The 144,179-nt window shown below is 34.6% G+C and overlaps 1 protein-coding gene across 2 annotated transcripts; it reads left to right on the forward strand.

Moving 5' to 3' along the window:
* Positions 1-9,970: 9,970 nt before the first annotated feature.
* Positions 9,971-111,200, forward strand: LOC145296278 (kinesin-like protein KIF22). 2 transcript variants are annotated; one of them, XM_080142479.1, is made up of 16 exons: positions 9,971-10,100; positions 25,928-26,044; positions 26,273-26,432; positions 30,846-30,973; positions 31,862-32,004; positions 34,167-34,312; positions 43,515-43,691; positions 45,860-45,926; positions 60,622-60,666; positions 68,411-68,558; positions 70,829-70,925; positions 76,593-76,750; positions 85,613-85,648; positions 92,878-93,002; positions 96,831-96,890; positions 110,923-111,200. In XM_080142479.1, the coding sequence occupies exons 3-16, from the start codon at positions 26,305-26,307 to the stop codon at positions 110,959-110,961; spliced, it is 1,497 nt and encodes a 498-aa protein (XP_079998605.1). In that variant the 5' UTR covers positions 9,971-10,100; positions 25,928-26,044; positions 26,273-26,304; the 3' UTR covers positions 110,962-111,200. The 2 variants fall into 2 exon arrangements, with proteins under 2 accessions (XP_079998605.1, XP_079998613.1); XM_080142487.1 differs by lacking the exon at positions 25,928-26,044 and having other exon boundaries at positions 10,013-10,100.
* The last annotated feature ends 32,979 nt before the right edge of the window (positions 111,201-144,179 follow it).

The following is a 144,179-nucleotide window of genomic DNA, read 5'->3' on the forward strand; positions in this document are numbered from 1 at the left end:
CAAAGAGCGAATTTGACCTGGCTAGACAAGTTTGACTCTTCCACTCTGCAAATGTTAAGAAGTACTTCGAATATTTAAAAAAAAAAAAAAATAGTTGCTTTAGAATGGTTTAAAAAGTCATAGCCCTTGATTTTGCAAATTGCCTTTAAAAGAAAACCGCAAGAGGCTGTAGCACTTTTGCTAATAGACAGTGCTGATTATCATGAAAGCAGCCTGCTTGCAGAGTTATGAATTAGTTCCAAAAGCATACAACCAGAAATTTGGATCATATAAAAAGAAGATAGATAAACTTGCATTATTTCTTCTGACGGAAAGCAGTATATTTCAATCAATGATGTTCGATCAGGGAAGTAAAGGCTGATTATGCAAATCTTAAAGAAATGATGCTTATTGAAAAATCCAAACTTATAATCACAATGAGTTGAAAAATTGGCGCGTGTCCAGAACTCCACCCTCCCATGAAACAAAGAAAAGAAAAAAATTTGTAAGATATATGTACCCATGACGGAAAGAAAATATTGCATTCCAAAAGTCACGTAAATTGATCAAATAGTTTTATTTTAATAAAGAGAATAAATTTTAAACGAATTTGAGTTTTTCTAATGCCTCTCTCCCATGTTAAGAATGGCTTTCTAAATTTTTTTAAGATTTAAATTGTAGTTATTTTCCTTGTCTCTTCAGACTGTTTTCAAAATGACATCACAAGATATTTGCTCTGCATTTAACCATAAAATTTTATTTTCTTATTTAAAAATAAAACTACTTGATCAAGTTACATGAGTTTTGCAATACAGTATTTTCTTTTCGTAGCAGATATGTACATCATACAGATTTTTTTTGTTTTTGTTTTGGGGGGGAATTCCGGACAAGCACCAAAAAATTTTCTGGTACTTATGCAGAATGCAAACTGTGTTATTAGCATATTCCAGGTAGGTTATGTAAACCATTGGAAGGCGCTGAATGAAAATTTCATCTTTTTTTACAATTTATTTTTATTTCTTTTGTAAAAATGCTGACGAATTTTTAAGATGCCAAACAAAGATTTTTTTTTTTTACCAATAAATGATGATCAACATTTAAAACACTAGCAAACAATTAAAGATTTAGGAAAAACATAATTATAATAAAAAAGTTATTGTATCAGAATTTCCGTAAAAAGGTACTGGTGCAGTTTACAAACCATACTGAAATAATATTTAGAAAGCCGTTTTTAACATGGGGAGAGGAGGGGACTTTTTTACTATTCTGTACTTTCACCTAAAAATTTAATAAACAAAAGATACTATTCGTCAAATGTCGGCTGCTGCGAGTTCATTGGCTTAGCATTTCAGCACCTTCGGCAATTTACATAACCTGCCTGGAATATGCAGATGATGATATGGTTTGTTTTCTAATACTAATATACAAGATAAAAAATGGATATCATTTGGATATGACATGACTACCTCTGCGGTTTTGTCACCACAAAAGATTTTACAGTTTGAATTTTGACTTTATAAGCAATGGTCAGTCATACAAGCTCAGCTCTGCTGACATTCAAGTTTCAAAAGATGGAATGTAAAATTAAATGTTTTTTATATATAAAAAATATGGTTTGTTCACTCCTTTTAGTCAAGCATTCAATTTCAGCTGATTGTTCCAGCCAAGATAATTAATTAATGATGCCTAAAACCTGACCACAGACCTGTCAATCCAACCTGGATTCACCCACTGATTAGGAGAAGATGTGTTTTTTTTGTTTACAACTGAGGAGCCGGTCGTGCTGTGTGAAGATGTAACAGCCCTTCCAGAAATAATACCATGGTATGGACAAACCAAGTTACACCGCTTGTCAAGCAATAGTACTACAGACGAGCAGACATTAAATTCTTGATGTGTTCCTGTTTTGAGAATGTAGGACATCTTATGACTAGTTGTTGGTATGTAACACCAAAGAGAGGCAGCGTGAAATCGTCAGTGACCATTAACTTTTAGTTAAGACGCCGTAGTATTAGTTGGGAGAATTTCTTTGGTTGTTGAGGACATGGGGCGTCGTCTTCATATTGAGAATCGCCACCCCATGTGGGGGCGAATGTAACACCAAAGAAAGGCAGCATCAGACCATTAGGGTCAATGTGACGCTTTTATTTAACGTTAATATTTTATCCCAGGCAATATCGGGTAATCGAAAGATAGATGTTAAGATTTTATTCCGGGCAACACCGGTTAACTAAAAGATAAATGTTAATATCTTGTGCCGGGCACTACCAGAGAACCTTGCTGGCTTAAATTCTGCCAAAGTATTTTTTTTTCTTTCTTTAAAGCAAAACAATAATAAATGATTTTGTCAAAATGGACAGAATGATAACTTCAAAAAAACATACGTTTTGTTTTCAAGTCGAGCGATGGTGACAAATTCCGCTACAGTCATATCCAGTGCAAAAAAAGGAAATATTTTTTCCTTTGATTGCTTTGAACTAAAAACCACACACACACACACACACACACACGTGTAATTGTTGGCGTCACAAAATATATTTGTGACAAGATCAAAACAAAAGATAAATAAATTCTTTGGAGTTAAAATTTCACACATGTATTTGTCGGCTTCAAAGAATGTTTTTTTCGAATCAAATATTAAATGATTCGGTTTGACTATGATAAAACCATTTGAAATTTAGATCAAGAGATTTTTCAATTTTCAATAACATATTTTGTCGAGATGTTGACAGAATAATAAATTTTGTCGATTTCCTTTGATAATGACAAGTGTCACATCTAAGGGCAGAATTCACGAAGCATTTTTTTTTCCTTGGACGCAGTTTTCTTACTTACGCAGTTGTCGCGTATTACGCAGTTTGGAAATTATCCAATGAGAGAAAACTGGTTATTTTCCATTGGGCGTTTTTGGTTGATCAGGGAGGAGTTAGAATTATTCTTGGATTGTGGGAGGTGGCCAATTTTTGGTCATCAGTCAAATTATCCAATGAGAAAGAATCAGACGATTTGGTTATTGAGCATTCTGATTGGTCGGGAAGGAATTGATAATTGTCGCCCCGCCCAGTGCTGTACTATATAAAGACCAAGAAAGTCAGAATTAAAACAGAAAAGATTTAGAAGCAGAAGAGAGAGTCAAGCCACCTCACCTCTCCTCTCCCCCCTCGCCTATTGCCCGATAACTAAAAAGGGTTAAATTAATGGACCTGTGAAGCCCCACTTAGAAGTTTAAATGCTTGCTTACAAACTCATACTCCAAACTGTACATGTGTTTGTATATATTTCTTTTATGGTTTTCTTTTAATACATTCTATATAACCCAATCTCTGGAGTCTTTGTTATTCAAAATTCTTTGATGTGCTGTTTCATTATTATTTTTTTTACTTGTGAAACTGCTTCCGTCAACGAGCACCCGGTATCTCCGAAGACGAAATCTCTAGACGATCACAGAGGATCCGGCCTTGTGGACATTGCAGCAACGATGATTCCACCAACGCACTGAAGAAGGGCTTACTGGCTGACGCGACGTCACGGTGCGGTTTCATAGGTAGAAAAAGACAAATGAAGACAAAACTGCTGTCCGGACAAACCTTGATAATTTGCAACATCAAATATAAACATAACAAAATGATGCACGACAAATGATTATGAACCATTTGATGGTTTTCTATCTTCTGTGAGATATCTGATGAATAAAAGACCTCACAAAAAGACCTTAAAGATGCTGGGTCATTTTGTTCAGTAATCTCAATTAAAAGTTTATCATATAGACCAAAGATGACCACTATTAATTATTTCATAATGCAAAGAATTGATGGTTACCGTACTGACATTCCCATCCATCATATTTTTCTCAGATTTAAATTAATAACTGGTCCGGTAAAGGTCAGAGCAATCACCAAGGTTCCCTTAAGTGGAACATCAATGATACTCTGGAATAAATGCTGATCGAATCAAACACGTGAGACTAGAACAAATGAACAAGACAATTAAGTTTGTTTGGTTGTTTTGTTTTGCAGCATATCATCCCTTTTCAGGTTATTTAATGCCGAATTTGAACATTTTTGTTAAAAGTTTTATGCTTCAAGTTTTTTACATCTTCAAATAACCAATAGATCCTCAGCCACTGCATTTCACAACACTTAGGAAGAGATAAGATTAATTATTAGTAAGTATTAGTGAGATTTGGAATAGGAATATTAATTGTGCTAAGTAGATTCGTACAGGTTTTATATAGTGGGGCTTGACATGATCAATCGATTGATCAGATCAAGTCTCTCTGACAGATCATCTAGCCAAGATAAGGGTCAAAGTGGAGTGTTGCAATGCGCATATTCACTTTCCCGAGTTATGAACTGCACAGCCACTAGGATCCTGCCCTTAAGTATTACAAGTTGCCATCCATTGTAAACTATTGGTCCCATTAACAAAGAGAGAGAAGAAAATTATTGTTTTGGGTTTTACAGGATATGATTGAGTTTTGCAAAAGAAAAAACGTTTCTGAAGTTTTGAAATGAGGATTGGTTATTCATATTATTTGGATTCTTCAGACTATTGTTTTCATCTTGAATGTTATTTACACAACGTCTCGGTCAATGTAACCTCCGACCTTCTTTAGATGTATCTTGTTCGACAGAAACATTCTCAAGTTTGATAAGATACACCTGAAGAAGGTCGGAGATTACATCAACTGAAACATGAAAATGATACTCAAGATGAGAACAATAGTCCAAAGAATCCAAAAAATTATGAATAACCAATAAATGTTGTGTCTTTTTTGCTTCTAGTGTTACATGGAAAGAGAAGAAGGTATCTGTTGTAGGGTAAGGAAACTTGGTTGTGCAGACCAAGCTTTACTCAACTTAAACCCAAGGTACAGCCTGCAATACAAAAGAACATAACGCTCCTGAGACATATTGTAAAGACAGTGACACACGAACAATGTACATATGCAACAATAAATAAATAGTGAGGTAAAGTAAGTAATGAAAGCGAGACACTCATATGTCTGCACCGATGCTGAGCTTGTTTCCCGCCAGTCTCCAAAACATAAACAAATATGAAAACACTTGCTAGCGAAGTATGAAAATGTCACAGTAACAACAAAGTTAACCTACAAAACCAATATAACAGTATCCAACCTGTCTCAGAATTCTCCAAAAAATAAAGATGCCATGAAAGTAGTAGAAAATTTGCCTTACCAAATGTTGTATGCAAACGTGATTAAAGCTATGACTCAAGTTCTTTTCAAATATTATGAATATCATTTGAAGGTCAGTCATGGAAACCTTAGAAACAGAAATAACTACACAAGAACTGAGCGACCATTTTAATCCTTTTAGAGAAATTACAAGTATCAACATCAAATGCAACTCTACACATGCATTTATACAATATGACATGTATCTACTCAGCATTACTCTGTGATACTCTGCTCCTTCCCCATAGCCAGGACCACCAGAAAATGTTACAAAATATTTCAAACTACAAAATATAATGAGAAAGTAGATAAGCGAACAAGAAAAAAAAGGACCAATCCATTTAACTCCCCAGACACAGTGGCGCATATGACAATTAGGTGTTAGCTTTCGAGTGACTGAATGTGTAACAGAGCATGAATGCAAAAAGACATCACCAATAGGAAAAAAGGAAGACTATAAAAAGGATGGTAATGTTAGAGATGGGAATGGCGTTCGAGAGTACGTTAGAGATCATGTTTGGATCACAGTTTATTCGGAAAAGTTCTCCGAAATAAATGTTGTTATTACAACACGAAAAAGTGAATTTGAATTATCCTTTGTGACGTAGACTGCATACAAGGTGTAGGTCCATGCGTAAACGTGTGTACTATGTTACAGATGCCAATGGACAGAGTAATCTAAGAAAAAAATGGAATGTGGCCAGTTCTAATGTTGGGCTGAGAAGAAGATTGGACATTTAGGATTTATGGTCGAAAGTAGATATATTTAAGATAGATAGTAAATGACAGTTTGTTAAAGTTGTTCGAGGAAACTGACAAATTGGTTCAAGCAGACAATGAGATGAGTAAACTCCTTAGTCTAGCATTCAGAGATGGCATAAATTGGAACAAATATATAGCAGACACGGTCAAGTCTGCTGCAAAGAAAGTGGAATCCCTCTAATAGGCTAAAACTTCTCCCAACTCTCTCATTGCTTTTCTACTATAATCTTATTTTCTATTTTGCTCTCAGTCATGCCATCAAATCTTGAGTGAATAATAACGCCTTCATATGTATCTTGATGAAGCTTTATTAGTACCGTCGTTAAGAAAAGAGTAAAAAGCATTAGTGTAAGTACACGTCCTTGCTTTGTTCTGTGATTCTTTATTCACTCAAGATTTGACGATAAACTGTTCAAGTTGACACAACTGAGAGCAAAGACAAAAAACGAGCTGATAACAGAACTGCTATTTGCATACGACACAGGCTTGGTGGCACACAGCGAGGACCAAATCTAAAACACAGTAAACTCGTTTTGTCGAATGGCACAGAAAATCAGTCTTCAGATTATTTCAGGGAAAACTGAGATAATATACCAACCATCACCTGACAATATACACCCACGAGATCCAGCGATCATGATAAATGGTAAGGAATTAAAAGTGGTACCAGACTTTAAGTACCTGGGAAGTACACTGACTATCAACGGCCAGGCAGACAAGGAGATAAGCTGCTGCATCCAGAGTGAGTGTGCTTCGTTTGGAAAACTAGAAAAATGGTTATAGTCAAGAAACAGCATTAGACTAGAAACAAAATGCAAACATGCAAGCAATGCAAGCAGTGGTGTTACCTACTCTGCTATATTCAGCAGAAACCCACACACTGTACACGGAGCACAGAAATAGATTGGAAGCAATACAACAGTGCCACCTAAGAAAAATTATGAAAATTGAATGGAACGATCTTATACCAAATGTTGAAGTACTCAACAGAGCAAACATGGACAGCACAGAAGCCGTACTCACCTCCTTGATGGTTAATTCTAGTTGCAGTGTTATTGCAGATTGTCTAAGGGTGGGAACTTCTGCTTCTATTGCTTTGTTGTTGTTATTGTTAAGCTTATATTCATGATGATGATTTTCTTGGCATTCATTTCTCTGATATCTTTCTGTTAAGAATTATTTTTAGAAGGAATTTGGGTTCTTACAGGGGTGGGGGGGGCACATGAAGGTTATCAACATCCCTAAGTGATAGTGTTTGAATTTCGCACCGATTGTCAGCCCGCATCTTTAACCACTGAGCCACTGGCATCTCCCTGCTGCTATTGTTCTGACCATCATTGTCTTAGTAATTGATCGCCGATTCATTCAGTAGCAAGTCTGAGGGCAAAGCTCCTACTAATATCGTTGGATCACCATTGTGCCAGACGATGATGGTGGGGCAAACCTTAAACTTTCCAGTGAGTATCAAAAGCAGGTGCAACTACACTAAAATAGGGAAATTCGAAATTTATAATATTGAATTTCTAAGGCAAACTAATGGTCTCTACTTAATTGTCATGTTACAGTAACGAATATATCCAATGTTACAGTAACGAATATATCGTGTTACAGTAACGAATATATCATGTTACAGTAACGAATATATCCAATGTTACAGTAACGAATATATCCAAAAATTATGAAAAACCATAAGGTAGAAAAAAATTATTAAAGAAAACATTTTTTGACAAAAATATAGCGAAAATGTTTCAATTGTTCTCTGTTAGTGGAGGAGAAATCCTTCACGACTGAGACAATTTTTATTTTTTGTTCCTTTTCTCCACATGAAAAAACGACCCTGGTGTCTAACTCTGTCCCGTGGGGAGGCATTGTAAATAGGAACAATCATACATGCCTTGTTTTTAGTATAACGGAGTTACTTCCCTTGTTATTAAGTCATGTATACCCACAAAAAATATGGCAAGTGTTTTTTGCGATAGAGATCGGAAACTCATGTTTTTTTTTTAAGTAATGCAGTAATATTTAAGTGCTTCTGACATGCCCAATTAAGTAGATATCGTTATTTTTAATTGAAATTGACACAAAAAGTTAGTAGATACCATTGTTTTTATTTTTTAATCAATTTTTCGTTTTCTAGATTTCGTTATTATAGTGTAGTTGCACCTAAAAACGCCTCTGTTTTTTTTTTATGCTGAGTGCTCAGCTGCTGCTGATAGTTGGCACCTCAATGACATTTGATTAGTCGGAGAATGGAGAGACAAAATGGTTTCTATCTCTGCCACATGCACCAAAGCCGTTGAAAAGTTAAGATTTAATTTTATTACAAAGTGTGCTGGTATGAACATGCACATATGTGTTCACTGCATCGATTGTGATCGTCCAACTTGTTGTGCCAGTTCAAAGTTGTTGATTCAATTCTCTCTCCAAACAAAAATCACAAAGCATATAAACAAATAATATATGCTTATTTTATTTTTTTTGGGGGGGGGGAGATATCGATTAGTACTTGAATAGCAGACTTCAGTTTTGCCTGATCAGACTGAAATGCAGGAATCCTTTTAACACAGTCTTTTACTGAAGCCTCAAGGATCCAACCTGCCCAGAGAGGCATACTGGTTCAACTGCTCAGGAGCTCTACAGAAAACCAACTGACCACCTCAAAGGTCCAACTTCCACTCTTCTTCTGAAAGAAAAGTCTCTAACTACCCCCCCCTTCTCACTTCCTGGAATCTTTTCACTCTTGAAAGTTTATTGCTTGTCGCCTGAGGCGCCTCTACCGGGGAATGCCGACGGGGGTTCCCAGGCAATTTTTGTTGAGGCAAGAGTACCCCTCCTTTAAGGGAGCTTGCCTACTTTCCACTTTCCCGACCTTGTGTCACACTTTGGTGTGGTGGGCACCAAACAAATATCTACCCCATTATCCTTCAAAAATATTGCAACAGATAATGAAATGCATTATTTCAGAAGAACCACAAATAAATGCTTTTCCTTTGCATTTTTTTAAAAATGCAGAATCGGATTTTTATTTATTATTTATTTTTGTTTGTTTGTTCCTGCGACGTCTTATCCTCGAGAGGCTTTTAACTTTGATAAATAGTAACACATCAGTAAAAAAAAAAAAACTTTTCCTTTCACTTTTTTTTATTTGTCTATCACTTTAATGTGAGCAGTTCATATTTATTTGCCTCCCCGCAAGGGCAATTGGACACAACACTGGTTTTTTAATATGAGAAAAATCCTGCTCCCCTAAAAGGAGAACCTTGAAACAAGACAAAAATTAAAATTGCTCAAGTTTAGAAGGATTTCTTCTTCGCTAATTGAGGACATTATATACTACACTTTGATCCTAACCCAAAGATTCCAGACTCGAAGCAAAGCACACTCCTAGAAATTATCTCCCCAAAAGAGAAGATAACGTTTAGGAGGAGCCTCCCGAGATGATATCTTGTCCTTTTTTGCTAGGAGCAAAGTGTAGTATCTGTCACTACGCTGCGTCTTTTGTGTCCTCAGTCAGTGAAGGAGAAATCCTTCTAGACTGAGGCCATTTTAATTTTTTATCCCAATTCCGAGTGTCTCTATTGGAGGAGCTGGATTTTTTACACATTAAAAATTGATGATGTGTCTAACTCTACCCACCTGGTGGAGATAAATACAATTATAAATCAGTGTGAGCAAGTAAAAGTCAATAATTAAAAGAAAAAGAAAAAGAGGATTTATTTACCCTCCAACGGCGGGATGACGTGACATAAGGGGCCAAAAGTGGGATTTGAAGAGCCTAGAGGAAGATTACCTTGGTCTTCGAGAAAAGCCTGGGCAGCTCCATGGGCATTTCCCGGTAGAGGCCCCTCAGGCGATTAGCAATTAACTACCCCCTTCTCAAAGGGAGAAGGCAAAATCTGGGAAGGTGGACCTGGACCAGCTAGAACTACATAAGACCAGACCAGCGATATAACGCAGTTAACAGGAGAAAAGTCGTTTCAAAAACGGTCTAGACTATGTTGATGACAGTTGAAAACAAATAAATAAATAAAAAAATAAAAATAAAAAAAGGAGGAGGAGATAACTCTGCGCGCAAACTGTTCATTGGCTATAAGTTGTTTGAAGAAGGAAATTTGAATTTAAATCCCGAATCTTATCAGTCTGAGATTGTCAACACTATTAAGTAAGTATTTATTGTTATTATTTTAAAAAACATTTAATGCACATATATTAAAAACAAGTAAACAAAAAACACACATAATTGTCATTTCGATGAAAAACGTAAATTGTTTTAATTTTTAGACTGTTTCTGTTGTCGTTAGCGCCAGAATTGTTGTTTTGGATGAATCGCTTTCGTTGTCAATTCAACAAATTGGCCATATTTTTCTTTTCTTGTTCAATCGACACGCTAATGTTTACTATGAGGTGGGTTATATTGTATTTATTTTTAATTCCCTTGCCACTGTTTTTAAGTTTTTTTTTTTTTTTTTTACCGTTAGAAATATATTTCAGATTTTTTTAGATGACGAGTGCTTGATTACTCTTCCCATCTTGGTTGTTATTTTTCGCAACGTTTCGACCGATGTAACCTCCAACTTTCTTCAGATGCATCTTTTAGAACATGAGAACTTACCAGCTTGTCCGCAACAAGCAAGCTCCGGTTCGCCTATATATGGCTTTCGTTAAGAGTCGCACTTTGTTTACAAAGCTATTCGGCGGAAGTGACGTCAGACAAATGGTAAGGTACGGATGACCAACATTAGGTAATATTCAGAGTAAGAAGGCCGATGCAATGCAGTGATGCAAATGCACATAACAGCGTAAACGCCACTTCCTAATTAAGTTGTAGGTATAGACAGCTTGCGGTATTCAACCACGTGGTCATGCTAACAGGCATAAAAAAAATATGGCTATCAATATGTGTTACCGATGTCCATGTATGTTCTAAAGAGAAAGAACAATTCTTCATTCGGATAATAATTATTATAATTGTACATTTGGGATAATTTTGATCAAAATATCGTAATCGAATTCGTGTTTGAACTTTTACTTTTATCGGAGAAAGTCGAATATTTCATTTTATTTTTTATTTTTTTTACTGCAAAACAAACAAGTCCGTTCTTTTAATAATAAATAAAACTTTTCACTGAGTATTTTTCAAATATTTTAAAGTAAGCATTTTTCGTGGCAGTTTTTCTTCTTTTTTTTTTTACGATCGATGAATTATCAATATTTTAGCATTGGGCGTAATTTATTTCTTTGAAATATATTTAAAACTTCAATTTTTTTTATTTTTTTTTTATAACATTTTAACTGTAAATAATTTACATGACGGGGTTGTTTTACTATGCACATAGATTCGAAAAAGTTGTCAAAAAAAATATATAACAAATAAATGTTATCAAAAGCAAGATAAGTTACTTTTCTACCAAACATGCCGACATTTTTCTTTTTAAAATATATCGCTAAACATTGTATGATTTTCGAAGCGATTACACGTTTTAAAGTGAGTAAAACAATTAAAAACCTTTCCAGATAGGTAGAAGAGTAACTTATCTTGCCTTTGATAACATTTATTTGGTATATATTTGTTTTTGATCACTTTTTCGAATCTATGTGTATAATAATACAAATTGTAGCGTCTACCCCGGAACTAATTTTGACAGTGACATTGAACATTCACCGTTTCCGGAGAGCTCCAAAAAAACGACAAAAAAAGCCGTGGCGCTAAATTCGAGGAGTCTCTCGCTCTCTTTTTGCTTGCGAATGTTATATATTCGGGGGTGTCATAAAGGAGATTTTGTCAAGGAGATTCGTGTACGTGATCGTCTAGTTTCTAATCTTATTGTTCATGTCTTCGTGGGTGTGTGTTTGTGTACATGCATTTCTTAACATACCTTTATTCATGTGTCGTCGGTTGTTCCTCTGGTTTTCATTGTCTCTTGGAGGGGAGCTGGCCTGTTGGATGAAGAATTCACTCCAAGATGACAATTAAGGTTTTTATGTTTTTATTCACCTTCCAAAGGTCGACACAGAATGGAGGTGAACCTTGCTTGTTTGATGATACACGTCAGCGTCCTCCCCAGCCCAGGGGGGGGGACAGCTGAAAAGCCGTCTGTCTTATTCAACACCCGAAACCAAACTGCCAAGAAAGAATCAGCTAACCTCATCACATGATACCACGTCATCTGGTCAGCTGACCCTTCTTTTGCAAACGTGTCCACTGTCCACGTTATTCACCTCTCTCTCTCTCTCTCTCTCTCTCTCTCTCCCTCTCCCTCTCTCTTTCTCTATTCTCTAATAGAGACACACAGAGAGAAAATAGAAAGAGTAAGAAAGCCAGAGAGGGGGGGAGAGATGCTCTTTAACATTCCTCCACCCCTTTTTTATCAAAATGTATGGCAAGCCATACATTTTTAATAACTAACTAACTAAAAAAAATAATTATGTCCGAAGTACATCTTTATTTTTTCACTTTCCGGACTCACCCCTTTTCCAAGAAAGATCAGGCACCAGTACTCTTCTACAACACTATCAACCCTTCTGCTGCTTCTCAAAAGTCCCTCCTAGGCATTAACTTTCTTCCAAGTTAGACAAAGATACAGCTTTGCAGATATACATCTTGTCTAGGCGGTCGCATTGTTGGATATTTTCCACTGACTCTGCTCTTTATTTGGACCACTTGGCCAAACAAATGGAGACTCCATTTTCGATCACTTTTTCGAAATGGGGCCAGCATATCGCAATTACGACCAGAACGTCGGATGCTCCATGTTGGTGGTAGCTTTATCGCATGGGGACTCGAACCCCAGACCCTCAGATTAAAAGTCTGATGCTCTACCGACCCAACCATCCCACTCGCGTTCTCGACTTTCAGCATAGGCCTAAGTCCCAGTTTTTTTTTTCCTTTACTGTAATGCCCTGACGTCTTTCTCTGAGTGGTCCTATTACTGGAGCTTTGTTCTATTCAATCTACTACTTCGGGACTTCACAAAGCTCTTCTACTAACTCCCTTGGTTGGTCTAAGTCAAGATACGCCTTCACACTGATTCACTCGGAGCCTGTTTGAGTTCCTGGAACCCGACAAGATACGGAATCATCACTCCCTAACTAATGCGCCAAAGCTTACTTGCGCATCGATTTCTAACTAAGTAGCTTTCCCTTTGTGATTTTTCCGTATTCCCAGCAAGTCCCAAGATTCCAACCCAGATATCCCTCACACATTCCTCTAAAAAAATAAAAAAAATAATAAGGCTCTATCTTGTCCCTTACGTAATCTGCATCTTTCCCTTTCTTCTATCTCCCCGTGATTAGGCTTGGTACCGACTGTCCAGTCGCTCCGTACCCTGAGGAATTATCGCGACCTCGCACGCCAGACTTTTGTTGGACAAGACTTATTGCCGTTGCTTGGGCCTACGTGGCATCTTCCAACTCACTGGAACCACTAGTATTGTTTTAACAGGGTTCTCATTACTCTAAAATAGTATTTCCCCTGCCAAATTTTCTAATTTGTGACAATACCGTGGCTTATAAAAAAAAAATAAAACAACAGAAAAAACTGCTTTCTACAGCCTAATCGCCTTGTAATTCTCATGAAAAAAAATGCAACTACGCGCTAAACGTCCCTAAAATATAACTAAACCAACCAAATCTATTCCAAAATAATTTAATTTAATAATACCAATTAAATTCACCCAGCATGGTTTTTTTTTAATTTTGGTACCTTTAATTCACAATATGGTAACATTTTATTTTCCTAAGTACTTGCATACATATTTCATTCATCTTCTCTTGAGCGATTCGTAACATAATGGCCACGTCAGCCATTGCACCCCCTCTGCCCCTTACACCATGTCAGAGGGCATTTCATTTGCTCCCTGAAGTTGATTACAACTAGATCCGCTCACGCTGGACAGAATACATTCCGTTCACTGCTATGTCAGAAAAAACTTTCTTTTTTTTTTTCCAAAGTCGGTAAGCGCAACCTGCCTTGAAGACACATAGCTTCACGGAAAACATCGGATTTCCACACATGAAGTACTCAAACTTGCTCCATGTTGATTCTACTCGAAATCAACAGAAATCACGATAAAAAAAAATAAAATTCGAATCATTTCCCGAGAATAATGAAATTAATAACTACCCATGTAATTCAACACCTCTCCAAAATTCTAACATGCTTGCCACAGAAATTAAATTCCATTCACGCCCCACTTTTTTCTTTCATTTCTTCATATAGTTTATTTAACCCTATATTTATCCTTTTTTTTTTTTTTTTTACCTTACTTATGTGGTCAAAACGTCACTCATGTCGAATAGAACATTTATTCTACTTTTCGAAAATTGAAATTAATACCGACTGAACCTTTGACTCTTCCGAAACTTTTTTTTTTTTTTTAAATCATTTATTACACTGTTTAAATCTTATTTCTTTCTCCCTATTTTATTATTACTATTTAATTAATTAAAAACACATTTTTTCTTTTATTAATCCTTCTTTCCATAGACCCCACAAGCAAGATTCCACCTCCCCATTCTGCGAAAAAAAAAATACATGTCACAGAGTAAGAAAATCCTGCACAATACCATTTTAGAACACATCAATTACATAAAGAAAATAAATGAAAAAAATACAAAAATATCCTATAAGCATTCAGAAAGTCCCATCTTAGCAATAAATAAAATCCAAACAACAAAATTTTGTCCACGTCAGCAAAAAAAAATTCCTACGAAAAAAATCGCACAATCAGCGAAAAAGAAAAAAAAAATCATTTTACAGGACATGATCATTGTCTTTTCATCAACAGTTCATATTGTTTTTTCACTAAAAGCACATGAAGTTTCGCAGTTCAAAATTGCAACAAAAATTATTATTAACAACAAACCTTTCGTGATTGACATGTTTTTTTTTTTTAGTAAGGTGACAGGCTCATTTCTGACACACACGTTGTAGCTAACAAGTCATATGTTCTATTTTCTTTTTCTTTTTCTTTCTTTCTGTCCTTCTGTTTTACACTTGCTGTTTAATTCAAAATTAACAATATTTTATCAGTTTGTCTTTCGTTATAGCTGTTTTTTTTTCCAAGTTATTCTACTGTTTTTCTCACAGAATTTTTTTTTCTTTTCTTTTCTTTTTTTTCTCTTTACTATTATTTTTCCTTATTACTTAGTGTTTTAACGGACCATCGTTGTGTGTGTGTTGATTTGTATTTCTTCTTTTTTTCTAATAATGTTCTTTCTCTTTTTTTTTTCTTCCAGACATTTTATTGTGTTGTATAGTTTTTTTTTTTTTTTTTTTTTTTTTTTTTCTTGTCTTAAAATCTCCTTTCCCTTTTAAGGACCTGTTTCCACGTCGTATTTCTTAAACACAGGTTCGACTTCACATCGATGATGTGAACTTAGTCACGAGCACCAAAACGAATATGTTATATATTCGGGGGTGTCATAAAGGAGATTTTGTCAAGGAGATTCGTGTACGTGATCGTCTAGTTTCTAATCTTATTGTTCATGTCTTCGTGGGTGTGTGTTTGTGTACATGCATTTCTTAACATACCTTTATTCATGTGTCGTCGGTTGTTCCTCTGGTTTTCATTGTCTCTTGGAGGGGAGCTGGCCTGTTGGATGAAGAATTCACTCCAAGATGACAATTAAGGTTTTTATGTTTTTATTCACCTTCCAAAGGTCGACACAGAATGGAGGTGAACCTTGCTTGTTTGATGATACACGTCAGCGTCCTCCCCAGCCCAGGGGGGGGGGGACAGCTGAAAAGCCGTCTGTCTTATTCAACACCCGAAACCAAACTGCCAAGAAAGAATCAGCTAACCTCATCACATGATACCACGTCATCTGGTCAGCTGACCCTTCTTTTGCAAACGTGTCCACTGTCCACGTTATTCACCTCTCTCTCTCTCTCTCTCTCTCTCTCCCTCTCCCTCTCTCTTTCTCTATTCTCTAATAGAGACACACAGAGAGAAAATAGAAAGAGTAAGAAAGCCAGAGAGGGGGGGAGAGATGCTCTTTAACACGAACACCAGAGGAGTAAGACGCGTTACTGACACGCTCTGTCGCTCGTGCGTGACACACCCTGTGCCGGTTCCAATGGTGAAACCACACGAAAAACATTCTTCTTATCTATTCACTCCCCTCCTTACCTGAACGGCTTTTCTAAAGAAAATTAATTTATCATTTCTTTCCAACTTAACGCCAAAAACATTTGACCAGTCGGGAAGGATTTCTTCTTCTTTTTTTTTTTTCGGACTCAAAATAAACACGAGTGTGATACACCAGGGCAAATAAATTTACACCTCTTATAACAAGCCAAGTCTGATTATTTGTTTTTAATTAATTTTTCTAAATATTTGTTTTCTTATTAATGTTTTTGAAAAATTAATTTTATTGAGCTGTTTGTTGTTTTGCCCAGCGAGCACCTCGCTTCAAAATCCCTAAAAACATATCCAGTTACGTAGAAAAGTATCTTGCCTTTGATAACATTTATTTGTTATATATTTATTTTTTGACAACTTTTTCGAATCTATGTGTACAGTAATACAAACCCAAAATTTAATTTAACTTGAAAATAATATTAAAATACACCCTTATAATTATCATAATAATAATAGTAATAATAATAATAAAAACTGGTGTATGACATAGACTGGCGCCACGCCACACCAACTAGTTGTGAAGGGTCAGGGAGGATGGAAAGACCAGGGTGAGAGAGTACTGACCAAATCTCCACTGGAAGTGTGTAGTTCAAATCTGGTACCTGGGGAGGCATTTTGTCACCCAAACCCCAGGAAACACCAATGGCCGATGTCAACGAAAAATCAGTGACAACGGCTGTTGCGATAACATACAATCATCTGCACAAGTGGTCAAGAGGTGGAGAACACTGGAAATCTGGGGAGACTTGTTGTCACTTGGTCTCCAGGGAACACCACAGGTTACTGCCAGTGAGCAATCACTGATGATGGCCTGTGAGACAACTAATACGCTACACATTTTGATGAAAAACATGGGGAAAAAATGGACATAGAAGAACAGAAAACCAAAACTTTAAATATGATTTCTGTATTTAAGGTAATAGTTATTTAAATATTTCAACATATAATCTTGCGGGCAAAATCCAGCTTCTCAATAAGGGGCACTCTGGATAGGAACAAAAATAATCTCAGTCATGAAAGATTTCTCCTCCACCGACAGAGGACAGTAAAGGTAAAGTGTAGCACCAAAACAGATACTACACTGTAATCTTGTTCCGAAGGCCAAAACATATTTGTGTTTAATGTTTCTTTAATGGTTTGTTCCCTAAATTCATAGTTCAGTTTTATCAGTATTAAATTGTATATTGCTTCAAAATTACTTAATTTTACATAGATAATATTTATCTATAAATATAAAAGCGAAAATGTATGTATGTATGTATGTGTGTTCACTTTTTCTGTGTGTCTACAAAAGGCTTCTTTCAGAGAAGCGGTCGCTCGCTTCACAACTTTTTAAAACTTTTTATATCACATATGAATCGTAATATCTCATAGTTAACAACGAAGCTCGCCTGTCTATTTAATTTGCTTGATTTCGGGAAGATAAATATTCAATATTTATCGCTTGCCGCATGTGGGTTAGTCTTTTTCCTATAACATCTTGGGGGGGGAAAAAAAAAGCGTTCAGCAGTAAATGAAATCCCGCAGTCAAACTTGACCTCATTAACTCCTTAAAACGAGCACCTGCTAAATCCAAGTAATTAAATAAATTCAAACGTGTTTCCGTAAGCATGTCGCGGTGGGTCAATGGTTAACGTTGCACTTTTTTTTTTCTTCACAACTTTGCCTCAACGGTTCGGGTTCGATCCTCATACTTACTTTTTTTTTACCCCCCCCCACACACCTCCAAACACCCGGGCAACGCTGGGTACCCCTCGCTAGTCTATATATATAAAAGCGAAAATGTACGTATGTGTGTATGTTTGTGTGTCTGCTAAAAACTTTCGACAGACACAATAAAAATTCACAAACTCGGTATCATATTGAAGCTCCATCCTTCGCACAAAAAATATCGAAAAATTGGCCAAAAACTTTAATTTTTTCACTCCGAAATTGACAATTTTCGACAGGGGGGGGGGTCAACAAAAACGGTCCTCTTGTGATGACGACCGGTTCTACGCATGCGGCAGATGACGTCATGACCTGATTTACTTTAAATAGTTGAAAAACTGATTAAATTTCATATACGTCGCGTTAGCTCAGTTGATTAGCGCGTTGGTTCATTATGTAAATGTTTTGGGTTTGAATCGTAGTGTAAGATGTCTTTTTTTTTTTTTTTTTTTTTTTCGATTTTTTAAATTTAATTATTGAACCAGTGTTATTTATTTTGTTGGTTAACGTCGCACGTTTTTTTTTTTTTTTTTTTTTTTTTCACACTTTAATTTACAACTTTGCCTCACCGGTTCGGGTTCGATCCTCATACTAACTGTTTTTTTTTAACAGTTTGAAGAAGATAAACAAAGATTGAAAAAATCATTAAGTCGCTTCTGCTTTTCCATAGTTTGTATAGTTAACACAAGTCTGACGTCACAGAATCCTACTAATTGTCACTTAGTGAAAATTTTTTTTTACAAAACCGTGGATAGATATCTTACATGTGTTTCCGTTTTTTTCTAGATAACACAGTGCAAGGGAAGCGACTCTAATAAAAAAGTTTTTTTGGGGGGGATTATCTCCCTTGGGTTGAGCGTATTTTGTGGAAGGGTTTTAAAAAAAACAAACAAAAGAAACAACTTTTTTTTTTTTTTTTTTTTTAAGTTGAAAAAAACTTGGACAATAACACCCAAGATGAGAATAATTTTCCAAACAATTGAAAATCATTCATACCTCATCTCAAAAAATCAGAACCAAATTAATATTATATTTTTCATTTCAAATATGTGACAATTTGGAATCTTAACTTATTGCTTTAAGGAAGGTAACTCTATTTTACTAAGAATTGTAAAAAAACAATTTTTTTGACTATTTTATTTAATGTAACAAAGTTTTATAATATTAATCTATATATCTATAAAAGTGAAAATGTGTGTGTGTGTGTCTGTCTGTCTGTCTGTCTGTCTGTTTGTGTGTGTACATTTCCCTACCAAATAACTCTGTCAATTTTCGGTCTGCAGACTCAAGATTTGACATAAGGGGTCAAAGTTTAATGATTTGACCTTTAAGAACTCTTACCAAACTCCTCCGCCAATTTTGGGTCCAAACACTTGAAATTTTAGATATAGGTTCCTTGGACATAGATCTAATTTTATAATTTGATTTGAGCCCAAAACTATAAAAGCTAAGGGGGTCATAATTGGGGTCAAAGTTAAAAAAAATAATTGACCTCTGCGGTCTCTACCAAATTAATCAGCCAATTTTTGGTGTAAACATTTGAAATTTTACGTAAAGTGTATTCAGACATAGGGCAAGCTTCTTAATTATTTTGTTGCTGAAAATTTGGTTTCCAAGGGGTCAAACTTCAAAAGATTTTACCCTTGCAGTCCCTAGCAAGCTATTAAACTAATTTTGGGTCTAAATATTTGAAATTTTGCATAAAGTGTATTCAGACATGTAGCAAGCTTTTTAATCAGTTTTTGAGCGAACATTTGGCTGCTAAGAAATCAAAGTTGACAGACTCTACCAAACTCTACCAAACTCCTCTGCCAATTTTGGGTCTAAATACTTGAAATTTTAAATGTAGGTTACTTGGACATGGGTCAAACATTTTAATTTAATTTGAGCCCAAAACAATAAATGTTAAGAGGTGAAAATTGGGGTCAACGTTTTTAAAAATTCGACCTCTGCGGTCTCTACTAACTTTTCTGTATGGTAGTTAAGGAAGTCTATTATATAGAAAGGCATTAGCATACATAGTCAGACTTTTTAATATATACATTGTGATGGATGGCTCTCATCTGGTGAGGCCCTGTGTTTTGAAAAGCTTCTGGGTTTGACCTTTACTCCTGATCTGAAATGGAACACGTACATCAAGTCTGTTGCCAAGGTCGCTGGAAAGATGGTGGGATCCTTCTACCGCTCCAGAAGATATCTCACTACTGATGCAATTCTCTATCTATATAAAAGCCAAGTACGTCCAAGGATGGAATACTGTTGCCATATCTTGGCAGGAGCTGCTAAAAACAGCCTATCCTGCCTTGACAGAGTACAAAATAGACTTCGTGGCTTAGTGGGGGATGCCCTTTTCTCTATCCTGCAACCTCTCTCCCACAGAAGAGACGTTGCGAGCCTATCCTTGTTTTATCGTTATTTCCATGGCAGGTGCTCGTCTGAACTCCAATCTCTGGTCCCCCCCCCTCGCCAATCTTTCACGAAAAACACCCGTCTAGCTGAATCCACTGTCAAAAGTTTCCCCCACTCTTTATCTGTGCCTAAATCAAAACGTGAATTCCATGAACAAAGCTTCTTTCTTAGAACTGCATGCCTGTGGAACTCTGTTCTGTCTGCCTGCTTCCCACCGGACTACAACTTGGATGTGTTCAAGTCCAACGTTAACAAATTCCTAATGAACCGCCCCCTTAAGTAAACACTTCATCAAATCTCCACACTAACGTAATGTACTTGCAATAACCCTTATCCCTAAGTGGCTTCCGGGCCTTGATAAGTGGTGATCACTGTGTAAAAAAAACAAAAAAAAAAACATATGCACATAAAGTTATGAACAGTACATAAGATGCGAGCGAAGCCAGGCTGAACTGAAAAAATGTAAAATGCGACAATAATGTAATTTTTTTCTTAAACAAAACATTCGAGTAATTGTAAGAAAAAAAAAAAAATTTTTATCGACTACTTTAGTAAAATGTTTACCTCCCTTAGATCGGTAAGTTAAGATTCCACAGTTGCTAAATATGTTTATAAATTTTCGTTGCAAGTTCAGAATTCAACCTAATTAAAAAAAATGGTTCTTGTGAAAATATAGTCGACAAATCGATTTTTTAAAATATTTAAATGAGAAAATTTGAAAACCTGAAAAAATGTTGTGAAATGAAAAAATCATTTTTATTTACTTTTTTTTTTTTGTTGCAAAAATTCGGATTTTTTAACAACAACAACAACAACAACAAAAAAGTAAATAAAACTGATTTTATTGTTTCACAACATTTCCAGGTTTTCAAATTTTCTCATTTAAATTTATAAACAAAAATGTTTTCTAAAATGTGTGACTTTACATTGCTTAAATTTTGTGCTTAAACCGAGCGACTACACACATGGGTCTTAAACAGCACCGATACAAGACGTATTTTCTCTTCGGGAGACTTCGACCTCTCATAACAACATTATAAAAAAAAAATCTTAATCGGACTGACATCTCCTTGATAAAGCCAGATTATTGGCGAAAATTCGGACTTTAACAACAACAACAACAACAACAACAACAAAAAAGTAAATAAAAACGATTTTATCATTTCACAACATTTTCAGGTTTTCAAATTTTCTATTTTTAAATTCATAAAAAAAATGTTAGTACTTGTACAGTTTAATCAAGACAAAAAAAGTTAGGTTGTACATATCTATTTTGGATGGAAGATCTGTGAAAAAAAAATTTCACTTAATTTGATCGAGTAGGTTTTTTTTTTTTTTTTTTTTACAGCGGAAAAACACGTTTTTCTGACAGCGCATTGAAGGTAGCCATCTTTGAATTTTTTTTGAACACACCATGAGGAGATAACTCAATTTAAAGCACTGACACCACCTCCCCATCATTAATACTAGCTTTTCTTCCTAAAAATCGAACCTTTTGCTCGGTATCATAACAAATTTTTTTTTTTTTTTTTTTTTTTTTTTTTTTTTTTTTTGCTGTAAAAAAAACAAAAAAACTGCCTGATAAAATTTAGTGAATTTTTTTTTTCAGAGAACTTTATCCCATAACGGATACATACAATATAACCTTTTTTTGATATTCCAATTTTTTAATGTTTCGATTAAACTGTACAAGTACCAAACTTTTTTCCAACGATTATCATATCAGCAGAAAAAATTTGGATCAAAATAAATTTAATGACTTTTAAGAAGGGAGGTCACTTTCTCGTTATAACGCTCTACTTACTCACTCCCTGACTTATTGTAGATCTTTACCGATGTATCATGTGATTAGTCACAGTAAGATTTCCTTAAATTCTCTTACAACAAACAGTAAAAAAAAAAAAAAAACAATAAAAAATAAATACAAAATTTCCCTTAATGATCCCAAAATATATTTTAAGTATCTTTTAATACAGGACCAGTAGGCTGTCTTTTTTTTTTTTTTTTTTTTTTTAATTTTTTTATTTTTATTAATTATCAAAGTTGCATAGACGCAAGAACTACATACACACAGAAAATCTCATTGGTCACGTGACACGTCTGTAAAGAGATGTACAGTAAGTCAGGGAACAAGTAAGTAGAACGTTATAATGAGAAAGTGAACCTCCTTCTTAAAAGTCAATGAATTTATTTTTATCAAAATTTTTTCTGCTGATATGATAGTTAAGTTTGTAATCTATGATAATTATTGGAAAACAGTTAAAAAAAAGAAAAAAAAGGGATAAATAAACGCATTTTTAGTGGGGAACACTCTCATACATGTTTGCGTATATCGTTTTAAGCAAAAACAATGGCATGTACTTAATTGTCATGTCGAAAATAGCAATATATCCAAAAATTACAAAAATTCATCAAGTAGAACAACTGCTATTAAGTTTTTAGTAAAAAAAAATTTATCGCTATAGGTAATAAATATTGCTCACCATGAACAAGTAATCTAAAATATGTATTGGAGTTATTTCCCCTGTGTGTAGACTCCTACTGCTTACTTTATAACATCTAAGAAAAATGCAATTTTACACAATTTTTTGTATAAATTACTTTTAACTAGAAATAACTTTCTACTCGATTTTTCGTAATTTTTGGATATATTACTATTTTTGGTATGACAATTAAGTATGTAATATTATTTTTTCTTAAAACAACATATTAAAAAAAAATCGTTCTGTTGACTATATCTTAACAAGCACTGAAAAAAAAAAATTATTATATTTATTATTTATGTATATTATTATTATTATTATTATTTAGAAAAATCTTTCATATACAAACTTGTCACAGAATGAACATTTCACATTAAAAAATAAAAAGAATCACATGAATTGATCAAGTAGTTTATTTGGCACTTGTGCATTACTGTCACAGAAGAACTTTTTTTGTTTTTATTTTGAAGAATGCAGAACAGGGGGAGGCAACTCAATTGTTCGAACTACCGAGATCAAAATCAGCCTCATTATGGTTACGATTTGATATTAAAAATCGCTAAAAATCATAAAAAATTCTTTTATAGTAGTTGATGGGCAAAAATCAGAAGCTCACAGTATAAATGCTGGAGTCCCTCAGGGGTCCATCCTGGGCCCAACTCTTTTCCTGATCTACATTAATGATCTTCCAAATCACATCCTTACATCATTCGTACACATTTTTGCTGACGACACTACCATCTATGGTAGCACATCTAAGACAGTAAACGACCAAGTTCTCTCCGATTCTCTCTCCTCTGATCTTGATCACGTTGTACAATGGGGAAAGGAGTGGCTGGTTACTTTTAATGCATCTAAAACCAAGCTTCTATCTTTACATCATCAACATTCTGATCCCCATCTGGCATCAATTAAAATGAATGGCTCTCGTCTTGGGGAGGCCTCAAGTTTTGACAGGCTTCTGGGCTTGACCTTTACTCCTGATCTTAAATGGAATACGTACATCAAATCTGTTGCCAAGGCCGCTGGAAAAATGGTCGGATCCTTCTATCGATCCAGTAGATATCTCACTGCTGATGCAATTCTCTATCTATATAAGAGCCAGATACGTCCAAGGATGGAATACTGTTGCCACATATGGGCAGGAGATGCTAGAAATGACTTGTCCTGCCTTGATAGGGTTAGTGGCCTGGTGGGAGATGTCCTTTTCTCTTCGCTGCAACCTCTATCTCACAGAAGAGATGTTGCGAGTTTGTCTCTGCTTTATCGTTATTTTTATGGAAAGTGTTCGACTGAGCTTCAATCTATGGTCCCCCCTCGCCAAACTTTCACAAGAAACACTAGACTAGCTGAAAACATTATCAATAATTTTCCCCACTCTTTATCTGTACCTAAACCTAAACATAAATTCCATGATCAAAGCTTCTTTCTTAGAACTGCACGCCTGTGGAATTGTCTTCCGTTTTCCTGCTTTCCAGCTGTCTATAATATGGTTGTCTTCAAGTCCAACGTGAACAAGTTTCTGATGAGCCGTTCCACTTAACAAATTTACCGAACTTCCATTACTATTGATTACTATATTGTCCTTTTGACTACTCTACACTCTTTAACCCTTATCCTTGAGTGGCCAATCTGCCTTGATAAGTGGTGACACCTATGTAAAAAAAATATATATATATATATATATATATATATATGAACCCTTTTTCGGGGTCAACGGCCAACTAGCACCGTGTGTGTATGTATGTGTGTGTTGGGGTGGAGAGGGCTCCTGTAAGCTGTGGTGAAGGCAACCTTTCTAGGAGAAGCAAATCTCTGATTTAAAAAACCATAAAGCGGGAGACCAGTACCCACATTAAGCTGGTCTGCAGGTTAACTTGTTGCTGACTATTTTGCTCTTGCTTGTTGCTGGATCTCAACATTTTGAGCCGAGAGAGAGACTTAGCTATCGTACAAAGCTAAGACTCTGTAACATCATCTATGTATAGATACTCCCTCAGGCATTTGTCTATTAAAATGGTCCTGTGGCAATAGAAGTTATTTTTGGGCTCATGTCTGAGGGAGTGGTACTCGTCTGACAAGACATTGCAGTCATTATATATATATATATATATATATAACTATACATCAATTCATATAACTTTTGGAATGACATTTTTGATCTGTGACGTACATCATAAAGATTTTTCTGCAATTTTGTTTTTTTTTGTTTTTAATTAAGTTAAACTTTGGACTTGCACCATTGTTGTTAGTCTTCTTTCTTTTTTTTTGGCGGGGGGAGGGGGATTACTTATAAGGAATAGGCATACAGAAGGTTTCAATTCTTATGAAGTTAGTTTCAAGTATTGAACTAATTAATCCAGAAAATTATTAACTTTTAATTATCGCACTGATTGTATTTTAGGAAAAAAATTAAAATTAGATTGCAAGATTCAATCATTTATTTTTCTAATAAAACTGAAAGAAAATGATTTTCCTTGTCATGAATTAAAAAAAAAAAAAACCCAAAGAAATCAAGTCACGTGTTCCTTAGGAAAAGGTTTTATTCACTAAAAGTGCACATCAAAAGAATACAAGGTTTATATAATCTTTATTTACGATTATTATACCAGGTTCAATTAATCAAGGGGTGGAAAGGATGTTTAAACCATAACATTTTTCCCCTCAAGAATTATTATGGCAGAGGATAGAATTAAGGGATATAGTCTTAAGTAACAAAATCTTTATATTTACTTGGCATTTTTCTCATCCTAGATGATCTTAGTGCGGGTTCTTTAAGTTCTGAATCCGTAATATTCGCTTTTTGAGAAACATTGATTTCTTTTTCCAGTAAAATATTCAATTTATCTACATCGACAATAGGCAATTCTTTCAAGTTCCAACTGCTTGTAAAGAGATCTTTATTAGAATTTATCTTCTTCATTTAAAAATTTAGGGGCTATATCTTGTACATTAATAGTTTCTACACCCGAAAGTAGGCACACATGTGTATAGTACGAGTTGATTTCTGAAAGTGTAGCTGGTGTTACAGGCGGATCATACTTGCTTAGTATGATGTCTATACATCATACTAAGCAAGTATGGAGTATGCATAGAGCCTGGTTTTGCCCAAGTAGGAATAGGGGTCCTAGAATTGAACTTACGAGTATATTTGTAAAGTTTTTCATGCGGTGTCACATTCGACGCACTGAAAAGAATTTTTAAATGTAATTATGTCATAATTTGTCACAATTTTTTTCTTCCAGTTGCCAGAGAAAGCAAGAGAGAAGTGATAGAAAAGGGAGAAGGAGATAAAGATCAATCGATAGAGAACAAGGCTGGAGAGAGAAGTTTTAACTATTTCATTTTGTTGTCTCTGCCAGGTAACCAAGTTAATTTTCGATAAGAATAGTAAGATCGATTTCTTGTTTTTTAAATTTTTTATTCATTTGGCTGTACGTAAAAATAAATTTATACACCTAAATAAAGAAAATTTTAATAACTTATTTTCCTTGCGATTTCATCCATCCCATTCCTCGGCTGAACTTGAATAAATATCACCATTTGTATTTTACTCATAAATTCTTCTAATTTTAATGGTTTCTTTTCAGATCTGTTAGAAATAATTACCGAACAGTTTCAGATGAAGATGAAAGTCGCAGTCCGTATTCGCCCAGCTGTTAATCCTGAGAATCGGATTTGTATTAGTACTGATAAGTCTACAGTTTCCATTTTCAATCGGGAAAACATCGCTGAAAATATCACCTATGAGTAAGTGCACAATTTTGTCATTGATTGTCTTAGGTCATTTGCATAATCTCTATTTATTTCAGTTATTAGTAGGGAAACCCAACGTTGCCCTGGATTGAATGAGGGTCAATGAGTGTTCAACACTTCCAATACTTTTATCGTCGGTGAATTCGCCCATTTTTTTATCAAATTGATTGATTGCCCTCCTCTAATTGGGGATCCACCACAGTTCATCTGATATAGACAAATAACAAAAAAAAAAAATCTTTTTCTTAAGCCATAGTTGGCAATCCTAATGGCAAGGAAATGGACAAGAATAGTATTAGAAGTGGGCCAGAATACACTGAGAAGTAATTTAATGAATCACATAAAGAAATCTCAAAATTTTTAAATTATGGTATCTTTTGGTCAGAGAAATACTTCAAAAGAAATTATCTCTTGTTACCAGGAGGTTTTAAAGAGGATTCTTTTGGCTTGATTTATAACCCTGGAATCATGTCAAAGCAAAGGTTGAACTCCAACAACTGCCGGGTTTGTACAAAAACATTTTTATACTGGACACTATCCAGTATTAGAATATTCTAAAACCCTCTTGATCTTTCTTGAAAGTTCTGGGACTTTCTAGATTTTTTAAAATCTCTTCCTATTTTTTTTTTTTTTTTTTTTTTTTTGAGATAATTTTTTGTATTCTTGTATTGTTGCTGACATTTTCTGATTCTCCCGGTTCTAAAATTGCATTGCCTTTCCCTGTTCTGTACTCTTCAAAATGAAATAAAAAAAGTTGTGTGTGTTCTGTGTACCCCTGAAAAATATATATTTGTATTTAAGCTGACGATGAAATCAGCCAAACCTAGTGGTAGGGAAATGGATGAGAATGGTATTAGGATAAGTGGGTCAGAGTACACTGAGAAGTAATTTAATGAATTACATAAAGAAATCTCTAAATTTTTAAATTATGGTATTTTTGGTCAGAGAAATACTTCAAAAGAAATTATCTCTTGTTACCAGGAGGTTTTAAAGATTTTTGGATGAATTTATAATTCTGGAATCATATCAGAACAGAGATTGAACTCACCACATCGACAATCCAACAACTGGCGGTTAGCATACAAACCTCTTCTAGAGAGTGCCACTAAATTGAGAAACATTTTAAAATCACCAGTGGGGCTACATAATTTTTAAAAATAAACTGCAGTGAAGTGCATTATTTTAATGCCAATAACATGATACAACTACAACAAACAAAAATTTGCTAATCAGAATTAAAGTTTGCTATATTAGCTCAAATGCTATTTAGGTCCTGTTATGGAGTACGTAGCTACGATGACAACCTCCTCCGAAACTGTGTGTGTGAAAACACGACTAGCTTTGCAGGCCCCATAATGGATTCAGGCAATAAAGCTGCAGCATATTCTTAACTCAATATCAGTTTTGTGTTCTCCCTGCTTCTCGCTTCATAACATGGTGTCAGCAGGATTTCTTTCTTCGAAATAACTCATATACACTCAGTGAACACTTCCAACACATCTTCGGCAAAACCCACACAGTATAATACTCTAAACTCTAGTCTTACATACACCCTCGTCTCCGTACGGAAGAGACATTTATCGAACCACATGGATTTAAACAAGCTCGGATATTTTACAAAACCTATTCATCAGTTAACATGGCATATGCAATTCCCCCACCAGCAAAAATGGAAATGGATTTGCAAGAAAACTGGGCGCTTTTCAAACTAATATGGGAGAACTATGCAGCCGTGATGGAAATTGGAAAAAATCAGCAAGAGTACAAGTAAGCACACTTCTTTCACTAATCGGAATGTTCTGCAAATATACAAAAACCTGCCAATGTCGGCAGAGGAACAAGCAGACACAAAAAATTTTTTGGAAAGACTGACAAAGTACTTTTAGCCCAAACAGAACATCATATACCAACGGTATACATTTAATTCCTGTACACAGGAACAGGGCGAAAAATTTGACGCGTATTTGATCAAACTAAGACACTTAATCAAAACGTGCGACTACGGTGCCCTTGAGGATGAGCTACTGCATGACCGAATAGTAGCAGGCACCAGTAATAATAATGTTTGGGCCAGGCTTCTCAGTGAATCTAGACTCACCCTAGACAGGACGATAGATATTTGCAGGAGCACCGAACAGGCTGAACAACAGCTCGGCAAACTGAACAACCCAACGGAAAGTGTCAGGCTTAATCCTCAACACAGCGAACTGCAAAGATGCGCTACGTGAAAACAGAAGCAGTCAGCAGTGACAAAAGCATTTATGCCCTGAAAAATCTCACAGAGCACAAACACTATCAGGCAGATGTTTGCATATCCACCCCGGGAGACAGCACAAAAACCTTATGCAAATTCCAAATTGACACTGGGGCCAGCTGCAGTACCTTGGCCTTTGCTGACTACAAACGCATTACTAAAGCACCGCTACACCTGTCTTTCACAAACTTAAAGCTGTATGACAACTCTATACTTCGACCTTTAGGCTCAATAACACTCCACTGTGAAGTGAAGGGAATAAAAAAAAGGTCACCTTCCAAGTCGTAGATAGCAACTCTCCATCATTAGTTTCTGGACGGGCTAGCTCTGCGCTGAAGCTCATAGCTTTTAACACAGAATGTGTGCGACAGCTGAATGAAGTAAAAGAAGGCACGGACATGTGGAAAGCCATACTGGAATGGCGTAATGCTACCACACCTAGTATGCACAGCTCACCAGCACAAAGATTCTTTTCCAGGCGCACTCGCTCCCTGCTACCCTGCAAAACCACAGATTACACGCCGCAAGTGCAAGCAGAGGTACAAGATAGCCTCATAAAAAAACAACAAATCGCAAAAACATATTATGACCGTTATACCAAGCCACTACCTAATCTCACCTTAGGACAGCCTGTAAGGGTGAATTGCCACCCACAAAGCTCTAACAGGAACTGGGCACAGTCATTAGTAAGTTATGGAGTTGAAGTAAACGGAAAATGTTATAGAAGAAACAGAATCCACATCCGTCAACCAACCATTCTCCAAACGGGTGTAGACTCCATACCACAATATGCCTCCACGCCACAGCCATCTGAAACAAAGATTATCAGGCAAACCCAGGACCACAACGATCCCCAACACATGAGAAACTACTTCGTAGGTCTAAGCGGGTGATCAAACCCCCTGCACGATTGAGAGACTACACACTCTAACACACACACACACACACTCATACCGACTATAACACATCACACATCGCGTTCACTCAAACCAAGAACCAATGGGGAAGAACGGGGATGTTATAAAGTACGTAGCTGTGGCTACAACAAAGTACGTAGCTACGACAACCTCCTGCAAAAGTGTGTGTGAAAACACGACTAACTTCGCAGGCCACCATAATGGATTCAGGCAACAAAGCTGTGGCATATTCTTAACTCAATATCGGCTTTGTGTTCTCCCTGCTTTTCGCTTCATAACAGGTCCAACATTTTAAATATTACACTAGAACTTTATTAGGAATGTGAGTTCTGATTTTTTTATGGTGGAACTCCACTTTTTCTAGATTTAAAAGGAAAACAAGAGTTCTGCTATAAAAAATCGAAGAACACACATTCCTGATGAAGTCTTTCTTGGAATGCAAGAGCCTTTCATGTATGTGAGTTCTCAACATTTTGATCGAAATCCATTTTTTTTTTTTTTTTTTTTTTTTTAAACAAAAGAAAGCTGATTTTCCCTCTAATGACAGTTCTCTCTGAAAACTGAAAATATTAATTTGTTGTATTCAAGCAATTAATGAAGAGGGTAGGGGGTGTTAGATATCTTTTGTTTCATCAGAGAATAATTCTAGTTTCTACATTCCACATAAGAAATGGATAACTTACTAAAATGCGAAATTTTTTTTTTTTTTTGTCCAGAATTCCCCCATATCAAAAAAAAATAAAAATAAAGAAAAATCTATATGATGTACATACTCATGACAAAACGAAAATATCGTATACAAAAAATCCTGTAAAGTGATCAAGTAGTTTTATTATTAAATAAAAAAAAATCAAATTTGATTAGCATCCAGAGTGCCAAACATTTTGAAGAAAATCTAAAAAGTCAAGGGAAGTAACTCAACAACAATTCATAGATTTATGTTGTAATCACTATGAATTGCCTCAAAATGATTGTTTTTTTTTAAATGAAAATAAAATTACTTCATCAATTTATGTGATTCTTGGTATATGGTATTTTAATTTCATCACAGGTATGTATGTCATACAGATTTTCTTTATTTTGTTTTTTTAATATGGGGGGAATTCTGGACAAGAAACTTTAATTGTTTTTTCTGAAAAGAAGGCTACAGCTAGGTTAATTGCTGGCTAGAGGGTGGTTTATTTTTTACTAATAATATGAATAAAAACAATTTTTTTTTTTTTTTTTTTTTTTTAGATTCCCAACTTTATTTGATGTGAATTCACTTCAAAAAGATGTTTACACTGATTTAATTCAACCTGAAATTAAACACATACTGGAAGGTCAAAATGTGTCCATTTTTGCTTATGGTGGAACTGGAAGTGGTAAGTTTTTGCAATTGTCATCATTGTGCTAAGGAGGATAGCTCCATTTTACTAAAAGATTCATTCAGTTTTTCGTATGAGAATTTAGGACGATAAAACCGATGCAACTTTTAGAATTTTTTTTTTTTTTTTTTTTTTTTTGACAATATTGCAATATTTATTAAACTTAGAAGACCTCTAAATGTGGTCTGTTGATAGCTGCCTGTCAAGATATCTCATTTTTATCATCATTTGGGCAGTCCATCTCTTCATCTGCTGTGCTTGATTTGACTCTAATCTCTGCGATCTCTCTCAGGAGATCTTTTAAGCCACCAACTGTCATCAACTTTTCCAAACTGGAAACTGTCCGTAAAACTAACTCATAAATCTCAAAATCGGAAATCCTATGTCCGGTGTTTTATCTTAGTCATTGCCACACTTGCTCAATAGAAACCGACTATTTCTATGCTTGCCCTATTAACCACTCTCAGCTGACTATTTGTAAAGTTGTCGCTGGTCAGGAGACCTCTTCTTGTTTTGAGCGTTCAGAAGACCACCACCACTATCACTACATCGTCTTTTTCCTCATCTCACTTTCTATACTTTTGCTCTGCTAATGAGTCGTTTCCTTTCATTGTAGTGGTTGGGTGAAGGGATCTTGGCTGTGGGTGGGGAATGCAGTTGTCCATAGTATCACAAACTTGACCATATTAGAACAGTTCTTTTGTTTATATTACAAATGACACTATTGCTACTAATGCTTTCATTTGCTTGAATGTCTACTGAATTATCTCCCTTAGTGTTAGGCACAGTTGTGTGTATGCTGACACGGAAACACAATGCGTTAAATAAGTTGACAATCTCCTGAAAATTACATTTTTGAAAATTTATTTATTTTTTGTTTTGCAGGAAAGACGCACACTATTTTAGGATCACCATCCGACCCTGGTATAATCTCACGACTCATCCAGGATTTGCTAGATGCTTTCCATTGTCAAATGGATCATTCTTATAAACTGACACTATCATATTTGGAATTATACAACGAAAAGGTATTATTTGGATGTTATTCTCACAACGTTTTGGTCGATGTAACCTCAGACCTTCTTCAGGTATGTCTTTTTAAACTTGTGAATCCTCATGTCAGATAGTACAGAATTTTGAATGGACTCTTTTATTTAAGCCACTGGAATAGCTTACTCTCGTATCATCAGCCATAACCAGGTAGGAATCTGTAAGTAATTCATGATTGTATTCTTAGTATTGCCCGCCTGAAGGATTGAACCATTAACCTTCAGAAGATGAAAGTAGATGAAGCAACCGTCATAGATTAAATAAAGATTACATTCGAAATTCTGTACATGATCCCCCAAGTTTGACAGAAAGACTCCCAAGATCAACAAGATGCACCTAAAGAGTTTACGTCGGCTGAAACATTGTGTGAATAACATCGAAGATGAGAACAATAGTCTGAATAATACGAATAATACAAATTATCAATCCTCATCTAAAAAATTTCTGGGTGCTTATTCATTATTAGAGTGAAAATCGAAATATTGTATTTCAGTTAAAACCAATTGTATCAACTTAATTGTCGTATCAAGATGAGTAGCGTATCCAAAAATTAAGGAAAACAATCATGCAGAAAAATTAATTATTAATGAAAATAGATTTCTAAACTTCGGGGTTGCTAGATTGGCCTTTTTTTTTAAGCAGTTTAGCCTTAAAAAATTGTATTTGGCCTTTTAAATTTGGCTTGACATTAAATTTATCTACAAAGCTAATCCCCCAATTCTGGAAAAAAAAATTATTTAAGATGAAGATAACAGTATACAATAAAATGAATAGACGATTTTCTAATGAAAAGGGAAAATATTTGATTGTAGAAATAATGCAAGCAAATGAAAAGTACAAATCATATTAATTGGGAGCTAAATTACAAGTGAGGAGAAATAAAGGCTCACATACGAGGTGCCTTCAATAAGTTTCCAGACTTTTTTTGTATGGGTATTTTTATTGATAGTACACGCATGAAACTCTAGTCCTGTTGAACTAATCTCCTCCAGTAGCAATGCACTTGTTGTACCATTCCAACAACTTGTGGAAGGCTCCATAGATGTCCTCTTGTGTGAACGTGTCAATGACCCTCGTCACAGCCTCTTTCATCTCAATTGTCTCTAAGGTTTTCCTTGAGCTTAGAGAATAACCAAAAGTCACAGGGAGCAAGGTCTGGATTATAGGGAGGATGAGGAACTGTCTTGATACCCATCTTTGTCATGACAACGTCTTTCTTTCTGATCTTCTCTGAGCACTCTTTAGACAAACTTTGCACAAATCTTCTGCATCTTCAGTTCCTCATGAATAATTTTGTGTACAGTTCCCACATTGACATCAAACTGTGCACTTTTTGTCTTTATAGACACACAACGATCCTTGTCCATGAACTTTTTCTTATTTGGTCAATCAACTCTGGTGTTCTGACTTCCTTACTCCTCCCACACCTCTCATCATCCCTCACAGACTCCTGCCTTCCTTGAATCTCTTATGCCACTCAAACACTGATGCTCAATTCATGCAAGATGGTCTAAAAACAGTCTGAAGCATTCCATCCGTTTCTGTGGCATTTTTCCAAGTTTAAAACAGAATATTATTGCATATCGTTCTTCTAAAGTGTCATCACGTCCAGATTGCATTTTTGAAATCCACCAGCTATGGCAACCAGGCTTTAGTAGGGTGTATTCCAATTCCTGTCTTAGCTATTCATTTGAACCTGAAATCCTACAAATTGATCAGTCATCTCATAAGATGTATAGCAATAACATACTGAATTTTCAAGAGTCTACAACAATTTTAAATGCCTGTACAAAGTCTGAAAACTTATTGAAGGTACCTCATATGTCAGGAGTGGGAGATAAACAGTACGCTAAATGAGAATGATAATACTTATAATATTGTGATTTAGTTTTATGCTTACAGTGAAGAAAGAAAATATCTCTCATGACCACTACTCAAAATATCGGGATATTTATAGGGATTGAAAATGGTTACATGTAATCACTGAGTAGCCTACTATAATTGTATTTGATAAGGGGGGACAAAACTGGAAGTAGTCTAATTGGAGACAAATCGCAGAGTATCCCCTAAAAAATAAAGGTCAAACAACTGATAAAGGGTCCATAGCAATTTTCTTGATGTTTTCTTTTTTTCTTTTTAGATCCGAGATTTAATCAATGACAAAAATGAAGACTTGGCCATTAGACAAGATGTTCATCAAAATGTATTTGTTCCAAATCTTACCGAAAAAGAAGTTGAAAGCTTTCAAGATTTTTCCAAAATATTTGGTGCAACATCAGAAATTAGGTAATATAAAATCAGAAAAATTGATGATGGAAATAAAAAGTTGAATAAATCATAATATTTATTAATTCATTAAAAATTCAAATGACAAATTATAATAAAGAAAAAAAATCCTTAACATGGATTTTCAAAGATAGACTCTTTTCTTCAGAGGATAAAAATTAGTAAAAAAATGTATCACTGGTTAGTGTAAGTTTGAAAATATATAAAGATTAAGTATTTTTGTTTACTATAATTCCTTTTTGAATTGTCGATGGTTTATTTATTATATTGTTATTTATTTGACTTTTATTTTCATCATCAATTTTTAATCGCTTTATCTAATATATTGAGCTTTCTATGATCTTAATAGGTTCTAATGTAAAGATAATATTTATCTTTGTAACTTTAATTATATTTAATGACATTTATATATATATACAAACGACCACCATGCTTTTTAGCCTCGAGTATCCAAGAAAAAAAAACCAAAGCTAAGTAAAAATTCCTAACTGTTTGCATATAATTTAAAGCTAATATTCTTTCCATTTTCAGGCATATTGTAACCGATAACTTTTCTTCACTTAAATAGACTATTTCGCCGCTTACAATGCCATGTCACTTAATTAATAAGTCAATGCTATAGTAAAGACAAACTCGGTAAAAAAAGAAATTATGCTAAGTTATTTAGAGGACATGAAAACCTTATTTAAATATCATTTCCACCGTGTTATAAATCTAGACTTATTGCATGTTCAATTATTGCATATATTAAAAAAAAACCTATAAATAATTAGATTTATTGAATTAAACCTAAAACTCTATGATTCTCAATTTATTGTTGGTTTTCCTTCACGACGGTTAAAACTTATTTCAACGAATCCTTACGCACCGTAAGTTTATTATTTAAATTATTTCCTAAAGCTGTACTTTTCAACTGCACATTTCCTTTTCAGTTTTTTCCGCTTTTCACCTTGTACGTTACTTATGCCATTACTTTTACGTTATATCTATTAATATTTTATTTCCATCATATTTGTTTGAAACGCGTATTCAATTGTTAACATTAATACCCCTAAAAACGATACACATGTAAAGAAATATGTCGCGCCGCCAACTGGAACACTTTTCACTAAGTGACCCCCCTCCCTCTAAATCAGCCCACACCGTCTCCCTAATTAGATAGCATCTTGGTACCACAAGTGCCATTTGACCGTATGAGGCCAAGTGAAACAAACGACCACCATGCTTTTTAGCCTCGAGTATCCAAGAAAAAAAAACCAAAGCTAAGTAAAAATTCCTAACTGTTTGCATATAATTTAAAGCTAATATTCTTTCCATTTTCAGGCATATTGTAACCGATAACTTTTCTTCACTTAAATAGACTATTTCGCCGCTTACAATGCCATGTCACTTAATTAATAAGTCAATGCTATAGTAAAGACAAACTCGGTAAAAAAAGAAATTATGCTAAGTTATTTAGAGGACATGAAAACCTTATTTAAATATCATTTCCACCGTGTTATAAATCTAGACTTATTGCATGTTCAATTATTGCATATATTAAAAAAAAACCTATAAATAATTAGATTTATTGAATTAAACCTAAAACTCTATGATTCTCAATTTATTGTTGGTTTTCCTTCACGACGGTTAAAACTTATTTCAACGAATCCTTACGCACCGTAAGTTTATTATTTAAATTATTTCCTAAAGCTGTACTTTTCAACTGCACATTTCCTTTTCAGTTTTTTCCGCTTTTCACCTTGTACGTTACTTATGCCATTACTTTTACGTTATATCTATTAATATTTTATTTCCATCATATTTGTTTGAAACGCGTATTCAATTGTTAACATTAATACCCCTAAAAACGATACACATGTAAAGAAATATGTCGCGCCGCCAACTGGAACACTTTTCACTAAGTGACCCCCCTCCCTCTAAATCAGCCCACACCGTCTCCCTAATTAGATAGCATCTTGGTACCACAAGTGCCATTTGACCGTATGAGGCCAAGTGAAACAAACGACCACCATGCTTTTTAGCCTCGAGTATCCAAGAAAAAAAAACCAAAGCTAAGTAAAAATTCCTAACTGTTTGCATATAATTTAAAGCTAATATTCTTTCCATTTTCAGGCATATTGTAACCGATAACTTTTCTTCACTTAAATAGACTATTTCGCCGCTTACAATGCCATGTCACTTAATTAATAAGTCAATGCTATAGTAAAGACAAACTCGGTAAAAAAAGAAATTATGCTAAGTTATTTAGAGGACATGAAAACTTTATTTAAGTACGATACTTAATATAATCAGCCATCGAAAAAAAAAATTAAAAAAAAAAATTTTTTTTTTTTTTTTTTTTTTTTTTAAGAAAAAAAAATAAAAAGTTATAAACATCAGTGACCCCCCCTTGCTTGTACACGTCCATTTCCTTTCCGGATCCCTGCTCCGAACTTATGCTCGTGATCCATCATCTCATCTGAAGATGAGGGGCTCTTATGCCTTACACAACAATTTATCAGCCTATACTATTGTCTATAAACTGATATCATCAACAATTAGATAAGCTGTTTTTAAATTTCCCCTCTTGACAAAATTGCAAACCGGAATGCAAACGGATTTTCCTTTGCGTTAGAGGATTGAACTGAAGCAGTATACTTAATATGTACAATACGTGCGTACTAAACTAAACCACCTTTGTTACCTATATACAATCGCCTATACTGAATCCTCATCGGCTCAAAGCTCTCTGTATCCCCAGACTCTTAATTTCTCAAATCTTATATCACCAAGACATCCTTCTTAATTGATACAAGAATCCTCCTGAGCAGTTCAACATCCAGTGATCATATATCCAATCCTCATGAAACTGCTTATATCACCCTGAATATTACCTTAAATCTTTATTCTATCCCTAAGCAAAGTAGAACACCTAATAACACTCTAGTCAACTACTTTTAAAATTAGAAAAACCCAGTTTCAATATTAGAAGTACATCGTCCCTCACCTTGACTACGGACTTTTGCAATAAGTCATGAAACTATTGTACCTAAAATTCCTCTCCAAACTACAAAATACTGCTGCTTGTATACTAAGCAAGTACCTCCTATAGATACTTTACCTCCAAGATGACTGCCTTGTCTGTTTTGCATGACAAACCTTATTATTTTTTACTTAAATTCTCTTTCTCCTGATCACTAACAAATCAAATCTGCTCTACTTCCTAAGTTGACACTAAACAAATCCGTCTCACGTAACTTAGATGGGTCCTTGCTCTCCGCCCTTGACCTTAACAAACTCGCAAATCGATACCCATTAACACCTAAAATTTCCTAGGCATGCTCCCGATTATAACTCCCAACCCATAACCAAGCTTCTAAGTAAATACTTACTAGCCTTAGTCCAATACATTGACTTAAAGTAATCTATAATGAACAGTAACCGTTAATATCTCTTTATTAAGAGATAGTATTGCAATAATTATTACACAAACTAAACCGGTACTCATTGAAATAAAAACTTCCGGATATTAAGAGAAAGGCGAAGTCATTCTCCTTAGTTGTAGTCTAAAGGCAACTTACTCAAATTGTCTAAAATTCCATGCATTCGTATACAATACTACTTATCCATCCATCTATACTTTTACTATACTTACAGAATATGCAATAACCTATATCTATCAGGTATAACTGTACTCCATATCAAATGTTCTCTTGTCTCTATACTGAACATATCTAATCTTTCAGTCTTACTAAATGTCCGGTTTGGGCACCAAATCAGAATTTCTAATAGAAAGTAGATCATACTCTAGCACTTTATCCTAATTCCTAAACCTACTAAACCATATCTAACCATACATTCCTAAACCTACTAAACCATATCTAACCATACATTGCTAAACTTACAAAACTATATCTAACCATACATCAACTCGACTCTCTCGATCCAATACTGTAGCAAATTTAACTGCTTCCACTGCATGAATTTTTACGTATGCCCTCTCTCAGTATAAATGAAAATGGACAGCATAATAATGCCCTTTTTAAACCACACTTGAGGAGTGAAAATCTTCTGTAGAAGCTAACCTAAATGCCCGATTTTCCAGGAGATATTAACCTAAATAACCAATAAATATTAACTACCCATGCGGGGTCGCAGAAATACCTGGATTAGGACCCAGGCGCGGGGCGAACCCCCTCGGAGCTGATGGACCCGTAGGTCTTCCCAGGCCATCCGTCTAGGAGAAGGAAAACTCTGAAACTAAACCTAGGGGAGGGAGGCCTCTTCAGTCCTGGACGACAACCTTCCTAGAGCTGGTGACTCAAACAAATCACCGGTTGGCAAACCTAAACTGCTTAAGGAGGAGATAGACTCTGTCTATCGCTCGGCTTTCATACTCCTTCTTTGCCTATTGGCCAGGCGTAGAGGTACTATCACAGGGACTCGCTTGAATCACCCAGTGGTTGACCTTGTTTCCTGACTAGGGTAATGAACGCCGCTTTTCCCCACTCCTGCCACATCCCATCCCCCTAAACTGGACACAGTGGGGTGCTTCAGTGCCATATATGTCAGTGCAGTTGGACTGGGCTGGCTTTGCCTAATGGATTGAGGGTACCGGATTGACAGTTCCTGGCTGCTGTTTCCGACTGATAGTACAGGAGCCCTAACTCTTTGGTAGCGCTTAGAGCGGCTGCTCCATCAACAGTTGTAAAATATCGGGATGTTTGTAGTGCCATGTCGCGCATGGAAAGGGACCCTGCACTCATCCCCGGTGGGCTTTCCCGAGGCCACAATCCTGTGGGTGAGGACAGCTGATGGTCTACTTGTATTGCATGTCTGGTATTCTGCACAACTACTTGTCCAGCACCCCCTCACTCATCCACCCTAACTGAAACTTTTAAATAAAATAAAATGAAATGACAGCTCAAGCAAAAGTTACGTTTAAACCAGGACCAAACTCAAAGAAAACCAACCTGCCTCCTCCCTTGAGGCTTGCATTTACTAATATCCGCGGGCTTAGAACTAACTTAGATGATGTTGAGTCATTTCTCCTTGTAAACACCCCGGATATCTTAGCATTAAGTGAAACTAACCTTCACTCCTCCATACCCTCTAACCACTTTAACATGCCTGGTTATCTCCCACTCTACCGTAAGGACTCGGACAGACATATGCATGGACTTGGAGTCTATATTCGAAACACCCTCCCCCTAACTAGAGAAATAAAACTAGAATCAGAGGGCCAGGCCTTTATGTGCTTCAGACTAAATATGCAACACAATATTAGCTACTTATATTTTCTCTACCGCTCTCCCTCAAACCAAGACTGTACCCTAATAAACAAAGTCTCAGACAGCATAGATATAGCACTCTCCCTCGATACTAGCGCACAAATACATGTATTTGGTGACTTCAATGTCCACCACAGTAACTGGCTAGGATTCTCAAATCACACAGACGTAGCTGGTAGCGCCACATATAGCTTCTCTATATCTCATTCCCTATCTCAGATGGTTACATTTCCGACACGTTTCCCAGACCAGCACGATCAACATGCCTCACTTCTAGATCTCTTTCTGACAACAGTTCCCAATGACTGTACAACAAATGCCCATAGCCCACTCGGGAATGCTGATCACGCTGTGATAATGGTAGAAATCAGCCTAAATTCTCGCCCTAAAACTGAAGACCCACTACTCAAAACAACGAGGTATTACAAAAAGGCTGATTGGGAAGCCATCAGGGAGCTCATCAGAGATGCCCCATGGCAAAATATCTTTACTCTTCCAGCGGAACAGTGTGCAAATGAGACAACTGAATGGTTCAAAACTGCTATTGAAGCACATGTTCCCGCACGGAAATACTATAGCAAGCCCCACTCCCCCCAATGGTTTACTTCTGCTTGTGCAGCTGCCATTTGTCAAAGGCAGCATGCGTTCCGCAGATTCAACCGACATAAGTCCAGCTCAAATAAACAGAAGTTTATAGAAGCTAGAAATAATTGTAAGAGAGTGATAGACACAGCTAAGTCAGATTACTCTGAAACCACCAGAAAGCGCATCGAAGCACAGAAATTAGGAACCCGGGATTTTTGGAAAATCTACAACAGCGTAGTTAATAATGGACAGTCAATTATTCCCCCACTAACAAACAATCATGAGGTTGCTTGCACGGCAACTGACAAGGCTAATCTGCTTGCCAGTCGGTTTGCCTCAAACTCCACACTGAACTCGGTACACCACTCACTCCCTGATTTTCCTCTGCGAACAGACGCCACACTTGACGACTTGAAAATCACCCCTTCTCAGGTACATGCTATTATAAAAAACCTAGACACCTCTAAAGCATGTGGACCAGATCTCATCCCGGCTGTGCTATTAAAAAAATGCTCTGCCGAGGTTGCTCCAGTTCTGTCCAAACTTTACAATAAATGCCTTAACGAATCTTGTTTTCCCGATTGCTGGAAAACCGCCTCTGTGGTACCAGTCTTCAAGAATTCTGGTGAAAGAACTGACCCACTAAATTATCGCCCCATTAGCCTCCTCCCGCTTTTCGCCAAAATATTTGAGTCCTTAGTTAATAAAGCCCTAGTCCAGCACCTAACAGCTGCTAAACTCTTGACTGACAAACAATATGGATTCAGGCAAGCCCGTTCAACAGCAGATATCTTAACTGTAGTTTCTGAACGTATATACCGTTCATTGGATAAAACAGGGGAGGGTAGAGCGGTGGCCCTTGATATATCTAAGGCTTTTGACAGGGTATGGCACGATGGTCTTCTAAGGAAAATTAGATCATATGGAATCACTGGAAGAATTCATAACGTAATTAAATCCTTCTTAAGTAATAGAAAAATCAAAGTTGTCCTCGACGGACGTACATCCAAACAATATGACATAAATGCGGGAGTGCCTCAGGGGTCTATCCTTGGACCTCTATTGTTCCTGATATTCATAAACGACCTCCCTGATAATATTGTTTCGGAGATGGGTATATTTGCCGATGACACCACTCTCTATAACAGATATGAGGGGAAAACAAATGAACACATATCCAAGAAAATGGCAGAAACACTAGAGGATGACCTCCAATCCGTAGTGGAATGGGGACAAAAATGGTTGGTCTCATTCAATGCTGCTAAGACTAAGCTTGTTTCCTTCAATAACTACAAGAAACCTTCTCTACCACCAATAGCAATGGCCAAGAACACATTGCCTGAAAGTACTTCTTTTAAACTCCTCGGCCTAACGTTTACAGGGAATATGAACTGGAATAGATACATTGAGAGCATTGCCAAGGCTGCTGCAAGGAAGGTTGGCTCCCTCTACCGTGCTAGAAAACTACTTACGCCTGCCAGTATCCTATACCTCTATAAGGCAACCATTCGCCCATGTATGGAGTACTGTTGTCACATCTGGGCTGGTGCATCTGCTGCTTGTCTCTCGCTCCTGGACAGGGTTCAAAAAAGAGTCGCAAACCTGATAGGTCCTGAACTGTCATCTGGGCTTCAACCTCTGTCCCATCGACGAGATGTTGCATCCCTCTGCCTGTTCTACAAATACTTTAATGGTGAATGCTCTGACGAACTGCAAACACTTGTACCTCCCCGACGTAACTACCCCCGACAAACCCGACAAGCTACTAAGTCTCATCCCTTTACAGTGGAGATCCCTAGGTGCAAGAAAGCCTTTTACTCCAATAGTTTCTTCCCCAGAACTGCGGGTCTTTGGAACTCCCTTCCGGGATTCTGCTTTCGCAACTGCAATGATATGCAGAAGTTCAAGTGTAATGTTAACAAACATCTTTCTACTCTTCTCCCTTCATAATGACCCCGCTAATTAATTCCCTAATAGTAGCCCCCTGCTTCAAAGTGGCACTGTGCCTTGTTTGGGGTGAAAATTGAATAAAAAAAAAAAAAAAAAAATGTATATGTATATATTAGTAATGGGACGATTCCAATATTTTTCCTGATTCAGATATAATTACCGATTCCGATTCTTTATAAATGACCAGATATTTAACTACAAAGTTGTAATTTTTTCCCGATTACCAAAAAAGCACATGTTTAATGTGCAAATATTTTTTCAAATGTAAAAGCACACTTGAGGACTATAGATTTTAGTTTTACTGATAGATTAACATCATTAGATATTTATTTTCTTATCACTACCAGCAGTGGAAGATTTGGTTTTAAACAAAATCAAATAAGAAAAGTTAATTAAAGGGATTGTTTTTGGCATCGGAAAATAGGCACAAATTTTTCCAATTCTGATACCTCAAAAACTTCTGATTTTTCTGATTTCCAATTCCGATTAATCGTCTCAACACACATATGCATGCATATATATATATATATATATATATATATATATATATATATATATATATATATATATATAAAATAAAAATCTTAATATTGAAAATTTATTCAAATTTAAAGAAAGTATAGAAAATTTTAATTATTCAACAAATAGTACAAATAAAACAAGAAAAACTTTATTCCATGGAGTTTCGAAGAATGCAATTCTTCTCATCAGAGGGAAGAGGTTTGCAAAATATGCAATAAATTTTGCAGTTTAACATATTTGCATCATATATATATATATATATATATATATATATATATATATATATATATGTATGGAATTGTGGATAAGCAAGACAACAAACTAATATAAATAAAAACACAATTCATCATTAAAGCAGAACCAAGATTGATTTATAATCATTTTCTGTAAATGTAAGCTTATGGCCATTTTAATTGACAAAAATATTTTGGTTCTTCTTTAATGATGTGTTTGCATCCTTATTTTTACTAATCTTTTTCCATGCTTATCCACTATTTCATTTGCCAATATTCCATTTTGAATGAAATTTTCATTTCATATTTTTCTCTATATAGCTATAAAGTTGATTTTTTTTTTCTTTTTCATGCTACTTTTCCTACTTAAAAAATATTAAAACGAACTTCCTAATATACTCAGTCATGGATATGCAACCAACTATATGAAGGTTAACTAATTTGCATATGTCTTTGAAAAACAAGCATTCATTAATTACTTATTCATTTTTTTTCCTGTTTTCTTACTAAACGATTGGTTTCCTCATCTCTTCTAAAGTAAATTGCCCTATTTTCTAAAATGATACTAAAACACCCTTAACTCGTTGGGTCAGCATTTGTTTGTTATATTTAATGAAGAAAATTTGTTTTTATTACCAGATCCAGCAGTAAAAGTAAAACCTTGTCACACGTCAACTCCAGTCACAGTCATGGTATCATCTTATTAAAGGTTATTAGATCAGAGTGTAATACTTCAAAACGCCACATAAGTAAAGTATTTCTGGTTGACCTGGCAAGCGCAGAGAAATATGATTCTACTGGAAATGAAGGTACCAGGTGAGTGAAGAATCAGTTACAGCATAGTCTGTCCTTATGCCAGACTTGGGCTATGTCGGTAATAGACATCTTTATGGAGAGTAGAAGTTGGATCATGAGTTTACTTTCAATAGTCTTGTAACACTTGCTTCTCTTATTTTGTCCTTTAGTCCTCATATTCCATGAGCAATGTTTCTCACAAAGGGGGGAAAATTGCTGTTTTCTGGTTTGGAATCTATATAGTACTTATCATTGCTGGTTTTTGACCTTGAAGTGTTTTTTTTTTTTTTTTTTCTTTAGCTCCTTATATCAAGTGGTTTCATGTCTTGTCTGGAGCGATTTCCATAAAAAAAGTGAAAAAAAAAAAAAAAAAAAATAATAGGAATAACTGTTATTTGCAATCAGACAAATTAATCCACAATCTATGGACAGGATCTTAGTGACTGAGCAGTCCGTAGCCTGGTTATATAGTCACATGACTTGCAACACTCCACTTCAGCTCTTAATTTGGCTAGACGGTGGGTCAGAGAGGCCTGATTCAATCAATTAGCTGGTAACATCATGTGATAGTATTCTTCTGATAATCAGATAACAAATTTCCAAAATTTATCCTGATTGATTATCTAGAAGATACACCTTTCGCTAAACTATCAGTTCTTGATTAGCCATTCTCCTCAAGTAACCCACTTTACCAAATTTACGCTACAAACGATTACTATGATATTGTCCCATTGACTACTTTACACTCTTTAACCCTTATCCTCGAGTGGCTTCTGGGCAATGATAAGCAGCAAGACAAGCCTAAATAGTGTGAAAAAATTCCAAAACGATAACTTGGTGAAGGTTACTGAAATTAAACAGACTAAAACCTGCCTTGAAAATTTTTACAACTTCAAATATAACATTTATACTCACAAAAAATTAAATACCTTTAGAGGAGTTATCCAAAATCAGGCCCTTAGTCTGACAATGGAAGAGGTAATCAAGATGGCATTTGTGTATCTTCTAGATACTCACTTATCACAGGAGGATCTCCTTAAAAAGAAGTGCAGAGACCATAATGAACAACAATTCTGTTTGTTACTTCTGTAGCAATCCCAAAAGAAATGAAAATTGGCTATACTGCTGAAAGAGTTGAACTCTACATACAAAACCCCTTCCTTACGGTGTTTCGAATGCCAGAAGTTTGGACACTATAAGGACATAGGAACAACAGGTATATGGTAAATGTGTTGAAAGATCTGTTTCACATTGAGGACCTGTGCCAAAAGGAAAAATAATGTTAGAACTGTCATGGGGAATGACCTTGAATTTTCAAGATCGTCTAATTTCTTCAAAAGGGAAAAGAAGATTGTGAAAGGGAAACACAAGAAATATGTAATTCTTGGAGACGAGAAGGATTATGAAGGCTTATATAAAACGTCAATCTTTTGCGACTGTGGTTGGAGTAACTCCTGAAAAAAGATATAAAAATAGAACTTCACTAGTTGAGGAGACTAGGTACAATTAACTGGTTGAAAAGTTGCTTAAACTTAGCCTGGACAAGTGACTGGGATTTCAGAAATGCTTATGGGATGCTTGGTGTGGAGTTTAGGAGGAAGTGCATATCAAATTATAGAGTTGGCAGTGCGCAGTGAAAATACAGGCAAGAAATACCAAAGATCTCCCATGCATCCACTAAGACTGGTGGGAGATGCCCTAAAGACTAAAATTAAAGAACAACTAACAAAAAAGAACCAAATAAGAAAAAACATCTCCGTCTGTTGAGTTGACAAATTCAAGGGATTAGAAAAGGTGGAAGTCAAGAAAACAAAACTACAACAAAATCCAGTTGAAAAATAAATATTTAAATAAATAAACCATGCTGAATAAAATCATCCAGTTTCATCATGTCCACTAAATCCTACCTATATCTGTTTTTAATGCACAATATGAAACTGATTGAGAGAAAAATAAATGTCATTAGACCATTTAATTGCCATATTCAGTAACTATGATCATATTCTGGGAGAGTCCCAATAATACCCTCTATTTTATTTATTTTAAAAGAAAATTTTAACTTTATAATTGCTACTTATTATTTCAAACATTATTTCAAACTAATCTCATAGTTTGCTTTATTACTTTACATATGTTCACTGATGAAACACGGAAAATTAAAAAACAAATTACTTTAATATATTTTTCAGGTGCAAAGAAATCAATAAATCATTGTCGGCATTTATTGATGTGATTGCTGCGATCAACCATGGCAGTGTAAGTCAATTTTGTTTTCTCTTTGAAAAAAATGTTAAACATTCAAGTTGTGTGTGCCGAGAAATTATTTTGACACCTGGCAACGATATTCAAGAAACAGCATAAAATAATTATTAAATGTACCAAAAGGTCGTTTTCATAAAATTGATGCTAAGCCCCTACATGGCAATAAACAACAAATATTATCAATTGTCAAAAGATAAATGTTGGCTGCTTGAAAGGTCATTTTCTGCAAAAGTACATACAAGTGTAATCAAATCGAACCAAAGTCAGTTCAATTCAGTGAAACGACAATGGCCAAATAAAACACCTTTGAGGTGTGGCTACAGTGACAGTGTCTCACTAAGGGGCATTTCAGGTGATCACAAATGGTTATTTAATAACAACCCAAAGTGGATATTGGAGTTGGTTGACGATTTGGGCCTGAAACACACAAATCCACTGAATTCCATGTGTACATCTCCCTGACAACCAACCATCTATAACTGTCACCGACAGTAAAGCTATATTGTTATTTATTTTTTTTATATCAGTGTGTTGTCCTTCTTTTTAAATACAGCAGAAATAAAAAAAAAATATTTTTGATCATCTGTAATTGTTATTTGGTGTAACTAGATAAGTAATCTTCTAGTATTGTTACTTTGTTTTGGTGGAGAGGGTTATACGTTTCCATGACCCTGAAGACTATATTGGTTCAAGACATATCCTCAACAGGTTTAACCAATAGAATTTGGATATTAAGCTAACTGTTACATAATGGGCTGTGTGTTTGAGTTAAAAAACTTTAGAAGTCAAAGAGTCAGAGGTAGTCACTAGGCAGCAATTAATAAAGTCATCTGATTTCTGGTGTTGTCTCTCTTAGCTGGTGAGATTTCAAGCAAAAAAGATATGTTGCCGCTATTCCTGAGAAGAGAAGGGAGGAGGCAGTGCATGTGATAGGCATGTCTCGTTATATCAACCTATCTCTATCTATCTATCTCTATCTCTTTCATATGAAGTCGACCAGTTTTTTTTAAAATAAATCTTGTTAAAAACTAAACCACCAGTGTTAGAGTGAATTTTATTTACTAGCCGATCAACAATTTGGGTTCACAACAACGATGACGACGACGACGTGTGTGCAAAAGATTTTGTGCACACATGCTAGGTATATGTGCTTATATAACATAATAAGCTCTTGCTTAAAATAAAAAGAATAAAAAAAAAACTAAATTTTATTGAAATGTAAATAAAACTTGTTCATACCCCCCTCCCAAGAACAAACAAAAATAAAAAAAACTTTCTTGTTTACTTATCTATGATGGAAAGAAAATAATGTACACCAGAAATCGCAGAAATTGATCAAGTAATTTTATTTTTATAAATAAAATAATTTTAAAATGATTAATGGAAATTCATAGGCATTACGATGTACAAGGTTAATTTTAAACTCTATCCTGAAGAACTATTTTTAGGGGGAAGTTAACCAGTGATGAATTGAAGTTTTTTCAATGCCTCTCTCCCCATGTTAAGAATGGATTTATAAAATCTTGTAAAACTTTTAATTATTTGGAATCATTTCTCTTGTCCTTAAAACAGTTTGCAAGCTGGCATCAAGAGATCATTGATCAGCCATACAATTTCATATAAAAAAACAAAAAAAACTACCTGATCATTTTTTTTTTTTTTTTACAAAAGGAATCACCATTTATCAAGGCCCAGAGGCCACTCCAGGATAAGGGTTAAAGAGTGTTCAGTGTTCAAAAGGACAATATAGTAATCGATAGAAGTGTAAAATTGGTAAATTGGATTACTTATGGAGAATGGCTCATCAAGAACTTGTTTACAAACGGCCATATTGTAGTCAACTGGAAATCAGGTAATGGAAGGTGTACAGTTTGGTCATGGAATCTACGTTTAGATTTGGTTATGGAATCTACGTTTAGATTTAGGCACAGATAAAGAGTCGGGAAAATTATTGATAGTGTTTACGGCCAAAATTGTGTTTCTCGTAAATGTTTGGCGAGGGGCGACCATAGATTGGAGCTCAGCCGAGCACTTGCCATGAAAATAACAATAAAGCAGAGACAGGCTCGCAATGTTTTTTCTATGAGAAAGAGGTTTCAGGGAAGAGAAAAGGGCATCCCCCACTAGGTTACAAAGTCTATTCTGAACTCTGTCAAGGCAGGATAAGATCTTCCTAGCAGCTCCTGCCCAGATGTGACAGCAATACTCCATCCTTGGACGTACCTGGCTCTTACATAGGTAGAGAATTGCATCAGCAGATAGATATCTACTGGATCGATAGAAGGATCCCATCATTTTCCCAGCGACCTTTGGCAACGGATTTGATGTACATATTCCATTTAGATCAGGAGTAAAGGTCAAGCCCAGAAGCTTGTCAAAACATGGAGCCTACCTAAAATGAGTCATTCATTTCAGTTGATGCCAGATGCGGATCAGAACATTGATGATATAAAGATAGAAGCTTAGTTTTAGATGCATTAAAATTAACCAGCCACTTTTCCCCCATTGTACCACATGCTCAAGATCAGAGGAGAGAGAAACAGAGAGAACTTGGTCGTTTATGGCCTTCAATGTGCTGCCATAGATGATAGTTTGTCAGCAAAAATGTATACGAATGATCTAAGGATGTGATTTGGAAGATCATTAATGTAGATCAGGAAGAGAGTTGGACCTCTGAGGGACTCTAGCATTAATACTGATTTCGTCCCATCAACCACTATTCTTATGAACCTGTCTTTTCAATTATTAAATTATCTGATGAGAAAAATGATTTAATAATTGAAAAGACATTTCCAGTTATACCCAGCTGGAAGTAGACCTTTATGCCATACCCTATCAAAGGTCTTTGATATGTCAAGAACAATAGAAAGGAAGCCTCTGTTGAGTTTCGCTAATCCTATGAGAAATAACCGTAAGCACATCCACTGTAGATCTAGCAGAACAGAAACCATATTGCATGTCACTAAGAAGGTTATTTTTACTGAGGTGGTTGACTACTTCTCTATTTAACACAGGTTCAAATAACTTACTCATGATGCACAGGAGACTTGTTGGTCTGTACTGAGAGGGAGATGACCGATCACCTGAATTCTTAAATACAGGGCATACTGATGAGATTTTCCAGTGTGTTGGGAAGCAATTCTCCTTAAGATAATGTTTAAACAGCTTTGTAAGTATGGGAGTTTGTGGGAGTTGAGAACTCTCAGCCTAACTTGATTGTCGCCCTTTAACTCAGAAGAGCGACCTAGCTACGTCACTTCCTGTTTCTCATATTTCACCCTCTTTTCCCCTTGTTATATTCCTAAATACTTAGGAAATAAAGACAAACGTGAGTTACACCGAGTGGTATGTGTAATGGGGTTTATTTATAATACAGAAACGTAAGGCTGCTCGCCTAAGGTAAATAGAAGTACATAGTAACAAGTATGGGGAAGAAAGTCTGATAATCAACACGTAAGACTATCCGTCTTACTGCGACTGCTTGTCTGCCGCTGTCTGCCCAACAGTCCAATATATATATACAATTTGTAACCGGTGTATAGCCAGTTATGTTCCTTCACAACACCTCCCCCTGAAGCTGAAATCTTCCTGATTTTAGCTTAAATACCTCTTCCTTTTAGGGTCAGGGCTTAATCTCCTGGTAACTTTTCTCTTTCTTGCGCTTTTCCTTCTGGTCAGCGTTACCCGGGGTAAAGGTTTCTGTCCAGCCCGTATGGTCGGTTCAGGCGAAATATTCATTGTTTGCGGTACACACGCTGGTTTTGGTATATCAAAAATATCGCACAATGTTTCCATTGGTGTCTCTTCCACATTTGGAGACAGTCTGGGACGTATTTGATTTCTGTGTCTTTTGCAGACAAAACTTAATCCTTGGATGGTATAGACCATGCTCCCAATCCTTTTTTTGATAATACCTTCAACCCACTGATTTCGTCCATTTTGAAAATTTTTGAAATATACATTTTCACCTGGGGAGAAGCACTTGGTATTAAGGTTTTCTTTTTTGAAAACTTTCTTTTTCTCTGGTAGCAGCCTATCGAAGACAGATCTTATCTTTCTTGCAAACATTAGCTCAGCCGGGGAAGAATTGACATTATTATTAGGATTTGGTGTCACCCTGTAAATTGCTAAAAATGTTTGAATACATTGTTCGTCTGTGTCCGTAGTAAGATTTTTCTTAAGTGCCCTTTTAAACGTATCTACAAATTTTTCGGCCAACCCATTCGATCGTGGATGGTACACAGGTGTTGTCATATGTAGAATATTTAGTGAGTCACAGAATTCTTTGAATTCATGAGCAGTAAATGCTGTTCCATTATCGCTCACTAAGGTTTTTGGCACTCCAAAACGGCTAAAAATTTCATTAAGCGCACTCACAGTGTTTTTTGCTGTTGGATGTCTAAACTTAAATATTTCTGGCCATTTTGAAAAAGAATCTACAATAATCAAGTAAAAATAACCATTTATAGGTCCCGCATAATCAATATGCAGACGTGACCAGGGTAGGTCCGTCTTTGGCCATGGCGTCGTTTTTACTGGAGGATCTCGAGCTGCTAATTGACATCCTCTGCATGTCTTGACACATTTTTCAACTTCCTTGTCCATACCAGGCCAGTACACATATCCTCTCATAAGGGATTTCATTCTCGAAATGCCCGGATGACCTGTATGAAATTCCTTCAGAATTTTCCTCTGTAACGTTAGTGGAATTACGATCCTCTCACCATACATGAGCACATCTTCACAGATGGAAAAAGGCGTTGTTTGATCTACCTTTTTATTTTTTTTTTATCCATCCCAATTGATTTTTCATTTTCTTAATGAAAATGTCATTTACTGCCTCTTTTTTTATTTTTTCGAAAGTTACCGGAAGTTCACGTATCATATTACACATTGAACTTGTACATTCACTTTCGTCTTTAAGCGCAGCAATTACCGTTTCTTCGAAACTTTCGCTTCTTTTAGGGATCAACCGTGATAATGCATCTGCGTGTCCTAACTTTTTTGAGGATACATGTTCCATCTTAAACTGATAGTTTAAGAGGGTTACAGCCCATCGCTGTAATCGATTCGCAGTATGTGTGGGAATGCCTTTCTTTGATCCAAATATGGTAAGTAGGGGTTTATGGTCGGTTTGCAAAATAAAAGATCGTCCATGGAGAAATCGATTGTACTTTGTAATTCCAAATATTATCGACAGCGCCTCTTTTTCAATTTGGCTGTAATTTTTCTCCGCTGCAACCAACGTTCTTGAAGCATGGGCGATAGCTTTTGTCCTACCATCCTCATACTTGTGAAGTAATACAGCGCCAACACCGTAATCACTGGCGTCCGTTGCTAGTATTAGTTCCTTTTCTGGATTGAAATGTGCCAATGCTAAGTCTGACAGTAGACATCTTTTGATATTTTGGAAAGCAGATTCACATTCCTTATTCCAGTTCCATTTAACACCCTTTTTCAGTAACTCGTTAAGAGGAGCTCTTAAATTATGTATGTTAGGGATGTAAATTGCATAGTATTGAACTAATCCCAAAAACGATTTTAATTTTGTCACTGAATCTGGAGCAGGCATCTTTTCAATTGCTTCAGTCCTTTGTGGATCCGGTCTTCGACCCTCTTTGTCGATTATTTGACCTAGATATTTAATTTTTTTCATAAAAAAATCGCATTTTTCTGGGCTCAATTTAAAACCAAATTCCTGTATTCTTTTGAATACTTCTTTTACATGCTTCTTATGATCTTGCAAATTTTCACTTTTAATTAGGATATCGTCAAGGTAGGCCATTGAAAATTCCAACCCTGCCAGCATCGTGTCCATAATTTGCTGGAAAATAGCAGGAGCAACCTTTAATCCAAAAGGAAGCCTCTTTAGCTTAAAAATGCCCTTATGAGTATTTATGCCTAAGTATTTGGAGCATTCATCGCTGATCTTAATTTGCAAGTAAGCATCTGAGAGGTCTATCTTAGAAAAAATTTTTCCTCCGTTAAGCTTAGAGAACAGATCTTCTGCGGACGGAAGGGGATAATTATGGTCCAATAGACAGTCATTTAAACCCGTTGAAAAATCTCCACAGACCCTTATTCTGTTATTTTTTTCTTTACATACACGGTTGGACTTGCCCAATCTGTGTGGTTAACTTTTTCAATGACTTCCAGTTGTTGAAGTCTATCCAACTCTTTTTCGATTGCGTCCATCGCTGAAAAAGGCACATTCCTTTTAGGTTTGAATACTGGAGTGGCATTTTTCTTTAATTCAAATTTTGCCTCTGTCTTAATACAGAGTCCTAGTCCTTCGGCAAAAACATTGGGAAATTCAGTTTTCAAATCCTTCAGGAAGTCTTCCCTTTGGTTTGCTTTTTCTGCAGTTAAAACGTTACAAAACGAATTTATGGGTTTCTCCCATAAATTAAACAGGACAATCCAATCTACCCCAAACAGGCATGTATTCTTTCCTGGTACGACGTACACTTTGGATTTATGAGTCTGGTTAGCGAATGTCACTTTGCATTTTAATTCTCCCTTGAACTCTAATCTTTTGCCGCACACACTTCTCGCCGTCTTTCTGGTTTTCGTTAATTCAGGTCGACCTATCCTTTTCCATATATCTTCATTTATAATACTAATATCTGCACCGCTATCCAGAAGCAATGTAACCAGATGTCCATTTATCCGAACATCAACATATTTCCGTCTTTCGCAGCTTTTTTCTTTATTCATGCGAAGCGTATTTACATTATCGGTCCCTTGTCTTTTCTTCTGGGCACAGTATGTTCCCTTGTGACCTCTGAGACCACATTCATAACATATTTTGTTCCTAAACCAGCAGGTCTTATTGTTGTGTCTTAAACTACCACAACATTTACACTTTAGCTTTGGGTCTTTGTATCCTTTAAGGATCCTGTGTTCTTGGAACCTGGACTTTCTTGTGGTCCCTTGCCTTTTTACTTGCTGCACCTTAAAAATATTTTTCTCTTCAATGCGAGTGTTGTCTTTCTTTATGTTAATCAGACGTTGACACTCTTCAGTGACTTTTTGCAATGTTATGTTAGGATCCGCCTCCATAATTGTTAGGATCCGTGAACGTATATCTTTGTCCCTTGGTGCTGTGAGACCTTGTACAAAGATTAAACATTTAAATTGGTCTGCGGAAATTTCATTCAATTTAAATGATTCGCATAAACAGTTCACAGTGCAAGCATATTCTAGATAGTCTTCAGCTTCTGCCTTCTGAATGTTCAAACATTTGTATCTAGAGTGAAATAGGCTATCCCTTTTATCAAATATTTTCGACAAGGTACTAATTGTTTCCTCGAACGAAACCTCCTCCGGTTTTTTTGGTAGAATTAGATTTGCATACTTGGTGTTTTCATCAGTACCCAGTTTTTGTAGTAGCAGGGTAACTTTTTCCTCATCAGTCCAGTCTAAACATCTTTTCGTAAAAATTGTTTTGTATCTTCTGTAGTATGCAGGGAAAGTAACACCAGTATCCGGGGAGTAACGAAATTCCGTTAGTGAATTTGAAATACCCTCGGCAGAAAAATTAGTCTTCTTCCCGGTCGACGTTAGAATTAGCTTTTCTAAATTCTTTTGCTGTGTCGACATTTGTCGTTGTAGTATGTTTGTTTGTTCTTGTTGTGCCTCTAAAGTTTTTTGTGTTCTTTCTTGTTGTTGTTGCAGCTGTTGCTGTAGCTGTTGTTGTTGAATTTGTTGTTGTTGTTGTTGTTGCGCTAAAAATTGTTGAGTCATTTTTGTCTGTTCCTGGATGCTAAGGGCTAGAGCCTTAGTTAACTCTGCTAATTGTTCCATGTTAGCTTCTAGTACAAAAATGTCTTTTCGAATTCTACACAATAATTCCAAAGAAAAATCGTAAATTTACGTATATCGTAAATTAGTAGCAATATGCAGACACAACACGTTTCAACAAAGTTCATCCATAGTAATTCAACAGGCTTTGTAAAATAATTCTTTTTTTTTTTTTTTTTTTTTTTTTTTCAACAACGTAAGTTCATACACAAAATATTTCTTACTTCCCACGACAAATAGTTCCAATTATTTATATAAAGGCAATAACAAACAATTAATTTTCCAAAAATAAAAAAAATATATGGCTGCCGTTCCCACGTGGCATAAAATGGTACAATAGTCGTTGTATTTATATTTTTTCTTTCGAAACTCGTAATCCTTTAGTGTAGTTTCGAATTCAACTTGCGACCATTTTTTTTTTTTTTTTTTACTTGTCAAAATAAATATAAATTCCACTTTACCTTGAACATGTTTCTATAATTTCTTGTGAGTTCTTTACGAAGAAAAATCCGTACTTTTCGCTACTTTAGGTAGGAAAAATTTTTAAATTCATTGACGCACGTGGTCAAAAATCCTTGTGTAGTTTGTTTTTTTCGTAAAACAAAAAAATCCTTGCATTGTACACAGTCCTTGGTACGGTAATTTATCTCTGTTAAGAGAAAGAACATCCTTTCGTCGCCATTGTTATATTCCTAAATACTTAGGAAATAAAGACAAACGTGAGTTACACCGAGTGGTATGTGTAATGGGGTTTATTTATAATACAGAAACGTAAGGCTGCTCGCCTAAGGTAAATAGAAGTACATAGTAACAAGTATGGGGAAGAAAGTCTGATAATCAACACGTAAGACTATCCGTCTTACTGCGACTGCTTGTCTGCCGCTGTCTGCCCAACAGTCCAATATATATATACAATTTGTAACCGGTGTATAGCCAGTTATGTTCCTTCACAACACCCCTGAACACTCGACCAGTCAAGATGTGACAAACACCGCTCCGGTGGAGCCATGAGACACCACCGCGTTCCTGACTAGCCAGTCAACCGCAAGTAACGTTACTCATCTTTCATGAACTCTTATTCTTTCCATCACTCTTTTCTGTATATACAGTGATGATCATATTTATTGGCACGGTAAAATAAAAGTTAAATTTTGTCTAATAAATTCTAAAAAAGGGATTAAATTAAAGAAAATAACAAAGTATATTATGTATTTTTAACTGGCCTTTCCGATGCATAAATCGGATTTTAGAAAAAATAAATAACAAAGGAACAACAAACATAATTGCAAAAAACCCTTGTTCAAAATTATTGGCACGATTTATTTAATAATCAATTGTATAGCCTTTGGCCTTGATTACCTTCCTCAGTCGCTTTTCATAGTTTACAACCAAGTTGTTGCACTCTTCAGTAGTAATTTTAGCCCACTCTTCCTGACAATAATCCTCCAATTGAATAAGATTCTTAGGCTTCCTTTGCATTACCCTCGATTTTAATGTTCTCCATAAATTTTCAATTGGATTAAGGTCTGGGCTTTGTGATGGCCACTCCAAAACATTAATATGATTGTCCTCAAGCCATTTCTTAGTCAGTTTAGCCGAATGTTTTGGGTCATTATCTTGCATGAACCACCAACGACGACCAAGTGAGAGCTCTTTAGCAGAGTCTTTCAGGTTTTCATCCAATATTTTAACATAATCTTCCTTTTTTATGCTACCTGTGACCTTAACAAGTCGCCCTGGTCCAGAGGCAGCAAAGGATCCCCAAAACATCAAACTGCCTCCACCGTGCTTCACTGTGGGTATGGTGTTCTTAGGCAGGAAAGCTTCGCCAGATTTTCTGTAAATATAAGACACTTTATTATGGCCAAATAACTCTATTTTCGTTTCATCAGTCCATAGAACACGTTTCCAGAATGCAACATCTTTATCAATATGACGATTTGCAAAGGCTAGCCTTGCTTTCAGGTGCATAGGCTTCAATAAGGGAGTCTTTCTCGGATGACATGCTTTTAAACCAGCTTTCTTCAAAACTCTACCAACTGTATGTCGAGATACATTCACTCCAGAGGTGCTCTGTTCATCAACAATCTCCCCAACAGAGATCCTTGGGTTTTGTTTTACTTGTCGAACAATTTTCCGTTCATCTCTTGGGGAAAGAATCCTTTTTCTCCCTCTACCCTCTAAACTCATAACGTGGCCTTGCGATTTGAACTTGTTTATTATGGCTCTAACAGTGGATTTGGGAAGGTTTAGCTTCTTTGAAATCTTATCATAGCCCTCCCCATTGGTATGGCATGCTACAACAAGCTTCCTGACGTCTTCGCTGTGTTCCTTAGTTTTAACCATGGCGATTGAAAATTATAATTTAGTCACTTATAATAGTTTAAATAAATCGCTATCTAAAAATTATCTGAAAAAAATTATTCACTGAATTAGCGTTAAACAAGCATAATATGGCTATAAAAAAGTTCAGAAAGCACGTAAACCGGAAATTGATTGATATTATACTGATACTAAAAGAAAAACAAAGCCATGCCAATAATTTTGAACAAGGGTTTTTTGCAATTATGTTTGTTGTTCCTTTGTTATTTATTTTTTCTAAAATCCGATTGCTGCATCGGAAAGGCCAGTTAAAAATACATAATATACTTTGTTATTTTCTTTAATTTAATCCCTTTTTTAGAATTTATTAGACAAAATTTAACTTTTATTTTACCGTGCCAATAAATATGATCATCACTGTATATTGCATTTGTTTCGTTGATATATAACAGTATATTTTCGTCTTCATTATGCGACCTTTTGTCTTTTCGATTCCTCTACCATTAAATACATCCACCATTATATATACATGGGGACGGGATCGTCTAACACACTGCAGACCGTCCTGTCCCCAACAAGTTAGTTCTGGTTGAAGCTTTTTAAGCACTATAGTTGGAATGCCGTCGGGGCCAGTTGCTTTACTGGAATCAAGGTTTTTGATTAGCTTGGCAACATCACGCACAGATATTTGTATATCGCATAGTGTGTTTTCTGATACAGGAGCAAATATGGGTGGGGGGTTGAAGGCCTTGGTCGCATAGAGTAGAATTAGCTGCAAAGTTCTTGGCAAAGAGTTTTGCTTTGTCTGATGCTGACGAGATTACCTCAGGTCCATTGATGATGATTGAGATAGAGCACACGCTTCTGTTCAGGATCCTGTTTGCTATTTGCCAAAACTGGTGGGAACCAAGCCGCTACTCAGCCACTTTGGACTTGACTAACTGAGCATACAACTCTCTTGCATTCTTTATTACTCTTTTACAGTGGTTGCTGGCAGTCCTGAAAGCAGTTTTAGTTTCAGTACATCTGTTACGTTGGAAGCAATGGAAAATGTGATTTCTGTACGCAATGGCAGCAACACATTCCAGAGAGAACCACAGCTGGCTGTTAGGTTTTTGCTGGAATTTTTTCAAGGATGTGAAACGGTCTATACCTACAATTAACCATTCGGTCAGGTCTGATACTATAGAGGACACATCCTTTTTAAACATGGAATGCAGAGGTAGATCTGATATAAAATGAATGAAAGCTATCCCAATCAGCCATAGAGTATTGATATACTGTACGATGGAGAGGTATCTGTGAGGACTTGTTACATTTCATTTTTATTTTAACTGATACAACAGAGTGGTTGGAAGATCCCAGTGGAGACAGACAGAAGATGAACATAACTTAGGCAAGTTGTGAGAAAAAGATCTGGGAGACTTGCATACTGGCCGTTAGTATTGGACACATGGGTGGGTTCGTGAACAATCTGAGTGAGGTCATAAGTAATGGAAAAATCATGACAGAACCTCCCCTCATCATCGTTTGAGTGGGTTAAGCATTCCACATTGTGATCATTGAAGTCTCAACAGACGTGAATGTTAGCCGAAGGATGAGCAGATAGGGTGTGGTTAATTTTCTCAGATATGCTCTTAAAGATAGTAACTCTGCTGTTGTGGGGCCGATAGAGGGCAAATATAAATGCAGTTGTGTAGGCAAGTGCAACCTGGAAGCACATATAGGGTAATTTAGGATCTTCTCCGGAGATGTCCCTACCACATGGAAAGCCATCTTTAATATAGTCACATATTCCATGCCCATTGTAATTTTGGGGATCAGATTTGGATGTTAAGTTAGAGTATCCTTTAATTCCAAACTCTTCTAGGGAAATAGTCGGTCCAATGCCATTTTCGCTTAGGAATAATAGGTCTGGTTTAGTTTGCTGTAATTGGGTTTCAACCTCTGGAAGGTTGGAATGTAGATCTCTGATGTTGGAGAAGGAGACCTGGTAGTAAGGGTCTACGTTGGAAGTTGAAGATCTGGGTTTAATTGTGTTTTTTCTGGAAACCTTTCATGATGATTTTTTGGGATGTGGAATAGATCAGCAGACTTGCTTAGAGCAGGGCAGATAGGGGAAGTAAGAGAGAAAAAGAAACAAAGAAATATATTTTTTTTTTGTAAGGTAAAGCTGTAACAATTACCCACTAATATGGCATCGAGAAGCCCCACCAGAAAATACTGCATGTTTCAGAATCCATTCACCAAATGGCAATACAGCAGTCCCAGTACTTTGCACCTACTGATAGGACAGCCTCCTTAGTGGTTAATCCAAGGTTCGTGTCCCAGACTATCAGGCGGATGTCAGCCCAAATAAAACGTTTACCTTCAGCACCCTTACTAGTAACATGGGCAAAAAGATAGACATAGAAACAGAAAATTTTTGACATCTCTGACAAATGTTCATGCAAGATACTACAAACCTACAATGCAGCTTTTCCTTCTTCTCCCTTTGTCAGAAAAATCACTCGTTAAAAATGAGGACTGAGAGACAAATAAAGAGAAGCAAGAGTAATAGAAACTGCCGATAATGCATCCACTGCATTGTATACTCACCGTTTAAAAAAAAAAAGAAGATAATATTAAGTAATGTACTTATATTAATTCCACTTTACTTGTTTAAGGGAAAATATGGTGTTAGGTTCCCCTCTCGCTAATTGAAAATAAATAGAATTTTTGAATCCATTTATGCTATACGTCAAATCATTTGCTAGATTTTAATGAATACATGCATGGATGAGAGAATCTATTTACTAAATAAAATGAGAAAAAAGATAAATATATCAATTAAAGAACTGCAATAAAAATAATATTTGCCTAGAATGAAACGGAAAACATATAACAATTAAACAACTTATCTTTTAACACCTTCCATCTCAATGAAAAATATTAAAGATATTTTTCACTTTTGATTCAGATCAGCATTCCAGAAAAAGTTTAAAAATGAGCCGTTTTAAAAACACTACTCTGGTTATTACAGATTGGTTTTGTGACGTTTTAAAGAATACGAGAAACAGGGAGAGGGGGGTGTAAAAAGAATAGAAATTTTAATGATAATAGTAGAAAGTTTGTGATTTTTATGTGGACAATATTTTCTTTTCATCACAGGTATGTACATCATAAAGATTTTTTGTTATTTTTGTTTTTTCTTAGGATGGGGATGTGGTATAGGTAAACACCAAAACTTCGATGAATAAAGAGCTCTAGAAGATAATGAAGCTCCAGCTGAAGAACGTATGATGCCTGGAGATGGGTTGACCACACTTTTGAAGGATTCTATCTAGTATAAGATTACTCCAAGAGAATATTGTTCATGGAGTCATGAATGAAATTCACAATCTTTTCTGCAACCCAAAACCATATTTGGTACAAATAAACTACACGCTGACTGATCCACCAAGTTGCATTCATGTATGCCCAACAGTCTTTATTTCATCACCATTCAATCGTAAACATACCTAGATACATCATGCAAAATAGTCAATAACACTAACACACTCTCCTTTGGCACAACCCTAATTTTGTCTGTGATGTCCTCTTTAATTCAGTCTGGGGATTGTTTCAATAGATATTATTTTTGAGATAAACCTACAAATAAAAATGGGGGGGGGAGTCAAGATCTGGTGAGTGTGAAGCTTATTCAGGATTACACCTTAAGCTGATGGTTACCTAAGATTCCCTCTCTTTCATAATATAAGCGCAATAATATTAGAGTGCAAATCCAATTTCATAAATCAGAGGCTGATTCTCTGTATGAAATGAGACAGCAAAATCATAAGACAAGAAATCCAACATGGACGACTGTTAACTGTACTGGACAAGATTTTGATGAAGGTGTCTTGCATAAGCTCTATGTATAAATGTTTTCTTCTAAAATTAGTCAATAATGTCTGAACAACCAAATTACAATTTAAACAATTGGAAACTCTTGAGCATTAGATATTATGCATAAAATATGTTCTATATCGTAATTCCAACTTAGCAATCATTCCATACCTTACGTCAGACTTGTCGATTGTTCCGTACCGTACGTCAAAGCTTGTTGACCGTTCCATACTGTACATCAAGACTTGTTGATCATTCTGTACTGTATGTCAAGACTGGCAGACCGTTTTGCACCGTACATCAAGACTTGCAGACCGTTTTGCACCATACATCAAGACTTGCAGACCGTTTTGCACCGTACATCAAGACTTGCAGACCGTTTTGCACCGTACATCAAGACTTTCCAACCGTTGTGTACCGTATGTCAAGACTTGTCAACCATTCTGTACCGTATGTCAAAACTTGCCGACCATTCTGTACCGTACGTCAAGACTTGCCAACTGTTGCGTAATGTATGTCAAGACTTGTTGACCATTCTGTACTGTACATCAAGACTTGTCGACCATTTCGTGCCGTACGTCAAGACTTGTCAACCGTTCTGTACCATATGTCTAACTTCTCTAATTGGATTTATTTAAATTTCAATCTTTTTTCTTTTTCTTTATGTAAATTTTTTAATCTTTTTTTTTTTTTTCAGCGTCATATTCCTTTCAGAAATGGTAAACTTACGAGATTGTTGCAAGTGAGTTTCAAAATTTTTTTGTGTGTCAACTAACAACAATCTGTTAGGCATTTGTATACAGTGTGAGTATGTATGAAAGATTGAGAACATGTGTTGCTTGGAGAGAAATGATATGAGAATGATATGATGGAAATGTAATATGAATCTTAAAAACAGTCTTAGCTCTGTTAGTCTTACAAAAGATCTTGCTAATTTGCATATTCTTTTAAACATTCATTTTAATTCACTATTAGTTTTTTCGGTTTTCTTATGGTACGTGTAATTATATATTGTACATGATTTATACTTGCATAATATTTGCGTAAAAAGGTTATAATGAACACAAACGTCTTTCTACACGGTGACCAAAAAAAAAAAAAAAAACGGGCCCCAACTCTAATTAGGCCCTTTTTCTTAGTGTTTTGTCCGAATGAAATGAAACTTTGGTCATAACTAGTTTATTATATTCAAAACATCACATCAAAACACAAGGGTCTTTGGCCTTTTTTTCTCCGTTCTATAGCATATGTTCTGGATGGCCTCCATTTAGCTTTTGCTTTTTTTGGGTCACCCTGTATATATATTTATGTATGCGTATATATTTTTGTTTAAAAAATTTTGCCTACCAAACTCCTCCATCAGTTTTAGTCTATGAACCCATGCGAAACTTTATATTTGGGTTTTAGCCATGGAAAATCGGTGCAAAAGTTTGAAAATTAAAAAAATGAAAATTGCCAGGTGAACGTCGAATAACAGCATTACGAATATGCATGCGTGACGTAATAGCTATTGGTTCAAGTTTTAATTTTTAGCTTTGTAGTAAACATCTTCATAGTACAGTCATTAACGTCAAAGGAAAAAGTAAATTGTAAGCTAAACGTTTTGATACTGATTCTTGGTGGTGGTGCACAAGTTCATTTTTTTTTTTAACTTTTTAAATTATTAGTATATATTGGATTCAGTACAATATAATAATAAATACAAAATCTGCATTAATCAAAATATCATATTTAAGCGTATTTTATGACCAGGCAATGCAAGGTGCCTGCTAGTATGTATGTATGTATATATATAATATATATATATATATATATATATAAATTTAAAGGGGATTAGAACAGTAGTCTAAAGAGCATAGTGTATTTTAATGTGATAGTAAAATTACTAATTTAATTAAAATACAAGAAAAGAACAGTGCTCATTGTAATTCAGATATATAATAAGCTCGATAGGCAAATATCCTAGAGCTACTTTAATATTTAATAATGTGATTGACAATTTAAAATTCAAATTAGAATTAAAAATTAAAAATCTGTTTCATAAGAAGGAACAACAACAAAGGCAATAATTTGTACGATCGTTTCGGAAAACAATATTTTTATTGTAATAGACATTAAGTCACGGACAATAATTTTGGCATATAGTATTTTTTAAACAAGGTCTCCTCATCAGCAAAAATATTGGGTGAGTTTTTTTTAATATATGTAAAAGACACCATAAATAAACCTAGCATTTTTAAGTAAGGCAGATGTATCTTTTAATTCTTTGCCTTTTGAAAACCGTAATTATCGTCAAAGCATTCATTTGGATTTTGATTGTAGCTTATAAACATATGAAATGCGTATAATATATATATATATATATATATATATATATATATATATATATATATATTAGTGTTGGGACGATTCCTAATTTTTATACGATTCCGATTCCAGGAAAATATTGATTAACGATTCCGATACCAAGTACGATTCCGATTCCTAGAGAATTATCGTTTTGAAATATACCAGGTAGTTTTATACTTATGGTCGGTAGTTCCCAAATATGTTCCCTAACTTTGGAAGAGATATTTTATGTCTACACCGTCGTGTTTTTGATTAAATAAAATTATATAGTAAACTAAACGGAAAAATTAGCAAAATTTATTTTAGAGAAAATTTATTTTACTTAATTGAAATACAGAAAAAAACTCAAAGAAAATAGAATTTATCCTTCAGAGAAAAAACAAATAAAATAGAATTTATATAACAGAACAAAAACAAGAAAATTAGAGAATAAATACACACGATTCATTATTTTGGTGCTCATAATTAACAGATTTAATGAATTAAATAAAAAAAAATATAGCGGAAGAGAAAGAAAATATATACTAATTAAATATAAAAAAGATAAATATTTAATTTAATAATTTATAAATGAACGTGCGTAATGAAAAAAAAAACAATATATCACGTGACATGGCGCCGTAGATACAAAATAACCTTTCCAAAGTTAACGACCATATATGAGAAATACCATTAATCGAAAGTTTTTGTGTTTTATACCAAAACGTAGGTATAGCGAAAAGTTACAATTAAAGGAATTTCAAAAACGATTTTTGTTTAGCTATTGATAGTTGTATTTGTGACGGCAGTTCTTCAAACCTCCATAATTCACAAGGAGTAGTTAACGCCTATTATTTTTTCTTACTTTTTCATTGCTTTTACACGTTGTTTCTAACGTGAAGAATAAGTTTAGCCAAACTAATTTTGAAATAGGGTATATCAAAGGAACACATATAAAAATGATACCACTATAAAAAACAAATGAAATACTAGATAAAATTGAGCAAACATAATTACCAAAATTACAGAAAAAATTAAAAAAAAAAAAAAATGGTGAAGTTTGTTGAGTGAAATGAATTATTGAAAGGAAATTAATTGAACTAATAGAAATGTTAAATAAAAAAATGTTACATTTCAATATTTTTTAATAATTAAATTCTCAGGGTTGTCGAAATTAAAAATTAAGTGATTTTTTTTTTAATAGACTTCTTTCGAAGCTTGTTACCTTGAAAAATACATTTAAAACCCTGTTTTTTTAAATAAATTGAAAAATAAATGCAATTAAAAAAATTTAATTGATAATTGAAACTTTAAAAACATATTAAACATTGAGAAATTACTTATCTCACAAATTAACGTCCAATAAAGTAAATCCAGTCTTCATACAGGAATTCGGTTATAATAAATATATTTTTCCCAAATTTAAAAATTAAATCTTTTTTTTTTTTTTTTTTTTTTTTTTTTTTTTTTTTTTTTAGAGAGAGAGAGTGCTTTAAAATCGCCGGGGAGTGCCGCCTAAAATTTTAAAGAAGTAAATTTTAGGAGTTTAGTGCCTTTCAAAGACGGTTATCATAATTTATTATCATCATTTAATTTCCTTTTTTTCCTCACCCCCACACCTTTCCACGTGGTTCAGTAGTTAACCAGTGCTCCTGTTGCTGTCAGTCAGCTATCTTTACCTAAGTTTTAATTTCTAGTTAAAAGAATTTTTCATGAATGGAATCAGCATTTTTAAAAATTATTTTTTTAGTTGTATATATTGTATTTACTCTTTGAAGTTAAGGAGGGTTAAAAAAAATAGTGACACCTAGATGGTGACGTAGGCAAAAAAAAAAAAGACACTGCGATTTCGACCCTCACTAATAAAACTGCTCTGAGTGACTAGTTGGTAATTTTTTGTTCCTTTTCTTTTTTATTTTGCTCCTCCAATTTATTTGGATGCTTCATAGTTAAATGTTTTAACATGTTGGTTGTGGTCATGTTAGATGGTTTTATTCCTCGCGATATTTTAATTTGACAGACTTTGCAAACGGCTTTCAACTCATCATCTTCATCAACTTCAAAAAGACTTTTTTTGGACTTTGGGCCATATTAGAAAATTCAGTTTATCTGTAAACAAATAATTTACTATTAAATTTTGTTTTAAAGCTAGTCACTTATTTGGATAATTAATTGAAAATAATCCGCTAAAAAAGACAAAAAGAAAAAAAAATATAAAGGAATGGGGCGGTAAATTGTACCAACCGGTAGTTAACAAAAAAAACTTATAGAATTTAATTTTTTAAACCAATGTATAAAAGCTTACATAATGAAATGCAAATATGCATTTTCGGGTTTGTATTACTGTACACATAGATTCGAAAAAGTTGTCAAAAACAAATATATAACAAACAAATATTATCAAAGGCAAGATAAGTTACTTTTCTACCAAACTGGATACATTTGTTTTGTTTTTATTCAATGTAACATGTTTATTCAGCTCGAAAAACATGCAGTATTTACCGATGTATTGGAAAATTCAAAATGGCGCCCGACACTCTCTTTAACATGGTAAGTTCGGGAAAAGGTGTTATAAATAATAAACTAGACAAAATACTATTAAAAAAACACCGAAAATATGTCACGGTAACATATATTGAGCGAGTTTCTAGCAGTATTTTGTATAGTTTATTATTTATAACATCTTTTCCTGAACTTACCGTGTTAAAGAGAGTGTCGGGCGCCATTTTGAATTTTCCAATACATCAGTAAACACTGTATGCTTTTCGAGCTGAATAAACATGTGACATTGAATAAAAACCCGAAAAATATATCCAGTTAGGTAGAAAAATAACTTATCTTGCCTTTGATTACATTTATTTGTTATATATTTGTTTTTGACAACTTTTTCGAATCTATGTGTACAGTAATACAAACCAGCATTTTCTTTTGAATTTTTTTTGGTTGACTGTGTTCAATTCACACATGGTTGATGCGGTTCAATATTGCTAAATTATAAGTCCTTAGTAAAATTCTATTTATAAATACTTTTTTTAATTAATCGTAAATATCATTTCGACATAAAAATTAATTGATCACAAAACCTTTTAAATATATATATATATTAATTTCTTTTTCGTTCGGCAAAAAACTGCGCAAAACACTTTTAATTTTCAATTTAAAATTCTAGAAAAAAGATTATATTATTCTGCTTTTAAGATAATCAAATTCAGGGTTTTATCTTTCTGGAGAAAAAAAAATAATGGATTTTATTTCAATGAAATTAAAAAAAAACTTGACTGAATTGAATTAATTACCCTTAAATTAACGAAGGGGTTATTTAATAACTTTAGGTTTGGAAGAGATAGGTATGGGGTCGATTTTTTGGAAACTTCAAAAGAAACCGACTGCTGTCAAAACTTTGCGAAATAATACAACGGGATCAATTTCATTTTAGAGATATTTCTTTCAAAAGCCTTCTTTTAAAAAAAGAAAAAAGTATATTGTTCTATTAAACATTTTACTGTTTAAATAATTTGACTTTGCTCGTTTTATTTTAAGAAAATATAAGTTGAAAAAGCATTTTCATTCACTATTAGGAGATTTTTCAGTAAAAAAAAACAATCGCCAAAAAGATAAGCGTTTTTTTTTTTTGTTTTTACTCGCAATGTAGAGCCCTGCATACTTCTTTTTAAGTTAACTCTTTTGTAGTTTTGATTACAATAGATCTGAATGAATGAACCTTGTAAGGGAGGGGCACTAAGCATTGCCCTGTTAATAATGAATTTCTTTGGTTTCTTTTTATTTCTCTCTTGCGGTTAGAAATATCAGGATTTTTTTTTCTTTTTTTCAACATCAGACTAAAAGAATCGTAATGAAGGAATCGGAAAATTAAGGTATTTTTTAACGATGCGATTCCGATACCTCCCAAAATACACGATTCTTACGATTAACGATTCCGATTCCGATTAATCGTCCCACCACTAATATATATATATATATATAGTCATCCACATACAGTACTGTTTCGCTGTTTCACAGCTCGCCAGTGCGGCTAGGCAAGCATCTACCTCAAGCCAGGATCGAAACCCAAGGATGAAATAAATAGAATTTTTCTATGTATTATTTTTAAAGCACTATATAAGTTTTGTACTGTTAAAAAGTTATTTAAAATAAAATTGTAGCTTGATCTACAATGTGCCATAAATCATATAAAGGAAATTCAATGTGTTAATTGTTGAAATGGATTTTATATGAACAGTAAAAGTTGTACTTCTGTCTTTTTTTTTTTTTTTTTTTTTTTTTTTTTTTTTTAAGGGATTTGCCCTAATGTTTAGGCTGGTTGGTTTAATAATTATTGTTTCCATTATGATAAATTTTCTATTTACCATAAAATGACATTACATTTGTAAGTTTTTTTTTCAATTGTCCAAAACCTTCAGTTTTAGTTATGCTCTGTGAGATTTCGCTTCCGGGTCAATAGAACATAATTTTCTAATTTCTAACAAACTTTGAACTTTCATAATTCGGTGGCTAATTGTTCTACCAAAATAAATTTGGTATCATTGTCTATATTTTGCAAAGATTTGTGCAGAATCGTTAAACATTTTGAGATATAATGAAAATAACATTTTGGGTGTATACTTGGAATTACACGTATTTATAAAAAGAACATAGAAAAATATTTATGGTGTATGTACTTGATACAGAACAAAGATGTTATATTATTGATCAAGTAGTTTTTTTGTTTGTCTTTTTTTTACTGAAGAAAATCAAATTTTACAATATTTTTGTAGCCATGGATGATCTTATAGAGAAATAGATAAATTTTGTTAGTCAAATCGAGTTGTCTGCCCTTGAATTAATGCAACCTAAAAAAATATGGTTCCTACTACCTGTCTTATCCGGCTAGTCATAAAATTTGATTTTCTTTAAAAAAAAGCACAAAAAACTGAAGTGCCTTAAATAAGTTTCCAGACTTTTTTGTTCAAGCATTTAAAATTGTTGTAGACTTTTGAAAATTCAGTATCTTATTGCTATAGACTGGCTAATTATTATTGCTTCAGGTTTAAATGGACAGCTACATTAGGAAATGGAATACACTGATTGTCACAGTTGGTGAATTTCAAAAATGCAGTCTGTACATGAGAACACTTTCAAAGAACTATATGCAATAAAATTCTGTTTTAAACTTGGGGTAAAAATGTCACAGAAATATATGGAATTCTTCAGACTGCTTTTGGACCATCTTGCATGAATCAAGCATCAGTTTTTGGGTAGCATAAGAGATTCAAGAAAGGCTGGGAGTCTGTGAGGGATGTGAGAGTCTGTGAGGGTCTGTGAGGTGTGGAAGGAGTAAGGAAGTCAGAACACCAGAGTTGATTGACAAATAAAGAAGTTCATGGATAAGGACCATTTTGTGTCTAGAGAGACAATAAGTGCATAGTTTGATGTCAGTGTGGGAACTGTACACACAATTATTTGCCAGGAACTGAAGATGTGGAAGATTTGCATGAAGTTTGTTCTAAGGGTGCTCCATCTTTGTTACAGACTATTTGACCAAGATGGGCATCAAGACAGTTCCTCATCCTCCCTTTAGTCCAGACCTTAATCCCTGTGACTTTTGGTTAGGAAACTCAAGGAATACCTTAGAGGCTGTCATTATGAGGCAATTGAGGAAATGAAAGAGATTGTGACGAGGATCATTAATCCACTCACACAAGAGGACTCCCATGGGGTCTTCCTATTGTTGTTGGAACAGTACAACAAGTGTATTGCAGCGGAGGAGATAACTTAGAAGGGGATTCAAGTTTCATGTGTGTGCTATCAATGAAAGTGCCCATATGAGAAAAAGTCTCGAAAGTTATTTTATGCACCTTGTACTTAAGTTATGTGATTTTTGGAACATGACATCTTTGTTCCATGATGAGTATGCACATCATAAAGATTTTTTTGTAATTTTATTTTTTTAAATAAATGTAATTCTAAATAAGAACCAAATTTTAATTTGTGATATGTACTAAAATACAAATTATTTGATGATATTAAGAACTTGAAGTATGAAAACTTTTAACCAAAATGACTGAAGTCTGCATTAGATAATCCAAGAAATATTCATTTTTTTTTTTCTTTGTGATAACAAAGCTTAACAAATTCCTTTAATTTCTCAATGTTTCCAGAATTCTCTCAGTGGGTCGTCCCATATTGTGATGATTGCTAATGTTGCACCAGAAGAAGAACATTACCATAACACGTACTGCACTTTAAATTTTGCTTCAGAACACAAAAAATTTGTCGAAAATCCAACGGTTAACGAATTGGCCACAGGTGAGATCATTATTTTTAAGAGGTTTCTTTTACCTTGATTAAGAACACATGAGCAGGTAAAAGTCGCAAGCATTTATTTATGTGACCCATTTATTTATTGCACTAATGGCAAGATTAAAACTCTAAATTGATACCCGCAATAGAAGAACAATAACTTTCTAACACGCACACACATCTCCACACACATGCACTTTGTAATGTTTTTGCCAAAAAAAAATATGTAAATCATTCAGCGCAGTTACTTACTATCTTATGGAAATATTTAATTTTTTTTTTTTTTCTTTCCTATAAAATTTCACAAATATTTTCATTCATATTAGCCATAAAGCAGTAGAAACTAGATAAAGATAGAAATTAATATACCCAGGTACTGTACCGCCACTGCTCAAGGAGCCAGTATAAATTGTCCCATCGATGAAATATTGCATCCCTCTGACTGCTTTACAAGTATTTTAATGGTGGATGCCCCAACAAACTGCAAACCCTTGTACCCACTCAACAAGCAGCAAAGTTCCACTCCTACACAGTAGAGATCCCCAGATGTCAGAAAGCCTTCTACTCTAATAGTTTCTTCTCCAGAACTGCAAGACTTTGGAATTCCCTTGCCAGCACTCAGTCACGTGACCAAGTATATAAAATGTGAAACCGGCAACAGACTCTGTTCTTTCTGGCTCTTGCTGGTAACAGACCTCGCCCAGGCCCTTTGGCCCCGGGCGAGTGTGGATACGTACAAGCCAACATGGCTATCTCCAACACGCATATCCATTGAACTCTTTTCTTTTTCTTTCTCATAAAACCGGCCTGTCTAATCTACATCTCCACATCATGAACTCTTCCCACAACTACTATAGATACAAGCGCGTATGGACACTGTTCTGTTTCAAAAAACCTGTATAATATTACAACTATGTTTCCACACAAGAACACTTTCAGCTACCAACCTGTTTTTCTCCTATATTTATACTTACAAAGATAACCAATAAAGTTGCTTTGAAATGTTAAAATGAGACTTCCTTTCGTTGTCTTATCTTTACGTATTACATCGAATGAAACGCTATAAACATTATGAAAATAACAACCAAGATGAGAACAGTAGTCCAAATAATCTAAATTATTAATCCTCATCTCAAAAATTCTGAAAATATATACATTTGTGGTGCATCAGCTACTAATCTCTCTATTAAACAGGGTCCTGCACTTTCAACCAAACTCCACCCCCTCGTCTCATTATCACAATGTTGCATCTCTATGCTTGTTTTATGAGCGCATGTCCTCTGAACTTCTAGCTCCAGTACCCTCTCAACGTAAATGCCCCTGACTAACCTGACAAGCAGCAAAATCCCACCTCTTCACTATAGAGGTCCCTTGTTACAAGAGAGCCTTTAGACTTTGAAATTCCCTCCCTGTATCTTGCTCCCCCGACTATACTAACATGCAGAAGTTTAAATGTAATCTGAACAGACATCTTGCTGCTTAACTCCCTCCTTAAAGTGTCTCTGTAGACATGGTTCATAATTTACAGTAGTCTCTTGGGTCTCAGTGACAATTTGTCTTGTTTGGGATAACTATGACTAAAAATATTGCATATATTATTTTACTAACAAGGAGATCCGACGTTGCCCAAAATTTAATGATGATCAACGAATATTTCACACTCCTATATTTTTATTGTCATCGAAATCTGTGAAATCGCCCGGGAGATAAGCTTCACCTGCCCCCATTCAGTAACTTAATCCAAAATATATGTTATTTTACATTATACTCTAGAGAACCTACTGTTTCTTTTATAAAATCATTTTATATAAACTTCTTCCCAGTTAACGAAAAAAAAAAATGTTAATTAATTTACATACGGGGTTTGAACCTACAGACCACATCATGCAAAAAAAAAAAAAAAACGCTATCAACTTACCCATAGTAGAATTTTCATGGCCCATTGTTCTATCATGGAAAAAATGGCTTTACCGATGATAGATAAATTAAAATAACGGTTTCGATTATCAAATATCGGAGGTATTCTGAGACCAAACTTAACTATGGTCACTCCCAGACTTATACACTAAAGTTCTGTGAATTTAAAAAAAATCTGTTCAGCAGTTTCGGAGTCTATAAGGAATGACCCCCCCCCCCCCCACACACACACATATAGACAAAGTTGCATTTATATAATTGTAGAAATTAATAAAAAAAAAATTAAAATTTTATTTTAAGGTAAAAACTTTTTTTGTAAATTAAAAGAAGATTTTAACAATAATTTTTTTATTTTCCAGCTTACAATATTAAATTACCAAAATCTAAACAGAAACAAGATAAAAGTCAAAAAGAAAAGACAAAGCTTATTACGGATTCTGTTTTGGATAAATCAAAGTAAGTGAAAATCGATTTTTTCTTTTTTTTCTTTTTTTTTTTCAATCGGTTTATCTTCAGATTACTTAGCATATTCTGTATCTATGAAAATTGTTTGACTGAAGGACAAAACAGGTACTAGACTTTGAATTATTTATTTGAAAGAAAAAAATTTGCATTTAAAACTCTCTGGTCCCCCCCTCGCCAATCTTTCACGAAAAACACCTGTCTAGCTGAATCCACTGTCAAAAGTTTCCCCCACTCTTTATCTGTGCCTAAATCAAAACGCGGATTCCATGAACAAAGCTTCTTTCTTAGAACTGCACGCCTGTGGAACTCTGTTCCGTCTGCCTGCTTCCCACCGGACTACAACTTGGATGTGTTCAAGTCCAACGTTAACAAATTCCTAATGAACCGCCCCCTTAAGTAAACACTTCATCAAATCTCCACACTAACGTAATGTACTTGCAATAACCCTTATCCCTGAGTGGCTTCCAGGCCTTGATAAGTGGTGATCACTGTGTAAAGAAAGAAAAAAAAATTAGGTACGATGTCATCAAGTTAACAAGTGCTACACTTCATTCAAGGGTGATTTGGAATTGTGCAAGGTAGGGTGTTCAATGCCAATCAATCAATACAGACTTGCATGCCTAAATATATGCAACACCTAGTATTCACAAGATTAGTCACTTATCTGGTACTGATCAAGCTTAATGTTGCTTAACTTCAGTAATCTAACAAGAATCAATGGGTCAATGGGGTAATACCATATATAATGAAATTATTGTGTAATTTTTTTTTTGTAGAAAATATCTTGTATTGAGTACGAACAATACTTACACACACACACACACACACACACACATATATATATATATATATATATATAAAATAAGAATTACAGTTAAGCTTACCAAAATGATCCAAGATGGCAAAACTAAAGTAAATTATAAATATTAAAAGAATTAATTATTATAAAGTAATCTCAACCAGATGTAAAAGCTCGATAAAACCAAATAGGAGATAGAGCTTATAATAAGAACAAGTAGTTAATAAAACATGTTAAAAAAACACTTTGAAAAAGAGTTAAAAACATATTTAATTTTAAAAACGATCCACTAAATAAGTGGATAGTCCTTAATCCGCAGAGTTTCGAAGAAATACTTTCCTTCTCATCAGAGGGTAGGAATTAGCAAAATGCGGGATCAGATCGGATACAAAAGTATTTGATGAAACTGCAAGTAAGTCAAAGATCTTACTTGATAACAAAAAGTGAAGCAGAGGGAATATGGTGAAGAAAAAAGTGATTACACGTGAATGGATAGTCTGGTGAAGGGTAAAATATCCAATGACGGTAAAATCCAAAGATGCAGAATCCAAGAAAGTTAGTTAAAATTCCATTTGATTTAATCTTTAGCTGGTAAAAAATAGCTACTAAGAGGTCAAAATTGAAAAAAAATTGGAGCTTGGCAAGCGTAAGTCAACTTAAAGTGTTCTTGTACGCAAATAAACATTTATATGTTAAAGTCAGTTAAATTTTAACGTTTTCTTATCCATCTGAGGAAAGTTGAAATGGTAACAATTAAGGCTGGAGTGCTAAATGTTTTGGTTTTGATTCTAGCTGATGGCACCCAAGTCATTTTTTTTAAAACTTTTGCAATCATTACTATATATTGGGTATAATATAATAATGAATAGAGTATTGGTTCTATAATGATAAATATGAAATCTGCATGAATTAAAATATCATATTTTACAGCTGGGCCAAGCTTGGGGGACCACTACTATATCTATAACTAGCGGGGGTACCCGGCGTTGCCCGAGTGTTTGTTTCCGGGACGGGGGGGGGGGAGTTTTAAAAAATGTTATGGTAGGTAAGTAGGAAGGATCAAACCCGGAGTCATGAGTAAAAGTAGGAAAATAAAGTGTGAAAAAAAACAAAAAAAAAACATCTGCAACATTAACAGTTCGGCCACCAAGAAAAGTCCATTCCAGTTGTTTAGGAAAAAAAAAAAAAAAAACCACTATGGTAGGTCGGCGCGAACGTGAAAATATAATGTGAATTGTCCAGCAACCTAACCACTACGCCACAGAGCACTGCAGCTTAGTTTAGTGATTTTAAATAACTTAACATGATAGAACTACGAAGCCAAACCGGTGTTCTCTTCTCAACTGTTCCTTGTGAACGATCTCCAAACGGTGTTAAGTGGTGGCAGGGGGAGGAGGAATTTTTAAGAGAGAAAATATTTTACCACTTCCATTGATCTTAACCGATTTTGGCCGTGACTTCTCAGCAGAAAAAGTATAGAAATCTAAGATTATCGAGGAATTTGAGAACTAATAAGCCTATAACAAACCTCAGATATTGTTCTGCCGTTTGTGCATAATGTATTTGCATGAAATATCTTGATTTTTAATCCTATTAAGGTCAAAATCAGATGGGAAAAAATAAGTTCATTTTATTTATATAGAGATATAAAGCTGAATGTGTGAGTGTGTGGTCACGAATAGGCTCCTATATGGTTGACTATTTTAAAAAACTGATTACATATGATGATAGAAGATATAGTGAGACACAGGAATGGGTATGTTTGATCTGGCAGAACGGTGGTTCATTAAAATTGTGGGGTCTGTGTACGCGCCTGGTCTACAAAGTATGGAAATAAAAAATAAAAAAATAAAAACAAAAAACGTTTACAAGTGTTTTGATATAGATGTACATCAGAATACTTTGATAAGTATGTTTTAACTTAAATAGGGATGGTATAATAAAATTGTAGGGTCTACATTCACGCCTGGCCTCCATAGAATGGAAATAGGCACAAACTTTTAAAAAAGACTCTACATATCTATCTGCGTAAGTATACTTTGATAATTATGTTTCAGTTTGAGAAATATGGTATAATAAAATTATAGAGTGTTCGTTCGCACCTGACCGCCATAGAATGGAAATATGTCACAAAGTTTAACAAGGTTTTTTAATATAGATCCACAGAATATTGTGATAAGTGTTTCAGTGTGAACAGGTATGGTATAATAAATTATGGGGTTTATCTATTTTATTTTTACTTTCATCATATTTTGCTTTGGTTTTGATACTCCCATATTCAACCCAAATTTACAAACCTTCCTTTTCATAACCTATCATACTTTCATAAATCAGAGTCCATTTTCTTTAGGCTGTTTTTGAACCCAGTCAACGACGGGTACTTTTGCTAGTATATATATATTGGATACAATATAATAATACAGAATTGGCTCTGTAATAATACAAAATCTGTATAAATTAAAATATATTTAGTCATATTTTATGACTGGGCAGTGCTGGCTACCCTGCTAGTATATATATAAAAGTGACCTTGTCTGTGTGTGGGGGCAAAACGATCTACACCAAATTACTCTGTCAATTTTTAATCTACAGGCTTGAATCTTGAGATATAGGAAATTTGGACCTTTGGAACAAATTTGATTTGGTCTTTAGCTCATAAAAATAGCTGCCAAAGGGTCAAAATTGAAAAATTGGAGCTGGCAAGCATAAGTTAACTTAAATATATACTTATATGTCTACGTGTGTTAATTTGTAAAGTTTTGATATCCATGTGTCCTTCGGTTGAATACCGCTAGAGAGCTAAATGTTGATGCTGATGGCACCGAAGCTATTTTTTTTTTTTTTAACTTTTGAAATCACTATTATATATTGGGTACAATATAATAATAATCAATAGATAATTGGTTCTAAAATAATAAATACAAAATCTGCATGACTTAAAATATTATATTTAAGTGTATTTTACGACTGAGCGGTCTATTAGTGTAAATATACGTATATATATCAAATGCTGTATGCATGGAGCATAAGAACAACTATAATTTATTGTAACAAGAGTCATAACATGAAAGGAAAACAAGCCCTTTTATATAAATAATATTTGAATAACCTACACTGTTAGGTGTAGCTTGCTGAAAGTTAAAATGGTATCACTGTAAAAAAAAAAAAGTTTTGCATTTATCTTCTTTAAAATGTATTTTTTCCAGTGGAGAATAGTCTTGTTTTTCTGTCTTGTTGAGAGAGGCAGGAGAGAGGATATCAGCAGTTTGGTGCTCAGCCAAACACTAAACTGCTCATTCTGAACACCAAAGAGAGAATCTACCAGGCCCTCATCCACATCATTCTCCTTTATGGCTGTGAGACTTGGCCTATGCAGGCAAGTGATCTAAGCAAACTGGGTGTATCTGATCATCACTGCCTTCATCACATCCTCCTTGTCTGCTGGTAACAGTAAAATTTGCACTCGCTTCAGGATCCACTTCCTCCAAAAATCTCTACCTGACCAAACGCCTTCACTGGTTCAGCCATATTCTTCAACAACATCCATTGATCCAGCTCCATTATCAGGCTAGAAAAAACGTCATGGTGGTGAACTCAGGACTTAGCTCAGGACAATGAAGCAGAATGCTGAACTGATTGATTGATTACGGGGTCCATTATTGGAACCGCGAATGGTTTGCACTCATAACAGAAGCAACCTTGAATCATTGTGTTTGGGACGTGGTGAACTTGTTGGAAAGAGCCAGCTCAACTGATCCAGGGTGAATGCCATGACCATGACCTCCTCAGCAAATAGATAAATCTTGGAAATGTAATGGTGCCCTCCCCTACATCTCGGTATAGTAGTTAATGAACAGAAAGTCTTCCATTCGTTCTTGACATTAGTTGGCCACTTTAGCTTAGAATTATACGGTGAATGGTCAAGGACAAGTGGAATAAGCCTGGGAAAGGAGTAGTGCTTTTCAATGTCAATGAAAAGGGAGCCTTTAGATTGCTCTCAACTATAATCAACCACTTTATTTTTGTTATGCACACACACACACACACACACACACACACACACAACAAATAATTAAAAGTTGCTAATCTTGGTAAATGATGAGATTGACCATGAGAGGATCTTTTTCTTCATAGTGTTGAGAACCTCTCTGTCTGACTAGCAAAACCCAAGGGGTTTGAAAGTAGTACTTCAAATTTTCAATAGAAATGAATATACCCTGGCGTCTGGTTAGTCATTATGACCAAATCACCTCACAGGTGCTGCTCTCCACAAGAAAAAAGAAACGTTAATGTTTATAACCAGTAAAATAGCGCATCACTTCAATATCCTTTTTTTTTTTTTTTTTTCATAGAACTAGCAGGGTTACTCAGCATTAGCTGGAGCAAAAGTGTAACATATTTCTGTTAAAAATCTCTCTCTCTATGTCTTTCTCTCTCTCTCTCTCTCTCTCTCCATCTTTCTATCTTTCTCCCTTCCTGTTTTCACCCTCTGTATCCCCCAACTCCTTTGTCCAGTTCATTCCTCTGTGGATATACACACGGACAGCTCTTCTTTATATATTAGATTCCCTGAGGAATGAGTTGACATTTTCACCTAAATTAGTATATAAAGTGGTTGAAAAATCAACCCCCTCATCACCACCACAAAAAAACGTTGTCCGGTTTACCTCCAAAGAATTGAATAATTATTTTTTAATTTTAGATCTCATTCAGCAAGAGCAACGCTGATCAAGAATATACCAACTTTGTGAGTTTTTTTTTTTTTGCAGTTTTTTACTTTTAGCTGGACATACAAACACACAGACATCTGTCTTACATATAATGGATTGCACTGTTTTTTTTTCTTTTCCAATTTACAGAATTGATGATCTAAAATGTAAATTGTTAAATATGAAAGAATCTTTAATAACTCAGTCAAGTTCAAAAACGAAAGTCTCTCCAAAACTACAGAAACCAAAAGTACTGCATAAAACATTCAAAAAGGACACAGAAACGAAATTTAATGCCACAATAAAAGGTTTGTATTTTAAATTATAATTTCAATTCAAATAAATTTTGTTTGGTTAAATGAGCAAACTATATATCATAAATAATCCAATTGAAAATTTAGTGCGTACACACTTTGAATCTAGTCCAACAAAACTATTTTATTTTATTGGTCGATGAGTTAATTATTCGGCTTTGCTTTTACTGCTTATATTAATAGAAAATAGTACATTGAAACATATGATCTTTTTGGTGCATATTCAGATTGGCACTTGTGATGGCAATTAAAAGTAAAGAAAATACAGAAAAGTTTATGTGATGTATGCACCAGTCACGGAGAAAAGATAAAATATTCCAAAAATCACGTAATTTGATATTTATTTTTTTTATTCAAGAAAATCAAAATTTACTCCGTGTCAATGTGGAGAGGGTGGGGGTAGGGAAGAAGCGTCCATGAAGGAATCAAGGGCAGACAATTGACTTCCATTTCATTTATTTCTTTTTTTTTTTTGGGGGGGGGGGATAATGTCGGAAAGACAACCGACATGTATGATTTAAAACTAAACAATAATTTATTAACATAACGTGTTGTTTTTTTTACCATTTTTTATTTTTCAGAAAATAAAATTTTCAAATAATAAAAACATTATTTTAGAAGGATCATTTTATATAAGTTAAAAACCAAAATTTGAAGAATATTAAAATGGCTTTAGCCTTCATTTATCGGTAAAAAATGCTAAATTTGTTTTTAAAAAAAACCAACTATTTGATCAATTTTTATGATCTTTGGGATATACCATCTTCATTCCGTGACAAGTAGGTACAATATAAAAGTTTGGCGCTTCTACACTATTGGGACAAAATTTGGAAATCATAATACTGAATTTTACATAAAAAAAAAAATGGTATCTATGTATTCCTCGTATTTTGAGACGATTATATCCAAATATTACGAAAATCAATAAGGTAGAAAATTATTTATTAAAGAAAATAAAAAATAGAATTTGATGAAAACGATCGTAAGACACAGGAGAGTTCAAAAGGGAGGTAATTTTTCTGTTTCGATTCAAACAAGATGGCAGCAATTTTTCACCTGCTACGACGATTAAAGTTGTTTTTCTAAAAATTCAGTAATATTCAGATGATTCCGACTGCATAATTTGGAAGCTATCACTGTAACTTATTAGAATTGACAAAAAAATCAGTTGAAACCATTGTTTTTTATCTGAAAACTCCATTTATCGACTACAAAATTTCGTCCCAATAGTGTAGAAGCACCAAAAGTTTTTCTTCATTTTTGTTTATCACTATAAGTGCCAATCTGAATAGACACTGATTTTTTTCTTTTTTAAATTGATTATATCAAGATAATGTAGTATTAGTCGAATGAGAACCCAGAGGCCATAATTCTTGATATTAAAATTCGGCCTTTTTTCTCTGCTTATTCCTCTTCCATTATTAAAATACTGAATGAATATTAAGGAAACAACACTCTCTTATTCAACTTGATAATACACTTTTCATACGCAAATGAAAATTAGGTTTTATAATCAAAATAATTACGTATAAGATATCTAAAAAGTATTTGCTTCATTTTTTTTTGGTGCTTGTTAAAATACAGTCGACAGATCAATTTTTTTAAATATCGCTTTAAGCAAAAACAATATTACATACTAAATTGTCATGCCGAAAATAGTAATATATCCAAAAATTATGACAAACATCAAGTAGAAAGTTATTTATTATTAAAAATAATTTTTACGGAAAATTGGGTAAAATTGCATTTTTCTTAGACATTATAAAATAGGCAGTAGGAGTCTACACGCAAGGGACATAACTCCGAAACGAGTATTTTAGATTGTGTCATGGCTGCAATATTTGTTGCCTATAGCAATATACTTAATTTTACTAAAAACATAATAGCAGTTGTTCTATTTGATGAATTTTTGTAATTTTTGGATATATTACTATTTTCGACATGTCAATTAAGTATGCAATATTGATTTTGCTTAAAACGATATTTAAAAAATTGATTTGTCAACTATAGGACTTAGGACTTTTACCCAGTTATAGCTGACAGAATGAGAGCATGCTACCCCATGGATTAAATAAAGGATTCCTTTTAAAATTCTGTGCAGATTCCAGAGTTTAACAAGAAAGTTGGTGGTTTTATCATTTGAAACATTGTTAAAATAACACTCAAGATGAGAACAGTAGTCTGAAGAATCCAAATAATATGAATAATCAATCCTTATCTAAAAAGTTCAGAAATGCATAAATATTTTGGAGTTTTCTTTTCACAATATAATAGACATTGTATGAAATAATTTTTTCAACAGCTGCTATGTTACAATACTCCCCACCCCTGCCATTTTTCTTATCTCAGATTTTTGTGAAGTTTTATTGAATTACTCTGTTTTTTTTGTTTTTTTTTTTAATTCTATTTCTTTTCTTTTTTTTTATCTCAAACAAAACATATAGCCACTTGGAACATAATGGGCTACTATTTGGGATTATGTCTAACAAGAAACTGTGGGGAGTTCAGCAGCAAGATGTTTGTTAACATTACATTTAAACTTCTGCTGGTCAGTACAGTCAGGGAAGTTGGAAAGGGGGAGGGAATTCTAAAGTTTAGCAGTCTGAGGGAAGAAACTGTCAAAGTAGAAGGCTTTTCAGCGTCCGAACGTTTTTCAATTCCGAAATTATGTTACTTTGACTCTCAAATTATTTGAAAGTTTTAATTAACTTAAAAGTTTCCTCTTAATGTCCACCTAGTTTAATATTAAGATTCATGTAAGACTTGGTTACAAAAAAACCTTCTCGACCATCAACTGCCATGACAACACACACCCTATCTGTGAGCTCATCATTCAAACTTCTCAGTCTAATATTTACAGGCAACATGAATTAGAACAAATACATCGAGGACATTGCCAAGAATGTTGCAAAGAAGATGGGCTCCTTCTATCATGCTAGAAAATTACACGTACTAGAGAATATCCTATACCTTTACAAAGTCACAGTTTAGCCATACATGGAGTATTGTTGCCATATCTGGACTGGTGAATCTACCACCAGTCTCTGACTTTTAGACCGGCTCCAAAAAAGAGTCTCAAATCTAATAGGTCCCGCACTGTCAGCCAAACTCCAACTTCTGTGTCATCACCGCAATGTATCCCTGTGCCTGTTTTACAAGTATTTTAATGAAATGTGTTTTGATGAACTCCTAGCACTTGTGCCTTCTCAGCGTGCATACTCTCGATTAACCCAACAAGCATCAAAATTCCACCCCTTCACTGTTGAGGTCCATAGATGCTGAAAAACCTTCTACTTTGACAGTTTTTCCCTTAGACTGCTAAACTTTGAAATTCCCTCCCCCTTTCCAACTTCCTAACTGTACTGACCTGCAGAAGTTTAAATGTAATCTTAACAGACATTTTGCTGCCGAACTCCCCACAGTTTCTTGTTAGACATGATTCCAAATAGTAGCCGATTGTGTTCCAAGTGGCTATATGCCTCGTTTGAGATAAAAAAAACAAACAAAAAAAAAACAGAGTAATTCAATAAAACTTCACAAAAATCCGAGATAAGAAAAATGGCAGGGGTGGGGAGCATTGTAACATAGCAGCTGTTGAAAAAATTATTTCATACAATATCTATTATATCGTTAAAAGAAAACTCCAAAATATTTATGCATTTCTGAACTTTTTAGATAAGGATTGATTATTCATATTATTTGGATTCTTCAGACTACTGTTCTCATCTTGAGTGTTATTTTAACAATGTTTCAAATGATAAAACCACCAACTTTCTTGTTGAACTCTGGAATCTGCACAGAATTTTAAAAGGAATCCTTTATTTAATCCATGGGGTAGCATGCTCTCATTCTGTCAGCCATAACTGGGTAGAAGTCCAAAGTAGTTCACAATTGTATTTTGAGTGTTGCCCACACTGAGGATTGAACCTTTGACCTCCAGAAGAGTGTAACTTTACAATTGAATTTTACCAAGTACTTTATTCATTATGTCACAGATCTGTAGCAGTTACCAAGCACTATTTTCTCTAGGGAATCAATGCCCCCCTCTAAATTTTTTTGCTATAGGTTGACCTATCAGCTAACGGGGCACATTGATTCATCTGCTTCCTAAAATCTTGAGGGAACATCAGTCAGTCAGGACTGAACCTTCAGCCTATCAACACCTTTACTCTCTCGTCCACCGGACATCTGGACCTAGCATCGATGGTCTCTACTGGACACAACTGCTAACTAGAGAAGATACAGGAAATATCGTAACTGACCGATACCCCCCCCCCCCGAAAGAACTTTCTATTCCTTCTTCCTCTATCTCTGTCCGACCTTCAACTTCTGATGCAAATAACAACCCTTTTACGTTGTTACTGTTGAAAATAAGTTTTGTTGTTCATTTTGTGCTGTGTTCATTAAATATATTTTATTAGTGGGTACAAACCATTATCTAACTGAAGATCCATGAAAAGATTGTGAAAACATTGTTGTTTTAATGTCTGTTTTACATGCTGAAAATCTAATTTTATCTCCAAACTAAAAAAGTTGCTTCACAAATTATTATGGCTCTGAATTGGCCACAAGGAAAACAGAAAACTGGTTCAAGTCAAACCGTTATTAATAAAAGACGAACAAAGGGTTACAGAATGAAAAGAGTGTTTTGCGTTTCACCGAGCAAGTGAGGTTAACTAGAGCCCTTCCTGGGATTGTTAAGAGTTCTGGTATATATGGACGGTTATTGAGTCCATTCAGAGGGTGGTTCCCTCACAACATAAACAAAACATAATGCCGCGATAAAATGTTTGTATTTTAAAGTATGATTTTAAGCAATTTTACTTGGTTTATAGATGGTCGGTTAGAATAGATCAGAAGGCGAGTGGATATCTAAGACCATCATAAAAAGTACAATAAGATACTTGATAAAAATTAATTCAGTTATAAGTTAAATTCTTCTGGAGGTTGAAGGTTCGATCCTCAGTGTCGGTCACACTCAAAATACAATTACGAATTACTCAGGACTTCTACTCAGTTATGGCTGATGAAACGAAAGTCTGCTACTCCCAATGGACTAAATAAAGGGTTATATTTGAAATTCCATGCAGATTCATGAGTTTGCAGGAAAGATCCCTGATTTTGACAAGATGTACCTGAAGAAGGTCAGAGGTTACAGCGATCAAAATGTTGTGAAAATAACACTTAGGATGAGAACAGTCATCCAAAGAATCAAAATAATATGAATAATCAATCCTCATCTCAAAAAAAATTTAGAAACCCATAAATATTATTGAGTTTTCTATTTCTTTTAACAGTGAAATAGACATTGTATAAAATAATTATTTTAAACAGCTGTTGCATTACAATGCTCCCCACTCCTTGCTAAATCCAAATATGAAAAAAAAATCAGAAACTATGAAAAGAATTTTGTATTGGTTGACTACTCTACTGACTCCATGTTAAAAATAATTAAATGAAATGTCCAGAATTACATGTTTTTTTATTTTTATTTATTTTTTTTTTATCACTAGAGATCCCATGGTTCTCATTTTTTGGTCAAAATCTGCTTTTTTTTTTTCTTTGTTTTTAATCTGCTTTTTTTTTTTTTTTACTTTGTTTTGGATCTGCTTTTTTTGTGTTTTCTTCTTTTTCTTTTCTTTTTTTTTCTAAATATGAAAAAAGTTGATTTCTGCCAAAACACTTAGTCTGGATGTAAATTTCTATAAACTGTCCAAAACATTGACTTACTTGTAGGCACAGGTGAAACATTGACAAAATTCTGAACTCTAGAGGTTGTGCTGTGACTTTGTCATGTTTTTTCTAATGGCTGGATATGTATATGAATTGCCACACCTGTACACATATAGAACATATGGTATTCCCAAATGGTTACTCATCTAGTACTGACTAGGTGAAATGTCGCTTAACTTTGGTGAACTCATGAGAACTGATCTGTCCCCTTGATTATGCCATATGTACATCTCTTGATACATATCCATAATTTTAATCTCTTAATTTCTAATGGAATTTTCTACTTTCCTGCTTAATTTAACCTTATGTGAAAAATACCGTTTTTAATATTATTTTTTATACACTCTGACCTTATCTCGTTGCATTTTATCCAGATTCCAGGCAGGTGATGAGTAGTTATCCAAACCATCAGAGACATCTCTTCTGTGTGTTGTTGAAATGTAATGTGGCCAAACATCTTGCTACACAACTCCCCACTTAGACCTGAGTTATCCTATGCCAGTAAGCATAAGTGAAATGTTAATAAAATTCTGATCTCCAGAGGTGATAATGTAACTTTATTATGTTTTTTTTTAAATGGCTGGATATATATATATATAGGGCTCGCCACAACTGTATACATATACAGCACCTGGTATTCCTGTAATGGTCACCCATCTGGTACTGACTAGGCTCAATATTGCTTAACTTTGGCAACAACATGTATAATAAATTTTAATCTGAATACAATGATGATACGATGTGAATTTACATCATTATCATTTATACATATTCAATATGGTTTGACATAAAGGTCTAATTCACAAGATTTCCAACTACGGATTAGCTGGAAATGTCTTCTCAACCAGCAAATCCTTTCTCTCTGATAGGTTTTATTAAAGTAGTCATTGATGAGTAGAAGTGTGAAGCTCACAATATTAATGCGGGTGTGCCTCAAGGATTTATCCTGGGCCAAGTTCTTTTTCTGATGTTCACCAAAAATCTCCCAAACCATATTACAATCATTTGTCGACATTTATGCAGACGACACTACCATATATGGCAACACTTCAGTGGCCGACAAAGGCCAAGATCTTTCTAATTCTTTCTCTTCTTACCTTGTGCGTGTCGTACAATGGGAGAAAATAAAAAAATGGTTAGTTACCTTTAATGCATCCAAAACTTTTATCTTTTCACCACCTGCACTCTGATCCACACTTGGCGCCAATTGGAACGAACGGCTCTTAAGTTGACAAACTTCTAGGACTGATCGTCACTCCTGACCTGAAATGGAAGACCTACATCAGATCCATTGCCAAAACTGCTGGAAAAATGGTTGGATCATTCTATCGCTCCAGAAAGTATCTAACTCCTGATGCAATTCTCTCTTTATACAAGAGCTAAATACTTTCTAAAATGGAGTACTGTTGCCACATCTGGGAAGGAGCTGCTCCGAGCATCCTTTCCTGCCTTGACAGGGTACAAATAAATTGAAATCTAGTGGGCAAGAGCCTTTTTGCTTCCCTATTTTTTTTCTCACAAAAGAGACGTTGCGAGTCTATCTCTACTCTATCATTATTTTTATGGTAAGTGCTCGACTGAACTTTAATCTATGGTCTACCTCCCCCTCCCCTGCAAAACATTTGCAACAAATACTCGTCTAGCTACAACCACTGTCAATAATTTCTCTTACTCTCTATTAGTGCCTTAAACTAAACAAAAAATTACATGACCAAAGTTTCCTTCCCAGAACTGTCTGTGGAACACAATACCATGGGGCTGTTTCCCAGTTGTTTTCAAGTCTAATGTAAATAAATTCTTCCACCATTATTGATCATCAGTGTTGTCTCAATCTACCCAACACTCATTAACCCTTATCCTTGAGTGGGCTTTCATAAATAGTAACAGTCTAGTAAAAAAAAAAAAAATACTGACATAATAAATTTATTGTGTTATTAAAATTTTATATGACAACACAAAGCAAGTCGTGATTTAAGGGCATCACATGACAGGAGAAAAGATGTGATCGGATCACTGATGCTATAATCAATGAATCTTGTCTTTACTTTTGGCAGTTCATAACACTTGTTTCCCTTATTTTGTCCTTTTACTCATCGCATTCTATGAGCGATGTTTCTGACAAAGAAGGAAGAATTGCTGTTTTTTTTATCAGTATCTCTTCCATCTAAAACTTATTGTTGGCAAATTTTTAACCTTGAAGTAGTAGTAGTTTTTTTAATATATTTTTTACGATCTGCCCCAGCATAGTATAGACACCTCCGACCACCTCATGTTAAGAACGGCTTTCAGAATACCCCCAACCTCCCCATATTAAGAACAGCTTTTAAGGTTGGGGGGGGGTATTCCAAAGACCGTTCTTAACATTGGGAGGTTGGGGTGTTTTATAATACGGTGGGGCACATCATAAAAATTTACCTTTTTTGTTTTTGTTTTTGCTCCTTACATCAAGTGGCTCCATGCCTTGTCTAGAGTGATTTTCATTAAAATAAAAATAAAACAAAATCTTTCGGGTAGATAGGGCTCGTCAGTCTTGGAAAGTAATCTACCTAGGGAAAAGTAAACCCTTATTTCAAGCCTACCCTGCTTTGAGGAATAACCACCCATGGGAAGAGCTTCAAGAGTAAACCTCAATGAAAAATCTAAAGTGGAACCCCTAAAGAAGTTCTGCGTTAAATACAATTTCATTCTACAAGCATCTGCGATGGCGTTGATGCCAAACTATCAGCCTTGTTGTTCGTTGGAATCCATCAGCAATGTGTAGAGGGGAATGCGCTATGTGAGCAACAGCCTGTCCTCCGTATCACACCAGTTAGGATGCATCACCAATGGTCATCTCTGACTAATGGAGGGCTACTACTACTGCTACTACTACTACCTAATTTCACATAGTATTAAATCAGGAAACATTATTTTATTGTACATTTATTTAAATTGTACTGCTTGAAAAAAATTGATTTGTGTAAAATTTTAGTTGACTTTTTATTTATTCTGTGAGATTTCTTATTCTTTTAACATTTATTGATTAAAAAAATAAACTGAATAAATTGTGAATGTGTTAAAGTTTTATTTAAGTTTTCATAACTTCCTGGTGATTAACATATTTTTGAAACCATTTTTTTTCAGATTGTGCTGCAAGTGAAAACAAAGAGAAAAAACACCGTAAGTTCACAGACTTCGTTCTTAATCATACACCAATTTTGTTCTGTTTTTTTTTTTTCTTATATATATTATACTGATTAGTAGAAGACTTATGTTACCATATCAAGGTGGTACTTAACCTTTGCGGGTTTAACTGGTTTCCTCCAAAGGAGGAAGTTTCATGGTAGTATGAAATTTACAAGCAGTTCCCAGTCGCATGTATATCCCCATCAGGGGAGATGACGACATTAGATTTTTGCATTTCAATATTCTCCTACATACAGTGCCTAGTATTCCCAAATGATCACCCATCTGGTACTGACCAGGCTCAACATTGCTTAACTTTGGTGATCTAATGAGAACTGGTGTGTCAACATGATTATGTTGTATATAAACTGTAGACCTAAGATTCTATCCTGGATACTTTTCATGACATGGTTATGATGCTAGATATTGGTCAAATATGATTGATTGGTGTACGGCACAATCACGCTGACACACCGGTTCTCGCCAGGTCACTGAAGTTAAGCAATGTTGAGCCTGGCCAGTACCAGATGGGTGACCATCTGGGAAGGCTAGGCACTGTATCTACCCTTGGGCGTGGGGCCAGCACCCTCACTCTATAAAAAAAACTTCTCGCTACAAAAGCATCTACAAAGTTGTAGATGGCCTATGCCCCTGCAGGGTCTCAAGAGTTATGGGATGGATCATTGACTGGTGTTGCCCAGGATTGAATCAGGAACCCTGTTTCCTTTTTCACCCAGCCCATAATTCTATATTACCTTTCTTTTATTTTTTATCTATGCAGTAAAGAATGGCTTCAAAGTCTAAATCTGTCCTAATTTAAACAGCGAAGGATGCGAGGAGACCTGATTCTGGTATGAGCATCATCAATAGGAATGTAAATCCTAGTGTCAAGTTGTGGTTTTAGCACGAAAGATGTATCGCCATTGCTTTTGGCTTGATGGTAAAAAGGCAGCATTTTTTTGTTTTCTTTTCCTTCAAACAAAGTTCTCAGATCACCAAAAATGCAGTGTAAAAAAAAAAAAAAAAAATCATGTTGCTTTTGGATCATATGTGAAACTGAAATATACCTTCTTGGTCTTCTGGCTAGGATCCAAAGGTAGTATCTGTTCTGTCTAAAGATGGTATAATGATATTGTGGGGTTTCCATTTGTGCCGGGCATCCATACAATGGAAATATGTCACAGACTCCTATAAGGATATTGGAGAAAAACCATAATAACCAGATATATTCTGACACTACATTAACCAGATTACTTGAATAAATAATTTTACAGTTTTAACAAAAGGGCAACAATAATATCGCAGAGTTTCCATTCACACTGAACGTCCACAGAATGCCCAGTAGCAATATATTATATATGAAAGATGCCGCTGTCAAATTTCCACAGGTCCAGCTAGTTTTTGATAAATATTTTTATATCTACAAGCTTGTAAGTTTCGTGGTACAACTGATAGTTGCATAATTATTAATAGGCGTAGTATTTACTATGAACGTAGTTAAAAGGCAGTGTAATACGAAAAAGTGACCATAATTAAATTTCTACCATATTTCTATTACAGTGTTCTGAGTCAAAGGATGAGAGCATAAAATTGTTAGGATAGGTACCACTAGTTTATATTATTTGAATTATTCAGACTGCCATTCTTATCTCAGATGTTATTCTCTCAACATTTCAGCTGATGTAACTTTGATACTCTTCACATGCATCTTGTTGAACTTGAGAATCTTTAAACTCTGGAATAATCTTAATTTTCTTAATCAAGAATATGCCATTCTTTTTGTTGTTGCTATTTTAAATATATTACAGGTCGGAACGACAAAAGTGTCGCCCTAAGGAAAACAGCAGTACAGCTTTATTTTAAAACTTTTATTGAAAAAATCAGTTCAGGTAACTTGATTATGTAGAAGAGCCAACATTTATTCAATGTAGCCACCTTCAGCCTCAATCACCACCTTGATACAGGTCCGGAACTGGGAGTATGCCTTTTCCACAAGCGCTGGCAGGAGCTCAGCGAATACTGGCAATCAAGCTGGCTTTGGTGTTGTGGGAAGTCATGTTGGTGATGTTCTTGACATATGACCAAATGAAGTAGTCCAGTGGGGTCAGGTTGAAGGAGGAGGTGGTGCCAATGAGAGAAGGATACAAAGTTGTAGAATTCCTTCTGAAGTCAAGCCTGGGTTTCTTTGGACTTATGAGCTGGTGCCGAGTCCTGCTGTCACACCCAGAGTCTGCCAGTGGCTACCTGATTGCACCTAGGGATCACCACACTCTTCAGCACATCCAGGTACACTTTGGTGTTGACTTTCAAGCCAACTTCAAAGATGTGAAATGACATAGCCCTCGTCTGAACCCATACGAAAGACTATAACTGTGGCAAGAAACTTTTTCATCACACTGGGAACCTCCCTGTTATTTGTGGCAATCGAGCAATGCATTTTGAGGGTGCTGGCAATCGTTCTGTTGTTATAACTTGGATTGGTAGAGAGCATGAGTTGTACAGTGGCGCATCTCTGATCTTGCTCGTTGAACATTGTGTCACTTTCAGACATATCAAAAGGCACTTGTTGCTCTTTGGATTTGTACACAACTGGCTAACTAGTAGATGGTTTGCAACAATAAAAGAAAACCAGTTGTCAGCTCCCGTTACTCTCGCCTCTCCTTATTTGTCCCTCAGTCCTCATTTTTCTGACAAAAGGAGAAGAAAAACCTGTTTTCTAGGTTGGCAGTATTTTGCGCGAACAATTGGCAGAGATGGTGAAGATTTTCTGTTTCTATGTCTATCCTTGTAGCGATGTCACTAGTAAGGGTGCTGGAGGTAAACGTTTTATCTGAGCTGACGTTATCCGCTTGATAGTCAAGGACCCGAACCTTGGATTAACCACTAAGGAGGCTGTCCTATCAGCAGGTGCAAAGTACTGGGGCTGCTGTATTGCCATTTGGTGAATGGATTCTGGACCATGCAGTAGCTTCTGGTGGGGCCTCTCAATGCCATATTAGTGGGTAATTGTTACAGCTTTACCTTATCATGTTCTACAAAAAAAAAAAAAATTCTTTGTTTCTTTTTCTCTCTTAGTTTCCCCTCTCTGTCCTGCTCTAAGCAAATCTGATGACCTAGTCCACAAATTCCAAAATTCCATCATGACAAGTTTCAAGAAAAAATATACGATTAAACCCGGTTCTCCAACTTTCAACGTAGACCCCCACTACCATGTCTCCTTCTCCAACATCAGGGGTCTATGTTCTAACCTTCCAGAGGTTGAAACCCAATTACAGGAGACAAAACCAGACCTTTTATTCTTAAGCGAAACTGGCATTGGACAAGCTATTTCCCTAGAAGAGTTCGCAATTAAAGGATACTCTAACTTAACTTCTAAATCTGACCCTTAACATCGCCATGGGCATGGAATATGTGCCTATATTAAAGATGGCTTTCCATGTGGAAGAGCCATCTCCAGAGAAGATCCTAACTTACCCTATATGTGCTTCCGGATTGCATTAGCTCACACTACTGCATTTATATTTACTCTCTATCGCCCCCACAACAGCGGAGTTACTATCTTTAAAAGCATATCTGAGAAAATTGACTGCATCCTATCTGCTTATCCTTCAGCTAACATTCACGTATGTGGAGACTTCAATGTTCACAACATGGAATGGTTGACCCACTCAAACAAGACCGATGATGAGGGGAGGTTCTGTCATGATTTCTCAATTGCTTATGACCTCACTCAGATTGTTCACGAACCCAACCGTGTGCCCGACAATGACAGCCAGTATGCGAGTCTACTAGACCTTTTTCGCACAACTTGCCCTGAACTATGTTCAGTTTCTGTTCTGTCTCCTCTTGGATCTTCCGACCACTCTGTTGTATCAATTAAGATAAAAATGAAATGTAATAAGTCCCCAGACGTACCTCTCCATCGTACAGTATATCGATACACTAAGGCTGACTGAGATAGCTTCCGTACATTTATATCGGATCTACCTCTGCGTTCCATGTTTAAAAAGGATGTGTCCTCTATAGTATCAGACCTGGCGGAATGGTTAATTGTAGGTATAGACCGTTTCATACCCTCGAAAAAGTTCCAGCAAAAACCTAACAGCCAGCCATGGTTCCCTCCAGAATGTGCTGCTGCCATTGCGCACAGAAATTACTTTTTACACTGATTCCAACATAATAGATGTATGGAAACTAAAGCCGCTTTCAGGACTGCCAGCAACCATTGTAAGAAAGTAATAAAGAACGCAAGAGAGTTGTATGCTCAGTCCGTCAAGTCCAAAGTAGCTGAGCAGCAGCTTGGTTCCCACCAGTTTTGGCAAATAGCAAACAGAATCCTGAACAGAAGCATGTGCTCTATCCCAACTATCATCAATGGACCTGAAGTAATCTCGTCAGCATCAGACAAAGCCAAACTCTTTGCCAAGAACTTTGCAGCTAATTCTACCCTTTGCGACCAAGGCCGCCAACCTCCAATATTTCCTCTTGTATCAGAAAACACGCTATGTGATATACATATATATATCTGTACGTGATGTTGCCAAGCTAATCAAAAACCTTGATTCCAGTAAAGCAACTGGCCCTGACGGTATTCCAATTATAGTACTCAAAAAACTTCAACCAGAACTACAAAACTGTTTAAACATTGTCTTAAGGAGAATAGCTTTCCATCACCCTGGAAAATCTCATCAGTATGCCCTGTATTTAAGAATTCAGGTGATTGCTAATCCCCCTCTCAGTACAGGCCAATAAGTCTCCTGTGCGTCATGAATAAGTTGCTGAAATCTGTGTTAAATACAGAAGTAATCAACCATCTCAACAAAAATAACCTTTTTAGTGACACTCAATATGGTTTCCATTCTGCTAGATCTGCAGCAGATGTGCTTATAATTATATTTCATAGGATTAGCAAATCTCTCAACGGAGACAACCTTTTTAGGGCAATTGCTCATGACATATCTAAGGCCTTTGATAGGGTAGGGCATAAAGGTTTACTTCACAAGATCGCTAGCTATGGTATAGCTGGAAATGTCTTCTCAATTATCAAATCATTTCTTTCTGAATAGGTTCATAAGAGTAGTAGTTGAGGGGCAAAAATCAGAAGCTCACAGTATTAATTCTAGAGTCCCTCAGGGGTCAATCTTGGGCCCAACTCTATTCCTAATCTACATTAATGATCTTCCAAATCACATCCTTGCCTCATTTGCAGACATTTATGCTGATGACACTACCATCTATGGTAGCACATCTAAGACAGTAAACGACCAAGTTCTCTCTGATTCTCTCTCCTCTGATCTTGAGCACGTGGTACAATGGGGAAAGGAGTGGTTGGTTACTTTTAATGCATTTAAAACCAAGCTTCTCTCTTTACATCATCAACACTCTGATCCACATCTGGCATCAATTGAAATGAATGGCTCTCCTCTTCAGGAGGCCTCAAGTTTTGACAAGCTTCTGGGCTTGACCATTACTCCTTATCTTAAATGGAACACGTACATCAAATCTGTTGCCAAGGCCGCTGGAAAAATGGTGGGATCCTTCTATCGATCCAGTAGATATCTCACTACTGATGCAATTCTCTATCTATATAAGAGCCAGGTACGTCCAAGGATGGAATACTGTTGCCACATCTGGGCAGGAGCTGCTAGAAAGGACTTGTCCTGCCTTGATAGAGTTCAAAATAGACTTCGTAGCCTCGTAGGAGATGTCCTTTTCTCTTCCCTGCAACCTCTATCTCACAGAAGAGATGCGAGTTTGTCTCTGATGTATCTTTATTTTCATGGAAAGTGTTCGACTGAGCTTCAATCTATGGTCCCCTCTCACCAAACTTTCACAAGAAACACTCGTCTAGCTGAAAACACTATCAATAATTCCCCCCGCTCTTTATCTGTGCCTAAACCTAAACGTACATTCCATGAACAAAGCTTCTTTCTTAGAACCGCACGCCTGTGGAATTGTCTTCCGTTTTCCTGCTTTCTGGCTGACTACAATATGGTTGTCTTCAAGTCTAATGTAAACAAGTTCTTGATGAGCCGTTCCATATAAGTTAACAAATTTACCGAATTGATTACTATATTGTCCAATTTCTACTTTACACTTTTTAGCCCTTATCCTTGAGTGGCCTCTTGGTCTTGATAATGTGGTGATGCCTGTGTAAAAAAAAAAAATCATATCGTCTTTTCTAAGGTAACAGTTTTATCATTCCACCCTGTATATTGCATTAATAAAAAGGTGAAAACTGCAAAACTTATTCCACCTGAGTTTTTTCCAGAAATATGTTATATGGAACTTCATCAAACAGCACTGACAACAATTAAAATTGTAATAAAAAAGAATATATATATATATATATATATATATATATATATATATTAATAAAAAAGGTGAAAACTGCAAAACCCATTCTACCGTTATGTCTTAATTTGCTTCAGTTTATGTTTACCTGTTACACCATCTGCATTGTATTGGCTTCTATTAATTACTTTTATATACACACTAAACAATGCTTCAAGCAAACTACATTAATATCTTACAAAGTAATAAATATAATAATAAAACTTCAGAATTTTGTGAAAAAAGTAAAAATGGAATAAAACAAAATTAATTGATCAAATGTGGTAATAAAATTTTCATTTAAAATATTATTTAATTCTAACAAAACAAATTGATTATAAGAGTTGAAAGTCTTCCTTTATTAATTACATTCAAATTCTATTGTTTTAACCATTTCTCAACTAGAACGCAGAAAATAAAAACAAACAAATAAATTAAACAATAATGATGTTTAAATACAAATCATAAGTGCAGGTACAAATAAATATAAATAATGCTGAATTTACGAAAGTTCCTCACTAAAAAAAAATCTAATGCATTAAAATAATATAAAATATTAAAATAATACAAATTTCAGGCCATTGTTTGCTGTGAGACTCTTACTGTTTACAGAAGTGTGTTTGACCCAAAGTCAAACACATATCTGACAAATAGATATTTCTGGAAATATTATAAAACACGGATATTCAATCAGACCAGCTGACACAGGTAATCATGGTACAAATATAAATAAAATGTGTGTATGAAATGTATAAATATATACACATGTATTTGTAGTTGTATTAATAAAACTTTTCATCTGCTTCAGTTTGTGTCTTTCCGTTACCTTTGCATTGTACTGCTTTCTACACATTACATTTGAATTGATTTTACTTTTTCTTCTTTTCTAGGAGCTCAAGTTCTGCAGTTGTTGAATTCACAGTCGGAAAATGATTTATTGCTTCTGCACACGGTTGGCAAAAGACGTGCCCAACTGATCATCAAGTGGACACAGAATCACGAACCTTTTCAACGGGTAAATACGTTTAATTATTTTGTGTTGAATCAATATTTGTAACTTTATATTTCTCATCTGAATGACATCGTTGCTTAAAAATATCGACAACGAAATGACAGATCTATGATTAGACCGTTCTGCTATGTGAAATCTGTCGAAAGTGAACACATCGACGTACATTTCCCCAACAAACCTGTTTAACAGCAACATTCCACCTCTTTACGGTAGACGTCCTTAGATGTTTAGCAGTCTGAAGGGGAAAAAAAACTATCAAAGTAGAAGGCTTTCGGGAGTTTAAGGACCTCTGTTGTGACAGGGTGCAATTTTGCTGCTAGACAGGTTTGTCGGGGTTATGTATGAATACATTGAAATAAACCTGTCTAGCAGCAAAATCCTACCCCTTCACAGTAGAGGTCCTTAGATGTTGGTGCTATTGCCTTGTGAATCAGTTCAGTTGGTGGACAACAAAAGATGTGCCCAAACAATCTGAGCCTCCTGATAAGAAGTACTTCCTCAAGTCTAGGAAGTTTACATTGTGTGCGGATTGTGATGATTGGGATGTATGTCAGTTATGCACAAGAGCCAGGTTTCATACTCATAGAGAAATGAATTGCAACATAATGACGGAAAAGGTTATGAATTTTAATAAATGATTTAATGGATGGAAAAGGTTATGAATTTTAATAAATGATTTAATGGATGGAAAAGGTTATGAATTTTAATAAATGATTTAATGGATGGATAAGGTTATGAATTTTAATAAATTACGTTTTTTTTTATCACATGTACCTATTCTGAATATATAGCAATGGGCCGGCATCAATGGACTTCTTTTTTTTACTAAAACAGTCATTAAGAATGTTTTTGTTTTTTTAAGGATAACCTATTTCCAACTGGTACAAATTATTTGCACAATAAAAATAATTAAATTAAAACCAAATCATTTCTTATTTCGAATTATTTAATCATGTAAAAATTCCACTTTTTTTTACTTGATTACTAAATGTTAAGTTATGCTAGCAAATTTGAAGGTTTTCAATTTTCTTATTTCGAATTATTTAATCAAGTAAAATTCCATGCAAAGGTCCATGAGAATCTTCAAATTTGCTAGAATAACTTTTTAAATTTATTAATCAAGTAAAAAAATGGAATTTTTACTTGATTAAATAATTCAGAATAATATGAGTTTTGTTTTAATTTGATTATTTTTATTATGCAATAAATTATATCAGTTTGAAATAGGTTAATCTTAAAAAAAGAAACAGTGTTTATGTCTGTTTTGGTAAAAAAAAAAAAAAATGATGGCCCACTGCTACAAATTTGGAGTTAGGGACATATGAGAGAAAAAAAAACAACAAAATTAGACACAAGGAGACAACAACTACATGAGAATTGAATTTTCTTCCATTCTTGATTGTTTATTAAACCAGGAATTAGCGTTTACATTGAAAATTTATTGTTTTTTTTTTAAAATTATTTAACAGTACTAATATAGTGAGAGCTTTAGTGTTAAAGTAGGAGAACATCAAAATTCTTTACAGAGTCCAATGCTGTAAATGTCTTAGAAGCATTGTCTGGAATATGTGCTTTATGCTGCTGATTTAGTATTGCCTGTGAAACAATGGATAACCTACTTGTTAGGATCATCCTCCTTAATAAAACACTTTTAAGGAGGAGACTTTGTTGGTTTGGCCACGCTGCACACTGCAACCCAGAAGTGTTCATTCACAAAGCAATAGCTCCAGAAGCACTCCCTGATTGGCGAAGATGCCTGTGAGGCCAGCTGAAAGTGTGGTTACACACTATCTAAGCCGATGTCGCGATGTCAAACCTATGTCCGGTTCACAAGTCTACAATGTTTGCTGCTGATACCAGAATTACCTGCCTATAACTATCTTGGCCGCTGCGGACCATTATGTATGGTCTGCATTCATTGGAGATGCTGTGTGTTTTATGAGAGGAGTTGGCTCAACCCATCCTGGGTGAATGCCTCCAAAAGTAAAAATTAAAATGTTTAAAATATTTATTAACTTATTGGAGGAATGCTATGGAAAGTAAATGTCTGAAAGTGAATGTTACTGAGACCAAAATAATAATCAGTAGTAAAAGAGTTGGAAAGTTCCTCAAAAGAAGAAATTTCCCCTACTCCGTTTGTGGAAAAGAAGTTGGGAATAATTCAATTCTTGTGATGACGGTTTGCAAGAACTGCAGTGGAATTATTGGTAAGTTGAAAGATGATAATCAGTTTGTGTGCAAGAAGTATAAGACAATCCAGCCATCCAGTATGGCTGTAGCCGAGATTGAACTCACTACACGAGTTTGTAGTATAATTCAAATCTTGTCGGTAGCTGAATACTTGATGCTTCGCCACGGCTATCAAGGGTATTTTTTTATCGTGATCGTGACGCCATCACGAGATGGGGTACCTACCATGGCTTAAGAGAATCCTGTCTATCCTCGAGAAAAGACTAAACCATGCCAGTTTCTCAACCTGGTATTTTCCTCACAGTACATACAGCGCCTCACCTTCCCAAATAGTCACCCATCTGGTACTGGCCAAGATCAATGTTGCTTAACTTCAGTGATCTGGCAAGAACATAATTATGCTGTATGCATACGGCATAATCACGTTGACACACTAGTTCTCACCAGACCACTGAAGTTAAGCAACATCGAGCCTGGCCAGTAGCAGATGAGTGCCCATTTGGGAAGGTGAGGCGCTGTATGTACTGTGAGGTAAAATACCAGGTAAGACAATGGAGATGGATAAGAAAGATTTGGAGAAAGTATATCTGGATGGTGAAGTTATTGAGGTTATTCAAAAAATTTTTAACTTTGGAGCATAGGGTGGAGCAGGTGCCTGTGTGATTGCAAGAATTAAAAGTAGATTACTAATCGGCATCACATTACCATTGTCGACCAAGAGAAGCATATGTATGAAGTGAAACATGACTAGTGAGGGTTGAGGATATGTGTTGCATGATATAAGAATGACACAACGGATGTGTATAATGTGAGTCTTAAAGGTAAGCTAGCGCTTCAACATTATTAGGACGAGATTTCGTGGTCGATAAATGAAATTTTCAGATAAAAACAATGGTTTCAACTGATTTTTTTTTGTCAATTCTAAAAAGTTACAATGGTAGCTTCCTAATTATACAGTTGGAATTACCTGAATATTACTGAATTATTAAAAAAAAAAAAAAACAACTTTAATCGTTTTAGCAGGTGGAAAATTGCCACCATCTTGTTTGAATCTAAGCAGAAAGTTACCTTCATTTTGAACTCTCCTATGTTTTACGACCATTTTCTTCAAATTTTATTTTTTTTAATAAATAATTTTCTACCTTATTGATTTTCGTAATTTTTTTTATATAATCATCTTAAAAATACGAGGAATGCGTAAATACCATTGTTTTCATGTGAAATTCAGTATTACGGTTTCCGAAATCTCATCCCAATAGTGTAGAAGCGCTGGCAAGCTTTATTCTGATGACCTCGAAAGATTAAATCTAGACAATATAAAGAGATGTGTGTGCAGTAAACGATTTCTTGATAGTGTGGCAACATTGAAAAAAATGGATGAGAGTGCTTGTTTAGCAGATATAGAACAGTTGAGGTTCAGTTTATAGAAAGAGGCCAAATAAAACATGGGAGGAAGTGATAAAAATAGACTTTAAAAAAGGACAAATAACAACCTGGCCAGGAATAGGTTAATTTAGAAGTCAGTTTCTTAATGCCATCCAATGCATGACAAAATGTAAAATGGATTGTAAATCAAATATGATGATGATGATCGTATAGGGATTACACATATTTCAATTTTTTTCCTTTCTATTTTTTCAGATTGAAGATTTGCTTCAAATTCCTGAACTTGGACAAAAATATCTGACCCAGTTTTTATATGTAAGTTTTCTGTATTGTAGAATTTAATTTTTTAATAACCATGTTTTTGTGGGTTCAAAAAGATTTTATCCACTTGTTTTTAAAAAGATGACTTAGGTCACTATTTTTGCAGTGTTTTATACAAATTTTACACGGTTAATAATTGATGTGTATGCTATCTGTTTGTTTATTTATTTATTTTTTAAACTTTTCTTATCAGCTAGAGTTGAGGCATTCTACCTGATGCCAGACATTCACCCACTATTTCATAGAGATCTTTTTAAAATTCTAACTGTCCCTTTAAGTGCAATTGTTTAATCTCTCTTATACTTGGTTCACCGGGTATATTTGCCAGATAGTTTTTTTTGAAATTCTTTTTCATGAGTCTGATTACTTTTATAATTATTGGAATGATAGAGATTTTCCTCAAATTCTAATTTCTTTTCTTTTACATAAGATGTTGGTATTTCATTATCTTTTCCCTCTCAGCTCTGTTTGATCCAGCATCATTGGGGACACTAACTTCTACTAAGGTTGCTTCTTTCTCCTTCTTGTCCCATATCACTATGCCAGGTTTAATAGCTCTGTTTTCTTGATACGTAGCTGTAGGAATTGCATATCCATAGTAGATGGTGTATGACTTATTTCCAACTGTTCTTTCTGGTAAGCATGTTTCCAGGACTGGATGCCACATTCAATATTCAACTATATTATATATATGTATATTAAATATATACTTACCCGTCTCTATATATGCTAGAATAATATTCATTCCAGGAGGGTAAAATTACCCCCCCCCCCGCTCACAAAAAAACAAAACAGTTTTTTACCATTTTTATCAATATATATATATATATGTATATAACTCATTAGATTGATTGAGATTGTCGGACTGACTTCCTCATCTTGGTTGTCATTGTCACAACGTTTCAGCCATTTTGCCCCCCGGCCTTTGTCAGGTGTTTTGTATCGAACTGGGGAACCGTTTGTTAGGAGTCTCGAACCCAACCCTTTATTATTATTATTACGGGGGTACCGTATTCGGACTCCAGCTAGGCTTTGGGACATAGTTGCTGATTCTCTGTTTTGAATACAGACAATTACAATAACTCATTAGAGTTGTGACAACAGAATATTCTTTTCATTGTTTTGACTTTTGAGTATATATCCGTTAATATCTTATATAGAGTGGTGTGGTTCTCGGTTGATTAACTGTGTCTGTGTGGGATATGTACTCGAGAGTCAAAAGAATAAAAGAAATATGCTGTTGTCATAGCCCTAATAATCATATATGAATATATTATGTTTTATTATTTTTTTTTTGTTTAGTTAATTAATTTAATTGTAATTGAATCAGCTGTTATGTCACATCACTTCAACCCCCCCCTCCCCGTATTCTAGATTGCTAACAGCCTTCTTATACTCTTAGATATTTGTTTACCAGCAATGCTTCAAACAAACAACCTTTAACTTTCATAGCTTTTTTACTTTGATTTCTTAAAATGATTAAAGCTATTTCAAACTGGTTATACAATAAAAATTATTTTCTTTTCATTAGCAATTTGTGTGGCTAAGTATAATATATTTAAAATCGAAAAATTGTCTATATATTATAAGCCTGACGAATCCTACAGTGGATGAAACGCAGAATATTCAGTGTAGCTTAATCGCCATATATATTTTATAAATTACTATATATTTATATATATTTTTAATTTTCATATATATTTTAAAAAACTTTTATGATAAATATAAAGCTATTATACAAGTAAATAATAATGTAAAGGGTGGGGCATAAATACTGTTACAAAATAAAAGATTTATCCTAAGAAAATATTTTATTACAAAACCTAATTACAGAATATGATTAGCAAATACTGAAGAAACAATATGGCAAAAGTATGATTCAAAATGCTTTTCTTGAGCCTTCACTACACTTCAAAGTCTTTTGGGGAAACTGTCTATAGCAGCACACACAACATCAGAAAAAGCAGAAAAACAAGTGGAGATTTCCCTCTTTCAGAAATGGCTGCTAAGGCCATCACTGATGGTGGTTTCTGCATTCTGAAAATCTTTCCTACATTGTCAGGTATTGCCTCACGATTTCTCACAAGGACTTTATCATTTTGATGATCGTAGGACTATTGAAGTGAGAATAACTTTTCATTCTTGAAGATGATGCTATTGAGTGTGCCTTCTCTGATACGGTTTAACAAGAGTCGACTTCTAATGAGTATCTTTGCAATTGTGAGTGCAGAGAGCAGCTGTCACTTTTGGAGCTTATAGAGTGACATTTGTAGATCACTTCGACAAATCCTTCACATAGTCTTTGGTGATGTTTGTGCTTCCTTTGCCATTTGTCTCATGGATCTTCTTGGATTTCGCCTGATTTTTTCCCTAACGTTTTTGATGAGTTTAGGTGTTCTTAAGGTGTGGCGATGGCCTGATCATTCTGTCTTTGATCAACAAAGTTTCCAGGTAACGAGCAATCATCCTTTTTTTTTATGAACATTTTGTTAATTTTGAGATTTTTCCCTAACTTAAATATTTCTAGTTAACGCAAGCCCTTCTCTTGTTGCTCTATAATGAATCTTCTCTTCAATTCAACAGACATTGTTAAAAATTATTATCTTTTTGTTTCTGAAAAAATAAGAAATCATATATTACACTAGCATATAATGACAATAAAATAGTAAATTTATTTTAATACTATTCTAAAAAATAGTTCCGAAATTTTGTTACAGGACTTATGCCCCACCCTATATAAAAAAAATATTAATAACTGGAAAAAAGGGGTAGTGATTAGTATAATGGATTCGTCTTAACCGTATAGAAATACAGAAGATTTGTAAGTAACACTTTTATTTTGGGAGACAAATATGAATGACACAAGTAAGAAAGACGTTTTTTTTTTTTTTTTAATAACAAGAATAGGTTAGTGAAATTAATCTAGAGCAAGAAACTAGATCTGATATCCAAAAGTTTTTTTTTTCTTTTCTTTTAATTGACACTGCTGCGAAGCCATGATTTAATATACTGTTGTACATTTAAATCCCAGAAACAGTGTTTCATGGTAAACAACGATGATCCCTAAAATTATATTAGGAATAGTGTGAATTCTTGGAAGCAAACTAATACAATGACTGGAAGAGATTAATTGACTTACTAGCAAAATAATTTTCTAATGTAGGACATGAAATTAAGTTTGTATTTTTTTAGGTTGTAAAACTTTCAAGACTTCACTTTCAATCTGTTTTTACATAAGCAGTAATGTGTTGCTACACAGTCATGAGCATGTTTCAGTCTTCTAGTATTTAGTAACTAAAGACCTCTTCAGGCAACTACGCTTATATTTAAAAGCAAAATCATTAATGAAAATCCAAAGTCATCTTATAGTAAAAAAAAGTTTTTAGGAAAAGAGGGGACTGGGGTGAGGTTTAACTGTGCGAAAAGCAAGGTTAAGAATTGTTTTTTTTTTTGGGGGGGGGCTTTGGTATTGAGCACTCTTGTATTAACCTCGTTATATTTCACTGGTTCTCTGGAAAATAGCAACCTCAAATTACGATATATATATTTCTGTGGAAAATATGTATTCCTCAATTATATTTCACCTTTTATTTATACCAATCATTAATTTATGAAGCTCAATGTAATTACAGAGTATATAACAAATAAATGACAAAAGTCTATAATTACAATTTCTCTTCCAATATTTGGATTTTGTAGTCATGCCCATATGCATTCTATATTTTTTTAATGGGTTGATAGGTGCTATTTCTTTTGAGTTAAGGGCAAAATAGATCCATTGACTGATATGATAATTTAATGAATGATTTTGTGCTATGAAACAGGTGCTGTCAAGAATTGTGAATGTCAGCTTACTTAAAGGAATAAATTGTAAGTTGATATATATATACTAGCAGTTCAGCACGGCTTTGCTCAGGCCCTATGTACTGTTCATAATTTTATGTGCATATATATAACCTACATCTAAAATTTCAAGTGTTTAAATCCAATATTGGTGGAGGAGTTTGGTAGAGTCTGCAAAGGTCAACTCTTTCAACTTTGACCTCTTGGCAGCCAAAATTTTGCCCCAAAACTGATTAAAAAGCTTGTTGCATGTCTGAATACCCTTTATATAAAATTTCAAATGTTTAGACCTAAAATTGGCTGAATAGTTTGCTAGAGACCGCAAAGATCCAATCTTTTGAACTTTGACCCCTTGGCAGCCAAATTTTCAGCCCAAAACCAGTTAAAATGCTTGCCCTATGTCTGAATACACTTTATGTAAAATTTCAAATGTTTAAACCAAAAATTAGCTGAGTAATTTGGTAAAGACCACAGAGATCAAATTTTAAAAAAATTTTGACCCTAATTTTGACCCCTTAACATTTATTGTTTTGGACTCAAATCAAATTAAAAAGTTTGATCCATGTCCAAGTAACCTACATCTAAAATTTCAAGTGTTTATACCCAAAATTGTTGGAGGAGTTTGGTAGAGTTTTCAAAGGTCAAATCATTGAACTTTGACAGCCAAATTTCTGTCCGAAAACCGATTAAAAAGATTTTCCCAAATCTGAATACCCCTTATGTCAAATCTCGAACCTGTAGACTGAAAATTGACAGAGTAGTTTGACACACACACACAAACAAACAATTTCACTTTTATAGATATATAGATTACTAGGTTTTTTAGCATGTTAAAAATGGGCAAAGTTATAGCCCATTGACTTAGGATGAGTACTTTATGCCCAATTGATGGATTTTTGCATTAAATAATAATATTTATTAATCTCTGGGCATCAAATGGATACCATAATACCTACTTTGCTTCTTCTTTTTTTTTTTGTAGAGTATCAGAAATGGTGATAATTTAAATGAAATTACAAATGTAATTCTGATATATTTCTCTTAGTCTGTCTGTTCCACTTTTTCTGGGCAATTACTGGGTCAATCTGGCTGAAATTTTGTATTATGGTAAGGTGCAGCGAACTAAGTATTATGGTATCCAATTGATGTACAGATATGGATTAGTATTTAATGCAAAAATGATCAAATTTAACCATATTCAACCATCAATTTGGCATAAAGTATTCATTTTAAGTCAACAGGCAAAGAAGTTGACAATTTCAAATATTTGCCTTGCAAGCATATTTAATAAAAAAATCTCAGAGAAAAAAGAATATATGTATATATATAAAAGCGAAAATGTGTGTGTATGTATGTGTCTTTGCATGTGTGTTTGTGTGTCCACTAAAAACTTTGGACAGACATGACGAAAATTCACAAACTTGGTATCATATTGAAGCCCCATCCTTCGCACGAAAAATATCGAAAAATTGGCCAAAAACATTCATTTTTTCACCCCGAAATCGACAATTTTCGACAGGGGGAGGGTGTCAATAAAACGGTCCTCTCGTGATGACGACCGGTTCTACGCATGCGTCAGATGACGTCATGACCTGATTTACTTTAAATAGTTGAAAAACTGACTAAATTTCATGTACGTTGCATTAGCTCAGTTGGCTAGCGCGTTGGTTCATTATCTAAACGTTTTGGGTTCGAATCGTGGTGTGAGATGTCTTCTTTTCTTTTTTTTTTTTGATTTTTAAATTTAAATATTGAACCAGTGTTATTTAAGCCATTTTTCACGTAATGTTCGTTTTTCTGTTTTGTTTTTACTTCGCTTATCCACCCCGACCACACACCCAAAAACACCCGCGTACCCACCGATTTTTAAAATTTTAATATCGAAACAGGTTTATTTAAGCCATTTTTCACGTGTTTGTTTTTCTGTTTTCTTTTTTGTTTTTTTGATTTTTGCATTTAACATCGTTCGTTTGCCTTACGTTAGTTTTTTTTTGTTTTTTTTTCGATGTTTTGATTACCTCCCCCCTCGCTTAAGTTTTAACGTTCATTTTTTACTTCGCTTATAACAAACAAACCTGGTCATTGACCTCATTTGCTGAATAGCTATTGCTTATGTCGTCGTCGTAACGCTTGACGACTTCCGTGCGCGCACCTGTCAATTTGGTTCTTACTAAAATAAATTCAAACATCTTTCAGTAACTCATTCTGGCTTGCTGATTTTATTTTCAAACTTCGCCTCAGGGCTTAACTCTCCCCTCCCCTCCGGTTTCTTTTTTTATTTAATACCACACACACCTCCAAACACCCAGGCAACGCCGGGTACCCCCGCTTGTATATATATATATATATATATATATATATATATATAAAAGAAAAGAAAAATGTCCTGTTACACCTCTGATGAAGATGGTATTGCATTGAAAATTTAAAATTTTAAAATGAATATAAGTTTATTTAAAAAGGGGAAAAAATGCATTGTTTTGATTCTAACTACTTTTTAAATCCATGCCTTGGATGAAATGCTTTTCTAACTTGTCCATATATATCTGTATCAATACTGTACTAATTTCTTAAGGCCTGTTCAGCTTAAGCCTCAAATTTTAGAAATTTTTATGCAATGGATTTTGATTACAGAAATATTTGAATTTTGAGCTTTAAGTACACCACTTTCTAATTTGTCTTAGGAGAGTTTGAAAAAATCCAATCTGTGAATCTTGCTTAAATTGTGGCTAATATCTATTGTTTAAATTTCATGCAAAACGGAATGATTTGAATTTTCAAGATGAGTGCAGAGAGTAGACGGCTTTTATGTATTCTTTCATTTCCTTAAAATGCTCACATCATCTTAAAATTTTCATGTGCATTCTTAATTATTTTATAATGTCTATGGCTCAAATTGCATGCAAATAGAAGTTATGTGAATTTAGTGAAATTTGTTGTCATTTTTATGATTCCTTCAATCATCATCTGTATTTTGTTCTTTCTTTTTTTTCTGATGTTTGAATTAAATTTGTATATGCCAAGGCAAATACGCATCACTTTTCAAACATCTGCTATTTCAATTGCACCCATAATACTTGGTAATTCAATCTAGTAATTCCACCTCTTCTAATCAATTTGAGGCTCAGATTCTATTAGCATTGATTTGTCCTACAGCTATACATAATGCATGTAGCTATGCAAATTGTTTTAATAACCGGAGAATAATGCCTCCTTGCTGTCTCGGTATTAACTTCATTGTAGATTCAGTTAAAGAAATAAAATAAAAATCAAATAAAAAGAAAAGTGATTTGAATAAAAATTGCAGCAATTAAGATAAATTATAATTATATCAGAACATTATTTGTGTAATTTATATAAAAGCAGATTCATCTCTCCTGTCATTCATCCAAGATCATAATGGGACACATGGTCATTTCTAACAGAGGCTGAAAAAGCACGTTTTGGTCACTGAGAATTTGAATTTTATTTATCTAAAAAATATATCTTTTTGTTAAGGTATGCATGATTTAGAATAGTGGTTATTGTTTGCTAATGAGTTGGGAGACTGAAGTTAAATCCTTGATTGAGCCATACAAAAGACTAAAAAAAAATATTTGATACGTGTCTCCTTGTTAAACACTCAGTATTATAAGGGAAGGATCAAGAGCAAGTGGAGAAATCCTTGGAATGTAGTGGCGTTCTTCCATACATTTTATAAAAAATTGTAGATTATCTATCTATTAATAAATCTCAAATGTCTGTTTGTTTGTGTGTTCGTATGTCCGCTAAAAACTTTTGTCAGCTGCATCAGACCGGGTCAGAAACCAGTACCATCTGAAAGAGCGATCCCTCTGACACATAATATGTGAAAATTAGAAAAAAGATTAATTCTGTCCTGGTCAACTGAACCGTTTCTTGCAAGGGGTGAGTCACTTTTCATGTGGGGATTTTTGCAAGTCACGCATGCATAGCAAACTGAAAGTATGTTTAAAAACGTTATTTTGCAGGGTTGTGATGTCAGGAGTTGTCATGGTCAGATGGGTAAAAGCGTTTGCCAGTAACGTTTTTCCCTCTTTCACACGTTTCAGGTTCGAGTCTGCCTACCCCTGCTATTTTGATTGAAAGAAAAGTTGTTTTGATTCATTTATTTATTTTTATTTTATTTTTTTTTTTGTAGAGAGGGTTTCAACAAAAACCGTCCTCTCATAACGACGACCAGTTCTACGCATGCATCAGATGACGTCATGACCTGATTTAGTTTAAATAGTTGAAGAACTGACTAAATTTCATGTTCGTCGTGTTAGCTGAGTTGGTTAGAACGTTGAGTCATTATCTAAACGTTTTGGGTTCGAATCGTGGTGTGTTTTTTTAAATTTAAATATTGAACCAGTGTTATTTAAGCCATTTTTCACGTAACGTTCGTTTTTCTGTTTTTTTTTGTTTTTTTTTTACTTCACTTATTCTTAGGTTTTCATTAACACCCCCACCCCCGACCACACACCCAAAAACACCCAGGTACCCACCGATTTTTTTAAATTTTAATATCAAAACAGGCTTATTTAAGCCATTTTTCACATGTTTTCTTTTTGGTGTTTTAACGCTCGTTTTTCTGTTTTCTTTTTTGTTTTTTCGATTTTTACATTAACATCGTTCGTTTGTCTTACGTTAGTTTTTTTTGTGTCTTTTTTTCCCGATGTTTTGATGTTTTCTTTTTTACTTCGCTTATTCTTAAGTTTTCATTAACACCCCCACCCACCGAAAAACACTCGGGCAACGCCGGGTACCCCTCACTAGTCTATATATATAAAAGGCAAAAGCGTTGCACGCATTTTTGTATGTCCAGCCAAGGCTTTTTTCGACGGGGTTCTCCAGGAGGTTACTATGTTTTAGAACTTTTTATATACCCCCTAGATCATAATATCTATGATTTGCGAAGGGACATTGTCTCTAGATTTATTTTGATCGACTTTTATAAAATTTGCGCTATTCCGTTCTGTCCCATATTTGTTCGGCTTTTAGTATAAAGTGAAGTTAATGGAGCGAAGGCAACTCCTCGGCTTTCCCCCCACGGACGTTCAGAAAGCAATCAGCTTACATCAATGCGGTGAAAACCGTCACATCAGACAATTGCTATTCATTTGGACACTCCCCTTTTTATGGGGAGCTGGTTTCCCCCCAACATCTGGGGGAAACAAAACAAAACCAAAAAAAATTGCCTCACAGCCAAAGTTAAGTGCGGTATTTCATTCCCCTATAGCGTAATGTTTGATCTCATTACATTTACGCACATGTGTGAACTCATTCACTTAACTTTTTAATCGTTTAATTTCAACCATTCTCATTTCCTCTGCCTTCTTAGCGTCATGGTAAGATGTCAGGCTTTTTTTTTGTCTTTGCCTGAAGGCTTTGGGTTCAAGCCTACCTACCTACCAAACATTTTTTTTTTTACACTGCCAGGCACCCCCACTAGTTTAATATATAAAGCAAAAATGCGTGCTTGTTTGTATGTCTGCCAAAAACTTTCGACAGACGGGACAGATTTTCATGAAATCAGTATCATTTTGAAGCTCAACATCTTGGACGACAAATATCGAAAAATTGGCCAAAAACATTAATTCCTTCGCCCTAAACTGGACCCTTTTCTACAAGGAGGGGTGGCAAAAAATCGTTCCTTCATTTTCTCTCCTACTGCTACTACAATAATGACGTCATGTTTGACCTAGAAAACGTTGACGTTAGTTTAAACCACCTGCAGTTTTTTTAAAGGTTTAATTTTGTCCGTTCTCAGTTGTATGTCTCTTTGGCTTAGGGGTAACGTGTTTCTGCCTTAGCCTCGAGGCTTCGGGTTGGAGCCTACCTCCCTACACAAACTTTATTTTCTCTTTTACACCTCCAAACACCGGGGAACGTTTTTTTTTTTTTATTATTTAAACAGGGTTATTACTTTGCTTATTCTTTAGTTTACTCCCCCCCCCTTACACACACACACCTCCAAACACGCGGTCATCAGTTGTTATCTTAAGATTGCAGGTTGAAACAGGGTTATTTATGCCATTTTTTTCTGCTTTTCGCCGTTCATTTTTTTTTTTTCCTTTTTTTACGTTTGTTCACTGCTTTGTTTTTGTTTTTTCAATTTTTTTAACAGCGTGTTTTTTTTTTTTATAACATTTAAACAGGGTTACCCTCCCCCTACACACACACACCCGGGCAACACCCCCGCTAGTCTATTATATAAAAAAGAAAATATGTGTGTGTTTTTATGTCTGCCAAAAACTTTTGACAGATGCATCGGACTGTGACAAAATTGGTATCATTAGAAAGATCAATTTCTAGGATGAAAATATGTAAAAAAATTGGTCATATAGATTAATTCTGTCTAAGTCAATAGGGTCGTTTTTCGCGTCGACATTTTTGCAAGTCATACGCCTAGCAATTTGAATGTACGTTTAAAAAAGCGTTATTTTGGCCCGTTATGACATCATAAGTCACCATGGCCATGACAGCTAGCATGTTAGCTTTTTATACAATATTTAAAATTTCGAAACCAAATTGACTTATTGATTTAGTTTATCGGTGCCAATTCTGTACGACAAATTCATTTATCTCCCTAGGTTTCACTAAACTTTCGCTATTTCAAATGAGAAAATATCGAATCGATAGTAACAATGTTATTTACTTTTGTTTTGTAAAAAAAAATAGTACTGACAGATTTTTTACTCGACTATTTGTCGTAATTTTTTGAAAATTTATTGATTACGTAATTAAATTTTTTTTTTTTCAACTTAAAATGCATATTTTTTATTATTTAGATAAACGCTTATGTGGGTAGAATAATTCGAGATCTTTCTGTCCTTCTTTTAGTGATGTTTTACGCAAAGGGAAGTAACCCAACTGTTTAAGAAATAAACTATGTAAAAGAATTTCTTGAAAAGTTATGAAACAACCATAATTTCTTACTTAAAAAAACTATAATAAGTATGGATGTAAAAATCTCTATTTATTTATTAATTTTCATACTTTAGAGAGATACCTATATTAAACTAGCTGTTCATACCTAGTGTTGCTCGGTAGTGCTTTTATTTGAAAATTATTTATTTTTAACTAAGCCATTATTTATTTAATTTTTACTAATATGTCAAGTTTCAAAGAACATTCGTGGATAAGGGTGTAATGAATATTTATAGTATTTGATGTTATCAAGAGATAGACACATCTTTTAATATTATCTTGCAAAGGGAAGTAACTTTGATTTTCACAAAGTTATTTTCCTTATGCTGACTCAAGTTATATTTATGTATGTTCAGAGAGGGGAATAGGCTGCACAAAGAAAAATGAGGTGGGAGAGAAAAGAAAAGGCAAAACTGAGGAGAAAAAACGGAGGAGGATAGAAGTTATGTTACACTTTTGCTTTGGGTAATGCTGGGTAACCCTGCTAGTGTTTTAGATAAGACAACTGAAAGCATTTATATTAAATATTATTGACCCTTCTGTCATCTGTTCTAGATAATATAATGGGACACAGTCATTTCTAACAAAGGCTGGAAAAGCATGTTTTAGTCACTGAGAATTTGAATTTTATTTGTCTCAAAACTACATCTTTTTGTTAAGGTATGCATAATTTTGCATAACGGTTAGTGTTTGCTAATGGGTCAGAGGACTGGGGTCAATCCTCGGTTGAGTCATACCAAAAACTAAAAATAAAGGTACTTGATGCTTGACTCTTTACTTTGTAGAATCATTGATCCAACTTCATCACCAGGCTGAAAGAAATGTCACGGTTGTCAAATCAGGACAGTGAACAGGATGCTGAACCAATTGATTGGTTATGGGGTCCATCGTTGGAACTATGAAAGGGTTGCACTCATAACAGAAGCAGTCTTGAATTGCTATGCTTGGTCAACCAGTGTTTGGGATGTGGTGAACTTGTTGGAAAGCGCCGACCCAACTGATCCAAGGTGAATGCCATAACCATAACCATGGCCTCCTCAGCAAATAGAGAAATCTTGTGAATGTAATAGTTCACTCTCCTACATCTCGTAGCAGTTAATGGAAAGGAAGTCTTCCATTCTTTCTCGACTATAGTTAACCACTTAGCTTAAAATCATATGGTGATGGACCAAGGATAAGTAGAATAATCCTGGGAAAGGAGTAGTGTTTGCCTCTACATTTCAGTGTCAATGAAAAGGGAGTCTTTAGATCATCCTCGACTATGATTGACTACTTTATTTTTCTTATGCCCGCACACACACACACACACATACACATATATATATATATCACAATAAATAATTAAACGTTGCTTTATGTAAATGTTGAGATTGCTTGCCTAAACAAAATGTTATAAAAACGGTTTATGTTTGTTCTTAAATATTATTACATGAAAGACTGTTTTTAGTTAACATCTATTTAATAATGTTTAAAATGTGTAAATATACTAGAATTATCGAGATTTTTGCAGAATAGCATCTTATTGGAACTGGAAGTAGTGTATTATGCATTATAGAGCAGTGATTTTCTTCATTTTTTGTATTGATCAAGGCAAAAAATGTTAAAACATCTTTTTTACCATGTTATGTTTATTATATGACCGACAGAACAAGAGCATACTACTCCTGTCAAGTAAATAAATGGTTCTGTTAAGATTCCTGAGTTTGGCAAGAAAACACCTGAAGAAGGTCAGAGGTTACATTGACTGAAATATTGTGAAAAATAACACTGAAGATGAGAACAGTAGTTTCAAGGATCCAAATAATATGAATAATCATTTTTTCACTACCACGTAATACTCAATTGATTTTAATTCTGTTTGGTTAAAATCTCAATTATTGTAGTATTTCAAACATTTTTTTATTACATGCATAATACTAAATAGATTTTAAGTGGAGATGGTTCCTCATTTAGTAACATTTCAAAACTAACAAAACAATTTTATCACCTATGTACAATCTTTTTTTTTTTTTTTTTTTATCATATTCTATTTGGATCGTCACTCTCTTATTATGGACTCTCAATAACAGTTTCTTCACCAGGATTTATGGACTTATAATAACAACTCTCTTATTATTAACATTACATTTTAACAAAGATGGCCAACAAAAGTTAGTATAAAATGTTAGAATGGGACTTTGTCTTTAATTCTACAAATATAAGACAAAAAATCATAGAAAAAATGACTATGTGAAAAGAATTGATATTTCATTCCTAATTTCTTGAAAGTTTATTTTTGGCTGGAGAGATGATCAGTTTATACAAAAATGTGAAGAGAGGGTAGTAAAATGTGGGCAGTAAAGTTATTGGGAATATACAGGTGTGGTGGGGAAAGAAGAAGGAAAGAATTGTGTGCTAGTTAAAATGATTTTATACTGCATTTGAAGATCACCTTCTTTTCAATGCATTTCTGCAAAAATTAGCGTTTGATCCCGTGGGAGCAGTTTACTATGAATAAACATATTTTGTTATGAATAAATCTGCAATTTAGAAAGCCAGTGAAACAGGATGTTTTTTTTTTTTTTTTTTAATAAATTTTTATTTATATTACTTGTTTTGACTCAAAGAAGCGACATATATGCTAAAAAAAGAAAAATTTCTAAGCAGATGAAGCATAGAAATTAGCTGCATATGGAAACCTCTAATTGTAGGAAAAATAAAAATTCATACAACCCACTCCTTAAAATTTCAGTGTCAAATTTTTTTTTCACACATCCGAAACCACAACAAAAAAACAAAAAACAACTCAAAGAATACAGAACCATCTATGGAGCTAGTAACTTTTCTCTTTTCTTTTCCAAGATAAAGACCAACATGCCTGAAGATGGTCGAAGGTTAGAGCAACCGAAACGTTACACAAATAACACTCAAGATGAGAACAATATTCTGAACAAAACAAGTAATATAAACAATTAGCCACCATCTCCAAAATTCAAAACTGTAAACATTTATTTGGTGATATGAAACCTACTTTGGGGATTTTTTCTTTTTATTCATCCTTCTAAGTGGCAAGTAATCAAACGGAAGAGTGAAATCCATGTTCTGTTGTTTCAATCGTGATATTTTAAATGTTCAAATCTCAAGGAGCTGATGTAGTAGCATGAATTGGTTGAAAGGATTTTTTTTCCCTCTTTCAAAACGTTTAAATTTGAATAAATCTTTTGTCATATATAAATTCATATCTCACTTTTATTTTATTTGATTTCTTTTTCAGCACAACCACCTAACAGATGTGAATAAGGAGAATTTGTAATAGAAGCTTTTCTTTTTTTTTTAATGTACTAACTAGTCAACCCTTATCAAGGCATAATGGCCACTCAAGGATAAGTGTGTTATCTTCAAGAGAAAAAAACCTTGCTAAATGTACTCTGATTTTAAAAATGCATGCGATATAAAAAATTGTTGTTTTGTTTTTTTTTGCTTTCAATTTGTTGATATCATTTTGTATCCTTTTATCTATTTATGCCACAATAAAAAGTAGGCCCCTCATGATACCATAATTTGTATTAGTATACAAATGATACTCCGTACAACTTTTGATGCAATGAAAAAAATGTCTTATTATGACGCCACTGGTTTCATATGTTCCTATTTACAATGCCTCCCCACGGGACAGAGTTAGACACCAGGGTCGTTTTTTAATGTGGAGAAAAGGAACAAAAATAAAAATTGTCTCAGTTGTGAAGAATTTCTCCTCCACTGACAGAGAACAAGAAATTGAAGTGCAGCATCTGAAGAACAGATACTACACTTTGATCTTGACTTGATCTGGTTTCATATGTTGCATGTTATGTAATGGCTTTCGAACAATTTCATTGTACGGTTATAGTCGGCTAACGTACTTCCTAATTTCTGGTGTAGTGCTACCGGAAGTGGTGACAAGGCAAATCAGTTCCTTCATTTGTATTGTTCTCCATTATTTCTATTGTGATTTCAATAACTTTATTTTTATACTTTCATAAACATATATTTATTATATAAATTCAAATAAAAAACCTATTTTCGAAATTTAAAAAAAGAAAACTTTTATTTTTATAATTTAACAAACATATTTCTTATAAAATTTCAAATAAAATAAAACTTTTACTTTTTTAATTTTGTTATTAAAAGTGCAAATAAAGACCAATTGTGATTAATGTATATTTTTGAGATGAGGATTGATAGTTTTTTGTATTATTTGGACTATTATTCTCATCTTGGTTGTTTTTTTTCTTCACAACGTTTCAGCCAATGTAACCTCCGACCATCTTCATACTGGATGTGAATAGTGAAAAATGTTTTTTTTTTTTTTTTTGCTTTCACAAAGCTATTAGAAATTCTAACGCAAATAGCACCAAGTTTCTTTCTTTTTTTTTTCTTTTTCTTTTTTTTTTTTTAAAATAAATCCGAGTCCATTCAATAAACTTTCATTGGGAAAGCAAAAAAAAACAAAACATTTTTCACTATTCACCAATAACATCTAGTGTGAATGCACCTGAAGATGGTCAGATGTTACATCGTCCGAAACGTTGTGAAGAAAAAAAACAACAACCAAGATAAGAATAGTCCAAGTAATACAAAAAATAAAAACTAATTGTCTTATTTTTATCTGTATAATTTTGTTAATTTTTATTTTATGCTTTTCAGTAATGTCCTTTTCTTATATTTTATTTCGATAAATCGCTTCACAATAGAAATACTGAAGAACAATAAAAGTGAAGCAACTGATTTGCCTTATCACTGCTTCCGGTAGCGCTAGCGCTATGCCAAAAATTAGAAAGGATGTGAGCTGACTATAAATCATTGTACCTGATGTCACTTGCTTATCACAAACTTTCAAATCTGACAAAGTAAAGGAGAGAACAAGAAACGGTGATAAAGATGTTCTGGGTTTTCAGATTTTACAATATGATAAATATAATCGAAGCTTTCAAATTGAAAGCTGAAGGAAGCAGAAGATTTCAAGACCTCAACAAAGTGAACTTAAATAAAAATTCACCAACTAGCACAAGATATGAAAAAAAATAAAATAAAATGAAGCAGTAAGATTGAAAACTACCAGAAATAAAATAACCGAAGAATTTTTTTTTTTTCAAGTCAAGACAAATGTGTGTAGTGTGAATTAAAATTGTATCTTTTCCAAAAATGTAAGTTAATGAACTGAGGTTTTTTATTTGTTGTATTTTATTTTTAATTTTTAAGTTATTTTATTGTTTCAACTTCGATCATCAGAATACAAAGAATTTTCGTTTTTAGTTTGTTATAATATGTACTGCGTTTCTGAATTTTTGAGATGAAGATTGGTTATTCATATTATTTGGATTCTTTGGACTACTGTTCTCATCTTGAGTGTTATTTTCACAATGTTTTGGTTGATGTAATCTCCGACCTTCTTCAGGTGTATCTTGTTGAACTCTGGACTGTTTCTATCAAACTTAGGAATCTGGATGGAATTTCGAATGGAACTCATTATTTACTTCACGAGAATAACATGCTTTTGTTCCATCAGCCATGAATGGATAGAGGTCTTAAGTAACTAGCAATTGTATTTTTCGGTTGCCCAGACTGAGAATTGACCCTTCAACCTACAAGAGAATATTACTTTTATAATTGATTTTTTTCAAGTACTCTAATCACTGCACCACGAGTTTGAAGACGGTCGAAGGTTACATCAACTAAAATGTTTTGAAAATGAAACTCAGGATGTGAACAGTAGTTCAAAGAATCCAAATAATATGAATATATGTACTGAGTTCACATAAAAAATAATTTTGTTAATAAAATAATTTTTCTTTCCAATTGAAATTTGTGTAGAATCTGAATCCAGTAAAAGAACTCTTCTCTATATCTCGGTAAATTACATATTGATATATATGTATATTTTTATTAAATATTGTTTTTTTTTTGGTTTTGTTTTTTTGGTTTTGTAGTATTGTACAGGAATATGGATCTATTTACAAACGTATAAATAACATTTTAAAAACATGATATCATGTAACGATACTTGTAACAGTAATCTATTAATCAACAAACAGTTCTATGAATTCAGCAGATTTGTTTTTATTGTGTGGAATATTTAAAAACAATAAACGTTATCTTTTGCAAAAGTAAAATATTTTGTTCTTTTTTTTTAATTATTGAATGACTAGTTATTTTGTACATAGTTTTTTTTTTTTAAACTTTGAGAACATGAGTTGCATGGAAAGAAATGATATGAGAATAATATGATGGATGTTTAATGTGAGTTTTAAAGATCGTCTTAGATCTGATCATCTCAAAATAATATTAAAAGTGGACAGTATAGGAAAATGTGTGCCAAACAGGAGACTTTGATGGTATAGCCACATTGAAAGAATGAATAAGAGTTCTTGTGTTAAGAGATGTAGACCAGTCGAGAAAGCCAGGTCATTTGATAAGGAAAATATCAGGAATTGATGAGACTGGGCTTGAGAGATACGGACTTAGCCAGAAATAGGTTAGCTTTGAAATCAATTTCTAAAAGCAGTCTAACGCATGTCAGCATGATGTTTCTGAATTTTTGAGATGAGGATTAGTTATTTGGATTATTTGAATTGATCGTACTACTGTTCTCATCTTGAGTGTGATTTTCCACATTTTTTTTTTTTTTTTTTTTAATTTTCACTCCAAACAAGGCACATTGCCATTTTGATGTAGGGGGCTACTATCAAGGACATAAGCTACAGGGGTACTATGTGGGGAGTTGAGCAGCAAGATGTCGGTTCACGTTACACTTGAACTTCTGCATGTCAGTACAGTTGGGGAAGCAGGAACCCGGAAGGGAATTCCAAAGTCTAGCAGTTCTGAGGAAGAAACTACTGGAGTAGAAGGCTCTCTTACATCTAGGGATCTCAACTGTGAAGGGGTGGGATTTTGCTGCTTGTCTGTATTTATGTTGAGGGGGGTACAAGTGCTTGCAGTTTGTCAGAGCATTCACCATTAAAGTACTTGTAGAACAGGCAGAGAGATGGTACATTTTGTCGATGGGACAGAGTCTGAAGCTAAGATGACAGTTCAGAACCTATCAGGTTGGCGACTCTCTTTTGAACCTTGTCTAGGAGTGAAAGACTAGTAGTAGATGCACCAGCCCAAATATGACAACAATACTCCATACATGGGCAAATGGTTGCCTTATAGAGGTACAGGATACTTTTGGGCGTTAGTAGCTTTCTAGCATGGTAGAGAGAACCTACCTTTTTTGCAGTGGTCCTAGAAATGCTCTCAATGTAATTGTTCCAACTCATGTTTCCTGTGAACGTTAGGCCGAGGAGTTTAAAAGATGTACTTTCAGATAAAGAGTCTTTGGCCATTGCTATTGGTGGTAGAGAAGGTTTGTTGTAGCTATTGAAGGAAACAAATTTAGTCTTGGCAGCATTGAATGTAACCATCCATTTTTGTTCTCATCCCACTACAGATTGGGCGTCATCCTCTAGTGTTTCTGCCATTTCTTTAGATATGTGATCATTTGTTTTCCTGTCATGTCTGTTATAGAGTGTGGTGTCATCAGCATATTTTTGTCAGGGAGGTCATTTATGAATATTAAGAATAATAGAGGACCAAGAATAGACCCCTGAGGCACTCCCACACTTATATCATATTGTTTAGATGTATGACCATCGAGGACCACCTGGATTTTTCTCTTATTTAAGAAGGATCTAATTATGTTAAGTATTCCTTTCAGTGATACCATATGATCTGATTTTCTTGAAAAGACCTTCATGCCATACCCTGTCAAAAGCCTTAGATATATCTAGAGCTACTGCTCTACCCTCCCCTGCTTTGTCCAGTGAATGGTATATACGCTCAGAGATTACAGTTAGGATGTCTGCTGTGGAACGGGCTTGCCTAAATCCATATTGTTGGTCAGTCAAAAGTTTAGCATCTGTAAGGTGATATAACCTCCGACCTTCTTCAGGCGTATCTTGTTAAACTTAGGAATTTCGACGGAATTTTGAGTGGAACCCTTTATTTAATTCACGGAGATAGCATGTTCTTGTTCAGTCAGCCATGACTGGATAGGGGTCCTAAGTAATTCACAATTGTATTTTTTGGTCGTCCACACTGAGGATTGACCGAAAAATACAATTGCGAATTACTTAACACCTCTATCTAGTCATGGCTGACAGAACAAGAGCATGCTACCCCCATGAAGTAAATAAAGGGTTACACTAAAAATTCCATCCAAATTTCTGAGTTCGACAGACACATTCCTGAGTTCGACAAGGTACACCTGAAGAAGGTCGGAGGTTACATCGACCGAAACGTTGTGAAAATCAACTCGAGATGAGAACAGTAGTCCGATGAATCCAAATAATACAGACATGTCAGCATGTAAAACAAATGTTTTCTTTTAAACTATTGTTTGAAACAATTCCTTTTTTAACTGAGTTTGCTAATGTAGCCTCTAGTGTGTTTTAGGTATAGTATTCATATATGTTTTTTTTTGTCTTGATAATGATGAACGTCATTTGAGGCTAATGGTTAATAACATGGGTGGATTGCCACTTGATGAAGACTATTATGAGAGGATTGACGCTGATTAGAATGTACAAAATTTGATTACTTATGAGGATGGTTAATTCGTGGACATTGGATTTGAAGGTGATCATGCTGTAGTCTTGAAAAGAAATCTTTCTGTGGTAATGATTTCCACAAATGGGTAGTTTTTGGAAAGAAACTCTGTTCATGAAAATTTTCTTGTTAGGCACACAGGCAAAAAAAAAGAAAGTCCTTTGCAGTTGTGGTAGTAAGACAAATTTATTGCTGTGAATGTCTTACAAGGAGGGACAAAAGATTGATTTGGAATGTCTTTGATAAGTATCAATAATCAAAATAATCCAATCAATAAAGCAACAGGCGATTTTGACCAAAATTAACACCTTTTTTTTTTTTTTTTACATGGGGATCACCACTTATCAAGGCCCGGAAGCCACTCGGGGATAAGGGTTATTTTGTGTACAATAATCAATGGAATAATATCGCAGTAATACTTGGTATTGAAGATTTGATAAAGTGTCTTACTTAAGGGGGCGGTTTATCAAGAACTTGTTTATGTTGGACTTGAAGACATCCAAGTTGTAGTCAGGTGGGAAACAGGCAAACGGAAGAGAATTCCACAGGCGTGCACTTCTCAGAAAAAAGCTATGTTCATGGAATCTACGTTTTGATTTAGGCACAGATAAAGAGTGGGGGAAATTACTGACAGTGATTTTAGCTAGACGGGTGTTTATCATGAAGAATTGGCAAGGGGGAACCAGAGATTGGAGCTCGGACGAGCACTTGCCATGGAAATAACGATAAAACAAAGACAGGCTCGCAATGTCTCTTCTGTGGGAGAGAGGTTGTAGGGAAGAGAAAAGAGCATCTCCCACTAAGCCACAAAGTCTATTTTGTACTCTGTCAAGGCAGGATAGGCTATTTTTTGAAGCTCCAGCCCAGATGTGGCAGCAGTACATCTTTGGATGTACTTGGCTTTTATAGAGATAGAGAATTGCATCAGTAGTGAGATATCTTCTGGAGTGGTAGAAGGATCCCACCATTTTCCCAGCGACCCGGGCAACAGACTTGATATACGGGTTCTATTTCAGATCAGGAGTAAAGGTCAAACCCAGGAGCTTGTCAAAACATGAAGCTTCCTCAAGACGAGAGCCATCCATTTCAATTGATGCCAGATGAGGAACAGATGAGGAGCAGAGCGTTGATGATGTAAAGTTACACAGCCTAACATCACAAGTGCATTTGAGAAGTTTTAATACCACAAGCATATAAGATCAACAGTAGATTCTTTGATATGAAAGGGGCGCATTCAAAATGAATATTTTTGTTTAGAGCACAATTGAACCATGATACTTGACTTTTACATTTTAAAATTTAATTCAAGCCATTATATGTAAAAAATAATTTTATAAAATCAACAGTAGGTTCTCTGCATTGCAATGTAGACTACAATGTACTGTGGACTAAGTCACTATGAGAAGCATGTGACACTTCCTCCCGGTGCATCGCGATGTGTCCCTAACTAGAGCAGGCAACCAATCGATTTGATTGAAAAATTGGCGATTTCACCAATTTCAATGACAATAAATGTGAAACTTTCATTAATCATCATTCAATTCCAGGCAATGTCGGATCACTCTGCAAGTGTTATATATTGGGATTCTATGCCAGTAAGTAGAAATTTTGTTAACTAATAAGAGTTTCAGAAAGGTTACATTAAGTAGATGTCAGGACAACTCAGCAAACGGAAATAGACCCAGTGCATCTAAGTGAGGCGAGAGAGGTTAGAGGTCAACTGTCTTAGACAAAACACGTTAGAAGCAGATGTCAATGATATTGCATAAGAATATTATGTGATCAGGACGGGACAGTACTTCGAGGCAGTTGGAGGCAAGCAAGCATCTGGACCAGACGTGCCTGACAATGTAGAAATTTAAAAGAATATTTCCTCGAAACCTATCTGTTCATCGATTATTTTTAACGCTAAGGCCAGAATTAATTCTGGCCTAACTTTTAGAAGGAATGTGAATGAATTTCTCTTCTCAATAAAACTTTTGAAGCCGCAACAAATCTGCATTGTTCCATGCATGAGTTTTATTTGTGTAATCAAACAGCTGATCAGCAGGCGCTAGACGATGCAACGATACAGGGAACGACCACAGAGAAGAGCAACAACTAAGCATGTATGTAAGAAGACTTTTATTCATTGATTGTTTCTTGATCGTTCACTGACAACAAGTACAGCGAGTACGTGTTTGTGTGAAAAGACTGTGATTCCCTTCGTTTAACATTTGTTGAATGTTTTTGTTTATTACAATGTTACGCATTCAGCTATGTGCTTTCTATGTGGGTCATTCCAAAAGTAACCCCTCCTATTTTTTTTTTTTTTTTTTTTTACTTAAAAAGTTAAGCTTCGAATATGGTAGTCGTACCATTAAAATGATATTTTGTGCTCTAGAATTTCTTTTTCTTTAGTGACTATGTATAGTCACCACGATTCTGAATGCACTTTTGCCAGGAATTCATTGCATCTCTGCTTCTGACGCACGTCTATGGCAGGGGGTTGTTTTTTTAGAGTCTCGCACCATAAATATCTGCAACAAAGTGACAAAGTGATGAAATTGTCAGGTCAAGAATGCATGAGTTCAGCCATCATAACAATGCAATTTGCAATTCCTTCTAATCCATTTTGGCTGAATTAAAAAATAGGAGGCATTACTTTTGAAACATCCCTCGCAGCATTCAAAATTAGTTATTTTAATTAATGTGTAAGTTCAGTATGTGTGGATTAAGATTCAGCTATGTCGTTTCCAGCATTATGAGGTAGTTATGTTCATTGCTATTCAAATTCGATGTGTGGTTTTTGTACACTTCACTATGTTGTTTCTACCAGTGTGTGTGTTCAATGTATGGGGATGTATATTCAGCTATATCGTTTCTAACGTTCTGAAGAATTTATGTTTCTTGGTGTGTGAGTTGAACGCGTGTGGATGTACATTCGTCTATGTTTCCAGTATTCTGAAGCAGATATCTTCATTGCTGTGTAAGTTTAAAAATTGTGGTTATTATACATATCAATGTCATTTCAAGTATTGTGAAGCAGTTATTTTAATTGCTGCGTTCAAAGTGTGCGTATGTACATTTAGGCATGTCCTTTCCAACATTGTATCAGTTCAACATGTGTGGAGGTACATCCAACTATGTTGTTTCACAGATATGTTCACTGCAGTGTAAGTTTTAAGCTTTTTGAATTAGTCATGCTAAGATGTTATTTGAAATTCAAAATGGAGGACTCTGCTGTTAAAAGTGCTTTATATCAAACTTATTGCCAGTGCCTTGTTATATAAATAACATTTGAAAATCTAATATATAAATGGCTGTATGTCTGTCTGTCGGTCTATCTGTCTCCATATTTTCAAACTCTACCTCCTCTGAAACTAAAAATCAACAATTCCCCCACTAACCAACAATCACGAGGTTGTCTCCTCAGCAACCGACAAGGCTAACATGCTTGCCAGTCGGTTTGCCTCAAACTCCACACTGGACCCTTCCAACCACCCCCTACCTGACTTTCCTATGCGGACAGACGCCACACTAGACGATCTGAAAACCACCCCTGCTCAGGTGCATGCTATCATAAAAAACCTTGACACCTCAAAAGCATGTGGACCCGATCTTATCCCAGCTGTGCTATTAAAAAAGTGCTCAGCCGAAGTAGCTCCAGTTCTCTCCAAACTCTACAACAAATGTCTTAATGAAGCTTGCTTTCCGGGCTGTTGGAAAACTGCTTCTGTTGTACCAGTATTCAAGAATTCTGGCGAAAGGACAGACCCATCAAATTATCGCCCCATTAGCCTCCTCCCACTTTTTGCCAAAATATTTGAGACCATAATTAACCATGCTCTAGTCCATCATCTTACAGATGCTAAACTACTGACTGACAAACAATATGGATTTAGACAAGCCCGTTCCACAGCAGACATCCTCACCGTGATCTCTGAACGTATATACCAATCACTGGACAAAGCGGGGGAAGGCAGAGCGGTAGCTCTAGATATATCTAAGGCTTTTGACAGGGTATGGCATGAGGGTCTCCTCAGTAAAATCAGATCATACGGTATCACTGGTAGAATACTTAACATAATTAAATCCTTCTTAGATAAGAGAAAAATCCAGGTAGTCCTCGACGGTCGCACATCTAAACAATATGATATAAATGCGGGAGTGCCCCAGGGTTCTATCCTTGGACCTCTATTGTTCCTGATATTCATAAATGACCTCCCCGACAACATTGCCTCTGAGATGGGTATATATGCTGATGACACTACACTCTATGGCAGACACGACAGGAAGACGAATGAACACATTTCTAAAGAAATGGCAGAAACACTAGAGGAAGACCTCCAATCTGTAGTGGAATGGGGACAAAAGTGGTTGGTCGCGTTCAATGCTGCCAAGACTAAACTAGTTTCATTCAATAATTACAAGAAACCCTCTCTACCACCAATAGCAATGGCCAACGACTCTTTATCTGAGAGTCCATCTTTCAAACTCCTTGGCCTAACGTTCACAGGAAACATGAGTTGGAACAATTACATTGAAGGCATTGCCAGGGCCGCTGCAAGAAAGGTAGGCTCTCTCTACCGTGCTAGAAAACTACTAACACCCGAAAGTATCCTGTACCTCTATAAGGCCACCATTCGCCCATGTATGGAGTATTGCTGCCACATCTGGGCTGGTGCATCTGCTACTAGTCTCTCGCTCCTTGACAAGGTTCAAAAGAGAGTCGCAAATCTGATAGGCCCTGAACTGGCATCTAAGCTTCAGCCTCTGTCCCATCGACGAAATGTTGCATCCCTCTGCCTGTTCTACAAGTATTTTAGTGGTGAATGCTCTGATGAACTGCAATCACTTGTGCCCCCACGACGCGAGCACCCTCGACAAACCCGACAGGCTACTAGATCCCACCCCCACACTGTAGAGGTCCCTAGATGTAAAAGATCTTTTTACTCCAATAGTTTCTTCCCCAGAACCGCAAGACTCTGGAATTCCATTCCAGGTCCCTGCTTCCCCAACAGTACTGACGTGCAGAAGTTCAAGTGTAACGTGAACCGACACCTTGCTGCCAAAATCCCTACATAGTACCCCAGTAGTTGTTGCCCCTGATAGTAGCCCCCTACACCAAAGTGGCAATTTGCCTTGTTTGGGGTGAAAATGTAATGAAAAAAAAAAAAAAAAAAAAAAAAAAAAAGTTACAGAGCGGCACTAAGGGTCTCGAATGATTGGATTTTTTTTTTTTTTTTACGGGCTCTTCTTTTATGGGTCTTTAGTCGGTTAAAAGTTGTTTTTAAAAAATGGGTCGAAATTGAAAAAAATCGTTAAACATTTTGTACATTCATCTTAGTTTATTTTTTAATTTTTAATCGATTTATATGCATGTCACATTGGTACAGTGGTAACCTCGCCAGCTTTTAATGCTATAGCTTTGGTTTCGATTCTAGCTGATGCCATCTAAATACTTTTTTTTTTACTTCTGAAATCACAACTCTATAATAATATATATGAAATCTGGACAAATTAAAATATCATATTTAAGCGTATTTTACGCCCCCCCCCCTACATTATGTAGCCAGACTTTGTGGAAGCATCCTGTAGATTATGTAGCCAGGCTTTGTGGGCACCCTGTATATATATATATGTACACACATACACATGTGTGTGTGTGTGTGTGTGTGTGTATATATATATATATATATATATATATATATATATATATATATATATATATATATATATATATATATACAGGGTGCCCACAAAGTCTGGCTACATAATCTACAGGATGCTTCCATAAAGTCTGGCTACATAATGTAGCCAGACTTTGTAGACGCCCTGTATATAATGTATTACAAATTACTCTTATCAAAGGTGACTTGGTGTAGATTTGAAATTCAAAATGGAGGACTCCGTCATTAAAAGTGCTTTATATCAAACTTATTACCAGTGCGTTGTTATACAAATAGCATTTGAAAATTTATAATGCGTAGCAAATTTCAAACAGATTACTCTTAGTGACTTAGTGTAGATGAATATAATATCTCTGTACGTCAAGTATTTGATCGGGAAAAACATTTGAGAATGTGAATTTTAAAATTCCGCCTTCCATTTAAAAAAGCAAACAATTGATTTGACTAATTTACAAGAATCTCGGATGAAATGAGAGAAGAGCAAAAATGACATATTTATGAATTCATTTGGATGTTAACTAAAAGTAAAAAAATAGATAGCAAGTGAAGGTATTAATGGTTAAGTTAGGTTCTATTTAGCTCTCATTTCATTCTGGTTTTACCCTTATTCGAAAATTTAGTAAGTGTTTTCATGGGGCTTGGAACGGATTAGAAGATTTACATGTAAAACGCCTTTCAGGATAAGAAAATTTCAAGATATGAAAGCCAAGCTGGAATCAATTAATTTATTATCTAGAAATTCCATTATAGTAAATTTTAATTGGACAGCATAAAGCAATCTGAAAGTCAAATCTTCCTACCGAATTCTTACCTCGTTGAAGCCATTGTTACATGAGCTCTTGTATCTGAAATTAACATCTGGACTTTTACAAAAGATTGGAGAAGAAAGTTTTTGGTGTGTGCATCAGAATGCTAAATGAAATGAAACTGCATTAGGTGGATTCAATCAGCTTCTTCCGAAGGAGGAAGTTCTATGGAAATATGAAATTCATAAGTGCTTTTTTGCAACTCTTGCAGGGAGTTGTCGATATCTTCCTTCATACAGCACCTAGTATTTCCAAATTGGTCACCCATCTGGTACTTGAGCAGGCTCAATATTGCTTAACTTTGGTGATGTACGTGATTATGCCATATATACCAGAATGCTAAGAGCTGCTTTTAACATCTTGAAGCAGCACGTGGATTCCATGAACAAAGCTTCTTTCTTAGAACTGCACGCCTGTGGAACTCTGTTCCGTCTGCCTGCTTCCCACTGGACTACAACTTGGATGTCTTCAAGTCCGTTAACAAATTCCTAATGAACCGCCCCTTTAAGTAAACACTTCATCAAATCTCCACACTAACGTAATGTACTTGCAATAACCCTTATCCCTGAGTGGCTTCCGGGCCTTGATAAGTGGTGATCACTGTGTAAAAAAAAAAAAAAAAAGCACCCTACAAAGAAAACAACTCTATGAACGCCTTCCTCGCATTTCAGCCCTAATCAAAGAGAGAAGGACCAGATTTGCTGGTCACTGCTGCAATGTTCTTTTATGGGTGCTAAAACAGGGATGTGGTTCAGTACAGAGACCGTACAAAACTTATGTCAAGCAACCCGCAGAGGACTCACAATTAATTTATGATGGATTGGAATGAGAGAATCAAAAGGATCCATGACACGACCACAATGATGAAGTGACAGTCTTATGGAAATTGAAGGGTCAACCCTTAATGCAGGCGATATTAAGAACACAAGTAAGAATTACTTAAGACTTCTAACTAATCATGGATGACAGAAAAAGAACAAGCTACCCCCCGTAGATTAAATAAAGATTTCAATCTTAAATTCCTTTTAAGATTTGTGAGATACAACTTAAGATGCACCTTAAGAGACACCTTAAGATACACTTTAAGATGCACCTTAAGATACACCTTAAGATGTATCTTAAGATACATCTTAAGATGCACCTTAAGATGTATCTTAAGATACATCTTAAGATGCACCTTAAGATACAACTTAAGATGCACCTTAAGATACACCTTGAGATACATCTTGAGATGCACCTTAAGAGGTCATGGATTAAATGATTAAATAAGATGCATCTTAAGATGTATCTTAAGATGCACCTTAAGATACAACTTAAGATGCATCTTAAGATGTATCTTAAGATACACCTTGAGATACATCTTGAGATACATCTTAAGATGCACCTTAAGAGGTCATGGATTAAATCGTACAAAACATTTGGAAAATAATAATCCAAATTATCAATGTCCATTTAAAAAATTTTGAAACATAAAACCGACATTCATTTTAATGGATTTAATTTAATCAGTAAAGTTATATTTTTCAAATAGGATTTTTATTTCAAAAAGTAATATATTTAAATAACTGACATACTTTAGGAAAAACCCAAATGCATCATAGTGAAATAAATATCTTAATAAAATCATGTAAGTTTTCGCTTAAAATGATAAGCAATAATAAAGAGACAGTGTAACCCGGATATAAGAGGTGCGGCTCTCTTATATACGAGTTATCCGGGTTTCTTATATCCGGTTCACACTGTACGTTAACACAAGCTCTAATCTGAAACCAGAGAAAATCTCTCTTATATCCGTTTTTTTTATATTCGAGTTACACTGTAAATCAACCTTGTTGGATTCAAACTATGTTCAACTATTTGATTACAAGGCAAATGCGTTTCTGATGCACCCCATGAATGCGAATTCTGAAAACCGTAAATTCAATCGACAATAAATTTAGATGACAATGTAATAGTTGCTATTAATTGTGTATATGTAGAAGCACTGTAATAGCTTATGAATAAGATGGCAGCGGCAAGATATCACATATCACTGAAAAGTTATGCAAGTCGATACAAGATTAGATTTTGTTTTGTATTTTTGTAAAAGTCATTTGTTGGAAGTTCATTTTTTAGCCTCTCTTTTGTTGTTAATTATAATACACTTTTGCCAAAAATGTAAAGAATCTAATGTATAATAACAGAATTTTAGTATGAACTAATAACAGGGCTACAAAAGCATGTATCCTATAAAAAAAGTCTTCCCAGTGTACATGGTGGCAATGGCAGTAGATTAAAGTGTGTGAGTGCAAATTACTCCGATTTCCTATATTTACTTTAATGATCATCGCACCTGGTAGAATTGCAATTGTATGACAGAAAGAGGCTAGAGATAAACACATGCATGTAACGTCAATTACGGCAATAATTAAATATATTCAGTGCTTACTTTAGAGGACGATTATGAACTAATGCTGGAATGAGTATTCTAGAGAAGTCAATACATGTTTTAAATGAAGGTGACAACATTTCTTTTTAATTAAACTGAATGAGAATGAAATAATGTAATAAAGACTTAACATAAAGAATCATAGAGATGGCAAAGTTATTTTGTTTGATTGAAGGATAACCATTTAATGTCGCTGGAATACAATATACTATATTGAATGAAATGTATCTGAAGAGCATTTGCATGGAAGATTGAATTGGGTTAATATACCCAGAGACAGAAAGTGTTTGATAAGTGTAAATCTGTTAACATTTTATTTTGGTAAGTGAGAATGTATAAAAAATGTGCCAATCAAAACACGTCTGATAAAAAAGTTCAGGTTATTTTAAAAGTGTGTCAAAGATGCATGATAGTTAACAAAAAAAAAAAGAAGTGAAAAAAAAAAAACAAAAAAAAAACAAATTTACAATAAATAACTTTTACCAAATTCAAGAAAATTTAATCTTCTATTGACTTGCTATTTCAGTTTTTACGCTTTTTAAGTGTTTGTTTATTTAGATTTGTATCGTTGCCTGAGAGACTTGTAAAAATAATGATTCAACATGGTGTGCTATTTTACTTGAGGTTTGATGTTGTATGTTTAACAAACTAAAAGTCTAAAATTATACAAAAATACAATTAATAAATGTGAACAATCGATCGAATATTTAATTTTCTACTGATCCATATATTTTTGACTTACTGAAACTATTTTTTAAGTTCTTTTTTATTTCCAAATACTTTACATTATACCAAAGATTCATCTTAAAGCTATTTTTATAAACCTTATCGAAAATGATACAAACTCTTTAAAAAAAAAAGTCCTTAAAAATTGTCAAAACTGAAAAGTTATACAAGTCGATACAAGATTAGATTTTTTTTGTGTTTTGGTAAAAGTCATTTGTTGTATATTTATTTTTCCAACCCGCTTTTGTTGTGAATTATAATGCATCATTGCGAAAAATGTAGAGAATCTAATGTATAATAACACAATTTTAATATGAACTAATAAGAGGGCTACAAAAACAGTTATCCTATAAAAAAAAGTCTTCCCAGTGTACATGGTGGCAATGGTGGTAGATTAAAATGTGCGAGTGAAAATTACTCCAACTTCCTCTATTTACTGTCTCAAATAATAATATCAAGCAGGACTGTACATTAAGATCAATGAATTCAAATAAAATAAAATTTCATAATTTCTGAAAACATGTGACAACGATTAGTGTCGAAGCGGATTTGAATATGTAGCCTTTAGTTAGAACTTTCTATATAAGAAGAACATGACTTGAAAATGGATGTCATAAAGGATGAATGGTAACTTTAGCCAATAGACTAGACAACCATGTCTCATAGCTATTAATTATTATTTTAATATTGTGCAGTGCTTCTAACTTCAGACTCATCAGATTTCCTTACGCAAATTTTGAGAAAATTGCATTGAAATGTATCGCAGTTGATACAAATAAGAAAACTGATATGAAAGCAAATAGAAATTGTTTAATCAAGTAAGTCTGGCACAAAAGCTGAAAGCTTACCTGTGGCAACATATGTGAACGATAATTGATATTCCAAGTAATCTCAATATTCATATCATACCTATTATATTAATAAAAAAAAATCAGTTTGTGTAACATCTTGCCTATTAAGGCTGGCAAATAAAATATCAATAGCAAAATGTATTGAATACTTAAGTGATACACCTTTCAAACTATAAAAGTATAGTAACCCCGCTACCAGCGAGGGAGCAGAATAGGGGGGGGGGAAAGGAATAGTTTTACCCAATGTGGCGATTCCTTCCACTTCCAGCACCTTCCAGATTCTCCAAAAGAGAGGTTCCACTTCCAGAAGCCAAGGCATACCCGATTCTATCATCACAGATCAGAGGGAGGCCAGAGCAGTACCACTGAGGGGGCCTGCTTGGGGGAATCAGGATAGAGAAAAGATGTCCACAGAGGAGAATAAGAAATTGTTTCTCGTCAAAAGAAAATCACTTACTTGGACTAAAAAAAGTACATGACAGTGCTCTGGAGCTGATCATTCTGGCAACCTACATCTACCAGAGGAGCTTCGCCATTTGTGACATCCTACTCCTTTCCAAACACATCATTAAACGATTATATCTAAACAAGATGAGGAATAGGAGAGTGAAGATACAGCTTGGATACCAATGCAAAAGGAGAACTTAGGTGCATATTTATAATACCTCACCTAAGCAGATTACATGGGTGTGTACCACACTCTGTTTAGGGATGTGTAACAAGTAAATCCAATAAAGTCCATAAGCAACTACATAGTCGTCATGAGGCTGATATGGGAAGGCTTTCATGCAATTCTATCAGTATAATTCAGGTTGGCGACTCTCTTTTGAACATATTACTCAATCTCTCATGCAACATACACCACCCCAAACAATACACCCACACAAACATATAATAATCTATAAACACACAAAGACTGGAATATGATGGTGATGGTGAAAGGTTATTGGTTTTGCCAGGTCATGTGGTAAGAAACTACTAAAAGACGATGGTCCTGGCCAATCAGTACTACTGGCAACATCAATCTCTGATCCAAGGCCAGCATCATCTCCAACTGCAACTCCAACACCAGCCCCAAGGTTTATGAAGCCCTTGAGAAGAGCATAGGAGGAATGGAAGGCAGTGTTGAGCAAAGGGCAAAAGAACACAACAGTTTCATGACCTGCCCAACTGCTACTGCTCCTGTTGCTACTACTTCTGCAGAAGTAGTAGCAACAGGAGCAGCAGCAGGAACAAACGCAGCAGCAGGAACCACAGAAACAATAGGAACAGAATCACCTGAATGTTCTCATGCTGCAAAACCGTCAATGGATAAAACTAAAAACTAAAGACTTCTCTGACAAAATGAATGAAGACAGTGAGGAGCACTACACACTTGCTTATGCCCCACCCCACCTCATGTTCAGAAAAAAGAAAATAAAAAAGAGAAAAAGAGGATAAGGAGCAAGGGAGAATATTACCCAGTCCCCCATGCAGCGTACACCATCCCAGCCAATACATCCGCACAAACAACTTTCACTCCAAGAAAAAACAACGTTGGAAAAACACCTGCCCCCGCACGCACACACACACACACGCACGCACACACACACACACACACACACACACACACACACACACACACACACACACACACACACACCTGTGGCAACACTTACCTCCACACTGCATTCATCAAAACAGATACCTGCACACACATGCTCACCACCCTGCTCCAAATCGTCTAGATGAGAACAAGTTTAGCTGGAGACGAAAAAGGGCCAATTAAGCTCTCGTCAAGAGAAAAAGAAAGTACAGTACCTCCCCCCCCTTTAAATTAGGGAAAAACTTAACCTCTGTCTGTAAGCAAGGGATTTATCCTATCATCAGAGAAGAAACTTGAAAGGGAAAGTCTGTTTGGAGTGATCTCCTCTTTGTTGTTGTGGAAGTGGGTTTTGAGGACAAAGTACATAATTCGAAAATGAGAAAAAGATTTTTTTTTTTTTAATTCAGCCCATCAAAATTGGGTGTCTGTTGATTGCTCAATCAGATAGGGCATTTTTTTTTTTTTTTAGAATAGGAAGAATGGATAAGAAAAGAATATGCAAGAAAAAGAAGTAAACCCATTTTTATACCTTTTTTATGAATGAGTCACCTATGATGAAAGCAATTGGAGGATAAGTGTTAATAAAATCGGTAGATTATCAGTTGAATGATGAATATTACGACAGGATTAAAAATGGTGAGTGAAATGAACACAATTTGATTACTTATGAGAATGATTTATTGACAAGTATTTGTTGACATTGGATTTGAAGAGGACCATGTTGTAGTGTGAAAGGAAGCAATGTGTCCCACAGATGGGAAGTTCTTGTAAAGAAACTGTTAATGGAAATTTTGTTTGTTGTAAGACACACAGAAGAAAGAAAAGAAAAATTATTTGCAGTTGTGGTAAATAGACGAGTTTTTGCTGTAAATATTTTACAAAGAGGGATCAGAGATAGAAGCTCAGTCGAGAATTGTTCATGTCAGTAACGATAGGAGCAATATTAACTAAGGTGTGGCCCTACACTTAGTAAAGTTAGCAAATTGAGGATTTACCGGATGATATTTTTGTGTTATGCCAAGAACTAGCAGTGTCAGAATCGCCATTAAAAATGCGTGATAAAAACTTGAATAATTTGACATACTATTTTTCGAAGCTTATAACTACTTGAAAAATGTAATTCAAACCCTAATTTTTTTTTAATTAAAGGAGCAAAGAGCAAATTAAAAAAAAATAACAGGTTTAATAGTAAATTATACAATATTTGTTTTTAAATCGGTTTTCTTTAAAAAAAGATTTAAAGAAAATCAATAAATTTTAACTTACTTAGATAATAAAATATATATATATATATATACATATATATATATATATATATATATATATATATATATATATATATATATATATGTATATATATATACATTCCAAAAAATCACTTACCTATAAAAAATACTAATCCATGGTTACTTCCATTCTTCATTGTTAAAAATTTATCCATATTTATATTTTATATTCTATGTCCTTTTTAAATAAAATACTTTTTTAAGCAAGGATTTAAAAAAAGTGACATCAGATGTTTTTCATAGTTGAAATAAAGGGAGACAAATGTCTGCTTTTCTTCGAGTTGACATCTGCATTGGCTTTAAGCGCCAGAATTAATACCTCTTTCTATTGCATGATCCCATTTCACTTATCAGTTTTTGCCGCTAACAAAAAAAACACTCTACCGATTTTTTATTATTTTTTATTCTCTTAAAGAAATACATGAGTTTTTGATTTAATATGTTTTATTTCTTCTTTATGGAGTGAATATTTTTTAAATATCTAAAAAAAAAAGCATTGAATGAAATAGAAAAAATTGTCGTAACTGTACAAAATTTTCTGATCAATATAACAAGATTATAAGGATTCACTTAAAAGAAAAATTCAACGTGGTTTTTGAAGAAAAAGGTTTTAGCTTATTTTATTTATTGATCTTTTATCTTCAATTTGTGATATATAAATTTGAAGTGAGAAAATTAATTATTTTAATTTTAATAGACATTTCAAAATGGGGTGGAGTGAATTTAACAAAAAACGTTTGTCTAGAATATTATATTCGGTTTATTGGAAAGAGCATAAAATTTCACATTGAACCTGAAAATATCTTAAAAATTGAACCAAATTTTGATAGATTTTTTAAAGTTTAAAAATTGAAAAAAATTTAACTCGTAAAATTCAATTGATTTCATTATGTAAAAAACAAATGGCTGCATGAACGCGTGTAGGCACTTTGGAAACACTGTTTTTTTTTAAAATAAAAAATAATATTGCTATTATTTTTTAAACAACATTAATAGTTTATTTTGGAAGTATATTCCATAAAGAAAATAAACAACTCACATTAAAAAGAGAAATTATGATTTTTTTATATTCTATTCGGAGTTTTCTGTTAGGGGTGTCAAAAATTCCCAAAAAATTCTGATACACTAAGGACGATGGATGGTAGGGAGTGCTTAAGTAGTTGATAGGGTTGGGAAATAGGGAAGGCAACCATTTTTAAAGTATGGTAGTAAGACATGGGAGCAGTGGTGTGTGGTACAGTTTATTGGTTGATAAGTGGGTTAGAATTTGGGTGGAAGTGTATTTATGTTATTAAAGTATTTTATTTCTTTAATTCGATGTGAGGGCTTGCCTTTAAGTGTAAAACTGTTGTTATAATTATAATTTATTACCTAGGTAAATCTTTTATGTTAAAGGTGGGGGTTTCTTTATCATTGAAAGAGTTTCCTAAGAAGTATCAAATTAAGTGAATGTATTAAAATAGGCTTGCTACCATCGTGATATGTCTCCTGCCTGTATGGGTTTGGATAGGTTCTTGTATTTAACTAATTCTGATAGTTTTATGAGTCTATCAGAGGGTCCGTGTGGGCCGCGTAGGTTTAAATCTTGGTTGTATTTGGAGTATTCTATCTATCTATGTATCTATCTATCTATCTATCTATGTCTGTCTGTCTGTCTCTCTCTCTCTCTCTCTCTCTCTCTCTCTCACTATATATATATATATATATATATATATATATATATATATATATATATATATATATATATATATATATATATAATATACCCAGAAAGATATGTTCATAGATAACTTTTGTGCACGCAAAAAAATATTAAATAAATGTTTAAATAAAAAATATTGAAATATTTAATAAATAAAATTAGCAATATAATTAATAATAATAATAATAATAATAATAATAATAATAATAATAATAATATGTGTATGTGTGTATATGTATATATTATGTGTATATACGTATGTGTGTGTATGCATATAAACACATATAAACACATTTAAAAATGTCGAAAGTTCGATTTGTTTACACAAAGAACATCGCTTAATACGCTATTGGCAGTTTCTATATCACTTCCCAATACGCTCAACCCAAGATAAGGAGCATTACTGTCATCCACATACAGTACTGTTTCGCTATACGGCAGCTCATCAGTGTGGCTAGACAGTCAACTACCTCAAGCCAGGATCGAAACCTGACCTCCAAAATAACAGTCAAGGCTTCTTACCATTGCGCTATTCGGCTGCTGCTGTGCAGGTAGTGTATTAACAATGTTTTGACATCCTCTAAATGCCGAAGCTCGATTTCTTTACTCAAAGAGCATCGCTTAATATGCTATATATATATATATATATATATATATATATATATATATATATATATATATATATATATATATATATGTAGGTGTGTGTGTGTGTGTTTATATATATGTTTTAATACGCTATTGGCAGTTTGTATATCACTTCCCAATATGTTCAACCCAACATAAGGAGCATATATAAACACATATATATAGGTAGCATATAAATATAAACATATATGTTCTTTTCATTTTTAACACGTCTTGAATATATTCTAATCATTTTAAATATTTTCTGAAGAGGACGCTTCACAGAACGTCTGAAACGCGTTAAAAACAATTTCAATGATTTAAAAAAACATTATCACAATGATCTAAATATAATTTTCAATGAAAAACCAAAACACGGAATAATAAAATAATGTTAAAAAATACACATTGTTGGTGACCATCCCCTTATTTAAATATACATCTTTCTCTTGTTGGAATTTCTTAACACATTTTATATATATATATATATATATATATATATATATATATATATATATATATATATATATATATATATATATATATATAAACATATATATATAAACATATATATATAAATATATATAAGCATATATATAAACACACACACACACGCACACACACACATATATGTAAACACATCACCTTCTCCAAGTGATATTACCTCAAGTAATAGCACGAAGCTGGATACTCCACCAGACTAGATAAATTCTTGTCCTGGAATCCAGTAAGACCAAGAGACCAACATGAAAGATATTCTACAACGTATAAAAATGGTTAATTGGGGAGAGGAAAATTATGTTCTCAATTTCTTTTCTAACTCAGTGCTTGAGAGATAAAGAACTTTAATGGAACATTCGAATATCTATGTATCTCATATAGAGTTCAAGTGTTAGCCCCAGGTTGTGGGCCCCTTGATTTCTGAGAACTTCGACTGAAGTAAAATAAAACCAAAAAATAAATATATATATCTATTAACATATATATATATATAAACATATATGTAATCATATATATATATATATATATATATATATATATATATATATATATATATATATATATATATATATATATATAGATAGATACATACATACATACATACATAGATACATATACATACAAACATATATATATAAACACATAACTTTTATTTATTTATTTTTTTAATTACATTTTTACCCCAAACAAGGCACATTGCCACTTTGGTGTAGGGGGCTACTATCAGGGAAACAACTACTGGGGTACTATGTAGGGATTTGGGCAGCAAGATGTTGGTTCACGTTGCACTTGAACTTCTGCATGTCAGTACAGTTGGGGAAGCAGTGACCTGGAATGGAATTCCAAAGTCTAGCGGTTCTGGGGAAGAAACTACCGGAGTAGAAAGATCTTTTACATCTAGGGATCTCTACAGTGTGGGGGTGGGATTTTGCAGCTTGTCGGGTCTGTCGAGGGTGTTCACGTTGTGGGGGCACAAGTGCTTGCAGTTCATCAGAGCATTCACCATTAAAATACTTGTAGAACAGGCAGAGGGACGCAACGTTTCGTCGATGGGACAGAGGCTGAAGCTTAGATGCCAGTTTAGGGCCTATCAGATTTGCGACTCTCTTTTGAACCTTGTCAAGGAGCGAGAGACTAGTAGCCGATGCACCAGCCCAAATATGACAGCAATACTCCATACATGGGCGAATGGTTACCTTATAGAGGTACAGGATACTTTCGGGTGTTAGTAGTTTTCTAGCATGGTAGAGAGAGCCCACCTTCCTTGCAGCGGCCCTGGCAATGCCCTCGATGTAATTGTTCCAACTCATGTTTCCTGTGAATGTTAGGCCAAGGAGCTTGAAAGACGTACTCTCAGATAAAGAGTCGTTGGCCATTGCTATAGGTGGTAGAGAAGGTTTCTTGTAATTATTGAATGAAACCAGTTTAGTCTTGGCGGCATTGAACGTGACCATCCATGTTTGTCCCCCATTCCACTGCTGATTGGAGGTCATCCTCTAGTGTTTCTGCCATTACTTTAGATATATGTTCATTTGTTTTCCTGTCATGCCTGCTATAGAGTGTGGTGTTATCAGCATATATACCCATCTCAGAGGCAATTTTGTTGGGGAGGTCATTTATGAATATCAGGAACAGTAGAGGTCCAAGGATAGATCCCTGGGGCACTCCCGCATTTATATCATATTGTTTAGATGTACGATCGTCGAGGACAACCTGGATTTTTCTCTTTTCTAAGAAGGATTTAATTATGTTAAGTATTCTACCAGTGATACCGTATGATCTAATCTTCCTGAGGAGACCCTCATGCCATACCCTGTCAAAAGCCTTAGATATATCTAGAGCTACTGCTCTGCCCTCTATTAACATATATATATATATATATATATATATATATATATATATATATATATATAAACATATAATTAATCATATATATATATATATATATATATAAGTATATGTATATATAAATAAACGGTGACTATGTTTATATATATATATATATATATATATATATATATATATATACATAAACATATATATAAATAAGTATAAATGAATATATATATAAACATATATATAAACATATATACAGTGCCGGCAAAAAGAAAGTCCGCACTTGTAATTTTTTTCTAAGACTGCAAATTTAAGCTACGTTTAATATACCTCATTTGATTTGCCTTTTATTCTTCTATAATTTTACCTGTTCATATTTGACTTTTAATTGAAATATTCTAGTGTTCACGTCAATTTAAAAAAAATAACTTCAAATTGGGGAGGCAAAAAGAATGTCCGCAGCAACAAATTTGCTTAAAACCAGCTTAAATTATCGCCCCTAAATCAGTTTAAAATATCCACCAACAGGCAACAAAGCATCTTTAATCGGTGCAAAAAACAATATCGTTTTCTCCCATATGTTACTTTTATATATGATTTCTGAATTAATTCATTGATATACATAGCCATGTTATATATCATTTTGAAGCTCTATCGAATCGTGTTATTCACTACTGTTCTCGATTTCTTTATTCATTTTTTTTGTAGGCTTTTCGACAGAATGGACAAAATTCAAATCCGCACGATTTTCTTGTTCCAGTTCAACCTGGGCTGAAAAGCTGCTGAGACAGCTCGTGATATCAATGATGTGTTTTGCCCAGGAACCACTAACAAACATGTGGCACAACGGTTGTTCTAAGAAATTTCGCAATAGTGACGAGAGCCTTGAAGATGGAGACGGTCGAGGCCAGCCGACTGCATCGATAAAAACATTTGAAAGCCTTAATTGAAGCCGATCCTTGCAATACCACACGAGAAGTTGCTTTTGAACTCTAGGTCGACCACTCAACAGTCGTTCACCATTTAAAGCAAATATGCAAGTAAAAAACGTTGGATGAATGGTTGCCGTGTAAATTGAATGATAATCAAAAAATTGTCGTTTTGAGGTGTTTTCTGCACAACAAAAACGACCCATTTTTCAAGCAGATTGTGACGTGTGATGAGAAGTGGATCCTCTACGACAACTGGCAACGTTTGGCACAGTGGTTGGATGCCAGAAAGGTTCCACAATACTTTCTGAAGCCAAAATTGGACCACAAAAAGGTTGTGGTGACTGTTTGGTGGTCTGCAGCCAGTCTTATCCATCACAACTTCTTGAATCCGGACGAAACAATTACGAGTACTTTTTTTTAGTTCTTTTCTATAGAATTGTAAATTACAATGCCCTCGCGAATGAAGCTTTAGCTTTTCAAATATAAAGGTTTGCTGAAATTTTTTGTTGAAGGTTTGCTGAAATTTTTTGTTGAAGGTTTGCTGAAATTTTTTGTTGAAGGTTTGCTGAAATATTTTGTTGAAGGTTTGCTGAAATATTTTGTGGAAGGTTTGCTGAAATTTTTTGTTGAAGGTTTGCTGAAATTTTTTGTTGAAGGTTTGCTGAAATATTTTGTTGAAGGTTTGCTGAAATTTTTTGTTGAAGGTTTGCTGAAATATTTTGTTGAAGGTTTGCTGAACAAAAAATGTGTGACTGATTGACTATTATTTACTTGCTGTCTCACAAGTTAGACACAAGGTCGGTATCTAATGTGGGAAAAATTCGATTCCCCGAAATGAGCCACTTTGGATTGGGTGAATATTAAAACTGTTTCAGTTTGGAAGGATGTCTCCTTAACTTATTGAAGGCTGAAAATATCGGAACAGATTCTATATTTTATCAGGTAAAAAAACAAAAAAGTCCCATGGCGATAAATTTCCAAAAGCAATCTACCCATCTTGTTCGTTTTGATTTATAACTGAAACAATTTATGTAAATTTATTCGACTCTTGAATCTTTATTGTTAAAAGTCCACAAAAAGCATTAAGACGCAGGTAATCTTGACCGTTATTCCTGATAAACATGTGTTGCACTAAATATAATGAATCGATTTGGGATGTTAACTGTAGCGACACATTTTTTATAGGTAATTTGGTTGGTAATTTGAAACCGACTCTGTTGCTTGAGATTAAAACAAAGAAAAAGAGGATAGATAGAGTACAAGGCTTTCCGGCATCTAGCGACCTCAACAGTAAAGGGGTGGGATTTTGCTGCTTGTCAGGTTAGTCAAGAGTATGTACATAGAGGTAGCAAAAATACTAGGAGTTCATTAAAGCACATTTCATTAAAGTACTTGTAAATCTGGCGATGCAACATTACAGCGATGGGACAGTGGTTGGCCGATACTGCAGGACCGATTATCTTGGAAACTCTTTTTTGGACCCTGTCTAAGAGTGAGAGATTAGTAGCAGATGCACCAGCCCAGATGTAGCAAAAATACTTCATACATGGGCAAATGGTGGCCTTTTAAAGATATAGAATATTTTCTGGTGTGAATAATTTTCTAGCATGGTAGAGGGAGCCCAGCTTCTTTGTAGCAGGCTTAGAAATGTCCTCAATGTATTTGCTCCAATTTATGTCGCCTGTGAATGTTAAACCGAAGAGTTTGAACGATGAGCTCTGACGTAGAGTGACGTCATGGCAATCGGTGTTAAAGGTAATAATAACATGAAATGTTATTACCCATTTATGGCCCGATTCCACTACTGACTGAAGATCGTTTTTAGGATTTCTGCCATTGCTTTGGATGTGTGCACATTCATATATATTATAGAGCATAATGTAATCAGCAAATATACCCATCACAATTTTATCAGGGAAGTCGTTTATGAATATCAGGAACAATAAAGATCAACCCCTAAGGCACATCTTAATATCATGTTGTTCAGATGTACGGTTATCTGGGAAAACCTAGACTTTTTGTTTTACTTTCATTGTAGTTCCCTATGTAATGTATGTGGATTAGTTTCTGCATTCGATAATTTTCCTTAAAATTTCAACTGCTTTCATCATTAACATTTTTTGTATAGTCACAGTCTTCCCTTGATTCCAATTTCTCCTAGTCTTTTTTCCAAGTTTTTGGAGACTGTTCCTAGTGCTTCTACAATTATTGGGATTATATTAACTTTCTTCCTGTTCCATATTCCTTTCAATTCTCTGGCAATTTATATGTTTCTCCGTCGCTTTCCTTTTTCACTCTGGCCCTGTCGGTGGGGCATTAGAATATGCCGACTGCCCCCCTGCAGAGGGTAAAAATCCCTCAATGATAAATATGATAGATATGACCTTAAACTATATCCAGTGGTGAGGCCCCAGCTTGTGGGCTTTGGGGAGTGTGGAGCCACCCTTTAATTACCATTGCTCCCAGGTCTACTCTGACCCGGAGTGGTGGTACCTGTTAGGGTCCCAACTATGGGTTAAATAAAAACCGACGTGAAAACAACAAGTGTATTCTATTAAAAAAATTTTCTTCAAAATCTTTGGATTCGGCATTAAATAACCCGAAAAGGGTTGATATGCCGTAATACAAAAACAACCAACCTTTTTCACTCTATGGTCTGCCAAAACTGCAAAATCTACAATTTGGCAATTTCTAAGGACAAGTGGATTGCTCTTTAACCTTGGTAAGCAATCACCTAAAGATGATGTCTTGATAAAGCACTGGTCCCTATCGTCTGATTGGTTTTAACGTCAGGAAGGGCATCCAACTTGTAAAAATCTTGCTTCAACTAAGTAATCATTTACATTTCAGGTTATGTTTTGTAAATAATGATCTGGCTAGATATAGGTTAGTTTGGTAATGAATTTCCAAAAACCACCCAACACATACCAGCATTTAAAAATGGACGATGATGATATAAAATAGATTTTGATGGCACATCACCCGTATAGAGGATTTATTTTTTTTACTTGTTTCATTCATTTGGCCACCTAATTCAGTCGAACAATAAATTGGATTGTAAATTTCAACTTGGAGTTTTAATTGCTTTTCTCTTATAATAAGCTCTGCTCTCTATTATTTGTGTATTGAGCCTTTTTATTTGGTTGGGATTTAAATATCTATATGTTAAATATGTATATATATGTTAATCATTATCGTCATTGTCATCGTCATTGGTTTAACACTTGATTTACATGCGGCCATGCATTGGACGGTTTGTAGAAATTGTAAATGTTAAACCGAGGTATTTAAAGGATAAGCTCTCAGGTACATTTGTCATGACAATCGGTGTTTGAGAAAGTTTTTTTTGTAGCTGTTAAAGATAATAATATTGAATGTTACCAACCATTTATGGCCCCATTCCACTACTGACTGAAGATCGTTTTCTAGGATTTCTGCCATTTTTGCTTTGGATGTGTGTACATTAATTTTTTCCTCATATCTATTATAGAGCATGGTGTCGTCAGCAAATATACCCATCTCGGACACAATTTTATCAGAGAGGTCGTTTATGAATATCAGGAAAAAGTGTCTAAAATTTAAATTTATCTCTGGCCAAGTCTTTATTTATCCCTCTTTCTCTCAAGTACATCCTTATCACTTTCTTCTATATTTTACTTTGCCTTCTCCTTGTGAACTGTACCTGCGACCTTAACCATTTTACATCTAGTAACTCAAAAACTCTCATCAATTCTTTCAACGTCGGCATACCATCGACGTCATCTATTCTGCACACATCTCCATATTATTGTTCAGATTTAATTTTCCTCTGAGGTCATTAGATCTAAACCTGCTTCTAAGACTCACATTACGCATCCATCATAGTATTATCCTATCATTCCTCTCCATGCAACGCATATCCTCTACCATCACTGGCTAGTTTTCACTTTCATAAATAATTGATTTTTTATGTTGTAAAATGGGTGATGGTGCCGTTTCGTACTACAGGGAAATTATCTTGGGGCAGCCATTCACACTCCTATCCCCATTTTTCAGAATGGCAACTCTTCGACATCTACTATTCTGCACACAACTACCAATACTGTTCTTCCTCTGGGGTCGTCAGGTCTACATCTGTAACCTGTCTAATGCTCACATTACATATCCATGATCTTATTATAATTTAATTTCTCTTCATGCAACGCATGTCCTCAACTGGCCAGGTTTCACTACCATATACTGCATACACATGCGTGATAGATTCTCTCATGAAAAACAGAGCCCGATAGCCATTAGTCACGTGCTCTCGTGTAATGAATGAATGAATGAATGCGTGAATGTAAGATTGACATTAAATTCTTAAAGATAGACTAAAATGACCGAAAAATGGGCTGAAATGACTTAAATAAATAAAAAGTAAATGACTTAGAATGACTTTAATGAACTTAAGGATGAATTGAATGCTTTAAAAATAACTGGAATCCTTCAAAAACAACTTGAATGATCTGGAGAATGACTTGAATGGCTTTGAGACTGACTGGTTGTAAAGTGGGTGATCATTTTACATTAAATTAATACAGAAAAGTGATTCCCCACTTCATATCATAATAAGTATAGCATGTAGTAAGAACAGATACTACACTTTGATCTTGTTTATATATTTTATTGCTTTTAAAAATTTTGAAAATACAATTAAGTAAAAAACAAAAGATTCTTAAACAACAAAATTAGGCACAAGGCCCTACAAGAGATTGGGGAGGGGAAGGGTTCAGGGTCTTTGTGACTAAAGTGATTAAAAAGTAATAAATGTAGACTTTGGAGTCTTACTCTTGACTGGCAACATTTACCAAAATACCTCATTCACTCTATGGATCTTAATCTAACTAATAAATCCCCAGCGTTTAAGAATCAAAAACATATTTACAATTTATAAACAGTTGTCTGTGTGACTTTGATCTTGGCCAAAAGGCTAAGAACAGCATCTATTAACAATAGACCTTTGATCTTAACCAAAAAGGCCAAACACAAAAGTGTTACGGACAGACCGACAGACCGACCGACGGACCGACGAACCGACGGAGTAACTTATAGAGTCGCTTGCACGCGACTAAAAAGAAAAAAACAAAAACAAAACCTGGCCAAAACATTCTGTTAAAAAGAAAAAAGAAAAAAAATGGGAAGAGGAATGGGTGAGGTATATATAAAACAGAACGTTACTATTTTGTATTTTAAATACCATTATTTTAAATGTGAACAGATGGTGTCCAGCAGGAAAAAAAAACTAGTTTTTATGTTTTATTTGTTTCTAAAATAAAAGTTGTTTTCTGTAATAATATTCAGTCCAACCGTTGCAATAGTGTTCACCTTTTAGAAACCAGATGATTAATTTGATGAGAGAGAGAGAGAGAGAGAGAGAGAGAGAGAGAGAGAGAGAAAATAAAAAGGAACAAACCGAGTTATGTGTTCATCAATGTTTCGTCTTTATTTCGAGACTTCTTCTGAATGAAAGAAAAACGAAACGTTGATGAACACATAACTCGTCTTGTTCCTTTATATTTTTTTTATTTCTCTATTTTGTCGAAATATTATTTCCATTATTCTCATCACACACACACACATATATATATATATATATATATATATATATATATATATATATATATATATATATATATATAATAAAACTGAGAATGTGTGTGTGCGCGCATGCGCGTATGTGTGTGGACACTTCTCAACTAATATATCCAGCGAATTTTTACCTACAGACTTGAAATTTGGTATATAGAAGTATTTAGACACGTGGAAAACTTCTTTTTTTTTTTTTAATCCATTTTCATCCGAAAAAAAAAACAGCTTCTAAGGGGTCAAAATTGAAAAATTGGTACGTGGAGCCATAGGATTTTTATCCGTTTGCCAACTGTTTCACGATTGTGCATGCGCTAATCGTTCATATTATGTTTAGAATGAGAAGGTTTGAAAACCCCTTTTGGGGGTCGTGTTCAGTTAGGCTAATGGCTATCGTACTTGACCCAATGTCTTTAGGTTTTGGTTTCGATCTCAGCTCGAGTCTTTTTTTGTCTTTTTCTTTTTATTTATAAGAAGGAAATAGTTTAGAAAAAACATAATACTCGCATGCACTTGTCTCAGTTTTTGTATTAATTAAAAATAATATTTATGAATATTTTACAACCGGTCAACGCCGAGTGGCCTGCTAGTATACATATAGAGTTGCTTTCTTTCTCACTCTAATCTTGATGATTAATGTCTACTTTTCCGACTTAAAAATTGTTAAAAAGATCTTCTTAATATATTCAGTCATGGATATGCAAGCAACTCCATGAAGGTTAACTAATTTGAATATTCTTCAAACGATCATTAATTGACTATATATTTTTTATGATTCTTTATTAGATAATTGATTTCATGTAACTATTATACTTAATTCTTTTTATGTGTAGTTTCTACATTGTGCACAATTGCGTAAAATTTAAGATGAAAACGTTTTAACACACGGACACACACACACATACATACATATATATATATATATATATATATATATATATATATATATATATATATATATATATATATATATATATATATATATATATTGTTAAAAATGCCCCTCCGTTGGGAAAGACGAAGGAAGATTATGTAACAAAAAGAAAAAAAAAGGAAAATAACTTTGGTCCTCGAAGTCGAACGCATGCGGTATATCGAACAAGAAAGGAGGGGAACACTTTCTCAGACCAGTGAAATAAACAAAATAGGCACAGAACATAGTGAAAGAAAACGGAGGCAAACGCGGTCTTAAATTTTAAATCAACTTTATTACAAAGAAAATAATAGGCTAAGGGGGGGGGTGAAAAAAAAAGAATTAATTAAACAAAAAAAGAAAACTAAATCATGAGGATGGGGGGGGGGTCTTATACTAGTGTCCAAAAATGCTGACGAAAAAAACATCAATGAAAAACAATAAAAAACATAGCAAAATAAACAAGTCGCTGATACGTCGCACGAAGAGGTATATAGAGGGAGGACTTACAGTTCATTTTTGTTTTTTATGCGAGGCTTCTTCGCCAGTCTGTTGTCTTAGGGTTCCTTCCCTTATTTTTTCTTTATCTTTCGAGCAGTTGGTTAAAGCAGATTCTTCAACAATCATCTCTTCATTCGTCCATAATTCGAAAATATATTTTTAAAGTTCGCCATTTCCTCGTCGTTTTATGGTCGGCGTTATCTCCTTTCGTTCACTGTTAGTGTGAAATTATTCACCGGCATTATCTCCTTTGACGGTGTCAAGTCGTCTCTCTTTTTTTCTGTCGTTATTGGGTGGAAATTTTATACGTCGACCCGGCTCGGCCGGCCAGCGGAGTCCCTGTCCCAAATATCCTTTCTCTCTCTTTTTCTTTCTCTTTCTTTCTTTCTCTCCCTCCCTCCCTTCCTCCCCCCTCTCTCTCTCTCTCTCTCTCTCTCTCTCTCTTCTGCACACTTTTCTTATCCTTTTCTTTCTTTCTTTGTTCGCTTAGTAACTAACAGGGGTAAGAAAGTGTGTCGCTGACCGGGTGACCTGTCAACCCGCTCTCACACTGAAGAAGTGGGAAGTGTTAATATCCGTTTAACGTTTCATTCAACTCTTTTCTTCTCTCTCTTTTTTCCCACACTCTCTCTTTCTCTCCTTTGTTCATTTTGCCTCGGCGACAAAAACAAAAAACAAAACAAAAAAAAAAAACAACGAAAAAAAATACAATACAATTTTCGTCGGCCTAAAACTTAATTATGTAATTTTATTAAAACACATAATCCAATTTAAGGCTTAAGTTTACAATATATATATATATATATATATATATATATATATATATATATATATATATATATATATATATATATATATATATATATATATATATATGAATGACCTAGTCTGTGTATTTGTGAAACGTCTCCATCAAACTCCTCTCTGAATATTTGATCTACAGATTTATGAAGGATAACTAATTTGAATATTCCATTGAATGACAAAGATTATTTAATTATTCATTTGTATGGTCTCTTATTACATAATTGATTTCAGTGAACAATTATACTTAATTCTTTTTATGCATAATTTTTACATTGGGCATAATTGTGTGAAAGTTTAGATGAAAACGTTCTACCATATGAACACACACACACACACACACACACACACACACACACACACACACACATATATATGTATGTGTGTGTGTGTGTGTGTGTGTGTGTGTGTGTATGTATATGTATATGCATATATATATATTAGTGTTGGGATGATTAATAGGAATCAGAATCGGGAATCGAAAAAAATCGGAAAGGAAAAGCTCAATGTTTAAGGATAGAGCAATATATAAGTTTAGTGGTTAAAGTTAAATTCTGAAAATCAAAATATAGACACATATATTCGAGTTAAGAATTATATAGAAGGGGTTATATTAATTTCCTTAATCCATGGATTTTCAATAATGTCTCATATCATCAGAGGGAATGAAATGCGGTTAGCAAAATGTTCAGCTGTGAAAAGGCACGTATTTTGCTTATCAGCACAAATATTGAAAATAGTTTTTTGGGTGGTGAATGATAGTTATATGAAAATAATTATTGGAAGAGAGAATTTCATACAACCTGGGCAATCCATTATTGGAAGGAGTATTATGTCCTCCGGGGTTTTATTTCCAAGTAGCAGAATATTGGTCCAGGGGAGAAGGCAGTAATCCCATATAAAAAAAAAATGCGTGGTTGCTCCTTATTGATTTTCCGAAAGGTATACATGGCGGCCGTATTCGTTGGTGTGTTGAATGCGTTTTGATATATGTAATCCAAATTCTTTTTAGATGTTGGCACAGTATATCAGATATTAGATGGGTATACCAATCCATTGCATATATTCCCGTGGTTGATGGAATTATATATGTATGTCAATGGTGCAATGGGCCTCGAAAATCAATGGT

Source organism: Euprymna scolopes, chromosome 2 (genome assembly GCF_053919585.1).
Source record: "Euprymna scolopes isolate OS-2025 chromosome 2, ASM5391958v1, whole genome shotgun sequence".
NCBI lineage: Eukaryota > Metazoa > Mollusca > Cephalopoda > Sepiida > Sepiolidae > Euprymna > Euprymna scolopes.

Bases quoted from the DNA above. Each gene is read 5' to 3' on its own strand.
- LOC145296278 (XM_080142479.1), top strand. From the start codon at position 26,305: ATGAAGATGAAAGTCGCAGTCCGTATTCGCCCAGCTGTTAATCCTGAG. The intron at 34,313-43,514 runs GTAATATAAAAT...TTTTATTACCAG, and splicing joins GGTGCAACATCAGAAATTAG to ATCCAGCAGTAAAAGTAAAA. The intron at 45,927-60,621 runs GTAAGTCAATTT...TTTTTTTTTCAG, and splicing joins CTGCGATCAACCATGGCAGT to CGTCATATTCCTTTCAGAAA.